This window comes from Zalophus californianus, chromosome 4, assembly GCF_009762305.2.
Source record: "Zalophus californianus isolate mZalCal1 chromosome 4, mZalCal1.pri.v2, whole genome shotgun sequence".
NCBI lineage: Eukaryota > Metazoa > Chordata > Mammalia > Carnivora > Otariidae > Zalophus > Zalophus californianus.
In genome coordinates this window covers 42,637,591-42,778,664 of record NC_045598.1, presented here as the reverse complement: position 1 = coordinate 42,778,664, position 141,074 = coordinate 42,637,591, and the positions used below count along the sequence as shown (strand labels likewise).

Here is a 141,074-nt window from a genome sequence, read left to right as displayed (position 1 = left end):
TCCCACTCCCTTGGGAGGCTTTCCAGGGAATCCCCGGAGACCCCAGGCTGGGGTCAGGAGAGAGACACCGGCTCTTCAGAGAAAGTCTTCTTTGCCTGGGATTTTGACTTGGAGTAGGACGTACTCATCAGGAACGAAGGGAGAAGAAAACCAGGGAGACGAATATCGTTTGCCTAGAAGAACCGATCGTCACGGTGCTTTCTAGAAAATTCGGCTTGGAGATATGGTGGGAGCTGAATGTACCAGGAGGAGAGAAGAGGGAGACTCAACAGAGGGCAAGGGCCTGATCTCAGAGGTCACTCGATGCTCATGCAAGGCTTGTTTTTCTAAACTATGTTTTAGAACAGTTTTAAATTTCCAGAAAAATTGTGAAGGTAGTACAGAGTTCCTATAAGCCCAGTTTCTCCTATTATTAACATCTTACCCAGTATGGTACGTTTGTTCTAGCTAACAAACCATTATTATTAAGTTCATACTGTATTCAGATTTCCTTAATTTTTGCCTGATGTCCTCTTTCTGCCCCAGGATCCCATCCAGGATACCCTGGTGGTCAAGTTGGCCCAGGCACCCCTTGGCTGTGACAGTTTCTTAGTCCTTCCTTGTTTTTGATGACCTTGACACTTCTGAGGAGAACTCGTCAGGTATTTTGTAGAATGTCCCTCCATTGGGATTTGTCTGATGCTTTTCTCATGATTTGTCAGGGATTATGGGTTTGGGGGAGAAAGAGCGCAGAGATAAAGGGCCATTTGCATGACAGTGTAACAAGAATACTTATTGTCCGTACAACTTCTCCACTGTTGATGTTGACCTTTATCACCTGGCGGAGGTAGGGCTTGTCAGGTTTCCCTACCATCACTGTGAAGTGACCCTCCCCTCCTTCCCATACTGTACTCTTTGGAAGGTGGTTAGGGTGCCCAGCTCACACCTGTGGGGTGGGGAAATATGCTCTACCTCCTTGAGAAGTAAGGGGTTTCAAGCAGGAAATTCACATGGCTAGGTTCTCTTCCTCAAACCCAGTTTTGACAGAGATGTGGGGAAATAGACACGGTCAGCTTCTGCTCATGGAAGTGTAGATTGGACCGTGTTTGGCAGGACAGTTGGACACATCCATCCAAACGCACGTACTCTCTGACCTAGCAAGTCAGCTCTACAGAAATGCCCACTCCCGGGCACAGCAATATCTGGACAAGAATGCCTGCGGCAGCAATATTGGTAGCCATTAAAAACGTGAAATAAGGGCGCCTGGGTGGCTCAGTTAGTTAAGCGTCTGCCTTCGGCTCAGGTCTTGATCGGTCCTGGGATCGAGTCCCCATCGGGCTCCCGGCTCAGCGGGGAACCTGCTTCTCCCTCTGACCCTCTCCCCTCTCATGCTGTTTCTCTCTCTCTCTCTAATAAATAAATAAATAAATAAATAAATAAATAAATAAATAAATAAAATCTTTAAAAAAAAAGTGAAATAATTGGACACCCACTGACAGGGAAATGGATGAGAAAGCTGTGATAGCTTCATATCACACAAGACTAAACAACCAGCTAAAAAGAAAGAGGTCAATCTATGCATGTGATGTGTGAGGTTCTCCAAGATGTGTTACAAATGAAAAATACTTGCAGGCTCTCATTTATGATATGATTCTATTTGCATGAATAAAAAGGACGTACTTTTATATATGCATGTATGAATAGAAAACGTGTGTCAGGACCCACAAAGAACCATCAGCCATGGTGGCTCTGAGGAAAGGGGTTCCGTGGGGGCCAGAGGAGGAGGGCGATTTTTACTTTTCACTTTATAACTCTCTCTTTGACATTTTGCACAATAAGCAAGTCCTGCTTTCATGAGAAAATCTTTTCAATATTAAAAATATTTTCTCCAAGATTTGCATTTTAAGACTCCAGTGTGGCTGCTTGTGAAGGATGAGTTGGGGGAACCAGGGTGGGAAGGAGAATCCAGTTCGCAGCTTCCAGGGTGTCACATGACCACCAGCGCGGGAGACAGAGAAGACGGTGGATTTGGGAGTGATGGGGTACAATGGAGAGGAATGGTGACTGGGGGCGGGGGCTGGGAGAGGGGAGAGGGGAGAGGCAGAGGCCTGGCAGGAAGCAGATGGTGTGCTCAACAAGGGGGATGGGAGTGTGTAACAAAGTGACTGCTTACAAGTCTACAGAAGCCCACAAGGGGTGGCGCCCACAAGGGGTGGTACGGCACCCAGGCTAGCCGCATCTGGGAGCCATCACCACCCCTAGGCCTAGAGGCAGAGGGAGGGCAGGGTTGCTGGAACGGGACAGGGCAACTGTGGGCGAGGGTGCCTGGCCAGAGCTGCAGCTCAGAGGAGCCTGGCAGGGAGGGAACCTGGGGAGCAAACACCCCAAACTCACCTCCCTCTACAGCTCGTAACTCCCATTGGCCAAACACACCTGGAAGCCAGAGGACAAGTGTGGAACAGGGTAGAGGAGGATGGGAGGCGACCCAGCAAGGAGAGGGAGAGGTCTAGGTTCTGACCTGGGTGCCTGACGGAAGGATGCTCCCCCTTAGAGAAGAGGGAACCCAGAAGGAGGAACAGGCTTTCAGGAAGATGAGGAATTGCATTTATGGTCCATTTCAGGCAGTGTAAGCTATCTGCTTAACAACTGCAAAATGAGATATCGGGTTGGAGCCTAGATCTCAAATGGTCTGGCTTTTATGGTGGTCCCTGGCACCCTTTGAGATTACCCTTCTTCCACCTCTACCTGCCCGGAGCCCTGCCTGGGCACACAGGGATGGAAGCTAGAGGATTTCTGTTGGGGGGCTCACACCAGAGGTGTTGGGCCTCCCCTAGTCCTACAGGGTCCCGGAGGAATCTGTAGGTCTGGCCAGGCCTTAGGAAGGCAGCCTAGGGATCCAGGGCCTCTGGGCTGGGTTGAGCAGGGGAGTGGGGGCTTACCCAAAGCTTGCTCAGACCAGCCTTGGCTTGGGGCTGGGAGGTCTTGGGCCACCCCATTATTCCCAGATGGGGGGAGATCTTTAAAGACAGTTTGGTTTTCTGTGGAGGGGTTGGCTGTGGAGAGGTGGGGAGGGGCACTCTAGGGAACTGGCGTGGCCACCAAGTCCTGAGAGGAATGAGGGTCCCAGAACAATGCAAACAGGGTGTTTGTCGGGAGAACTGGAACCATTGGTACTAGCAGCGCATTCCACAGGATTCTATAATCAGATTAGCTCCCCTGCGGGTCCAGGAGGGCTGGGAAGAAAGGTGGGGAGAGAAAGTGGGCCAGGAGAAGGCCTTCCCTCTGAATTCTCCTACTCTGCCTCCCCCCCACTTCTAAATCTTTACATCTCGGGCGCCTGGGGGGCTCAGTTGGTTAAGCGACTGCCTTCAGCTCAGGTCATGATCCCGGAGTCCCAGGATCGAGTCCCGCATCGGGCTCCCTGCTCAGCGGGGAGTCTGCTTCTCCCTCTGGCCCTCCCTCCTCTCATGCTCTCTCTGTCTCATTCTCTCTCTCAAATAAATAAATATTTTTTAAAAAAATAAATCTTTACATCTCACCATCTAATTGCCCTCCTCAACATTTATATGGGGAAACTGAGACCCATTAGTGGGTAAAGGACTTGTCCAGGGTCACATAGTGTCAAGGATAAGTCATGCCCCCAATTCTGTCCTTTCTCTGTGGGATGATGTTTCCTGGCCCCTTTGGTGACATCCCCACCCCATAGAGGCCTGGTACATAATTTTCAGGGTTCGGTGCAAAATGAAAATGTAGGGGTCCTTGTTCAAAAGTTATTAAGAATTTCAAGGGGCACCTGGGTGGCACAGTCGGTTAAACCTCCTACTCCGTTTCAGCTCAGGTCGTGATGTTGGGGTCGTGAAATCGAGCCCCGAGTCAGGCTCTGCCCTGGGCATGGCGTCTACTTAAGACTTTCTCTTCCTCTCCTTCTGCTCTTCCCTGCCTCTCTTTCTTTCTTTCTCTCTCAAATAAATAAACGAATCTTTAAAAAAGAATTTCAAGATGGTGACTACAGAGTACTAACCCCCGCCCCCAACTTGAGGGCACAGAATGCAGGAAGCAGGCCCTCATCCCACACCCAGCTCAACAGCTTCGAGCTGCTACTCCACCTCCCTTCCTCCTGGTGCAACCCATCCCCTATCGTCCCATAGGTCCCAGCCCCTGGGTGTCCCTCAGCAATACTGGGGAGGGGCCGACCTCTTTGGCAGTCTGGGAGCTTCCCGAGGGGGCTACTCCAGAGTCCCCAGTGCCCAGCACAGGCCTGTGGGTATTTGTAAGTCATTAAGCACATGTCTTCCTGCTAGGACATCTGGGGGGACAGCTTGGAAGCCCCCCCGGACACACACACATACTCTGGCTCCCTTGGGGCACAGCAGGGTGAGCTCTCAGACACAGCGCTTCCTTCCGGGCTCACCCAGGACCAAGACCAGGCAGCCTTCCCTCCCTCTCTGGTTAGGGGTGTGTGTGTGTGTTGGGTGTGTGTTTATGTGTGTGTGTGTGTGTGTGTGTGTGTGTAGAATGGGAGAATGGGGAGGGGAGAGGGAATGGAAGACTAAGGAAGATTAAAGTGATAAGGAGATTTCACAGAGAACAGCTATAAAACTCTGTGACAGGGGTGAGGATTATTAGATTAATATCCAGGGCCAGGCCCCTGGCTCCAGGCTCTAAGCCCACATCTTTGCTTAGTGTGGCTGAAATTCAAGGAGTTCATGGAGTACAACTCCCTCCAGACACTCAGTCTGGGGCAGATCATTGATATTATTCCCATTGTACACATGAGAAACCGAGGCTCAGAGAGGTCAAAACTCTTCAAAGTGGCTGAAATGCAGGTTTAAACCCAGTTCTGGCCCAAAGAGCCTCCCTGGAGTCCTGGGACCGCCCCCCACCCCAAGGTGAGTCAGACCCTGTTTCCAGCCTCATGGCATTCACTGTCTGGTGGCTGAGACATACGGGGAGCTCAGAGGAAGGAGAGGTCACTGTGGGCTAGTGTAGTCAGGGGAGGCTTCCTGGAAGTAGTGGGAGAGAGACACAAAAGCTGTCTTTGAAAGTTTAACACCACTCTCTTCAGGAGAGGGTTAGGGTAGCTGTCATCTATGAAAAGAGCAGCCTGAACAAAAGGGTGGAGGAAGACCAGTCATGGAAGGTTGGGGGTCTCTACACAGGGCCTGGTAGAACTGAGGTTCTAGCAGGGGTCCCCAAGTGGGCAGCAACCAGGCTGAAGAGTTTTGCCTCAGTCATCTTGGCCAGGGAAGCTCTAGATGGGGGCAGACTGGAGTCCCTGGGAGGAGGCTGTGATCAGGCAGGAGGTTCTACTCTGGGCTGCAAGGATCAGGGACCAGCTCAGCTGCAGAAAGGCTATGGGGTCAGACTTAGGTCATCTGGAAGTGGCCAAAGGAGATCATCAAGGGCCTGTTTCTGCAGAGTTCACTCTGCCAATTAATTCCTGGCCCTGGCCCCACGAGTCTGCAGAAATCTCAGGCCTAGCAGGCCACCCCTCTGGTGGGAGCAGACTCAGAAACCCTTGGTTCTGTCCTCTCTAGCTTGGGTGCCTCACACTCACCAGGCCCCAGGATGGAGTTACAGAGAGAAAGATGGTGACCAGCAAGCCCCCAGGAATCCCTGTTTGGCAGATGGGATTACTGAGACTGGCAGTAGGCAAGGCCTTACCCCAGGCTGTACAAGAATGAAGAGAGTGGCAGGTCGAGAACCTTGATCTAGGATGGGCCTTTTAATTCCCGTTGGGGAGAGGAAGTTAGCAGTGAACAGGCACATGTCAGGGGCCTGTGGAGCAGGCATGATTGTCCATCCTGACTACTTAGGGTGACATCCAAGCTCAGAGAGGCTAAGGCCCCTGCCCAAGGACACACAGATAGAAAGTGGGCAGGTGACTTCTCTGCTGAGCCTTAGTTTCCTCATCTGTGCAAGGGGGGAATCAGGCTGGAAGAGGGTCCCAAGGAGCAAAGGAGGGGTTTGGGAACTTCTCCACACTTGTCTATGAGAACAGGCTCCTGGAAACCAGAGTTCCAGTGGTACCAGGCCCTGTCACGCAGTCAGAATCTCCCTGTCCCTGGGGCAGAACAGGGAACAGCCTCTTCCCTCCTACATAGACTTGTGCTCCTTAAAAGTCACCCCCAGTACTCAGCAGCTGCCCCTTGACAGCCTCTGTAACAAGGCCTGTGCCTCCCAGTCATCCTCACTCCCTGCTGCTAAACACTCATGAGGCGGCCCCAAAACCAATGGGATGTTTAAGCCAATGGGATGAGTACCAGTCCTAAAGAGCTCATCGTGTGTGTGGGTGTTTCAAGGGTAGAGGAATGAATTTCCAGCATAAAAAGGTGAAGTGAGGTAGAAGCTATTAAGTGAAGGTGAGAACAGAAACGAAAGAAAAGAAAGCTCTCTAGTGTGAGAGGGTAGGTTGCCACAGAGGGCTTTTATGGTAGGTTTTTAATAAGAAACTGACCAGAGAAGTTGGTAAATTTCTTGTCAATATCATGGTGGATTTATAAACATCATGTCTATATTTAGAATAAACATGGTGGACTTTTAACAATCATGAGCATAAACAAGGTGTTCCCTTCTCTCTGTTAATGGTTAATATCTTGTCCATAGCATTTCTCCACATCTGGGATTTCTGTGAGCCTAGTCAGTAGCCCCCCTGCCTGTCTCTCCCTCCCTAGCTTGGCCTGTCCCTTCCTCATGGTGAAGGGGGCACGTGTGCATGTAGATGGAAATGGGGAGAGGGGGGAATCAGGGAATGGAGAACAGAGGAAGAGTGAAGAAAGAAACCCATGGTCACTGCAAAAGTGGTCAGCACCAGGAAACCGGGGTGAGGAAGCCCGGAGGAGGGAAACTTCCCAGCCTGGAGGTCAGGGAAGACTTCTTGGAGGAGGGGACTCTGGAGGATGAGAAGAAAAGCAGGGCAAGAGCATCGTGAGCAAAGGGAAGAACAGGAACAGAGGTGGGGGGATGAGGACCAGTCTGTTATGTCTGGGGAACAGTGGTGAGTTTAGTGGAAGCCGTAGGCTGAAAGGGGGGTAGGGAGGAGGCAGAGAGGTAGAATGAAAGAGCCTTGGGTCAGACATTTGGAGTTTACTCAGCACGTGATAGGAAGCCACTGAGGGTTAGTGTGTTTAAAAAAACAAAAGTTTTGTTATAGGCAGTTTCAAATATATATACAAATAAAGAGAATGGGATAATTAGCCCCCATGTGCCCATCCTTCACCTTCCAGCAGTTACCTGCTCATGGCCAAGTTTGTTTGATTTTTACCTTCACGGCCACCCTCCTCTGCAAACCGGATTGTTTAAAAGCAAACCCTCGATAGCATATCATTGAACACATTACAATTTTAGTGTAAATCTTCAAAAGTAAGGATTCTTAAAAAAAAAAACAATCACCATTGTTACAGACTGAATTCATATGTTGGAGTTCTAACCCTCAGTGCCTCAGAATGTGACTGTATTTGGCAACAGGGTCTTTAAAGATGTCATTAAGTTACACTGAGGATTACAGTAGCTTTAGTCCAGTATGTCTGCTGTCTTTACAAAAAGAGAAGATTAGGGCACGGACGTACACAGAAGGAAGAAGATAGGAAGACGCAGGGAGAAAATGACCATCTACAAGCCAAGCAGAAAGTCCTCAGAAGAAACCAATCTTACTGGCACTTTGATCTTGGACTTCCAGCCTCCAGGACTGTGAGAAAATAAATTTTTGTTGCTTAAACCACTAAGTCTATGTGGCATTTTGCTCTGGCGGCCTGAGCAAATTATGGAAGACTTCTATTTATTTACTTAGGTGTTATATCGTTATACTATTATAACACCTTAAATATTAATCAGAATTCTTTAATATTAGTCAAATATCCAATCCCAATTATCTCATGATTTTAGCAGTTGGTTTGAATGAAGATCCAAATAAGGTCCACACACTGCATTAGATTACTAGATCTCATTAATCTCTTAATCAGAGGGTTTCCTCTCTTTCTCCCCTCACCCCACCATCTGGATTTTTCTTATTTGCATTCCAGTTACATTATTTAACATGTTCCTCTGTCCCCTGTATTTCCTGTAAATTGATGATTAGATGTAGAGGCTTGATCAACTTCATGCTGATATTCTAGAAAGAATAATTCATAGGTAGTATTGTGAGCTTCCATCAGGAGGAATAAAATGTCTGGTTGTCATTTTGTGATACTAGCAGTCACTGATGAGCATCGACCCGATCTGTTATTTCATTAGGGCTTGGAAAATAAAGATATTCCGACTCCATTATTCCTTTTTTTTTTTTTTTTTTTAGCTAGAATGTTTCTACAAAGAACTTCCCTTTATTAACTATTAGGTTACCTTGAGGAAGAGTCACTGAAGTTGTTACAGTTTAAGCGCGTGTGGGATAGGATCAAATTTGCCTTTCCTAAAAGAAAATCTTAAACGAACAAATAGGGACAGAATAAACCAAGGACATTGTTAAAGAGCTATTCTCCAAAACCACCATCCTCTATATGTTTCATTATTTATTTAAAATGTTTATTTTAAAGTAAGTGTTGGGGCGCCTGGGTGGCTCAGGCGGTTAAGCGTCTGCCTTCAGCTCAGGTCATGGTCCTGGGGTCCTGGGGTCGAGCCCTGAGTTAGGCTCCCTGCTCAGCAAGGAGACTGCTTCTCCATCTCCCTGCTCCCTGCTCATGCTCTCTCTCGCTATCTCTCTCAAATAAATGAAATCTTAAAAAAAAAATAAAGTGTTACACCCAACATGGGACTCAAACTCATGACAAGATCAAGAATCACACACTCTACCAACTGAGCCAGCCAGGTGCCTCTTTAAGGAATAGATACTACCAAAGCCAGGTAAACTGTTCTGGAGCATAGAGGAAGGAGAGTTTCCAATTGTTTTCATGAAGGCAATTTAACATCGATAACATAGCAAAGCACAAAATAGAAAACAATAAATCAGTCTCACATATATATTAGGGGGGGCAACTATCCTAAATAAAATAGGTTTTAAGAATTGTGATGGTTAGTTTTGTATGTGTCAACTTGGCTGGGCCACAGGTATTTGGTCAAACATGATTCTGGGTGTGTTTATGAGGGTGTTTCTGTATGACATTAACATTTGAATCTGTGGCCTCAGTAAAGCAGATTGCCCTCCCCAGTGTGTGTGTGTGTGTGTGTGTGTGTGTGTGTGTGTGTGTGTGTGTGTGTGTGTGTGTGTGTGTGTGTGTGTGTGTGTGTGTGTGTGTGTGTGTGTGTGTGTGTGTGTGTGTGTGTGTGTGTGGTTGGGTGGGGGGGCTCATCCAATCTGTTGAAAGCCTGGATAGAAGAAAGGCTGAGGAATGGAGAATTCTTTCTGTCTATCTTCCACTGTCTGGGACACTGATCTCCTGCCTTCAGACTGAGACTAGAACTGAAACTTAAACCATCAGCTCTCCAATTCACAGGCCTTCACACTCAGACTGGAACTACACCATCTGCTCTCCTGGTTCTAGATTTCCTGTCTCCATAACTGCATGAGCTAATTCTTCATAATAAATCTCTATCAATCCACACACACACACACACCCTGGTCTGTGTTCTGTTTCTCTGGAGAATCCTAATAGGGGAATACGTTTAAAATCCAGAGCATGGTAAGAAAACGGCACATGTCTGTAACTAATCTTTGCATGGTTCAATTTTAGAAAACCTATTAATGTGGATTAATATCAAGAATGTAATATTATAAAATGCCACATTAATAGATCAAATGAGGAAGAAAAGTATGTTATTTTCTATATAGATGCTGAAAAAGCATTTGTTAAAATGCAACATTAATTCCTGATTTTTAAAAACCTCTTGATAAAATAGAAATAGAAGGACACTTCCTTAATAGGATAATATATATAAGGGCAAAAGCATCAGTATGTATAATGGCGAACAACTTGAAGTATTGCCAATAAATTCATGAGCTAGACAAGGATGTTCCCTTTCACCAGGCTTGTTTACCATCACTCTGGAGATACGAGCCACTATAATTTCACAGGAAATAGGGGCATAATATCAGAAAGAAAGAAAGAGACAAAAGTATTGTTTTTGCATAGGATTGATTATACACTTGAAAAACCCAAGAAAGTGAAATAATTGTTCCAAATAAGATAAATCAGTAAGATTATGGGATTTGAGGTAAGTTGATAAAAAATCAATTTTACATCCATTTGTTAGCAAAAAGAAAATTGGAAAATGAAATTTTAAAAATACCACTTGCATTGTCATCAGAAAACATCAAATACTAGGAATATATCTAATAAAGTATGTGTAAACCTGTATCTAAAAACTATAAAATATGACTAAAAGAAATTAAAGAGCAAGAACAGAGACATGCACCGTGGATTGGAAGACCTGATATATTTAAGATGTCCATTCTCCCCACATTGACCAATAGAGTCAGCACAATCCCAATCATAATCACAGTGGCCTTTTTTGAAGAGGTTGACAAACTGATTCTAAAATTCATATGAGAATTTAAGAGTCTAGAATAGCTAAAACAGTATTAAAATGAAGAAGTTTGAAGAACTAATGCTGGCTCCCTTAAAGACTTACTTTATTTTTTTAATTTCTTTTAAATATTTTATTTATTTATTTGACAGAGAGAGATAGCGAGAGAGGGAACACAAGCAGGGAGAGTGGGAGAGGGAGAAGCAGGCTTCCCACGGAGCAGGGAGCCTGATGTAGGGCTCGATCCCAGGACCCTGGGATCATGACCTGAGCTGAAGGCAGATGCTTAACAACTGAGCCACCCAGGCGCCCAAGACTTACTTTAAAACTACGGTAATTAAGACAATACAGTATCAATGTTTTAAGTGTAGATCAAAGGAAGAGAATAGAAAATCCAAAATAGACTTTCCACATATGGTTATCTAAGTTCCGATCAAGGCACCAAAACAATCCATTAGAGCAGGAATTTGTTTTTTAACAAATGGTGTTGAAACAACTGGATATTTACATGAGAAAATACTAAACTCAGCCTCACTCTCATACCACACATGAACATTAGTTTGATATGGATTATAGACCTAAATGAAAATGTCAAAATTATAAAGCTTCTAGAAGAAAACAAAATATTTTTGGGGACTGTAGAGGTAAGTAGAGATTTCTTGGACAGGACATAAAATAAAAAATTGATGTAAGACTTGGAAATTAAAAGCTTCTGCCATCAAAAGACAACATTGAGAAAATTAATAGGCAAGCTACAAATTGGTAAAAAATATTTGTGAACAGATATATCTGAAAAAGGATGGGTATCCAGGAAATATAAAGAACTCCTACAACTCAATAATAAAAAAGATAACCCAATTCTTAAAATAAGCAAAAAAATTGAACAGATACTTCACAAAGGAAGATGCACAAATGGCCAAAAAGCAAATGAAGAAATGCTTGACACCATCAGTCATCATGGCAATGCAAATTAAACCACAATAAGATACAACCACACAGGGGCACCTGGGTGGCTCAGTTGTTAAGCGTCTGCCTTCGGCTCAGGTCATGGTCCCAGGGTCCTGGGATGGAGCCCCGCATCGGGCTCCCTGCTCAGCGGGAAGCCTGCTTCTCCCTCTCCCGCTCCCCCTGCTTGTGTTCCCTCTCTCGCTCGCTGTCTCTCTTTCTGTGTCAAAGAAGTAAATAAAATCTTTAAAAAAAAAAAGATACAACCACACACCCCCCAGAATAATTAACATTTTTAAAAGTTGGCAACACCATCTATTAGCAAGGTTGTGGAGCAACTGAAATTCTTTTTTTTTTTTTTTTTTTTTTTTTTTTTAGTAAGCTCTACACCCACTGGGGCTTGAATTCGTGATCCTGAGATTAAGAATTGCATGCTCTAGGGGCAACTGGGTGGCTCAGTCATTAAGCGTCTGCCTTCGGCTCAGGTCTTGATCCCAGAGTCCTAGGATCAAGCCCCGCATCAGGCTCCCTGCTCCGCGGGAAGCCTGCTTCTCCCTCTCCCACTCCCCCTGCTTGTGTTCCCCCTCTCTCCGTCAAATAAATAAATAAAATCTTAAAAAAAAAAAAAAAGAGTTGCATGCTCTACTGAGTGAACCAGCCAGGCGCTCCTGAAATTCTTAAACATTATTGCTGGGAATGTAAAATGGTACAACCACTTTTGAAAAAAACTCTGATAGTTTCTTATAAACTAAACATACATCTACCCTCTGACCCAGCAATTCCATTCAAGAGAGATGAAAAATGTATTCATAAAAAAGGTTTCATAAGAATGTTTGTAACAGCGGGGCACCTGGGTGGCTCAGTTGGTTAAGCGGCTGCCTTTGGCTCAGGTCATGATCTTGAGGTCCTGGGATTGAGCCCCAGATGGAGCTCCCCACTCATCAGGGAGTCTGCTTCTTCCTCTCCCTCTGCTTTCACACCCCGTCCTGCTTGTGCTCTCTCTCAGTCAAACAAATAAAATCTTAAAAAAAAAAAAAAAGTTGGGACACCTGGGTGGCTCAGTTGTTAAGCGTCTGCCTTCAGCTCAGGTCATGATCCTAGGGTCCTGGGATAGAGCCCTGCATAGGGCTCCCTGCTCAGCGGGAAGCCTGCTTCTCCCTCTCCCACTCCCCCTGCTTGTGTTCCCTCTCTCCCTGTGTCTCTCTCTGTCAAATAAATCAATAAAATCTTTAAAAAAAATTTTTTTTTGTAACAGCCCTACTCACAGTAGGTCCCAAACTAGAAATAGGCCCAGTTTCTATTGATAGGAGATTGGCTAAACCAACTGGAATACCCATATAATAGAACAGCACAGCAATAAAAAAGATCAAACTATAGATAGCCACAGCAACTTGGATAAATTTCAGAAACATTATGCCAAATGAAAGAAGGCTTACATAAACATGTGCATACCATATAATCCCATTTATGTGACACTTTAGAACAAGCAAAACAAATCCACAATGAAAAAACTCAGTGTTGTGGCCTCTGGCGTGGTGTGGGTGGAGCCTGGGACGGAACATGAGGGAATCTTCTGGGATGATGGAAATGTTCTGTCTTATTCAGAGTGGTAGTCACATATGTAGACGATCACCAAAATGTGTAATCTGAACACTTGAAATCTGTGTATTTTATTATATGTAAATTATACCACACACACACACACACACACAAACCCCAGAAAGAACAGCTGGGAAGAAGATAAAGAATCCAGAATTAGACAGAAATACATATGAAACTTTAATTTGATAAAGATGTCACTGCAAATGAGTGGGTAAAAATGGATTGTTTAATACATGATATGGAAGTAACAGGAAAAAAGCAGGTTGGAACCACATGTCTCTGCCGACACCAGCCCTAGTTGTGGATGGATCAGAGACTTGAAGGTAAATAAATGAAACCGGGAGAGTACTGAAGCACACATCGGTAATTCATGATTCTGAATCTGGAACTTTCTCAAAATGATTCACACGCCTTGGAAGAAAATACTAACATGACCTCTAAAATTGAGCAGGTCTGATTGGAAACAAATTCCACAAATACAATAAACATTTTGTATAGATGAGGCCACAGGTCAATTTTTTTTATCAATAATCCAAAAGGAAAATGGGCACAGGATGTGGACAGATGGCTCACAGAGTGTATATTCAAATGGCTTCTAAGTCCATGCTCAATGACAGCTCAAGAAATGCCAATAAAAACTACGTCAAGTTACCATGTTCCCCTATTGGATGATATAGACCACATTTTTTTTTTTTTTGGTAACATCCGTGTCGGTAAGAGGATAGGGTGGCAAGCTCTCTCACACATTGTTGACAATGGTATAAATTGTTACAGTTCTTGGAAAGACAATCTGGAGATATCTATCAAATATAAAACCGCACATACCCTGTGACCCAGCCATTCAACTTCCAGGAATTAATTCAACAGATACACTTCCACATGTCCAGAAAGACGAATGACAGAGATATACAGTGCAGCCTTGTTCACAGTGGCAAATAATGGCCATCAAAAGGAGGCTGGTTGAATAAATGACCGTGTCTGGTTATAATGGAATTCCATGAAACTGCCTGAAGTGCACCCAAGTGGATTAATGTGGTCCCTCAGAACGTGGACTCTGCAGCCAGAATGCCAGGGTCCCAACCCCAGGTCTGTCACTTACCGGCTATGTGACCTGGGGCCAGTTACCTGACCTACCGGTCTGTGCCTCTGTTTCCGTATCTCTAAAGTGGGATTAGTAATTAGCAATAATAGTAATAATAATGCCACCTACCTCAAAAGGTTATACTGAGGGTAAATGAGTAAAAAAACAGGTTTTAAGACATTTTGACCAGTGTCTGGCACATGATAAGTATGTGTAGACTATAATTATTACAAATCTGAAACAATCTCAAAAATAGATTAAGTACGAAAAACAAAAACAAGATGCTGTTCCAGTTGTATAAAACTGGGGTGTGCAAGATAGTTCTAAATATTCATACTTGTGTCAGGGCGCCTGGGTGGCTCAGTCGTTGGGCATCTGCCTTCGGCTCAGGTCATGGTCCCAGGGTCCTGGGATCAGGCCCCGGATCGGGCTGCCTGCTCAGCGGGAGATCTGCTTTTCCTTCGCCCACCCCCCCGTTCGTGTTTCCCCTCTCACTGTGTCTCTCTCTGTCAAATAAATAAAATCTTAAAAAAAATAAAATAAAATAAATAAAATAAAAAATAAATAGTCATACTTGTGTATGCATAAGAAATCTCTAGAAGGAGGGACCGGAAACTAGAGGTTGCGTCTGAGGAGAGTGATCAGGGATGGGAGACAGTTCTCACTGAGTAACTTTTATACTTTTAAATATATTTTTTACGAAGTGCACATATTATCTATTCCAAAATTTATAAAATTAAAAGTACATTTTTTGAAAAGAAAGTCCCTTGGGGTGATGGAACTGTTCTGTGTCCCGGTTTTAGGTGTGGTTAGACAAATCTATATGTGTGCTGAAATTCATGGAACTGTACATCAAAAGAAAAAAGCAAATTTTACTGTCAAATAATTAAAAAAAAAAAAAGTCCCTTTGGCTTCAATGCATAATACAGAGCAAGCCAGAAGCCAGGAGGCCAGTGAGGAGGTGGCTGCATTTTGGAAGTAAAGAAACTCTTAGAGCCCAGGGAAGGAGCAACAGTAGCGGAGACCCAGAGAAGAGAATTCAGAACTGTACAGGAGAAAAGCTTGCACTTCATTCTTTCATGAAACACAGCCTGACTTAGCACACACTGTTTGCTGGGCACTGGACATGCACCCACTCGGCCTAACAATCCCAGCAGATGGGCCTGATTGACTAGGGCTGTCAGGTCTCAGCTGGCCTGGGCCAAGATGGCTGGGGCGTCTCTCCATGGTGGTCTTTCAACCCCCAGCAGGCTGGCCGAGGTTGTTCTCACGGCAGCAGTGATGGGGTTCTAGAGGGAGCAGAAGCACGCAAGGCCCCTTGAGGCTCCTGAAAGCTCAGAAGTGGTCCATCATCACCTCTGCCCACATTCTATTCATCAAAGCAAGTCATAAGGCCAGGCCGGATTAATGGGGTAGGGAAATCACCTCTCCCGCTTGACGGAATGAATTGTAAAGTCCTACTGCAAAGGACATGGAAATAGGGGCAAGGATGGAGAACTGGGGCCAGTTTTGTGATCATTCTGCCACAGAAGGGAAGTCCTGACTCAGGTCCAGCAAAAAGCACAGCTGACCGGTAAATGCTTGTTGTGTTAAAGCCAACTGCTGAATTTGGGAGATGGTTTGTTACAGAGCAAAATCTGACCGATACACCTTCTCCATCGCATGGGGTCTATTTGAGGAGTGGTGGGAAGTTCCGTGTGACTGCAGCATGGTAGGCTGCCAAAAGATGGGGAGAGACATAAGAATGGCTGGGTCTACACGCTTTCTCGTCCCCTGGACTGGCAGGATGGGGACAACAGGCGAGGGGCCGTTATTCCTTCCTACAGGTGAGAAAGACGGGCCGACAGAAGGCACACATGCACCCAAAACCACACAGCCGGTTTGCCTGGGCAGGGATTGAAACCAGGGCTTTCCCAGCTGGGCCCAGAAAAGCCAGGGTAGAACAGGGAGCTCAAAGGTACTTTCTCCATCTCTTAAAACCCAAAGGCCAGGGGCACCTGGGTGGCTCAGTCGTTAGGTGTCTGCCTTCGGCTCAGGTCATGATCCCAGGGTCCTGGGATCGAGCCCCGCATCGGGCTCTCCGCTTTGCGGGAAGCCTGCTTCTCCCTCTCCCACTCCCGCTGCTTGTGTTCCCTCTCGCACTGTGTCTCTCTCTGTCAAAAAATAAATAAAATATTAAAAAAAAAAAAACCCAAAGGCCATCACATATCCATAGAAGAATGCTGGACACAAGTGGGTGCTGAAATCGCCGAAACTCCCCTTGGGACCTACGCTGCTGCAGGACTACACTTATTTATTCTTCCAATTTGAATTATTATTTTCTTTCCTCCAAAAATTCCCTGGGGCTCCCTCTATATCATTAGCAGCAAATGGATTTGCAGGTGTTTAATTAGGCTAGAAAATTATAGATAGCCCGGAGCCTTGACCAGGACTCTCCCCTCCTGGGGAGGCCCTCAGCCCAGGAAATCAGGCCAGTTCCAGGGAAAGGGCCTCCCTGTACGGGTACCTGTAAAGCCACTCAGTTGCCACTGACCTTGTGGCTTTGGACTAGCTGCTCCCCTCTCCGGGCCTCGAGCTCCTGGTCTGCACCTTGAAGGGCGGACAAGGTGAGAAGTGGTGTGGTGGGATCTGAGACAGCAAGGAGACAGTGTGAACAAACTGGCATTGCCCGTGGGTGGACCCACCATGGCTGTGCCGAGTGCATTACAGCCCCGGAGGTTGCGAGGTGGCCGTGAGGAGCAGGCAGGACCCACACGGCAGGGAGGACATGGGAGGGGCTCTATCCTCTCTTAGAAAGGGCAGATGATCTGGTTGACCAGCAATCCTACTCATGCCCGATGGCCCATAGTCAGCACTGACTCACTTCAGCTTCTCGGCACTCCTGGGGGGAACGTCTGCTAGCCCCCCTTCCACCATTCACAGCAGGTGTGAAGCATGGGCAGTCGGACCCGGGCCTCCAGGCTCTTTCCACAAACCTGCTGAGTGTTGGTGGCAGGCCACCTACAACCATCCAGGACTGGACGTTCTGCATTTGCCCCTGCTCTCTGCTCCAGCCGCCGCATCCCTGGGGTGCCCTCGCCCTCTGGCTTTTGGCGGTTCCTCAGGTGGGAAGCCACAGCAGTTGCTGGGAGGGTGGGAGGAGAGAGAGGTTGGGGATTTATTGCTGGGTTCCCTTCCTGTTGGACCAGCTTGCTTCCTCCAGCAAAGCTGGCTGATCAAACTGGTTCCCGGCAAAGCCGTTTCCCACCCGTCGGTCTCTGCAAATCTCTAGAGTCAGTATCTAGCATTTTCCTTTAATTTTCTGTAAAACCTTGCTTTTAAAAAAATCGAATCTGGTTTTTTAAAAATAAAATTTTTATTTTAGAACAGTTTTAGATTTACAGAAATCTTGTGAAGGTACTTCAGAGATCGACTCACTTCTTAAACTTCATTTTAAAGGGAAACTTTTCATTGTACCTGCAAACGGAAAACCAGCACCACTTGCCTCACATTGACTTTAATCTTAAAAATGAACACTGAAAACAAAACAATGTTATTAAATTTTAAAAATTGAAATAAAAAATTAACAGCGCCAGAGGAGTACTAATAAATCTGATTGATTTATTAAAATGCATTCTGTGCAGAATTGGCCGGGATCTCTGAGCATGTGTAGACAAAAGAGGAGGCAGGCTATGAAGCCCTTCACAGTCCAAGGCCATGGCCAGGCGTCAGGTGGTTTTCTGCCCTGACCCACATCAACGGCCCTGCTGAGAGTTCCTGGGAGGAATGAGCCAGCCATATAGCACAGCCAGCACTGATGAAGCACCTGCCTCTGAGGGGGGGGCTGGGAGGGGTTGGGGGAGGTGGTGGGGGCAACGCTCTGAGGACTTGCATCTATTAGCTCATCAGAGCCTCAAGACAACCTGATGAGGTGTTAAGTACTACTACTATCTCACTTTTTAGATGGAGAGATTAAGGCTGTTCGAAGAGCTGGTTCAAGGCCACAGGCAGAAGCCATGCTGTGGCAGGGGTGGGGGTGGGGGAGAGGCACGCTCACACTTGCAACCCCTGTGCTCTGTTCCCGAGAGCAGAGAAAGCAGGGACTGTCTTTAAAAGGGGATTCCAGGAGGAACTCCTCAGTTTTATTTCCACCCCACCAACTTTGTACTCTGAAATTCCTCGATTACATAGAAAAGGTGAAAGCCTAGAAATGAACCCCCTATATCCTTCTCCAAGATTCAACAATTATTAACATTCTCTGTATGCATGTATGTATTTTCCCATTTTGAATTGAAAGAAACAAATCTTCTCCGCCATGTGTCCTTGGCAATAATACCAGGTTTGATGTGCTTGTTATTTTTTTTCTAAATACATTCAAAAATAAATACATTACTGTGAAAGTGAGGAGATATTTGCCCATGCATCTCCTAAAAGCATCCTGTGCACTCCTACAGGTATGACTGCCATATACTGGGAAAATCGGGCCTTGAAATAGGAGGGATCTCCATGGATCTCCGTGGTTATTTTCAACAAGGATGCCACCCAAGCCCACCAGCTCCCTCCAGTGACGGGGCTGGGGACTGCATGGGGAGGGTAATGTGGAGCCTGGGTGGGGAAGGCGGGGTGGGGGGGGAGAGATGTGAGCAGTGCAGACGTTCCCTGTGCGTGCACACTCTTCCTGCGTATGTGCAGGCACCCTCCCTCCCTTTAATCAGGTGCCTGCTCACTTGTCCCTCTCAGAGAGGCCAGCCACAGTGCCCTCACCCTGCCTCACCTGCTTCATCTGTCAAAGTGCTCAAACCGTGACACTGTTTTCTATGCTAGGCTATCAGCTCCACACAGGCAGGGACACGTGCCTCTTTACTCAGCACTGCATGGCCATGCCTGGTGCAGACCTGACACCAGCATGTGTTAAATAAACGATTGCTGGAGGAACAGATGAATGAAGGACTCCATGGCCTGGGGTTCAGATTCAGACTCGAGGCCTGGTGCCAACCCCAGGGACCATTTAGCCCTTGTCTGCAGAACCTCTGTGTTGGGGAGCTCAGTCCCTACATTCCTGAAAGGTGACCACATTTGAGGGTTTCTTTCTAGACTTTTTTCCATAGATATGATTTTTTTATGCCCCTTCAAAAGCTGAGACTTAGGTTTTTTTCACACAGGAATGAAATTCCCTGAGGAAAAGAGAGGGAGCTTTTGCTTAGCACAGGGAGCCTGCCAGGGACTCGGGGAGGGCAAGGACCCTCTGCTTTCTCCTGACCCCCATTAGGCATGTTTCTGAGCAGCAGCCCAGTTTCCCAGCAGGCTCGAGGTCCGAGGGCTCCTCATGCCCCCCACAGTTTGCTCTTCCTCACCACATTTCTCTACTGGTGAGGAGATGGGAACATCCTTCTTGGCTTGGGAGGCCTTGTTGACAAAATCCCAAGCTGGATGAGGCAGTGGAAAGTGCTCCAGATGAGACGCAGCTGTCCCGGGTTCTCTGCCACTGGGATTCACTGTGTAACCTTGGGCCTTGCCTTCCATACCTGTAAAATGGGGACAGTGAGATTGTTCTGAGACCAGGGATAAGAAAACATTCTAGGTCAGATTTCCAAGCCTCAGGGGCTGTCTGCAAATAGCAGCTGAACCACCCCATCCCCAAAGGCCTCAGGCACAGATCAGCAACAGAGAAACACCACAACCTGTTTTGCCCGAGCACGGACAGAATTCTGGCGGAGGAACCAGGCGAGGGGCCCCACGGCAGCCTAATTCTGAGCCGTCGATGTGATGCATAGAATAAATTAAGTTCATAACGTCAGAGCGGGCTGTGGCAACTTGGCCGCAAACCACTCTCCTTGGCCACCTTAGCCGGGGGCTAGCAGGGCTGCCCCTCGAGAGGCCCAACCCGGTGTCCGACACGTCCGCCTGACCTTCCCACGAGCCACGCAGAGTCTGGGCACCAGGCTTTTGCTTCGGCTGTGCTCCTGCCTGACATTCTTTCCCTTAGTGGTTCAGCCCCACAGTTTCTAATCCAGGAGAATGGGGTCTGGGTGGGAGTGGAGGCGTTCTTGGGGGTGAGGTGCCCAAGCCAGTCATCTGGGTTCAAGGCCCAAACTTGGGGTGAGAGCTGTCCCTGACATCCAAAAGGTCAGGAGAGAATTAATTCCTGGGCTCCATCAAGAATCTCTCCTATTGGGACCCTCACACCTGCATAATAACCACCCATCCTTCAAGTTCAGTATCAGGACACGTCCTCCAGGAAGCCCTGCTGGAATGGCCAGGATTCAGCCACCTGATTCCCCCAAGATCTTCAATGGTCACCCTGTGTGAAATTCCGGCATGCCGCTTGCCTCAGCACTTTTGTTTTGGAGCACGGTCCTTATTGCCATCTGCTGTGCTTTAGGTTTGCTTATTTGTTTATTTTCTGGCTCTCCTGCAAATGCAAGCTCTGTGAGGGGAGGGGCTTTGTCCCTTTTGTTTGCTTTTGTATCTCTGTGCCTAAACAGCACCTAGGAGCAGTCGCCTCAAATATTAACAAAGAATGGATCAAAGGAAGGCGCATGGCATACACAAAGCCTTGGAGGTGTGAAGGGGCGAGGAAGAAAGAAGGCGCTCCTGAGTGGAGTGTAAGATTGCAAAAGTGAGATCCTCAAGAGGCGAGGGGGGAACGGTTGTAGGACCTGAACTGAGAAGGGTCCTGAATGCCAGAGCCACCGTTGGGGTGGGGCCATGGCAGGGTGTTAGTTGGGAGGGCAACAGGTCCTCTCCGGGTTTGGAAAGACCTTTCTGGCTGCGTGGGAGGAAAGACTATGGGGGAGAAGAGTGGAAGTGGACAGAACAGTGAGGAGGCCGTGGAATTAGCCAGGTGAAGGAAGGTGGGCACCTAGCCCAGAGTGGGCAACATGGGGGGAGAGTCGTGGTGGAATCAGGAGAGTGGAGAGGAGGCCGGGACCAGGCTGGGGACTGACCAGCGGACAGTCTGTCAGACTGGGCTTCGCCTGGCAAGCCTCACCCCAAAGGGCTGCCCCACTGGCACAGGGAGCCGGAGGCTCCAGCCTGGACTCCAGGGATGCACAACACCTTCTGTTAATGGCAAGAAACCGGACCCACCCTTGCCTACCTAGTGTCTGCCATGTTGAGCGTGGAACAGGCAAGTTAACCCAGTGAGGGGAGCTCAGCTGACACAACAGGCCATGTGAGGGACAAATGAGACCATGGAAGAACCTTACTCTGCACAGGGCTGGGCACCTGGTCAGTGCTGCATACACTTACTGTTGTTATTATTACTCCCAGAACCTCAAAGTTTGTTTTATTATTATTATTTTTTAAGATTTATTTATTTGAGAGAGAGAGAGAGAGCGCGTGAGCAAGGAGAGGGGCAGAGGGAGAGAATCCGAGTGAGGAGCGGATGCGAGGCTCCATCCCAGGACTCTGAGATCATGACCTGAGCCGAGATCAGGAGTAGGCCACTCATCCGACGACGGGGCCACCCAGGCGCCCCCCAGAACTCAAAGTTTACAAAATATTAAGCCCCTCCTCATACTCCTCACAGGGCCCTGTGAGGTGGGGTCTCTTCTGCCCTGGGGAGGAGGGGTTACGGGCAACTGTATGCCACTTACAGAGCTGGTGGGAGGATTAACTGAAAGCAGGTAAAGTGCTGGAAAAGAGCCTGGAGCCCAGCAGGTGCTTGGTAAGTGCTAGTGATCAACACACAAGTCAGGCACTTTTACCAGCAATGAGCTCCCGCGGTGAAAAAATGAGCCCACCGAAGCCTGGAGAGATTGAGACTTGCCCAAGGTCACAGGGCAAGTGGCTTGGAGAGGATTCTTGAGATGGGAAACAGGTGACTTCCCGTAGCTGGGGCAACGCCAGAAGTAGGTTCTGATGAGGGGGCTGGGTTCAGGAGAGGGTCTCTGGGGAGGGGCAGCGAGACAGCAACACAGAGGGCTGGGGCCACAGTTTGGGCTTTGGCACTTTGGGCTTCCTCCACTCCTTCCCAGCTTTGCAGCCTGAACCCAGTGCCCTCCATCCCTGCTTACCCACCCAGTGGGCCCTCCCAGTCCAGCTCCTCGCCTTACAGACAGGGCAACCAAGGCCGGACAGGGTTGCAGGGTGGAGGTGCCTGGGTCAGACCCACCACGTTCTCATCCCAGCCCTGCCACTTACTAGCTCTGTGACCCTGGCCAAGCCTCTTACCTACTCTGATTCTCCCTTTCCTCATCTTCTATGATCCGTCAAAAGTGTTTACCCTGCACCAGGCACTGAGCTAAAGGCTTTGCGTGTACCATTCCATCTATTGTTGACAACAGTCCCATTTCATGGGCTCCTAACACATAACACGCTCAGAAACACGCAGCCACAGAGAAATATACCACAGCTTTCTTCTCATGGGTATACCCAGGTACCTAAACCCCAATTACCAAAGGCACGTACGACCCCCTAACCAAGGCATCCGTGTTCACACTTACATTCAAGCAAGCAGTAAGATAACATCTGACAACGGACACACACTCATGCACACCCACATGTACACACTCACAGCATATGTCCAAGCGCATAGGGATGCAGCTCCCCTCCCAGGATCGCGTATTTGCAGAAATCTCCTCTATGTTCTGCACTCTACACCCAAGCACACATGGCCATATACAGTCGTGCTGAAACACGCATCGCCACCCAGCAGTGGGATCACACACGGACGTGCCAAATCGCACACGTGCTGCAGTCATTCCCCCATGTGGGCTGGTTAGCTCTGGCCTGAGGCTGGGAGGACATCTCCTTGGAGACAGGCTGGAGGCCCCCAGCAGGACCTGGGAAAGCAGGCCACTGCCTCCCGCCAGAGCTCAGGCCTGGAGGGGAAGAGAAATGATGTGTCTGCTGGGCTCCTGGGTGGAGGGTCCTGGGTGGGAGAAGTCCTCTTAGGCTGATTCCCGGCTCCCATTTTCTTCTTTCCGCTATGCTTTCAGACCACCGGGCCCCCGGCCCCCCCGGGCCCCCCGGCCCCCCGGGCCCCCCGGGCCAGGCCCCAGCAGTTGCTCCAGCCGCCCTTGGCAATCTTGTCCCTAAGTACTAAGAACAAGCATTGACCAGCATCTGCTGAGCACGAGGCCAAACAGGGAGAACTCCAGGTCGGGGGCCTCCCCGGCTCTGGGAAGCCACCTCCTTGGCACGCCAGGATAAGGCCTCCAGGTCTGAAAGCTGTAGACACCAGTGGAACAGCTCGTTTCCCAGCCCCACTTCCAGGTCCTAACAGGCTGTGGCCCTGTTTCCATGTGGTCCAGGGGGAGGTGGCAACCCTGGCAGGTGCCTGGGGAACCCCAGGCTCCTAAAACCTCGGATCTGAAGGAGTTAAGTATCTCAGGCTATCCCAGGTCCCGCAAGACAATGGTTGGAACTGGTGCCAAGGGTTTAAGAGATTACAGCAGAGAAAAACCTTCAAAAACTCAGAAACCTCCACACTAGGCCGATTGTCTTTAAGAATTCAGCACAACAGCCAAGAGCAGATAGAACGCAGGTTTAAGAGCATGAAACCATGCCAGGCCTGCGCCCTGGGGTGTCCCCTCAGGGCTGTGGGACCGCTTCTCCTGGGACTCTCAGAGTGAGGTTGGACAAATCCTGCTCATCTCTGGGCCTCAGGCTCCCCGGCTGCTGGACACGAGGGGAGATTTTCAGACTGTGTTCCCCATTTGGGGAGGGGGCTTGGGTGGAGGAATGCCAGCTACGCAGAGCCCTAGGATTCCTCTTCGCCCTGCAACAGAAGCCCTCAGGGTGACCACAGGCTGGCCAGCCTTATTTCTTCTTCCTGGACACACAGGAAGACTGAATTTCTTACCTTACTTGCCACCGTGACAAAAGCCGGTAAGTGGGATTTTTGGAAGGGGTGTTGCAGAAGGAGCATACGCTGCTCCCAGGCCGAACTTTAAGGCCCCTGGTGTGACACTCTACTCTTTCCCCGGCCGCCCGCAGCGGCAGTGGTGAGGTTACATTATAGACAGTGGCATTTTAAGATGGAAGGAACGTGGGGCCCTGAGTCGTCATGTGGATGAGAGATGCTCAGGAGAGCCACTGACCCACACTGTATTTGTGTGAGCAAGAAATAAACTTGTATGGTGTTACCCCTCTGAGATTTCGGGCTTTGTTACCTTAGCAGAGCCCAGACTGGCGTGACTAACGTATTCCTCTTGGGGAGATTTCACATCTCGAGGCTTCACGCAGATTTTTATTTTTTAATTTTTATTTTATTTTGTTTTTTTCTAAGTAGGCTCTATGCCCAACATGGGGCTCAAACTCACCACCCCGAAATCAAGGGTTGCATGCTTTACCGACTGAGCCATCCAAGCACCCCCAGATTTTTATTGAGGAAAGAACTCTGTGACTAAAACCCCACATCCAAGATGTCCCCTCTCAAGGTCTCCAAGCTCTGATGTTTTGAGAGTCTATATTTGGAGAGCTGTGTGGCAGTGGGAGCCAGGAGTCTTGAGCTTGGTCATATATTCTGGCTGTGTGGCCTTGGGCAGGCATCAGACTTTTCTGAGCCTCAGTGTCCTCACCTGTAAATTACAGTAGAGGCAGTGATACTTCACCCACAGGGGTGTGGTGAGGACCCAGAAGGAACTGTAAACTGTAAAGGTAGGAGATGGTGCTTCAGGGAATACACTTTACCTCATTATGCACATTCCACCCCCCAGCCCGTTAGGGGGGTTAGGACAGAGATAGACTGTAGGGCTTTATTTCTAAGTGGGGTACCTGGGAGTCCTGAAATTTCCTTCATCTTGTCACCGAATGAGTCACTGCTCTAGCCGCAAAGGGTCCAGCAGCAACACATGGAAGTCCTTGCATCCGGGTGTGTACACGGGTGGGGACACGTCCTGCCCTGTGCTGAGCCCTGGGCCACAAGGCTAATGTCTGCTCCCATTCCCCTGCCTTCCCTACAAAAGTAACTACCATCTAGAATTTTGTGTGAATTATTTCCTCAGTTAAAAAAAAAACAACAAACTTGTATTACAGATCACATGTGTATGAAAACCTAAACAATACAGTTCATTTTTGCTTGTTTTGGGGTCTTGCAAATGTTGGATCATGTTGTATGCAGTCTTCTGCAACAAGCTTTCTCACTCAGTATTGTTTCTAAGATTCTTTCACATAGTTGGCTGCGGCGACGCTTGATTCATTTCCACGGCTGTGTAGGATTTCATTATATGGACATGGCATATAATTTATTAATTTATTAATTCACTTTCCTGCTAAGGACATTAGCTTGGTTTCTAAGTTTTTGCCATTCTAAGCAGCACTACTGCGGACGTCCCTGAACCATTCTCCTGGTGCCTCGTGTGCATGAGTTTCTCTAGGGTTTACACTCAGTAATGAAATCACAGGTTCCAAAATGGTTGCAGTTTTCACTGCATTAGGAGCATAGACGAATCCCTGTTGCTTCACACCTTCACCAATACTTGTCACTGTCACTACTTACTCTTCTGTAGAAAAATCTCATTGCGGTATTAATTTGCATTTTCCCGAGGATTACAATGTTGAACATCTTTCCTTCAGGCTTATGTTCCATTCATATTTCCTGTTGTGAAATGTTTATTTGTATCTTTTTCGTTAAAAAAAAATTGAGCTGTTTCAGGATGCCTAGGTGGCTCAGTCGGTTAAGCATCTGCCTTCGGCTCAGGTCATGATCCCGGGGTCCTGGGATGGAGCCTGCTTCTCCCTCTCCCTCTGCTGCTCCCCCTGCTTGTGCTCTCTCTCTCTCAAATAAATAAATTAAATCTTTTTTAAAAATTGAGTTGTTTGTCTTCTCTTATTAAATTATAAGAATTCTTTATGTATTCTGAGTGGTAATGCTTTGTTTGTTATGTGTGCTGCCTTATATCCTCCCAATTTCTAACTGGTCTTTTCAATAGTCAGAAAAAAATTAAGTTGGAGGAAGCAGAGACTATGCATGGTGATAAACACCTTAACCAAAACAATAACAACAAACATTGTTAATATTAACATCCTCAAAGAAATAAGAAAAAATATTGCATCCAAAAAAAAAAAAAAACAACAAGATACTATAAAGAAGGAGTGGTCAGAGAACAAATAAGGAGCTCTTGGAATTATAAGAAAAAAAAAAAGCTACTCTGTAGGGGGTTGAAGAAATTTTTTCAGAATGGAGAACAAAAAGAGGTGGAAAAAAATATATATATATATATAAAGACTGTAGAGGGGCTCCTGGCTGGCTCAGGCAGCAGAGCCTGCAACTCTTGGTCTCAGGGTTGTGCATTCAAGTCCCACATTGGGCGTAGAGATCACTTAAAAAAGAAAAAAGAAAAAAGAATGCAGAAGACCAGTCCAAGAGGACCAGTATTGAAATAATTCAGGAGAGTCAGAAAGAGAAGAGAAACCAACAACAATAACAGAGAAAATGGAGCTGAGGAAATCATTATAGAGGTAGTTCTAGAAAATTATCCCCAAATTGAAAATGAGTTTTCAGAATGAGAAGGCCCACTGCATGCCCAGCACAACGGATGGAAACGGATTTACTCCAAGACATTTTGAGGATACAGGAGGCTAAAAGCTCCCAGAGAGAAAGAACAGGGTTCCTATAAAAGATTAGGAAACAGAATGACATTGATGGGCGCCTGGGTGGCTCAGTTGGTTAAGCAACTGCCTTTGGCTCAAGTCATGATCCTGGAGTCCCAGGATCAAGTCCCGTGTCAGGGTCCCTGCTCTGTGGGGAGTCTGCTTCTCCCTCTGACCCTACCCCCTCTCGTGCTCTCTCTCTCTCTCTCAAATAAATAAATACAATCTTAAAAAAAAACAGTAAAAATATTTAAAAACATAGGAAACAGAATGACATTGAAATTTTCAACAGACACTAGAAGACAATAGAGCAAGCTTTCAAAATTCAGAAGGAAAATTATTTCCAACTTAGAATTCTATACCTAGTCAAATTATCAATTAAGTGTGAGGCACTGTTAGAAATGCAAGGTCTCCAAAAATATACCTCAAATACTTCCTTCTAGAAGCTATGATGTTCCTCCAAATCTAACGGTGAGTATAAAAAGAGGAACACGTGGGATCTGGGAAGCAAGAGATTTGACATAAGAGAAAAGTGCAGGGAAGCCTTCAGGTGACAATGAAGGGACAGTCCAGGATGAGAGCTGAGCAGCTGGCCTTGCCATCCACCTGTCCGGGCAGAGCAGTCAGAGATCTGCAGGGACTTCTTCCACACGAGTAAGTCAGTAAATACTTAATGTGGGTGATCGTATTTAGAGGAGATTTACAAAAACTGAGGGAGAGTTTGGGGACAAATAGGGATGAATACATAGAAAATGAAGCAAAGAATAAAACAATAAAACAAAAAAAATCTATTAATTCCAGGAAAGACACAAAGTTGTGCAGGAAAAAATTCATCACGGAACACTGGGAATAGTATTTGTTCTGTTATGATCACATCAAAATCCTTCCAGGTTATGCCACCAAAAGCACAGGCAACAAAGAAAACATGGAGAAATTGGCTATATCAAAAATAAAAACTCAACAGAGTGAATAAGCTACCCATGGAAGGGGAGAAAATATTCACAAGTCATATATACAATAAGGGGCTAATATCCAGAATATATAAACAAACAACTTGATTTAAAAAATGGGCAAAGGACTTGAATAGACATTTTTCCTAAGAAAATATACAAATAGCTAAGAAGCACATAAAATGATGTTTAACATTACTAATCGTCAAGGAAATGCAAATCAGAACCACAATGAGATACCACTGCTTACCCGTCAGAATGGCTACTATCAAAAAAAGTAGGGGCACCTGGGTGGCTCAGTCATTAAGCGTCTGCCTTTGGCTCAGGTCATGATCCCAGGGTCCTGGGATCGAGCCCTGCATCAGGCTCCCTGCTCCACGGGGAGCTTGCTTCTCCCTCTCCCACTCCCCCTGCTTGTGTTCCCTCTATCGCTGTGTCTCTCTGTCAAATAAATAAAATCTTAAAAAAAAAAGTAAAAACAAAAGCAGAAAAGAGCAAGTGTTGGGGAGGATGTGGAGAAATCGGAACCCCTGTGCACTGTCGGTGAGAATATAAAGTGGTGCAGTCACTGTGGAAAACAATGTGGCAGTTCCTTAAGAAAATTAGAAGTAGAATCATTATATGATCCAGCAACTCCATTTTTGGGTATATACCCTAAATTAATTGAAAAACGGGGACTGGAAGAGATACTTGTACACCCATGTTCATAGCAGAATTATTCACAAGAGCCAAGAAATGGAAGCCACCCAAGTGTCCATCAGTGGATAAATAGATAAACAAAATGCGGAATACACACACAGTGGAATAATGGGGGGTTTCCGTAGTGTAGCGGTTATCACGTTCGCCTGACACACACAGTGGAATATTATTCAGCCTTATAAAGGAAGGAAATTCTGCAATATGCTACAACACAGATGAACACTGAAGACATTATGCCAAGTGAAATAAGCCAATCATAAAAGAGCAAATAACTAAGGGGCCCCTGGCTGGCTCATTGGGTGGAGCGGGAGACTCTTGATCTCAGGGTCGTGAGTTTGAGCCCCATGGTGGGTATAGAGATTATTAAAATAATAATAATTATAGTAATAAACTTTAAAAAAAGAGCAAATATTGTATAATTCCACTTACATGAGGTACCTCGAGTTGTCAAATTCATAGAGACAGAAAGCAGAATGTGGTTGTCAGGGCCTGGGGAGAAAGGGGGATGGGAGCTACTGTTTCATGGGTACAGAGCTTCAGTTTTGCACGATGCAAAGAGCTCTGGATGGACGGTGATGATGGTGCACAACAGTGTGAGTGTACTTCATGCCACTTAATGAACTTAAAAACAGTTAAGAGTACACATTTTGCATTATGTATATTTTACCATGATTAAAAGTAATTTACAAATTAAAAAAATTTTTTAATCACATAATCACAATGATATTGGAAGGATGAGTGGGGGGGTTGACTCAGAGAGTGAGTCATGGGTGTCTGTCCGGCTATGTGTTTGGGGGTGCTGGTGTGTGTGAGAGAGCTAAATCCTCATCTTCATGGTGGGGAAATCAAAGAGAATGCCTCAAACTGAAAGATCAAGGCATAGAAATGAGTGAGTTATTTAAAGATAGGAGGTAAATAGCAAACAAAACAGCTGGAAGAGCTGTAAGTGTTTGTCCCTGGGGAGAAGGAAAAGGAGGTGGGGAGTGAACGACATAAGACTTTTCACAGTAAGTCTTGCAAAACTATTTGATTCTTGAGACTATGAGAAGTAAAACTTTGATAAGAAAAAATGAAGTAAAAACAAAACCCAAACAAAAGCACATGGAAAATTGCTGAGCCTCCCCTAGAAATCCCTTTGACTCAGGCAGTGGGCACCCAGGTCCTGGGCGGCCTCCAGGTCGCCTTGAGGAACTCATTGTCATGGATGGAGCGGTCAGGGCTCCTGCCCTCCATCCTTTTCCCCCACATTAAATGAAGGACACAGAGCTGGGGACCCTTAGAGAAGCAAGACCCATCTGGATGGATGGACAGAGGAGCACTGTTTATTGGAATAGCCATGAGGTTCTTTAATGTGTATTGGAAAAATACAATTAGCATCTCAAACCTGTGATTTCGTGGAGATTATTGCTTAGGATGAAGCTAAGTTTATTAAGTGAAAGGATTTAAAGGAAAATTGAGGCTGACAGGAGAGGAAGTAAGTGAAAAGGGAAGAAGTCATTCAGGGAGGGTGAGAAGGACTGGTCATGGAAAATACTGACCTAGTCCAACCCCTCATGTGAGGGACAGGGACACCAAGCCCTGAGAAGGAAAGGTACCTTCTCAGTGTCCAACAGCAAGGCAGTGAAAGAGGGAGGTGTGACTCCAGCTCTCCTCAGAGCACATGACCAAGAGGCAAGAAACCCAGGCTGGACTGGTCCTGCGCTGCCTGTGGTCTGCTGTGAAACCCTGGAACGCCTTCATCCTCTCAGGTCCTGGGTGTCTTCATCTGCGTAATGAAGGGGCTCTGCAGCTAACAGCAATGATGTTCCTGGTAATTGTAGATAATCATTATGCAGTGTGTACTCCCTACTCTTACGGAAACAAAAACAGCAATAGCAAAGTCTCATACAGGGTGTGCTATGCACTGAAAACTCTTCTGAGAACTTTATATATGCTTAGTTCATCCTCACTAATTCTGTGAGATAGTGTGGCAACCCGTCTCCAAGAGCCCCACGGTGATTTTTGCCTTCTGGCTGTCATGCTCCTGTATGGGCCTTTTCCACATGGATGAGAGCTCACCTGGGTAACCAGTAGGATATTGCAGAAATGATGTAGTGCAGCTTCCATAGTTAGATCATAAAAAGACATTGTGACTTCCTCCTTGCTTTCTCTGTCTCTCTCTTGAATCAGTAACTATGGGGGAAGCCGGCCGCCATGTTGTAAGAACACTCAAGCAGCCCCATGGAGAAATTCGAGTGGTGAAAAAACGAGTCATCCTGCCAACAGCCAACATGAACTTGTCAACCACGTGAGTGAGACAACCCAGACCCCCCCAGCCTCAGTTAAACCTTCAGAAGACCACAGTCCCGCTAACATTGTGACCCAACTGAGCTCCTCCCAGATATCTGACCCACAGACGCTGTGAGAGATAATAAATATCTATTGTTGTTTTAAGTTGCTAATTTTTGGTGTATTTTGTTATGTAGTCATAGATAATTAATACTGTTAGGTAACACTGTCATCCCCATTTCATAGATAAGGATGTTGAGGCACAGAGAATTCAGACACCTTGACCCAGATCATACAGTTAGCAAGTGATTTAAACTCTAGCAGTTTGGATCTATATAAAGTTCACGTAATGAATTAGAATCCCTTTTTTTTACAGGAATGAAGATACTCTGTCTAGTCAGAAAGAGAGAGAAAGAGAAAGAAATACAGAGCAACAGTGGCAAAGATAAATGGGCGATCCGCACAGTGCAGCATGAAGGATTTGGGCTAGACTTCTGTAAAGTGAAGGTCATGGACAGTGGGAGGGCTCTGCTGCCCTTACAGCTCAGCTGTGATTAGCTGAGGTCGCTGGTCTGTTACCCTAGCTGGGTGGGTGACATAGCCTTGGGCACCTGGGTCTGGGAATCTGACATCCTGAGTAGCCCCATCTGAGGTTCTTATTACCCTGCACACTCACTGTCTGGCCCCAGATCAGAGATTCTCAAAGGCAAGGACGTAGTCTTGCTTATCCATGCCCCTCACCTGGCATAAGGCCAGTCAAGGGAGCCTGGGGAAGTGTATATAGAAGGTCTTCTGGAAAGCCCTGGCTGCGACCTCTCTAGAGGAGACTGGAAGGCTTCCCAGAGGAAGAGGCATTTGAGCTCAGGCCCAAAAGATGAAATAGAAGTCAGCCAGCGCACGAGTGTTCTAGGCAGAGGGTATAGACTCACAAAAGCCTAAGGCTCCAGTTCTTGGGGGGCCAGGGTGAGGGAGTGGAGTGTGCATGGACTGGGCCTCTGGCATTTCTGGAAGCAGGACATGGAGGCTTGGGAGGGGCACAGGGCCATGCGGACAGCAGGTGGAAGGTCACCTGTTTCCGTCTCATGGGGAATCCACTGCACTTGGGGTTGGGTTTGGGGATTTTCTTTGGAAACCCAGAAGTGGGCAACAAGGCCTATATGCTCGAGTCAGCCCAGAATGGAGAGAGAGTACAGGTGGGGACAAGGCACTCAGGCAGCAGAAGTTATACCTCACTCTCCCTTTGGTATCTGGCATCTGCCAAGAGCTGGGCTTTCTCCATTTGCCCCTCATTGGAATTAACCATTTATGTGCCCTGAAAAATTCCCCGTTCTGCCACCTGGGTTCAAATGCTAGCTCTGCCATTTACTAGCTGTGTGACCTCCCCATTCCTTAGTGTGCTCATCTGTAAAATGGGATAAACATACGACCTGCCTCATAAGAACTAAATGGGTTAAAGCATTTAAAACACTTAGATGGGGCGCCTGGATGGCTCAATCGTTAAGCCTCTGCCTTTGGCTCTGGTCATGATCTTGCGCTCTCTGCTCAGAGGGGACTCTGCTTCTCCCTCTCCCTCTACCCCTCTCCCCACACTCCCTGCTTGTGCTCTCTGCTCTCTCTCGTTCTCTCTCTCTCTAACAAATAAATAAATAAAAGCCTTAAAAGAAAAAAATAAAGCACTTGGATGGTGCCTGACCCCCAGCAAGTGTGCAGTTAAGAAGTACCTATTATTATTACTTGATATATATATATATATATATATATTTGACTTGCCCTTTTAACTTTTTCAAGTATTTAGCCATCATTTATCTAATGCTTGTTATGTGCCAGGCCTTGTACTTATCCTCTGAAAATAAGGATGACATAGTCCTCCCAGGGGTACAGAACCTTCAGTAAGGCAGAAACAAATATTGGTCAAATGTGTCCCATGCCAGAGACCCAGAAATGCAGGACAGAGGCTTCCTGTCCTCAGGGAGGTCACAGGCTGACTAGGGAGATAGGGAAGCGGCCCACATTGGCTGGGGACTGAGAGGAGCCTGGAGAACCTCTGATGAGGGACTGTTGAGAAACGAGGAGTTGCCCATCTTGACAACTGGATCTGCAGGAGACTATATGAGCAAAGATCCCCCTTTGGAAGGGGAGGTCAATGAACACCTGCACTCAATCTTTATTCTTTGAGTGTTGGGAAGTCACCAGGGGTTTTTGAACAGGGAATTCTGTTTGAATAATAGAACATAACTAAGTTATTATGTACCAACTGTATGCTTCATGGTGCACATACATAATTTCATCTACTATAATCCTCACTGCCCTGTGAGATGAGTTCTGTCATCATTCCCATTTTAGATGAGGCAACTGAACCAGAGGTGGGAACCAGTTTCTTTAGATGAAGAAACTGAACCAGTGATGGGAAATAACCTGTGAAGGTTAACCTTAACCTCATATCACCCTGTTTTATTTTTTCTCATAGCAGTTATGGTGATCTGAAATTATCTATTTGTTTTCTTTTGTGTCTGTCTCTCCCAGGTAAGTCGTAAGCTGCAGGAGAACAAAGAGGGACCTCCTATATTTCTACACCGTATCCCCCGGCCTCAGATAATGCTGGGCACAAAGTGGGTGCTCCATAAGTTTTTGTTGAAAGCGTGCATGTAGTTCATTGCCTGTGTGTGGATGGTCTGTCTTCCCACCAGTCAGGGACTTCACCAGGACTTGTACCTTGTCTGATTCACCTTGGCACCCCTAGGCCCAGGAAGGGTTGGCACAGAGCAGGGCTGGGATATACTTGTTAAATGACTGAATGAACAAAGGCTAGAAGGGCTAATGGCACGAATGCCTACTGGGCTCTCTGGGGTCTGCACCCCTCTCCTATGAGGTAGCCACAGCCATTGCCAAGGGGCTGCCCTTTGTGGGAAGGAATAGGGCTCAGTAACAGTGACTTTCAGGCTTGGGACTAACAGCTCCCAAAACTAACGTCTTCTGCCCCTCTGCCATGGAGGTGAAGTGGCAGGAGGAGATGGGAGGGTGGACCTACACTGGGCCCAGACACCTGCGAGTCTGTCTCTTTTAGTGGCTGATGCCCTTGAACCTCATTCTCCAAAGAAGGTTGTGCCGGATCAGCCTCACTTACCAGCAGGCAGGGAAAACCTAGTCCCCAGTCTGCTCCCCACACCCTGCCATGGGCGAGGTGGGCCTGTGACCTTCCAGAGAAGGGGACTTTTCCTTTATTCAAAGAGTAGACAGAGGCCCTGGGCGTGTGTTCCCTATAACACATCCCTTTTGTGGATCCCCCCCAGCCCTCCCTTCTCTATCACAGCAAAGACTAGGTGTTGTCCTGCAGGTGCCCCTGATCGCCCCTTTGCCTGATGGAGAATGCTGACGAGGATGAATGTATAAAGTCTGTGTGCCAGGCCCAAGCCACCTGCCTCACATCCTCAGCCATGGTCACATGACCATGTAACATGCACAGAGGCACATGGGCACATTAACCAGCTACAAGCATGCATTGTATCTGGTTGGTAGCGGATGAGGGGCGCAGAGGTCCAGTGCAGCTCCCCGAGCTTCTACCTGATCTCACACGTCCCGGTATGCTGACCCTTATCCACCACCACCACCTCTGCCCCATGTGCACATTGAGCAGACCTGTGCACCAGGGAACATCTCCCCTCCCACCCAGGTTTACTCCTACGCACCCCTCAGCCTTCTATTAGCCTGTCACCTCCTCCAGGCACCCAGTGCTGCTTCCCCTGGCCTGTCTGCTACCTCTGGGGCAGGGACCTCGCCCGGCTCATCTCAGCATCTGCAGCGCCCAGCCCGCAAGCTGGTCCTCACCGGGGTCACCGCGCGCCAGCTTAGGGAGGAGTGGACCAAGGACAAGAGGGAGGAGGGAGAGGCGGCAGCGGAGGAGCGTGGGGGCGGAGGCGGCAGCGGGAGGGGGCGCGCGCGCCGGCGGCGGCCGCCCAGGGCCGGGGCCGCGCGCCCAGCCTGAGCCCGCCCCGCCGCCGAGCGTCACCGAACCTGCTTGAAATGCAGCCGAGGAGCCGGGGCGGGCGGCAGCGGTGGCGGCGGCGGCGGGGGCAGCGGCAGCCCCGGCGCCGCGGCAAGGACTCGGCGGGCTGAGGCGCGGCGGCTGCAGCCGCACGGGGTGCGCGGGGCGCGCCGGCCGGAGCCCGGGGCCCGCCATGGGCCGCCCCGAGCGGGGCGCGCTCCGGCCGCTGGCGCCGCTGCTGCTGCTGCTGCTGCTGCTGCTGCTGCGGCTCCAACGTCTCGCGGCGGCGGCGGCGGCGGCGGATCCACAGCGCGGCGGCCAAGGTGCGTGAGGCTGGTTCCCCGCCCGGCTCTGCGCCGCGGGAGCCGCCAACAAAGCGCGGCCCGGCGACCGGGTTGCGGGGTGCGCTGGGATCCCCGAGCCCGGGCCTGGGTGGGATAGGCTTCTTGGGACCCAGCTCTCCTTTAATTTGCCCTCGACCCCCGCCCCCATGGCTCCCGGTGTCGTTGGCTCTGCCTTCTGGCACCTGCTCCTGGGGGATGGGCCCAGTGGGGGCCAGGCGGGCGGGGAACTTTGTGAAGGGTGGGAGGTGGTCATTGATGGTTTCGGGTGGGCTGCGTGATTCTAGCCAGCGAGATTTATTTGACACGCACGCTCCGCGGCGGCGGTGAGCTGAGCCGGGCGACTTCCCCGCCTGACAATGCGTTTCCGGCGACCCCTGCGCGCGGCGGAGAAAGAGGGGCTGCGTGCGAGGGGGTTATGCCCGCAGCGCCCAGTGCGTGTGTCGCGGCGTGTTCGGGGGCTCCTTGTGGGGCTGCGTCTGCGTAGATCTCTGACTATGGGCCGTGAGTGCGGGTGAGTGTTCTAAATGGGGGTGTACCCAAGTCGTGTGACACCGACTGTGTCTGGCTTCTAGTGCCACGGAGCAGCCCGCCATCCCATTACCATTCTGCCCTCCTTCCGGATCGAGGGCGCGCGAGGCCCCCGAGGTCGTTGGCTCCATCATCGCCTCCTTTCTTTCACCCCAGTAGAGCCCTCCCCGCGGCCAGGACTGCACTGTCCGCGGATCCGGCTCACGCCCCCCTCTCCCCCGAGCAGGGCCGGTCAAAGAGTGCGAAGAGGACCAATTCCGGTGCCGGAATGAGCGCTGCATCCCCTCCGTGTGGAGATGCGACGAGGACGACGACTGCTCGGACAACAGCGACGAGGACGACTGCCGTGAGTGGCCGGCTGGGGAGGAAGGGAAAGGGGCGGGGAGGGGGGGTGCCGGCCACCTGCTTGGACCTCACTGCCAGGAAGCTGCCCTGGCGCCTCCTTCCTCAGCGCTGGGTGGCTCTTAGCGACCCAGCGTGAGCTGGGCGGCCAGTGTGTCCTATTGGGGTCCGGGGCAGAGCCCGGGGCTGGTGTGGCCCAGGCGGAGGGCGCGGTACGCCCGGGTTGCCGGGCCGGAACTGTGGGCAGGGACACGACCGTCCCTGCAAGCCTCTAGCTTCCTGCGTTTAGCCCTCCTGGACTCCTGCGTCTGCCCCACGGAACGCGCGGGTGTTTCAAAGTTCTAGGCAATTCTGGGCCTCGCCTTGCTGGTTGTTTTTTTTTTTTTCGTGAATGAATGGGCTCCCCGGGGCCCCTGATTGGCCAAGCGAGGACCACCCCATAGGCCCCCGTGGCCAGAGCGGCCAATCGTGGAGCGGGCGGGTGTGCAGTTTCCTGGCGCCGGGGATATAAGGACCCTGCCCTGGCCCCGCCCCGGCCACACCCCCGCGCGCTTCTTCTGGGAAGTAAGTGCCTGTGAGGCCCGGGCGCTGGCTGGCTCCCTCTGCTTTTCTGCCTAGTCACGGTGTAGAGTTTTCTGTGCCACCCTGGTGAGCGGACCACGCTCTCCTGCTGGCCCGGCGCGGGCATGAGTCATGGGGCATACCAGGAAGCAGGGCTCCAGGAGAAAGAGTTTGCTTCCTGGAGAGGGCCCAAGGATTCCGAGGCTGCACGTGAGCCTTCAGTTGGTGGTGGTGTGCACGTGGCAGACCCGCCTTTGCCTAGTGTGGTGCCGCTTGTACACCCGGGCCCTACAGCTTTGCAAGTTCTTTCTTGCGGTGCTTGTGGCTTCAGATGTTTGTGGGGGCAGAAGTGAGTTGGTAGGCAGTTGCTGTGAAGGAGTGTAGCTCCAGGAACAGAAAGGACTCTTTAGAAACAGACGCGGGTGGTCATACTCATGGTTACTGAGTGCTTGCTCAGTGCCAGGCCTGGGGCGCTTTGGAGAAGGGGCCTACCCCACAGGCCAGGGAGCACCGGGTCTGCAGGAGGGCAACAGGTGGACAGATCCACAGCACCACACAGTGGCAGGAGGGGTAGGGGGACACCTGGACAGGTATTGTTGAGTCCTTGAGGTTTGTCTATGGGCTTGCCAGTCAGCCTCTGGATTCATTCTCAGACGCAGTCCAAGGTTGGCTCTGTGTCTTGGGCGCATCTCCCCCTCCTGTCTTCATTTCCTCACCTGACCACCTGGGCTCATGATTCCTGGCTTTTTTTTTTTTTTTTTTTTTTTAGATTTTATTTATTTATTCATGAGAGACAGAGAGAGAGGCAGAGGGAGAAGCAGGCTCCCAAGGAGCAGGGAGCCTCATGCGGGACTCGATCCCAGGACCCTGGGATCATGACCTGAGCCGAAGGCAGACGCTTAACCATCTGAGCCACCCAGGCGCCCTCCTGGCTTGTTTTTGAGGACCAGTTCTAGTAGTGTCATTGGAAGTCACGCCACTCACACGTGCTGTTTGCCATGTGCCAGTCCCGTGGTGAGCGCTTATCTCACATAAACTTCTCCACTCTTCTCAGCAGGCCGATTTCACAGGCTAAAGAAACTGAGGCGCTGAGAGATTAAGCTACTTGCTCCACAGTTATTGACCTGCTAAGTAGAAGCTTGAATTTAATGCTTCAAGAAGCCTAATCATAACCTCATCATTGATTCCCTGGTGCTGTTGCAATGATGAAAATGGCAGTGCTGGGGTAAAATATAGGGAGTCTCACCCTGGGAGTTGTTCTGTGATCCTCTTACAGTGGGAGTGCCAAGGATGAGGCGGGGAAATAGAAACTGCAATTCTGGGTTGGTTTCACTTTATCTCCCTGGCTCCGTATAACAACAGTCTTGTGAGGGTTTTTTCTTGTCATCCCCGTTTGTAGATAGGGATGCTGTCTCAGAGACGTTGGGTGATTTGCCCAAGGTCACACAGCTGAGAGTGACAGAACTTGGTCAGGATGTCCATGTGCCTCTTAACACAGACAGCGGGGAGCGTGACGTGGAAGGACCCAAGAGCGTGATCCAGGAGCTAGAAAGCCATGCTCTGCATGTTGGACCTGTTGCTTCTCATCTCCATGTGAGCCCTCCATGGAGGAGTGAAGTAGCAGGTGTCCAGGTGACCCCTGATGGGACCAGGGGAGCTCTCATGGCCAATCGGGGCTCCTGCTTTCCTTCTGAGATGGAGGGGGTAGAGTCACAGGCGCAGAGTTAGTGAACAAAAGCAAATGAGGTTGAGGGCTTGGAGTGGAAAGGGTGGGAGCTCTGGTTTGTACCAGTACTACATGGCTTAATTTTTCTGAGCTGGTTTCCTTGTCTGCCAAATGGGGCAGCTGTCCCTCCATCGTAGGTTGTATGTGTGGGAAGTCTTCAGACAGGGTTGGCGAAGAGAAGGGAATGGATGAGCCCCTTAGATAGGGACCCCAGGAGCCACAAAGAGAAATCTTGAAGAATGCGGGTGGGGTCTTTGGGTGGCTATGTTGGACTCTGTGTTTGAAAGTGGTCTTTCATCATCCCCTCCTTCCCCATGTGGGGAGCTCCCCCCACCCCCCCACCCCATGCTGGGCTGCCTGCCCAAACTGCATTTCCTTGAACTACCCTCTCCTCCAGTCTGTTGTCTCCTCCCTGAGCAGCCTCTCTGCCTTATATCTGATACCCTCCTTTGGCACTCCCACCCTTCTACCCTATGAGAGAGCCTGAACCAACCACCTCTGTACCTCTCTGGGCCTGCAAAATGGGGGCATTGCAATTTGTAAGTGAAGTCTGGGTGAGGCAAAATGAGTGCAAGCTCCCAAAGGGGCCAGAATGCAGCCCAAGAATACCAAATGCTGATGGAGGCTAGAGGGAGGAAGTTTTTATATTGAGGAAGCCAAGGAAGACTTCCTGGAGGAGGAGACAGCTAAGCCAGCCAGGCCTTGAAAGATGATAACTAATATCATTCCCACAAGGCTTACCATTTAAAGATAGTTGGTGCGGTCCCCGTATTATGGAGTGGGAAACAGGAGTTCACAGAGGTGAAATGACTCCCCCCAAAGTCACAGAGCTCCTCAGGGTTGGAGCAAGAACTCAAATGAAGGGCCGCTAAGCCCTGATCTTTATCCACAGTGGGTGGGACTTGGCACTTACTGGAGACACCGATAGAGCTGGGAGGATGGGGGAAGTGAAATGCTCGTGGGGCTTCAGTTCCAGATTCAAAAGACCTTCAAAGTGGAGGAAAAGGTTGGAAGCCTGAGGGCCAGGCTCAAGGAAGCCTAAGGGCAGCCCAGCCAGTCAAAGTGGCGTGGGATCCCTGGCTGTGGACCTGGTCACGTAGGCCAGTTGGCTCCTTGACCTGTTTCCTGTTGCTCCTTAGTATCTGGGGGGCAGAGACAGGGTTCTGGTCTCTGGCCAGCCCTTTGCTCCCAGAGTAACAACAACAACGAACACTTACCGAGTACTTGTGTTGTCCCAGGCGTACTCAGATTTTTTTTTTTTTTTTAAGATTTTATTTATCCGTTTGAGACACAGAGATACAGAGAGAGAGAGAGAGAGAGAGAGCGAGCATGAGCAGGGAGAGAGGCAGAGGGAGAGGGAGAAGCAGACTCCCCGCTGAGCCAGGAGCCGGATGTGGGGCTCGATCCCAGGACTCTGGGATCATAACCTGAGCCGAAGGCAGATGCTTAACCATCTGAGCCACCCAGGCGCCCCGCGTACTCAGATTCTATACGCATCACCTTGAACTCCTGGCTTCTATAAAATGGAGCAGGTCTCTGAAATATCCGCATTAGCACCGTTTTACAAAGGGACGGAGCAGTTTAGTAACTAGCACAAGGGTGTATGATTTTTTTTTTTTAAAGATTTTATTTACTTATTTGACCGAGAAGGACACAGCGAGAGAGGGAACACAAGGGGGAGTGGGAGAGGGAGAAGCCGGCTTCCCGCCGAGCAGGGAGCCCGATGCGGGGCTCGATCCCAGGACCCTGGGATCATGACCTGAGCCGAAGGCAGACGCTTAACGACTGAGCCACCCAGGCGCCCCGGGTGTATGATTTTTAAGTGAAATTGCTGGGGTGTGAACGCAGGCGCCCAACTCTGGCACCTGTGCCGTCTCCAGCAAGTCCTTGCGGATCTCCATTTCTCCCTCTTGAGATGACATCAAGCCTCCCCCCATGCCCTCCCCAGCTCTGGAAAGAACTCCGTGTTTCTCTTTATGGCCAGGCTGGGGATACAGGTAGACTGGCTTTGTGCTCAAGTTCCTCCACCTTGTTCAGGCTTCTTTAGGTTGCCCTTGTTCTCCCACCCGCCATCAGCCCTCCATGCCAGGTTTAATAAAGAGTGGGTGCAGCGCAGTCTCCCATGGCCGAGAGTTCATTAGCTGGGCAACGCTGAGCTGCAGGAGCACCGAGGCTTGCTGGGAAGCAGCCTTGTAAATATTAAAGCTCGGCCACAGTGCCCAGCTAGGGCTTGCAGCCGGCATCCAGCCTTCAGAGTGCTGCCTGGCCTCAGCCCCCGTTCTCACACTCCTGACCCCAGGCCCAGCTTCATCTCCTTTTTGGATGGAGGCATTGGACCACAGTATTACTCCTCTCTGAACTGTGATTTCCTATCTGACCAGGCAACTCCACCACTCAGAGTCTTCCTGAGCCTCCCACATACCCACAGGATAAAGGCAACTTAGACTTCTCTGCATTTGGCACTCTGACCACTCCTGTTGCCACTCCCCTCCAGCCTCTTCCTATGAGCCTGCAACACCGAACTGTAGCTTCTGTCTCACTCTGGCCTTCCTTCTGCTTCGCACCTCCAGGCCTTTGCACGTGTCACTCCATCTGCCTGGGACACTCCTTCTGTTCCCTCCGCTGGCAACCTTCTTATTGCCATCTTAGAAGATTCAGTGCAGGTGTCACTTCCTCTAGGAAGCCCTCCCTGCTACCTTCTAGCCCCAAGGCCAAGATACAGGAGTTGAGAGAGCAAAGGGACTTAGGGAGCTGTGTTGAAATCATAACTCAATGGGGCCCTGAAGAGACACACAAGGTTTTCTCTCCCAGCTGTGACCTTTTGTTGATAGGTCTTTGGGGTGATAATGTCTCTCCCTCCCAAAGATACTGTGAGGATTAAAGGAAATAATGTGCCTGGTGAGCTGCAGGTATTCAATGAATGGTAATAGGTGTGATTGCTCTTGGAGGGAGGAGCTTCACTGAGGTCTCTAGGTACCTGACTGTTGGGGGGCCCTCTGTGGGCCACCCAAGACACCCCTGCTTCCCCTGACCCCATTTGCTTAGCCAGATGTCTGAAGGTCCCGGCAGCTGGTTGCCCAGCCATGGTGGATATGGTCCCAAGGCCATTCAGAGGGACCTGGAAGTGGCAGAGAGGTGCCCAGGGAGGGGCTGAGGGAAGAAATGAATCAAACAGGCCTGACTGGTCTCAGTGGATGAGTGGCCTGGGGCCCTGAGAGAGGCAGAGGATGGCTTCCCTCAGGCCCTGTGTTGGTCCTGAAGCTGGTTTCTGTCCTGTCTGGCTGGTGTGGCTGTGCCTGGGAAGGGAAGGAAGCCCTACAGCACCCAGGGCTCTGCCCAGCAGGCCCCAGGCTTCCCTCTCTTCTAGATCCAGGGCTAGCCCCCCGGGGCTGGTGCCTGCCCGCCTTGGGAGTATTTGCTGTAGACTCTTGAAGACTCTCCCGTGGGTCTTCCCATAGGGCACTCCTGGGACAGAGTTCTGCTCCATGAGCTCCTTGACTTTCTCAGGCCTGCAGGGATCCCGAGTGCAATAGACCTGAGGGTGGGTTGGCCCCATCCTCCCTAGGTGTCAGCAGGCAGCTGGCTTGACAGCTTTTCCCTCCTTGGGGAAATAGCGGCAGCAGGTGAAGCAGAGAGATGCCCCCCTGGGGCGAGGGTAAGAAGCAGGAGGGTGTGTGGACCTCAAGGGATGTAACCAAGTAGAAGCTCTTCTGGCCCCAGGGTTAGTAGTCAGAGCCCTGGGCCAGCTCTGTCCCCAGGAAGCCAGACCTGGGGCCCCACAGATCTTGCATATCCGATCACCCAGTCTTTGAAGGCCTGGTGGAGATGCCCCCCTCCCTCTGATTGCCTTCCCTGACCCCTTGTCCTCCAGCCCCCTGTTCCCTGAGCTCCCACAACTTGTCCTTGGGACAAGTCTCAGTCTCAGATCCTCCTCCACATGGTCTGCTCTGCCAACCTTGTGCTGGGCACTGGGGATTCTAAAAGAAGTAGTTCCCTGGAGGGAATTACTCATAACAGTTATCGGCTACTTAACCCATGCCTGGCACCGCGTTGCAAATTTGCATGCATTAGCTTTGCTACTCACAACCCTGGGGGAGCTGTTTTCTTATTATTCCCATTTTAAAGATGATCAAACTGAGGCTCACAGAGAAGTGACTTGGCAATGTCTGAGGGTTAAGTGGTAGAGCCAGGATTTGATTCAACTCTGTTTGCTCAGGAGCCTGGACTCTTCCTCAGACTCTTCCTCTCTGAGCACTCGTCTACTCTCTTGGGGTCAGAGGGCCTGAGGCTCAGAGGATATAGAGAAAGTGGGTAAGTGGCAGCGATGTCCGGCAGTGCCTCCCCGGGCTACAGGTTGCTGGCCTGGGAAGGATTCTCCTCTCTGCAGACCCCGTGGAGGACCAACATAAGGTGCCCTGTGTGCAACCTTCCATGGGTATGACCCTCCACAATTTCCAAGGCCTCTCTTGGCCATTGCCTATGAGGTGAGGATTACTGTTCCACCTATACAGTTAGGGAAACTGAGGACCCGGCAAATTGTTGCTGATATAGGTGAGTTGCTCTAGGAGTGGAAGGATGCTTCCTCCGGGAAAGTTCAAGAGCCCAAGTCATCAGGACCATCCACTGAGACCACCAAGGTGTGGTCTTCATTTCTCTGAACCTCCCATGTGTGTCCCTGATTCTGGGTCTTTACACTTACTGATTACTACCCATCCTTCAACACCTAGCTCATTGCCACCTCCATGGAGCCTTCCCTAGCTGTCTAACCTCTTCTGTGACCAGATGCCCATGGCTTTGTGCACCCATGTCATAGCCCATCATAGGAACTCCAGGTTGTTGGGGGAGTGTCTGAGCAATTTGCAGTGAACCACAAGGCCTGGCACAGAGGAGGCATTTGAGGGATGGCATGTGAATGAATAAACATGGCTGAGGAAATGTCACCCACTTTTGAGGGTGAGAAGCTGATATTGGTCATATGGGGGGGCCCTTGAGGCCCAAGAACGGAGCTGCGTATCCTGTAGGGACCTTAGTCAGGCTCCGTCTTGTGAGCTGGGTCCCTTGAAACCCGGAGCACCAGAGGCTTATTGGCAGCCACACAGGGCCCGGGCTGCCTCCTTGCATGTGCATGTGGGCTTCCCAGTGCTCACCCTGCAAACTTGGGGGCCTTTCCAGATCAGGCTCCAGAAAGCTGTAACCAAGGCCCTGGTGTCCAGAAATCGGCCCCATATTCATCAGGTACCCATCCTCAGAAGCAGAGTGTCCTCGGTTCTTGAGTTGGGACAGTATGCTCTTCCCTCTCCCCTGCCACCCCTGCCTTCTCTCTTCCCTGCTGGATCAGGGAACGAGGTGTTCTCAGGATGAGGGCTGGGCATAGGCTCCTGCACAAGAAGGGGCTTGGGGCTCCCACGCCAGGCCCTGCCTGCCCCTAGATTGCTGGGAACTCCTCTAAAATCCTGATGTTCATTGTAATAGGAGTTAGTGAGTGTGCTTGCCGCCGAGGACTTTCTCAGGCAAGACCTCCTCAGCCAGGACAGGGAAGGATCATTGGGGCACTTCACAAAGGAAAGAGGTGAGGTCACTTGCTCCAGGTAGCCCGGTTGGTCAGTGGCAGGACTGGGCTACGCCTGTCAGGCCAAAGTCTGTCACAAGTGAAGTGAGAAGCGCTTACACATCCCAGTCACAACAACAGCCAGAGTGGCCCGAGGGGCCTTGCTTCCTCTCCAAGCACCCCAAGCATCCCTCTTGCCGGCCCTTGAGCAGCTCTGTCCTCTGGGTGCCCTCAGGCGTGAGCTGGGGCCCTGAGGTGGGTTTCAGCTTCAGCACTGCCAGCAACTAGCTGTGTGGCCCTGGGGGAGCCCTGGGCCTTCCCTAAGCTTCAGTTTCCTCATCAGGAAAATGAGGATGATAATTAACTCCTGCACCATCTTCTTCCAAGGATAGCCACGAGGCACAAACTAAAAAAGGCCATACTGTGTGGTTCTCATAGGCTGAGAGGGCTGGTGCTGAAATTGTCTCCATAGCGGCTGGGATAAAGTTCCTTGTGGCACCTCACGGCCAGTGACCAGGGGATCTTGGCCGCACGACCACTCCCATGGACCTAGACCGGCAGTCCCCCAGAGAGGCTTTGGGCTGTCTGTCCTGCCATGTTCCAAGGGGCAGGTGTGTGGAGGGTGTGAGGGATCTTGGAAACCGGGAGCCTCACGGCCCTGCCTCTCTGGGTGAACCTTCCAGTCACCAGAGGGCATTCTGAGGGGCCTGATGGTATGCTGAGTTCTGCGCTCCTAAAGCGGCCAGCTTGTAGGCATCTAGGCTGGGTCCTGCCAGGGACACAGAGGTCAGACCAGGTACAGCAGATGGGGAGCTCACAGCCAGGCCCCTTCCTGAGTGCCACTCAAGCTATGGGGCGTTTCCTGGGGTCTTGTGGGAGGAACTGGACAAGCACGGCTGAAGCTGAAACCCACCTCAATTGATTTTATTTTTCCAATGGAAATAACTTTGATCATGGGGGCACCTGGGTGGCTCAGTTGGTTAAGCGTCTGCCTTCGGCTCAGGTCATGATCTCAGAGTCCTGGGATGGAGCCCCCTTGTCAGGCTCCCTGCTCAGCGGGGAGTCTGCTTCTCCCGCTGCCTCTGCCCCTCCCCCACCACTTGTGCGTGCTCTCTCTCTCAAATAAATAAATAAAATCTTAAAAAAAAATAAAAAAAGAAATAACCTTGATTATGTAAAAGTAATTTTATACCTGGAATTTTAAGAAAAAACACCAGCAATACAGAAAAGCAAAAAGGAAGGTTAACAGCCCACCTCAGCTCTACCATCGTGGAAGCGGCATCTCCCAGAGGTGCTTCTCTGCATGTGAGCTGGTGTGCATGAGCACATGTATTTTTTCCTTTTAACAAAAATGAGGCATGTTAATGCTAGTTGTTTTCTCCTCACGCCAAGCATGGCTTTCCTTGTCAATTACAGCAGCGTCCCATCATCATTTTCAAGGACTAGAGAGTCATCCATTGCAGGAATCTTCCATAACTTAAATGACACAGTCTCCTATTGATGGACATGTGCTTAGTTGCTTCTGTTTTTTACTCCTGCTCTACACAGTATTAGGATATGCATCCTCACACTATATACCTTTGTACATTCGTTCTTAGGATGGATTCCTAAGAAAGATACTGCTGAGCATGTCCATTTTCATCCTTGCCATATTGCTTTCTCGGGGTGACACTTCCCTACCTCACTACCACACCCCTAACTCCCCACAGCCCTTCCCAGCCAGGCAGGCAGCCCATAGCACCTCCCTCTTCCTTGAACATGGGGCCCCCTCATCTTGGCCCCACAGGGCAGACAAAGTAGCCAGATCCAGGCCCCACAAAGCAGAGCAAGGAGAAAGGACAACTGTGTTCTGGCCCCAAGGACTCCTCACCCCCACCAAAGAAAACAAAAGGGAACAAAACCAGTCTTCATTCTTCTGCATGTATTTGTAGAATCCATCCCCGTAGCATTATAATAGTTGTTCTGTTTCTGTCTATAACTTGCTGAGTGACCCTGGGCAAGTGTCTCTCCCTCTCTGAACTTTATTTCCCTTTTACCCATTGGTCCCTGCTCCTCCTGCACTGCAACCAGCACTCTGAGCAGACTCCTCCTTGGAGTTGGCTCAGGGCCAGTCCTGGCCTGGGAGTGGGGGACCTATGGCCCTTGAGCTCCTTACTGCCTGATAAGGGTTAGTGGAAGTATAGGTGGGTGGATTCTGGGCAGGCAGATGGAGGGTAGCTGGATTTTTTTAGGACCTACTTCCAGAACTCAGCCCTGAGGCTCAGGTTCCTTGAGCCACTTGCCCTTCTGCCTTCTTCCTGCGCCCATGATTGGGTTGGATGCACTGGAGTAATGGAGAGAAACAGGCTCCCCAGCCCCATGACTAGCTGGGGTTCCCGGTGTGGGTCTTATACTCTGAGCTTTAGGCAGGCTGATATTCTGCCCAGAACCTGGCCCTGAAAATGAGCCTCCTTGTTCCCCTTCCCAAGCCTGTGATGCCTGCGCAGGGAACGGCCCAGCCGAAGGGACTGTCAGCAGCTTCTCTTCTCCTCCACCAAGGACACAAGAGGGGCAGCTACTCAAATGGCAGCAGGAGAGATGTAGGTCAACTGGCCAGTCAGGCTGGCCAGGCAGCTTCGCGGCCTGGGAGGGTCTGTAAGAATCCTCTCGCTCTGCTCCCGTCTGCTTTGGGGGCCCCGGGGTGACTGCTTCCCGGGTGGCCTGGGGGTGCTGGCTGAGCAGAAGAGGCCAAGGAGCACTGGTTCGCTGCGGGCCTGGGGGCCTGGCATGTTAGTTATCCAGAAAGGGCCTTACTCCGCCAACAAGTCCAGGTTCACATCAGAGAGCTGGCAGCCGATGAGAGGCAGGAAGGCCCCCATCAGGGCCAGGTTAAGCTGCTCGAGTGAATAGCTGGAGGCCAAGGGTGGGCTTTCCTGGTGGCCTGAAGCCAGGGACATTCAGGCCAGCGCTCAGCCCTCCCTCTTCTACTTCCTGGACCCCAGGCTGAGGCCTCTCTTAGCCATGTGCACCAGCACACATGCGTGTGCGTAGGGTGTGTGTGCTCCACGACCGGGGGTGTATCAGGAGGCAGGTGACTGTTCTGGACACACGAAAGCTGCAGGGTCAAGGTGATGTTCTTCCTCCCACGCCCACCAAGGCAGCCGAGCCCAGCCAAAGCCAAAGCCCCCCACGGGGTGTTTGTGGCAGGGAATTCTTTGTAGCTGGAGAGGGGCCAGCAGCCTCTGTTCCCAGCCTACCCCCTGCCACACCACAGCAGCCTCTCCCCACTAAGCCCCAGCCTGCAGCCCTCAGGCTGGTCCCTACCTGCCCCCCCTCTAGAGGGCTGAGGTCGATAAAAACCCCACGACCCAGATGATGGGCCTACCTCTGCCCCGCCCCAGCTTCCATCTTGCCGAGTGACCGTGGCAGGTCCCTGCCTCTCTTGGGGTTTCTGCTCATTGGGAGTAGGGCATCCCTCTCAGACCCAGTTCTCGGGTATCTTCTGTTTTCCCTTAAGAGCCAGAGTGTTCACAGGAGCTCGAGTCTGCCATGGCCAGGCCCAAGGTGTGCGGGGTACAGGAGCTGCCCTTGTTCCCTGGGCCAGGAGTTCCAGAGCAGGGCCTGTGAAATCCAGCCTCTCCCACAGGGCATGTGGCCTAAGCCATATAGACAAAGCCAGAGCCGACTGGTTATCGGCAGACCCTACATCCCCTTGGGGGTTTCTGCCGGTTTATTTTCTTGCTGAGTCTGACTGGGCTGATTCTTGAATGCCCGTGAACGAGGCAGAGCTGACTTTGTAACCGTGGCGTGGGTGATGGTCTCATGTCCCCGGCCCCTGCCTGCCACAACTGCCTACTTCTCAAGGGTGCAGGAATAAGCGTGCCACCCACCCCCCCTCCCCGAGTCCCCCAGACCTGGGTTTCACCTGTAATTCTTCCACATCCTAGCTGGGGCCCTGGGACCAGTCCCTCAAAGCTGAACCTCAGACTTCCGTACAATGAATAGTAATTCCTGACCTTTGCACTGTGCCTGAAGCCTCACAGGTCCCACCATGGACCCATGGAACTGGACCACACCAGGGCACAGAGGTCTGCCAGCCTGTGTGGTTGCAGCCCCTGTGCTTTGCTGCTTCCTCTCCCAGCCCCTCGCCCTCCCCCTCCCTGGCCTTTGGTCTCCCCCACACTTGCAGATTCTATGCTGGGAGCAGAGGGCTCTGTTGCTTAACTGAACCCTATTGACAGCCAGCCCCCCCAGGCTCTCAGTGCCACCACACTAGGAACCAGGCGGCCTCTTCTTGTCACCGACTTGCTGAGTGATGGGGGGAGGTCTCTGCCCTCCCTGGGCCTCAATCTCCCCATCTGTGCTGCGAGGGAGTTAGGGCTGGATCTGGAGTTTGAGTCACTTTGGGCAGCTTTTGAAATTCAGATTCCCTGGCTGGGTCCGGGCCTGACTCCAGACCTTTGCTGGCTGTGCAGATAGGGGGGAGCCACAGAGGCGAAGACCCCTCAGGCCCTCCTACTTCTAACCGCCCCTGCGAGTGTTGAGTCATCTGTGAGAGGCTCCTCTGTGACGGGGATGACAGCAGAGCCTTGAGCCAGGCAGCCTGTGGGCAAGTCTATACTTCACCTTTTCCTTGCTGGGGGGCCTTAGGCAAGTTACTTCACCTCTCTGAGCCCTTGTTTCATCTGTGAAATGGAGGCATCAATATCTCCCCGACAAGGTGGTTGGAGGACCGTGTGAGATAATTTAGGAAGAGCACAAAGAGCAGTGCCTGGCCATGGTCAGTGTTCAGTTCAGGATTTGCTAGGTTTGTGTTGACCTCCTTCTCTGAGCCCCCATCTCGCATTGGTCCTTCAGGAATCCGCTCCTGGGCCGGGCTGCTGCCCTGCCACGTGGAATGGGAGGAGTCAGGGAGCCCCCCAAAAAGGCTCCTTTGTCCCTGCTTCTTCCCTGTGGCCCCAGGCCAGAACTTACTGTCCTCGTTTAATTAGGAAGAGTTCTTCCAGGGACTTCATTAGGAAATGAGTCCAGAGCCTCGGGGACCTCTGGGAGGGGTGGGGCGCAGGAGGAGGCTGCATTGTGTCCGACCCTGCCCAGCCCTTGTTCTGTGGTCCAGATGTGCCCAGGAAGTTGAGGGTGCTGGGTCCGTTAGAGGGGAGGGCACAGGCCTGTGATGTGAGGTGCAGGCAGCCAGGGCCTCCATCCTCTGTCCCCTGCCTAGATCACCACCCTCTGCTCCAGATGGGGGTGGGGAAGGTTGAGAGAGGAGGTTTCTCTGGTTCTGCTCCACCCCCTTCTGGTGCCCACTGTCCCCAGCCCAGCACAGAGCAGGCCTTGGTGGATATGTGTTCAGTGAATGAAGAGTGAGCTGTGGCTCCTGGGGCTGGAGCTGCAGCCTCGTTTGGCCAAAGGAGCCTTCCCACCCCATCTCAAGGCAGCCTTGCAGGTTGGAGTAGGTGATGTCCAACTTCTGCTTGAATACCTCCAGGGACAGGGAGCTCAGTAATTGACCAGAGGGCTTCTTCTGTTCCTGGATAGCAATTTCTGTTAAGAAAAGCTGTCTTCCTTTTCAGGAAGACCAGACCTGCGTCCTGTGACCCGCTCTGTCTCTGGGGCCTCTGCTCAGAGAGACTGCCTCCCGCTTTCAGCCCCCAAACCTGCTCAGCATCCCTTCCCATCTATGACACTGATATCCTGTGAGGCCTTGGGTAAGGCCCAGTCCCTTCTTGGGCCACTGCTTCTTGGGGCCTGGCAGGCTGCACACTCTCAGGCTCTATAAGCCACCTCCTGTAACTGTGACCTGCTTCCCAGCGAAGTGCAGAGTGAAGACAGATGTGCCATGCCTAGAGGTCAAGTGACAGCTCTGCAGACATCTTGGTCTTGCAGTTAGCAGGGTAGCAGTTCCCAGACCCCACAGTGACCCGCGGCCCAGCACATAAGCACTCGGGACTGTGGATGGGCCCCTTCTGCCCCTGAGACCAGTTCACAGCATAGCATGGGCACCGCTCCGGCCCTGGTTAGGAACCTGAGAGTCGTCACTACCCCGTCTCCCTCACTTGTGGGGGTTGCTAAGTCCTTAGATTCCTCCCCTGCCACCTGCCAATCCAGACCTTTTCCCCATCCCACTGTGGCCTCCCTGGACCACTGGTCTGCGGTGGGACTGTGCCGTACTTGTGGATTCTGCTGCCCCACTTGGGCAGGGCTCACTTGAGAATAAGGAAAAAGCTGATCCTTTCCCACATTCTGGAGATTTCAAGGAGACACAGAGCCCCTTTGGCAGGTGTGGAGTAGCTAGGAGCATCCTGGCTGGGGTGCCAGTATGGACAGGGCCGGGCGCCTGGCCATTGTTCTGATCCTGCCTCTAACAGCTTTGTGACTGTCGCCTCTGGGCCTCGGTCTCCCCAGCTCTTCCCTGCTCCCCTCACAGTAATACGGTGAGGATCATTACCTTGATGACCCTGCCTTGCCTTCCTGCTGCCATTTATATTCTTCGAGGCATTTTTCTGTTTGTTTATGTCTCATTCTGGCCTTGCTACTCCCGAGAGGAGTGTTCCCACGTTAAACAGGAAGGAGCTGATGACACAAGGTTCTACAGTTTACAAGACCCTTCCCACGTGTTGCCTCGGGGCTCCTGGTACCCCCTGGGAGGTGGGCCTGGCAGGATTTACTGCACCGGTTGCACAGAGGGAGACACTGAGCCCAGAGGCCCACAGGATGAAGGGATGAAAGCAAATGGGTGGCCGAGCTGGGGCCATGGTGTGTGGTGGTGAAAGTAAGTGGGGGTCACTGGCTGGATGGCCCTCTTTCCTCCCCATTCCCACTTCGTCAATGTCTTCATCAGTAGGAAAAGATGGAGACAGATGGAAGGGAAAATAAGACACAGGGAGGAGCGGGGCGGGGGGGCGGGGGGGGAAACGAAAGGACGGAGGTGGAGTAGGGGGTAGGGAGAGAGCGCTGGGGAGGCGGGGGGAGGGGAGGGGTCCAAACAGAGCTGCTACTTCCTCTTATGGTTCTCACAGTCTGTCTGCACCAATTCCTGACAGATGGAGGGAAGGGGAGAGCTGGTGCCAAGAGGCTGTCACCGCAGGCGGGCAGAGCTGGGGTGGGGGGAGGGTGCTTTGCGGCCGGGGTTTGCATGGGGAGGGGGCTGCAGCTGGTGGTCTGGCTGCTGGGCTTCCTTAAAGCCAGCTCCCCAGGAACTGCAGTGGTAGAGGGGTGTGGATGCTGCTGGGCAGGAAAATGGGCAAGGGGTGGGCCCATTACCTGCGTAGGAATGGCCATGCCCTTGCCCCTGCCCAAGCACAGATGGCCACTCCTCCCTTTTCCATACCCTGTGTTAGCAGGGCCCTCCCCGAAAGGATACCACTTACCCAGCCCTCACTGGGTGTGGGCTGGGCAGGTGCTGGGGGGTGGTGGCTGGGGCTGAGCTGTGGTCAAGGTGGATGAGGACAAGAGAGCATGTGCACCTGGAGGCCCTTGGGATCATGGGGCCATGGGGGGTGCTCAGAGGAGGTGGGGCCCAGTCTCACATCTGCAGGGCCAGAACTCACCCCCTCTTTGAGCTTCCCAGAGGTTTCCCAAGGCCTGTTGATTTTTCTCTAGGCTCTGACGGGTGGTGGGCACGCCTGCTCCAGGTTTGGTTTGGGACCTTCAGCATCCCTTTATTTAGAGTGTGGGTTTCTCCAGGCAGGATTGGGTTTCATGCTATCTTTTCTAGTACCCCCCATGCCCCAGGCAGGGCTCAGCCCAAAGGAAGGGGTCCAGTGAATGCCTGTTGAATGAATGGGTGGATCCTCTGTTTGCACACCTCCTGGGGTAGAGGAGACCTCACTTCCTCATATGGTAGCTCTTTCTATTTCCAGAAACAAAGTTCTTTCAGATTCTATCCTGAGAGGCCCCATGGGTCCTAGGCCTACTACCGGGGCCATACAGAGCCCCTTGCTGATCCTGCTGCCTTAGAGCAGTCTTGTAGACCAGAGACACCCCCAAGCCCACCTTGATCCTCCATGGCATCTGACAGGGCCGGGTCTCCACTGCACTTATCTCTGGGTTATCAGTAATCACAGCTGATATCCAAGTCAGGAGGTAAGGGGTGGCTGGGTGGGCCAGGAAGACCTCCAGGGGCAGGGTGCTGCGGCAGAGTTTGGGGGTATGTGGGGCTTGGCAGGGCTGAGGACGGGTAGGGATTACACTCTAGAGGTAGATCCCAGGTAGACCCCTGTCCCAGCCTCTGCCCCTGCCTTCCTCCCCACACTATTCCCAGGCAGATCCTTGACACTAAGACTTCAACTGGGCAGTCCTTCGGGAGAGACCTGGGAACCTGAGGCCCAGAGCCCATCCTCACCTGGAGACCAGGCTGGAGCCCAGGGATCTTACCATGGCCCATCCTGGTCAGTGCCCTGAGACATGTGTGGGGTAATGCCTCGGGCCCGAGCTGTCAGGTGGCTGGGTGGGAGCTGGGCCTCTTGCTGTTCCCTAAAGTTGGTCCTGGTCAGAATTATCCTCCCCACTAATATTAATAATGGCGATCATTAATCATAAATTATGGTGTGTCCACCTTGTGCCAGACCTCAGCTAGGTGCCCTGGGGGAAAGCCAAGAGTAGACGGTGGTACCAATCCTGAGAGCAGGACATGCACCTTTCACTGCATTTCTCTCTTCCCCAGAGCCTGTCACAGGCTGGGCACTCGGGGGGCAGCTTAATAAGTCTTAGTGGTTGAGAAACAGGTTCCCGGGCCCCTCTGGGGGGACACACTTCTCCCCTGTCTCCATCATTCATAGACTGATTCCACAAACATTACTGCCAGGCCCTTGTGGCCACCCCAGCATGGCCCTACTTCCTGAGCTTTCCCTCACCACGGCTCTCTGGATCCCCACTGTCTCTCCAGTGAGTGTAGTGGGTAGTTGTGGTCGCCTCGAGTCCTTCATCTGTACAATTGTCGGGGGGGCGGTGGTACTAGCAGTCCGTTCCTCAAAGGACCATGGAAGCATTAGAGGAGGTGATGACCACAAGGCCCAGTAGTCACTCAGGAGGAAGTGGCGGAAATGAAGATCCCAGAACATCTCTGTTCTCTTTGTGTGACCTCATGAATCCACGGATGCCCTGTCTCTCTGCTAACAGGGATGGCGAGGCATAGAGGGGGTGGGGTGACTCAGCATGTGAGTGGCAGGTTCGAGCCTGGGCCGCTCAGACTCTGAGGTCCATGTGTTTGCCCCTGCACCAGGCGGGGATGAAGGACTTAACCCGAAAGCTCCTTTGGAATTGGAATTGCAGAGGCTCCTGGCTTCCCATGCTGATCTCCTGCAAGCCTCCAGCCCCCAGATCTCAAATCCCTCCTAATCCTAGGAAAGAAGCAGCCCCCCCCACCCCCATCACGTCCATCAGCAGCTCCCAGAGCCCTCCCTGGTGGGCCTGTCACCTCCCACAGGAGCCCCGAAGCGGCAGGCAAGGGCCTGGGCTGCAAGGATGGGGGATTTCCGAGTAGGGTTGAGATCTGTCACAACATTAATGTTAATTAAGCCTCGTTAATTCAGTCCTCTGCTTACGCAGAGCTCCTGACAGCAAATTACTCATAAGTGAGGCGGTAAATTTATTGCTGCGTTTTCCCAAACACTCAGCAGCAAAGCACGTGCCTCTGGGAAAGTCAGAGAGGAAAGGCCTGGGGAATGAGTGCTGCACGATCCCCGCCAGCCTGACCTACCTGGGCCCTGTGGCCCAGAGAAGAGCCTGGGCTCACCAGGAAACCCTGGAGAGGACGGACTCTGGGCCAATCAGAGCAGGCTGCTGGGAGATGTGAGCTCCCCCTCCCTGGAGGCACGTAAGCGGGAGGGCAGGGAGCATTGCACGTCCCTGCGGACCCGCCTATCATCTTTCCAGCTCATCCATCTCACACCCCAAACTGCGGTGGCTCTGCACTTTGTGTCCTCCCGTAGTGCCCTGAGGTCACACAGTGGGCTCCCTGAAGAGTGAGTGTAGATCTGGATGTGAGCCCCAGAACTGCAGTGCGGTTTGACAGGAGCTCAGTGGCCTCCACAGGGACTGAGCTCCTGGTCTACTGAGGCTGGACAGCCTCAGGGCTGCCAGGGATGCCGTGAAGGGGTCTGCCCCTGTCCTGGGTCATGCGGCACTCTTGGAACCAGGGCCAGGCCCACATCTGAGCAGATGGCCCCTGAGCCCAGCCTCCCTTGCCAGGCTAGGTATCAATCCTCCAGGTAAGGGTACCGTGTCTCCTGAGTTCAGTGGGAGCCCCTCCCCCTTGGACCTGCTTCCTTCCTTGGCTTTGAGCTGTGCCATGCCTGAGACATTTGGAACAAACCCAGGCTCTGGGTACCTAGAATTTTTTTTAATTAATTAGAGCATTAAATGGTAGCCCTCTGGGAGAATCCCACCATCTGGCTGTCACAAGAGAAGCAGGAAAATATATGCATATTTGTCTGTAGTGTGTGAATGTCCTATGAAGCCACCTGTGCATGCGTGGCTATGTCGGCTGGGTGCTGTGGCATGTGCACAGTGTGGCATGCGTGTCTGAGTGTGTTTGGTATGTGGTGCACATCTGAGTGTGCAGGTGGGCGGTGTGTGTCTTTCTGTATGCACATGTGCTCATATGCAAGGGCACATTCTGGGTGCATGCCCCGGAGGGTCTGCACACCTGTCTGAGCACACTTCAGGCATCCTCGCTGCTAGGGGCAGCAAGTCAAGCTGGGCTGTGTGCCGAGAGGGGGCAACCTCTCGACCCCTCCTCGCTGAGGTGGTGATCACGAACCCAGGCCGGCGGGGGTGGTGGGGGAGTGGGCGGGGAGGGGGCATGCACAGGTGGGCTGTGTGGCTCTGGCAAGTATGCACATGGCCTGCAGGGGGCGGGTGGCTTGGGATTCTTGTCCCCCCGTTTGACAGATGGGGAAACCCAGGCCTGCCCAAGCACAGAGCCAAAGTGGAGGGGCTGGGACTGGAGCTCAGGCTCTGGGACTCCCTGTGCTGTGTTCTTTCCGCTGCACCGGCCAGCATTTTCTTGCCTTTGGCATCTTTTATGCTGTCGGATTTTCATGGTGACTCGGAGATGTTCCTGAGAGAGTACTGACCCCATTTCAGGGTTGCTCGGCGGGGCAGGGCAAGGTCAGGACTCTCACCGCAGACCCTGTGTCCTTCCCATTTTGTGGAGGAGGCAGCTAGCCACTGGGCTGGCCTAGGGTGGTGGCGTCAGGGCAGACTACTGGGCAGATAGAAAGCTGTTTGGCCTTGGCCCATCCTGTTCCTCTCTGAGCCTCACAGGGTGGTTGTAAGAACTAAATGAGGAGGTGTATGCAAAGAGCTTTGTAAGCCCCAAGGTGCCGTGGAGAGATGAGGATTTGGACCAGAAGTGGCCATCACACTAAGATCAGGGCCACATGTCCCCAGGGTTCCCTGAGGAGAAGGCCAGGAGGCGGCGTCCTGGATGGAGGCCGGTGCCCTCCCTAGCCTTGCAGATTGTGAACTTTTCCCCGGAGCCATCTGCCTGGGTGCTAGCACTGTCCTCCAGCTCCAGCCTCCCACACGTGGCTCATAACAATGAACTAGCGCAAGAACGGGGCTCAGCAGTGGGACTCACCGCTTACCCAACAGGTGGTGACGCAAAGGCCTGGGGAGGGTGAGTGGCTTGCCCAAGGCTGCATGGCCCTTTGGCTGGGACCAGAACCCAGGCCTCCTGGCCCCCAGCTCTGTGTCTTTAGAAAGGGAGAAAGGGGACACAAAGGAGTTTTTTGCAGCCGGGGGAAGGATGTAGGTGTGCCAACCAGCTGGAGAGAACTTGGGATCCTCTGAAGCCCTAGGTCATTATGCAAGAATGAAGGACTTTTATTTTTTTTTATTTTTTTTTTAAAGATTTTATTTATTTATTTGAGAGAGAGAGAATGAGAGATAGAAAGCACGAGAGGGAAGAGGGTCAGAGGGAGAAGCAGACTCCCTGCTGAGCAGGAAGCCCGATGTGGGACACGATCCCGGGACTCCAGGATCATGACCTGAGCCGAAGGCAGTCGCTTAACCAACTGAGCCACCCAGGCGCCCAAGAATGAAGGACTTTTAAAGCAAAGGTTTAATGATTATCGTCTCGACTGCATATGCAGAATGCTGTATGGTGAATATGATTTGTATCTTGGCCTGTAAATTCCATACAGATAGAAAAGACCCAGCCCCGAGACTGCATGTGCTCATTCACTCACTCATTCATCCCGCGCACACTCCCTAAGTGTCCCCTTGGTGCTCACCATGTAGACCTACGCTGCCTCCAGTGAGTTGCGAGTCTGGTGGGGAAAGTCGAGTGACAACAATACAGCGTGACGAGTCTGTGACCGAAAGAGGCCTTGGATCCCACATGGGGACGTGGAAGAAGACCCCACGGTAGAGTGGGGAAACTTCCAAAGAATGAGGAAGATGTGCCTGTGTGACCCCCTGGCCTCCCAGCCTCCCGTGGGCTCGACCTGGGACAGGCTCATCATTCACCCAGAAAGGGGCAACGGAGCACCTTCCAGCTGCCCTCCCCTAAGCAGCTCTCCAAGGACCAGCCTTTCTACTTCATGTGGAAAAACCAAGTGAGGAAGAACCAGGAGGCCCAGGATGACAGAGGCCAGGCCTCCTAATGCCCCTTAATAACTGTAACAAGAACTTCCTGAGGGCCTACTGTGTACAAAGCCTGGGAGTGGGGGATCGGCTGAGAAAATTTGGAAGTTCCATTACTGAACATTTGCTAATATTTCTATTTTCTGAAATATTAGAATATTTTGAATGTCTTCTAAGTGCCAGGCCCTATGTCATCTGATAGACGTATCTCACAACCAACTACCCTGCAAGTCAGGATTCACCATCACAATTTTAGATGAGGAAGACGCAGGCTCTGAGAGGTCAAGTAACCTGCCAGTGGTCACCCAGCTATTCGGGGAGGGGTGGGGCAAGCTAGGATTTGACCCCGGTTCCTTAACCTGCTCCTGGTGGGAGGGGGCCTGTAGTGGGCAGCAGACCTGCATCTGCCAAACCTCTGTGCTCCGAAAAACTGTCTACTTGAAGAAAAGGCAGAGGTGGGTGGAAATCCCGGGGCTGTGGGCATGCTCAGAACGCAAACTGTTCCAGAAGTGGCTTCCCTTCCACCCAGGCTGTGTTGGGACCTATCTTGTTGGGGTTACTGTGCTGGCTCAGAACCTCAGGGTGAGGGGTTTTGAGAGGTGGCAGAGGCGGCCAAGGTCTAGGCCAGGGCGCCACTGGGATGTGAGGATCTGCTGGGCACCTGCCCCGCTCCATCTCTCCACTTGCCTCCCATAGCCCCGTCTGTCTCCTTCTGCCCAGATCTGGCCCAGAGGCCTCACAGCTGTCCTGCTGGGCCCCTGGCTGGAGGCACTGAGCTGTGGCCCATGGCTGTTAACTCTGCCCACGCTGTGTGCCCCATGGCTGGCCTCAGGTAGGTGGGTGGTCTCAGCTGGAGCCCTGAGCCCCAGCTCTGCAGGACCAGCACCCCGAGACATGGCCAGCTCCGAAGGTCTTACCAAACTGCAGGGCTTACCAGTAGCTAGCAGGACACCTGGTACACAGTAGGCCCTCTGCTTGATTCTTTTGGTTTCTAGCAGCAGAAATCTTAAGAGTTTCCAGTTAGAGTCGGGGGTCATCAGACCCTCCCTTTGTCCCTCCCAGGACACAGGACTAAGGGTGTGTGATGGACACGGGGAGGCCCCGGGGGCCCTTGCACCGAGCTCTCCCCACAGGGCGCCTGGGGACCCCCTCTGCCCTGAGCTTTTTGCCAAGCAGTCCAGTGGCAACGTGTGGGCCTGCCTTTCCTCCCCGACTCTGGCACAGCCGTCTCCCAGGAAACAGGGAATTTTCCTTCATTCTCATCATTAGGGTGCCAGGGCAAACAAACAGCCTAATCCAGATGAGCCCTGGGCCACAATCACATTCTCTTTTGGGGTTTTCTCTTTTTTTCTAGCAATTTTGAGAAGACTGAAGTAATTGGTATTCCGTACAGGTTAATAGTATTGCTGCCTTCTCGGTATTATGCCTTAATTTCCTTTATCGCATAGCAAGTTGGAATTAATCGCCCTTCTCCTTCCTTTTTTCCCACCGAAACCCATTACCAGCCTGTCTGGTGGTTAAAGTCATTTTGTGGCAGCTCTTGGCTCCTTTCCACTTCCCTAGGAATCTTTCCGACCAGAGCCAAAGAACAAGGAGGGGTGAAAAACCCATTTGTACAAAGTGGGGATCTCCTGTTGAGAACTTATTTCCCTCTCTGTTCAAGAGGAAGGAATGCGTCCAGCCTCCAGCCAGCACAGCTGACTGAGTCCCCTGTCGCTGAGAGCATTCAAGAGGGCAGAATGGCCATATGTCAGCGCTGGGAACAGAGGATTTCTGTACGTGCTGGGGGAAGGGGCAGGCCTTTGCCACTCCTGGCACCTGGATTAGAACCTACTATGGTTCTGCTCTCTGTCTGGGAGTTTAAGATTCTCTCTGTTGCACAGATTCTGTGTACCCACGGTCCTAATGTGGGGCCATTTGGGTTTAAGTACTTTTAGATTGTGTGTGTTAAGATTTTAAGGTCCTCTCCTGGAATTGAAGATTCTATTCAGTGATTCTAAGGCTATTTTATGACTCTGTGCGCTTCTAAGGCTGCCTTGGGAGTGTGATTGCCAGGTAGCCTAGGCCGGCTCTGGCCTCAGTTTCCCCAGTTACGAAGTGTAAGGGTTGGACCACATGGCTTCTAGGGCCTGACTTCCAGGTATGTTCTGCCTGTAGTCCTTGTTGGTTCCTTCTGAGCCTAACCACCCCCCAACTCCCCATTGCTCCATCTGCCCTGGCCACCTCCCAGCACCTCAGGGGACCCAGAATGTTCTCCCGTCTGAACCAAGCCCCTTGTCTACTTGCCCCTAGCCCTCTCCCCTTCCGCAGGAAGGCAACCCAAACTCTCCTCCAAAGTCCCAGCAGGAAAATCAGCAGAGGAGATGGTAAGAAACAAGACAGTCATTGACAAGAGCTCTGTTGCCATTGTGGGCTCTACTGTTCACCGTATAATTTCAGCATCTACAGTCTCCCATGATGTGTGCCCCCCAAGGGGTGTGGTTATTGTTAGCCGCATTTCATAGGTGAGGGAACTAAGTCTCGGAGGTTAAGTAACTCACGCATAGTCACACCGGTGGTTCTGGGACACTGAGTGGCCTGCTGTTGGTGCAGCCTCAGGCCGCCCACCAGCTGAAGCTGAACGGGATATCAACAGCCTGAGGTGGGCAGTGTGATGAGGGAGCTTGGGGACCCAGGGGCCATCTCCCCCAGGAAGCTGCTGGCCAGGGTTGTGGCTTGCACATTCCCCTTTCCCACTAGACTCAACCCCTGGGATGTTGAAGGGCTTCAGAGAGTGGACCCCATTTCCTTCCAAATGCACCAAGAAGCCAAACAGAAACCTCCTTCTCCATCTGCTTTTAGAATCTACCTTTTACTTCTGGATCAAACAAGATTTCTCAGGGTGGGCTTCCCCAGCCCCCACTGCTGCCAGCTGAAATCACCCCTTCTTGGACGTCCAGCTGTGGGCTCCCAGCTCTGCCCTCTGCCCTGCCATCAGTCCCCACATGCAGAGAGGGGAGGTGCTGGTGAGGGCTGAGACCCCCAAGTTCAGTGACCTTGTGTTCAGCTGGGACACTGAGACTCAGCAAGGGGGGATGGCTGTCTGAGGCCACACAGCGACCTCACCACCCTTGATTTCCTTGTAGAACATTAGGGATAAAATGGCTGGGTTCTGGTCCTACTCAAGCCCTCTGACCTTAGGACATTCTTTCAAGGGTTTTGCTGCCTCATCTCTCAAAGGAAGTGATGCCCTGCCACCCTTTGCCCACCTTATAGCACTGCTATGGAGAGCCAGGCCCAGGAGAGAGCTGGGGGCAGGGGGCAGGGGTTGTGAACGTGCCCTCAGCACCACATCCGTTCAGGACCTTAGTGCTGCAGATTCCCTTTGGACTCTGCTGAGTTTCTAACCAGACGGTCTCTGTGTCCCCAGAAAAGCCCCCCAGTACCCCCTCCCCCTACTGTTCCTCTGTGGCCCTTACTTTCAGGGCCCTTCCCCTCTCTCCATGGAACACCTGCCCAGAACTATGTACATCCTCTGCTGTCCTTGTCACCCAGCAACACCCCTGCTGCCCCTCCTGGAAGCAAGTGCTGACTATGTTCAGCCCTGCCCCCAGGCCTGGAGAGCCCTTCATCTGTCCCTCCCACTCTGGACCTGGTGAGGTGCCTAAGGCAGGCCCATGAATGACACACATGGAAAACCTGACTCCCTTCTCCTCCCTTGTCTAAATGAGACTGAGATGCCGGGGAGGATCAGGGATTTGTCCAAGGCCACCTCGGGGGGAGCCTGCAGTAGTGTGTTCAGGGCTCTAAGGCCCAGGCCACTCAGAAGCTCCTCCCCACACCCCCAGCCCCGGCCTGGGTTTGTGGAACTCCTCCCCCAGGGAAGCCCTGTGAAGGGCTTTCTTAGAGCCAAGGGCCCAGCTGAGATGAGGCCTGAAGGGTTTGTTTCTCCCTGAGGCTGGCTTCATGGTGGTAGCTGAGCCATGTACTGCTGGCTGACCGAGTCATTGGGATGACTTAGTGAGTCCACTCTGCTCCAGTCTAGTGGAGGGGAGGCCTCTCCAGGCCATCAACAGGGAGATGAATGCTGTCCAGCAAGGCTGCACATCACCTCATTGCTGACAGCCAGGGTAGGTGTAGCCTGGAGGGGCTTGCTACAGGAGCTGCCCACATCTAGCCTGCCAAAAATATGGCAGCAAAACAAGCAGCCCCTGGGAAGGGGAGTTTGTGAATGCTTCTCCTTTAGTGTTCTGGGCCCAGCGAGCCCCAGGCTCGGCCTCCACTCCTTTCTGCCTTATTGGAGGTGGAGGGCACTGTCAGACGCCATTAATAGTAGATGCCTGGGGGGCTCAGTCTGTTGATTTCGGCTCAGGCCATGATCTCAGGGTCCACCCTCGGCTTGGAGTCAGCTTGAGATTCTCCCTCTCTGCCCCTCCCCCTGCTTGTGCTCTCTGTCTCTGTCTCCGTCCGTCTCTCTCTCAAATTAATAAATAATCTTTAAAAAAAAAAATAGTAGGTGCTGGAGCTGGTCCTGGGGGGTGGGGAGGGTTTGCCTGGTGGAGCTGATGGGAAAGCCCACGGTCTGTCCGTGCCCTCTGAGCGAACATGGGAGCCCACGGTAGCAGGGGATGGGCCAGAGCAGGTAGCGGTGGGGCTTGAGGTCCTCGTGAGGATTGTGCTGATACACTTGGTCGTCTTCTAGAGGACATGGGAGCCTGGTAGGGCGAGGAAAGATGGCTTCCTGGCAAGGAGGAGGACGCCAGCAGAGCAGTGGCTGCTGGCTCTCGGTCACAGCCCCCGACCTGAGCCACACAGTGGGCAGAGAGGCCCTGGGACAGAGCCGCAGTTCCTGCCCTCCAGCAACCTCGCTCGGGACCTTTTGGTGGGTAATCCCATTCCTCTGAAGGAAAGGCACGCTGAGATCCTCTTACCCAATCCCTCCATGCCCTGGAGGAAGGGAGAAGATACTGAGGACACAGGACTTCTGCCAGGACTCCCAGGCCAGAGAAGGGAGATAGGCTGCCCGTCGGCCACCAGGGCGGCCCAGTCCTGGCAGCCTAATCGGTGAAAGCATTCGCATTTTCCACTTAGCCAGGGCCACTGCCAGGTGGGTAGAGGGTGCTGCATCAACATGACCGTGGGGGCCCGGGCCCTGACTGCCCCCTTCATAACTCCATCATTCACTGCCTGACCACCAGCAAGCCCAAGTCAGTCTGTCGCCCCAGGCAGCATTGGCCCATTCTGTGTTCTTGGACCCCTCTGGCTTGGCTTTCTTGTCCCTGGCTGCAGAGTTCTGCCCAGGGATCCCTGGGTTTCTTGATCGGTGTGGGTAGAGGTAACAGAGCCCAGAGCAGTCTGGTGGGTGTCACCCAGCATGTTGGTGGCAGAGCCTGGCTGGAGTGGGATCTGGAGTCTTTTCTTCAACTGCAGGGAAGAGGCAGAGCAGTGGCCCCTTCTTCCATCCGTGGCTGGTGGTAGAACAGGGCCTGGAAGGTGGGAGGCCTTGGCAGGCTCCAAGGTTGGCCCGAGGGAGGCGGAGCCAGGGACCCCCAGCTCAGGTGGCCTGGCGGGGGCTAGACTGGAAAGTCCCCTGCTGAGAGGAGGCTGAGTCCCCACTGAGGCCAGCTATCTGCTCTCCACTTGAGTGGACGGGCAGTATGCAGCTGGGAACCAGGCTGGACTCTCTTGGAGGTTATAGTTTCCCAGCCACACCTCCTTCCCTCTACAGGCTTCTACTCTGAGGGGACCCTGAGTTTCCCTCTGGCTATTTCCTTGGCCCTAAACTCTCAGTGCCAAGTGGGCGGCCCAAATCCAGGGTAGGAGTGGCCTGAGCTGTGTGCCACCTTATCATCAAAGCAGCACCCTTCTTGTGATGTTTGGTCCTTTTGCAGACACCAGCCAGGGACCCCTGCGGATCCCATTCACCTCTCCCCCACACCCATCTTTCCCCACCCCCTACAGCTGTCGCTGGCTCAATACCTCCTGTGTCCACAAATCACTGTGACAGTTAGACCCCTTTGTCGTCTGTCCCTCGGAGACGCTCATCTTTCCCGTGGCGACAGGGAGTCCCACATACCCCAGCAAGGGCTTCGACCTCCCTTGGTGACAGTGGGGCTGGGGGCCGGCAGTGTCTGAGAGCAGCTATGATGTGCTGGGGCCCAGAGGAGGGACCGGGCTATGGGAAGCCCCAGGTGACCCTTTTGGAGGGACAGCAACACCTCTTGTCATAGAGCCACAGACCCAGGCTTTCAGCTGGAGGGTGTCCTTAAAGATTGGTTCACACGAGGAAACTGAGGCACAGGGTGGGAAGAGGTCACACGGCCCATCAGAGGAGCGGGGCCGTAGATATTCTCCGAGCCCTCACTTGGCCTCAGACCCTCAAGTCTGGCCAGGAAGTCTTGCTCAAGCCCCTCCCCCTGTCTGGAGCCCCCTCTTCATCCTCACCTAGTGGATGGCACGACCCTCCCAGGACCCCCAGCAGAGGGTAGTATGGAGACCCCGTCTCTTCATTTAGAACAAGGTGGCGTGGGCAGCTCATGAGCAACATCTGTGTCCCCTGCCACCGCTGACCCTGGGATACCGCGCTGACCCTGACACTCCCTGGGCCATCCCTCCACGGCCCCTCCTCCAGCTGGGGAGTCTGGCCTAGCTCCAGTGCCACTTCCTCCTCCAGGAGGATCTCTCTGGGGCGACCTCCCATCCAGTCTCCCCTCCAACCTCCCAACCTTCCAAACCTCACTGCCACACCTTGTTTTTGTTTGGTCTTACGATCTGGACAGGTTAAAAAATGTAGCTCCTTAGTGGAATGGGTTGGAAGAAGAGGAGAGAACCTGGGAAATTTTGAGGGAAACTGCCCAGTTTAAAAAGCGAAGATACCCTCACCAAAGAGTGGTCCTCCCAGGCTCACTGCTTCATCTTCTTTTGCCTTCTCCCTCAGACCCTTGCTGTGTCCGCCCCTCCGCCCCCAGCCGCCACCCCCAGCACCTGCTGCTGCTTCATTTCCTCTTTCTCCCCAGGTGGGATGAGAGGGTGGGGGAGAAAGTGCACTTAGATGTCACCTGCTGATGGATGGTGGTGGCCTGAGGCCCCGGTGCCTGCTGGGCGGCACAAAGCCAGCAGCCAAGCCCCGCCCACCACACTTTGTGGGTGTTGGGACACTGTGGGAACCATTTGCCTTTCCTGCACCGCCAAGAGCCTTGAGTCTGCTTGTCAGCATGTGGGGGTGCTTGGATTCCGAGAGACAGTTCTTTGCAAGGATGGAATCAGAGGCCATCTCCAAGCTTATGGGACATGTGTGACTCACGCAATGACTATCCTGGAGTCCCGTCCTGGGGCCAAGGGTGAGCAGATCAGAGTGTGCTTGGAAACTTGGCTTCTTAGAGAGTTAGAATCTTAAATCCTCGGAAGCTGTTCTAAATGTTAGGTCAGACCCACGGGATCTTTATTTTTTTTTATTTTTTTAAGATTTTATTTTTAAGTAATCTCTACATCCAACATGGGCCTTGAAACTTACTACCCCAAGATCGAGAATTTTGTGCTCTACGGACTGAGTCCACCAGGCACCTAGACCCACAGGAATCTTTAAACAGAGGATTTTTAGGAACATCACACATCCGGGGAGGGGTCGGGGCTTGAACCCAGTGCTGCTGGGCCCCAAAGCTGCTGGGGATGGGCTTTGAGCCCAGGGGTACCCCCCCCCCGCCAATGGGCTCTCCTCTCCCGCTGTTTCCAATAAGTAGTGCAGCTTCATGTTTGCCTGTTTTATATGTCGGGGTTTCGCTTGGAAAAAAAGGCTCCTCTGCTTAAAAATAAAGAATAAAGTTTTCCAGGCCCTGCGCTGCCTGCAGCTCTCGTGCCAGGGCCTGCCACAGCCTGAGAGGGTGGCTCTGGCCAGTGGGTGACCGGGCAGGCAGACAGGGGCCTCCCAGGAGGGGGTGCAGGTTGCTCTGGGCCACAGTCTCCTCCCCCTCTCACTCCTGCTGCGTTGTTGCTGCAGCCAGAGAACACTCCGGGTCTGTCATCCCGTTGACTGGGCTGACAGTTTAATAGTAGCTTCCTGGGCTGTCATTTAAATCTGCCTCCCAGGTTAGTAGGCCAGGGGTGGGCTGGCACGCCCCCTGCCCCCACCCCGGATCTTCCTTCTGCCGGGAGCGGTTGTCTTGGCAATGCCAGGGCCTGGCCAGCTCTGCCGTAGGGTAACTGGGGGGAACAGCCCTTTCATCTCCCCGACCCGGGTACAAGTGGTCCCCCTGCCTTGGGGCTGGGCTGCAGGGCCAGAGCCAGGCCAGCCGGTGCTGGTCCAGGCTTGGGAGAGGAAGCGGGAACAGACTAGTCCCTCCATGCCCTGGGAGGGGAAGGGACCTACCCAGGTGCCTCAGCAACCATTTTGAGCCAGAATCCACCTTGCCTATGGGTCTCTGCTCTGCCCTCAAAGAATATGCCCTGGAGCCCCCCCGACCTGTCCGCAGAAACCCAAGGGCCTGCATTCCTGACATCTCTCCCATCTCCCTGTCCCAGGTGGTCTGATACCGGTCTCCCCTCACCTGCTCTTCTCTGTATAAGTCCCTGCTCTGAGGACTGTGGTCTCCCCTTAGCTTTACTCTGGGCCAAGTGCCCTGTGAATACCTTCTCCTATTTTTCATGGCTTGGTGGAGGGAGCTGGCCCAGAGACAGAAGACTGGGTACCAGCTTCGGCTGTGTGATCACAGGCCAGTCTTTCCCCTCCCTGGGCCTCATCTTCTTATCTGCAGGATGAGGGACCTCCACGACAACGTATTTCCTCAGATGTGGTTCATTGGCCCACTTGTTTCTTGGGAAATTAATAGACATGGCATCTAACAAGGAAGTTTCTTGGCTAAACAGGTGTGGGAAGTGCTGGAAGAAACAAAGTCAATCTGGTATTTGCAGGCCTTCTCAGGACCTTTTGTAAGCCAATGGGCATCATGAATCTACAAAGGAGGAAAATAGCAAGACTTATCTGAAACCTCTGTGGGGATGGCGACCCCTGCTCTCTGTCCTACCCATTGTCTCTCTCTTTCTCTGCTAGGGGCCAATCATCCATCTCACACAGTCTCACCAAATCCTGAAAAAAGCCCAGGCAGCTCAAAGATGTGGGTTTTGTTGGCTGTTAAGCAGCAGCCCCTGAGCTTAGCAGAGGCTGGGTGAGCTCAGGGAAAGGGGGCCTCCCATTGGTACCAGGCAAGGTCAGTTGGCCGCCAGCCCAGTGGAGCTCCCAGGTCCCTTGCCACTTGCCTCCTCCCCAGCTCCAAATTGCCATTCTGCTGGCTCCTCCCCACCCCAGGCCCTGTTATCCCTTCTCGGAATGCCCTTTGTCGCTCTCATCCCTCCCACGGTTTGGCTGACTCCTCTTCCTTGAACATGGTCCCCTCCTTCAGGAAGCCTTCCTTGATTTCCTGGGCTGGGTCAGGTGACCCTCCCCTGGCTTCCTGGCCACACAGTGGGACTGAGTCAGAATATCAGGGCGCAAGGGGCAGCCCTCCCACAGATATGTGCTGGGACTGAATAGCCGTTCTCTTTGGCCCCTGGTGCTCTGGCTGGCAGAATGGGAGAGCTGCCTAGGGGCCTTCAAGCCCCTGGGCTCTGACATGAGAGAGCTCTGATTGCCAAGAGGAACCCACACCAGGCAGCTCCACCTGGCAGCCCTGACTGATCTTTGTTTTGAAGCCCTCTGTCTGCCCTGGGGCTGCTGGATGAGCGTGGGTGGGGAAAGAGCAGCATGAAGGATGCGTATTGTCTCAGGGAAGGAGGCCTCTGGGGGTGGAGAAGCTGGGAGGTGCTGAGTGATCATAATAATTTCACGAGATCATAGACTCTGGGTGTTGAGTGGGACTTAAGATTCAGTCGGCACCGCACCTCTGTCTCCAAATGAGGAGGCAGGCCCTATGTGACGGGTGGGCCCAAGGTCACATGCACAGCGACTGGGGCTGCTGACTTCACCCGCCTCATACTTGCACTTTTATGCTTTTCAGTTTATAAAGCCCCGACACAATCCTTAGCCCATTCGCTTCCCACAACCTTGTGTGTTTGGCGAAGCAGCAATATGGTCTCTGAATGTAGGTGAAGAAAGTGAGGCTCAGAGAAGTTGTGTAACTTGCAAAAGGTCACACAGCCCATATGTGGCAGAGCAGAGTTTGACCATGGAGTCTCTGATGCTTTCCTCTGCCGGTGTTCTTGTTTTAAGTGGCAACGCCTACCTCCTTTGTCCGGGATTTCCCATTCTCCCCGACTCTGCCCTGGGGTAGGCTCCTCCCCACCACCCTCTGGAATCCCAAATCCTTCGTGGCAGCCCATCTGTTGCCATGGTACCAGATTATGATGTCGCAGACCCTGGATGACTATGCACAGCTCCTGGGCTGTGGAGTACAGGGGCTCACAGAGGTGGGCATTGTCCAAGGGGCAGACTGGCATGGAAGGAAATAAATCCCTGGAAACAGGGGGCCACGGCCTCGAGCCCAGCTAGGGAATCACTCTGGGAGTTGGAGCCAAGGCCAGGAATGGGGTCTGGCACGGCTGGCTCTGATGGGCTTGAAAGACTGCTCAGCCCTCATGCCTGGGCGGGGCTGATGTAGCCTCATGCCTCTGTCAGGCTCATTACACTGACCGACTCAACAGGAGATGCTCACTGGGATCCCTTGCGAGAGCCCTTTTGCCTTTTGTCCTTATACTGGCGCTGCATGGGAAAGCCATCATCCCCGCTTGCCCAGAGAGGGAAGGAACTTGCCCAAGGTCACCCAGAGAGGAGGTGGCTGTGCCAGCATTCAGTCTCACCTCTTGCTCCAAATCTTTCCATGGGGTTCCATTGTCAGACATGGCCCACTAAGGTGATTGAGTCATGGTCCCCAACCTGAAAGTGAGCATGCCGCCTCAGTTTCCCCAGAGTGGTCCATTAGCAGAGACAGGTTGTCACAGGCCCATGTTTATTCTGGCACCCACTTCTGGGCACATTACAGGGGGAATACTTTATGTGGTACTTCTGAGCGATGTGGCTGATCTGCCCCATCGCCTTGTCCTGTGGGGACCTGAGAGCTATTTCACTGGTCACACTGCATTTGCTTTTCTGGGGTCGTCTTAGCCTGATAATACGGAAGTGGCTGAGGGCCTTAGTGGGAAGAGCCCAAGCTTTGGCAGCTGCCACATGGAATCAAAATCCCACTTCTGCCACCTACCACCCTCAGCTTCCTCTTCTGTAAGATTGCCGGTGTGAGGAGTCACTGGGATACTGGGTGAAAGGTGCCAGGCCAGAGCCAGGGTGGAAAATGTCGAAACCGGTCATGACAGGGAACAAATCTCTTCTCCAGAACACTGCCGTGGAACATCCATCCCTGAGGCTGCCCTTCAGGACTGCGAAGGTGCTTTTGGCTTCCCTGGCCTCCTTGCCTGGTGCCTACAGGGCTTGGCACACTGGGGGAGGCCAAGATCACTCCCAGGCTCCCAGAATGCCAGGGAGGAAAGGGTCTTTTGATAGTGTCTGGCTGGCTGAGACCAGGGACAGAGCCCCTTCATCACCTTCTTCGTCAGGCTTACCTTGCTCTTTTGGGTCCTGCCTGTTCATCACTCACCCTGAGTCCCTCGGGGGCAGGTCGGGCTGATTTCTCTTCCATGTGCTCAGTGCAGAGTGAGGCACAGACGCAAGCTCACTGAATGCTGAAATGAAGCTCCTGCGGGATTTTCCCACCTCATTTGAGGCTTTTCTTCCACATCTGATGCTGCTGAATGTTTTATCTGGGGAGCCGTGGTGGGGGGGACAGAGGGTTCTGACTGTGATGTCAAATTGTGGCCCTGCTGCCACCCACATCTGACCTTAGACACGTACTTAACACTTCTGGGCCGGGATTTCCTTGTGTGTCAAGTGGGGACATACATGGCCCTTTGTCATGGCACACAGAATGTGCTTGGAGAAAGTTAGAACTGGATAAAGAAGACGTTAGGATATGCATTTCCTCTTTTCTGTGGACGCCGAGCTTCTTGTGGAAGGGATGCTCTGGTCCTCATGTTAGAAAATGCCCCAGGTGCTGTGGTTTATAACTCTACTTACTTTCAGACGATTATAGGCGGTGACTTACCAAAAGGCGGTATTGGTATCTATTACCCACACCAGCTCCTGGGTGCGGAGCTCAGGGAGGGCTGCTTGGGGGCTGGGCTGGGAGGCAGGAAAAATTGTTCTGATCCCTGCCTTGCTGTGTTTCCCTGGGCCAGCCCTGTTCCCTCTCTGGGCCTCAGAGCTCCCCTCCCCCACCAAATCTACGGGTAGACGGATTCCTCTCATTTCTTCTAACCCTGCACAGACAGAGGTATTCTTCTAAAGAAAGTGTGAAGAAAACTCACCTTAGAACACAGATGTCCTGCAGGGATTCCACTGAAAGGCAGAAATATAATGGATTCAGGAGACCCAGTGTCTGTCCTCAAATCCCAGCCTGGCTGTTCAGGCCAGGGGGAGCAGTCACATGGTCCCTGAGGCAGCCAGAAAGCCTGTGGGAGGAATTACATAATCCAAGGCTGGCCATCGGGAAGAAGCTTCCCTGGGAGAAGCTGAGCCCAGCCCTGGAGGTGTAGGAACAGAGGCTGGGCAGCCATGCCCCCATTTGGTCCAGTGTCCCCACTGAGATCCACCCTGAGTTGGGCCCTGTGCTGAATCTGACAGAGTCCCTACCCGGAGGAGCATCAGGCCAGTGGAGGGACAGGGAGAAAGGCAAGCCATGTTGGCCCCTGCCCTATTACCCCAGTTTTGTTACCAGCTGTGAGATCTCAGTCTGCTATATATGTCCCCTGTTTCCTTTGCTTCTAACTAAGACTCAAACCATAAAAACAGCAGTAGCTCTTGCTGACCGCATCTTCAGTGCCAGGACCTCTTTCCATGTTCTTCATACGCTGTGACTTGTTATTCCTCCTCAGTGCCCTTGTTTTCTTCTTCCCATTATATAGATAAGAAAACAGAGGCTCGGTGGTTAAGTAACACCCCCATGGTCACGCAGACCGAAAGAGGCAGAGCTGGGATTCAGAGCCCCCCGAGGAGCCTCCCTTCCAGGGTGTGAGTGCCTCGAGAGCACTTTCTCTCGGGAGACTGATTGGGTGTCTCACCCAGGAGATGCTCTTTTCATCACTCCAAACAGAACATACCTCATTAATCTTGTCTCAGAGTAATCATTTGCTTTTAGGATTCACTAGCAGCAGCTCCCTGGTGCTTCCGGAAGGGCCTGGTTAGGCAGAGCAGGACAGGCCAGTAAAGGGGCTGAGAACTGGCCAGAGGGGCTAAAGTACCTGCCGTAGGTGATCAGGGAAGGCTTCCTGGGGGCGGTGGCAGTGGAACTGGACTTTGGGGGAAGAGGAGTAAGACAGGAGAACAGGCAGTCCCTTGGAGCATGGATCCTGGTACCTTTGTTGGACCTGAGCTCCTGAACTTGGAGGCAGGGCCAGGTGTCACCTGTCTCCAGCCGATGCTCAGCAGATGCCTGAGGAATGAATAAGGGAGTCTCTCCTGTCCTCTCTTGGTTGGCGAGGCCCTCTGTGGCCCAGTAGGGTGGTGGGAGGTGATGTGGTCCTACTTTCAGACAGCGCACATCCTGGTCACCCCAGAGCCACCTGACCATATCCTAGAAAAGCCTCCTGGGCCCACCAAGCCCCCTCACGCTCTTCTCCTTGCCCCATAGCCAAGAAGACCTGTGCAGACAGCGACTTCACCTGTGGCAACGGCCACTGCATCCCAGAGCGGTGGAAGTGTGACGGCGAGGAGGAGTGTCCCGACGGCTCTGATGAGTCTGAGACCACGTGCAGTGAGTCCTGGTGCTAGGGCTGGTGGGGTGGGGGGGAGGGGGCGGGCACTCAGCTTTCTCGTCAGATCCTCCTTGTTGGGAGGATGGGAGGCTCAGTGGAGTTGATCTGTCAGACACAGCTCCATACCTGCCTTGTGGCGCACCGTCGGGGGCTCCCGGTCAATGGCCAGGAGTATTAGCCGGTACTGGTTTTTGCTGACTCCCTCACAGGCGTCTTGCAGCTCGGGCCCTGCTTCTGGAGTACCAGGAGCTAGAAACAGGCCTTCTAACCAGAAGCAGCCAGAGCATAGCCTCCGGGGCTCCCCACAGCCTCCCCCACTATTTTTCTGGAGGACTCTGATCATAATTCTAGGAGTACTGCTAACAGTGAGTGCCTATTAAGTGTTTACCGTGGGCCAGACACAGTGCTAGCCTCTCTGCGTGCACTAATTCATCTTCCCAAGGCAGCCTTATGAGGGTTCACTTTCTGAATTTTGCGAAGGAGAACACTGAGGCTCAGAGAGGTTGAGTGACTTGCCCAAGACCACCCAGCCAGGACTCTGAGGCCTCTGCCCTGAGCCAGCTGAGCCCAGGAGCCCCAGCATCCACGGCAGGATGGACGGCAACAGAGGCAGCCTGGGGTGAGGCCGAGGGCCCGAGCCAGAGCCCCAGGCCCGCCTCCCACACTCAGGGCTTTGTCTCTCCTTGATTTCTTTTCCAGGCCCTAATCCTCAAAGCAAACTTACACCCGGCAGGTCATTCCATGACATTTGTTAAATTAAAAAGGAGATGAGAAGGGGGCGGGGAAGGCCCCAGCGGTCCTGAGGCAGAGCCTCAGCTGAGTGAGACTGAGACAAAAGGTTGGTGGGGAGCACGTGGAGGACGGGAGGGCTGGTGCGGACCCGGGAGTCACAATCCCTGTCCTCGTTAGGGGTCACATTCGCCCCAGAGGCAGAGGCGGGGACAATGGAGGCCCGCAGCCCATCTAGGGCTGTGGCTGGTGATAACTGGGTTTCTTTGTCTCCTAGCAACAGAGCTACCAGTCTCCCCGTGAAAGAGAGAAAGGGGGAGAGAAAGGGAGAGCAAGAGCGACCCCAGCCCGAGACAGGAGGCCCCCTTGTCTCCTTGCACAGCTGCCTCTGCCTCTCCTGGCCAGGCCACAGGCCCTGTCCTTTTCTTACCCCCCAGGCAGCCAACCTGTCCTGGGGCTGGTCCAGAGCTTTGTCGTGAGCTGCAGAAGGCACAAAGCCCAGCCACGCCCACTGTGCGTCTCATCCTCAGGGCCGGCTTGGATCCCTGTTTAAAGAGAAGAAAACTGAGGCCAGGATGGGTTTGGCCACTTGCCCGAGGCTGCCCCGCTAAGGAGGGGTAGAGCTGTGTACAGCCAGGAGTGTGTGTTTGGGGAGGGGGCTACGGCCACCAGGGGCTGTGCTGGGGGCACTGCAGTCAGCCAGCTGGGCTATCCCGGCCCCACTCTCAGCCCTGGACCCTGGGGGCAACAGGGAAACGAGGGGAGCCTCAGCACAGTTATTACTGGGGTCTGTCCTGCTGCCTGAGAGCTGGGCTCCCCCTTCTCCCCGTGTCTCTCTCTCATTGTGTCGATGTCCCTTTTCATCTTCCCTGCCCCAGCTCCAGGGTCCTGCCCACCCTGCTCTCTTGCCGCCCCCTTGCCTGCCCTCCCTCTCGCCATCCCTCTCCGCCGTGCCCTGCCCCATGGTTCCCTCTGTCTTTCTCCCTCTCGCTTGTCCTAGCAGTTGCTGCCTTCCCATCCCCTGGCGAGTGCAGGGGCCTTCCAGCCTCACCCCTCCTGCCTCCCAGACCTGCTTTGTACCCTCCGTAAGGCACTGTTATTTGACGGTTGAATGACTGGAGAAGTCGAGGGCCTTGCTTCCAAGACACACAGGTGGTTTGTGGCTGGTCGGCCTTCTGTGATAAAAGACGGGCTCGTCGGGCTCTCTCTGAGGCTTGACGGGGTGCCCGTGGGGACTGGACTCCAGGCTGCACCCTGAGAGTCAGGAGGCCCAGCCCTCCTCTGGGCTGTCGCAGTGAATTTCCCGTGAGATCCTGCACACTTTCCCATCCCTGTCTGGGCCCCAGTTTCTAACATCTCAGAATTCCAAAGACCACCATCTAAGATTCCTGGATTCTTAGGACCCTCTTTCTCCCAGCTGGGGCACAAAGCCCAGGATCCCACTTCCTGTGCAAAGTCATATTGGTCAGAGGTGGGCATGGCCTGTGGGTAGGCCTGGAGGAGGCGGGCCGGAGTGGGACCTCAAGGGTCAGGCAGAATTTGGGGCGACAGGAGCTGGAGGCAGGCTGGCTCACTGCTGCCCCACCAAATGGGAACCTGCTAGCCAACCCACTGCCCATTTAACTGGTATTGCCATAGCAAGCCCCACAGTCTACCAGGTGCATCTCTATAGCCTACCGGGTTCCTAGGGACTATGCCAGCTCGAAGAAAGATTACAGGCAGTAGTAAAGTGTAGTGGATTGGGTGTGTGATATATTTGGGTCCGGGTCCTGTGAGACCTCAGCCTGGTTGCCCAGTCTCCCTGAGCCTCAGTTTGCTCATCTGTAAAATGTAGTGATGGCAACCTGCCCTATGGGGGTTACGACGACGAAATGGAAAAATTGGGGCAAAGTGTCGGTGCTGGAGTAAATGGCAGTGTTACTCATTACTGTATTTTGATTCCAGGCCCTCTCTCCGCATACAGCAATTTAACATTTTAGAATAAGGAAGGGGGTCTACATAGAGAGGGAAAGGGATTTGGGAGCACATCCCCATTTTCGTGCTCCCCCACTGTGTCGTCTGCCCCTGGCTAGCGGCAGTTTCTCCAGGCTCTCTTTCCTTCTGGTTCTGGGATCTGTGTCTATCAAATACGGCCAGGAGTCACGGTAGGAAAGCCCAGGACATTTGCCTAATGAAAGTGGTATTTCAGTCCTAATTATAGCTTACTTGATTGGGGACGGCTTCTGACCCACCTTCAGGCATCCAATAGGAGGGTTACGGTGTGGGGAAGGGGAGGTTGGTTCAAGGTGAGTGGGTGGCAACTTTAGGTACTGCTTATTGAAAATGGGAGTTGATTCATCATCTCAGAACCTTTCCACTGGGAGGGGGACCTTGGGGGACCTTATGGATGAACCAAGTGAAGTGCCCCTTCCTACTGTAGATAAGGAAGTGGAGGTCCAGAGGTTTTCTGAGGCCCAGAGGCAAGTTAGAGGCTGACTAGCTAGGAGTACTTCGTCTGAGCCCATGGGAAGGAGCTGGGTGTGACTGCCCCCCCCCCACATGATGGGGTGGCCCCATGCCCTGCTTCCTGGGCAGCAGCCGGACACAAGGAGCCCTACCGCCTGAGTCTCTGGCCCTCCTGGAGTTGGCCGTCCCCATCTGGAGGTCGTCTGCCCTTAAGCATCACATGTCCTGACACGGCAGATGTGCTCACTCACTAAGCAGCCATCAGACACTCTCATTCTTTTACTCAACAGACATTTTTCTTTTTATTATTTTGTGAGCTCATAAATTGGAGAACTCCAGTGGATTGGATTTCTGGAGCAGGATTCTCTGGGAGTTGATAATGCCTACAGCCACTCTGGCATGCCATTCCAGGCCCTTGCCAACTCTGGAGGATTCCTGGTGTCTGAGAGACGGTAGGCTTCTTCACGCCTGCCTCTCAGAACCTCGGGGACACCTGATAGGCCAGGGCATTCCTCGGGGCGTGTTTCTTGGTGGGCCCTGTGGACTGTGATCCCGTGAACCCCCGGGGAACGAGACCAGGGCCCTGCCAGCCCCTTATATTTGCATTTCGTGAGATGAAACGGCGGCAGCTGGTCTCTGAGTGTGTTCCAGGCTCTGAGTGTCGAGCTTTCCATGTTTCTTCATTTAAATGAGCTACCAACTCTAGGAGATTACGTAGCCCCGTTTTCAGATGGAGTCTTGATGCAGAGAGATTGACTGGCCGAAGGACCTGCATCTTAGTAGATGGGTTTGGACCCAAGTGTGCCCAGCTCCAAAACTCATTCATGCTCTTTCTCCTGCGTCGTGCTGCCTGGGGGCCTTTGGCTTCAGTTGTCCTGAATGTGGACATCAGGCAGCCATGTTGCAGACCCTGCCTAAGTAAAGGCCCAGTGAGCCTCCTTCCTTTTGCAAACCCTCTCCAGCGTGGAGGTGCCAGGGGCACCAACAAGGCCTGCTTTTCTCACGGGCAGTGGTTACGTGTGGTAAGTTAGGCAGTGTGTTTGGACATAAGAGACCTGGGCTGGAAGTCCAGCTCGGCCTCTCTCCACAAGACTTTAAGCAAACACCTTACCCTCTCTGGGCTTGGCTCGCCTGGTCTGTAAAATGGAGGTAGTCACAGCACTCCCCTCCCTCATGAGGAGATCCTGCATATCAGCGCTTACCCAGACCAGCTCCCCAGGACTAGGCAGTGAGGAGGCCTGACCCCGGAGCCTGCAAAGTGAGGTTCCCTTTCTAGCTTTGGGGAAGAGCCATATGACAGCAGAGATGGTGAGGTTCTAGGAGGGAGGGGTGGTTGGGACACCTGGCATCCAGTAGCCTAGGCGGTCCCTTCCCCTCTTTGGACCTCTGTCTCCTCTCACTATAGTGGGTGCTCCTCGATGTGACCTCTTGTGTCCTCACCTTCCAGGACGGTGCCTTGGCTCTTTGAGGGTAGGAGGGCTGGTGTCAGGCATTGCTGAATCCTCCAGAGCCTGTAATTAGAGCTGTCTATTTAAGGACATGGCAAATGTCTTATTAATTATAAAGAAAGGAAGCAGACAGATTGTTTAATCATTGTCCTTGCTGAAAGGTTATGCAATTAACTATATAAATATTCATTAACAGTTCAAGCAGCTGCCTGCTGCACTGGGGTCTGCAGAACCAGGCCCCTCAAGGGCCATTTCAGTCACCTGGGCGTTTGGGTGTAGAGTTTGGGGCTGGTTCAGGCTACTTCTCTACCCCCAGGAGCATGCAGGGCAGGTTCAGTCAGAGGAACCTGGACTCTGCCTCTCACTTGCTGTGCATCTTTGGACCAGTTCCTTGGTCTCTCTGAGCCTTTTTCCTCCTCTGTCAAATGCAGTGCTTACCTGAAGGACTGCTACCCTGCTCTGCTCTGGGGGCACTGCTGTGATGATCTCTGGAGTTGGCACGTATAGCCTTGAAGGGTCTGCTCACCTGGGAGGTTGCAGGCCACATGGGAAATGGAGTGGCCTGACACACTGTGGGTGCTGAGTAAATATGGCTTCCTTCCAACTCCCCCATGAAGTTCCGTTTCCTGAGGCCTGGCTCAGGGATAGATGGTCACCTTGTCCCTCTGTCTCATTGCTCTCGGGAGCTTGAGGGCACACAGAAGGCCTCTATCAATCTTACGGGAGTGAATTCGAAAGAGATGAAATATTCTGTATCTTTTAGATTTGCAGAATGTTAACCCAGTGATTCTCAGATGCGGTGCACGGGAATCACCCAGGGGTTGAGGGGAGTTACTGAAATGCAGATTCCTGGGCTGTGCCCTCAAAGTCTGGATGCAGTCTACTATGAGCTGGGCCCAGGAACCTGCATTCCAGCAGCCCCCCCCATAGCCCACCCTGCAGTCGGGAGTCTGGGAAACACTGGTCGGCTTCAGATCCCTCATGTGCTTCCAGGGGTCCTGTGGTGTGCGGGTGATAGAGGGGCTCTGGAAGGGCCCCACCTCCCAGCAGCCAGACCTCCTTCACCACCCTGCACTACGGCCCCAAGGCAGCCTTTGTAAAAGATCTTGGCGAGTCCACACTCTCTAAGGCTTTATGCAACAGTTATTTGTGAAGGGGAATTTCTAGAAAATGAATCCCATGAATCCTGTATTCCCAGTGGGTTGCCTCCTATTTCACGAAATGTATTCCTAGGGAGAACTCTGGGGTCCCAGGTACTTCTTTTCCTTGGCATAGTAGTGTCTTGGGGGCCCTGCCTCCAAAACCTGCCCCCTACCCCACCTTACCCCTTTTCTCCATTTCTTGTGCCCTACCAGCCCATCTATGAAAGTCAGAGAAGGGGAAACTGGTCTGAGATGAGGGGGCAAAATTGAGGGGGAGGCATGAGTGACCCCCCCCCCACACCAGCAGGTGCAACAGACTGTGCCAAGTGTGTGGCGTCAGACACAGCTGACTCTGAGTCCTCACTCGGTTCTGAGCAGCTGTGTGACTAGCACCCAGTGCTTACCGCCAGGTCTGGTACCCAGCAGCACTCAGCAGATACTCACTGAGTGAATAAACAAGTCCTCCTCTGTTCATTTGGAGAATTACAGTGGAGAGTGAGCACTGGGGTGAGCGTTCTTCTAAGTGCCTTACAGACATTAACTTAGGGAATAGTATCATTCCCACTCTGTTGGCACCAAGGTGAGGACTGTTGACTTAAGGTCACATAGCCAGTGAGTGACCAAATTCATGCCCAGGAAGCCCAGGGTTCTAGAGCCCCTGCCCTCGACCTCCAAGCTGGAGGCCTCGACATAATCCTCATCCTGCTGGGCAGTTGTGCGGATTAAGTATCTAGCTCTGTGCCTGGCACATCTGAGCGACGACTGAGTTTACACCCTGGAAGGTAGCAGGGAGCCAGCCACAGAGGTCTGAAATGTGTCTGTCACAGCTGGGTCTGTCACGTGGGTCATCCTGGGATGCTCAGGATGAGAGCTGTCCCCAGCCCTGATCAGGGATCTCATTCTTTCTTCCAAATTGAGAATCAACCCTGGGGCTCCAGGCCCCTGATTGAGTCAGCCTCTGATTGCTGCTGCAGTAATTATAGCTGTGTGGTCCCGCTGGGCCCTGCCGCACGCACAGCACAGCTCTCTACCATCACTGGGGGAGGGGACAGGAGGGGGCGGGGCGTACCTGGGCAGCTGCTGGGGCCTTGGTGAGCCCTCCACATCCACACGTTCAGATCATGGAGTCACTGATGTGCCAAACTGAGGTCCGACTAGGGCGTATTTCACCCCAGGGCACACGGCGGGGAAATGGCAGAGAAGCATGCAGGGCATGGCAATTTTGTGTTGCTGGAGCTCAAACGGGATGTTTGGAAGGTGGGAGGTGGGGCTGGTGAGGCAGACAGGGGTGGCTGGATCGAGGAGGGGCTTGAGTGCCAGGGACCAAGGGCCCTTGAAAGGGCGTTAGGCAGGGAATGGTGAGAATGTGGGATTCCGAGGGTCTTAAGGGCAGACAGCGGCTGCTTCTCAGATGAAGAAACTGGGACCCAGGGCAGGGAGGCCCTGACGGATTCCCAGGGCCTCAGGCCGGGTGGCTGGAGTCAGGCGGGAGGACTGGTTGGCGCCATGCCCCATGTCCCCCTTGGCTAAGCCATGCGCGTGTGTCTGTCTCCACAGCCAAGCAGGTGTGTCCTGCAGAGAAGCTGAGCTGTGGACCCGCCAGCCACAAGTGTGTGCCTGCCTCGTGGCGCTGCGACGGGGAGAAGGACTGCGAAAGCGGAGCAGACGAGGCCGGCTGTGCCACCTGTGAGTCGGGTTAGGTCCCAGGGTCTGCAGGGTGGTCAGGCAGCCTCGGGGAGCAGTAGCCCCTTACGGGAGGGGACTTCTCTCGGGGCTCGGGGGCTGGAGAGCAAAGGGTAACGATCAGGACACTAGTAACGGCCAGGCGCTCCGGAGAGACATTTCCTGCTTTCATCCTCACAACCACCGCACGAGCAGCCATTATCATCCCCATTTTATGGGTGAGGAAACTGAGGCTCAGACAAGCGAGGAAAAGTGCCCAAGGCTGAGTGGTGGAACTGAGATTCAAATCCGGCTCTGGACAGCCAAGCCCAGGAGTATTTTTACCATATCTGACATCTGCTCATCCATTCCATCCGTCTCCACCGACCCCCGAGCAAGGGCAGGGGGCCAGGGCCGGGTCTTGGGAGTATTGTTGGCCTCCCGGGCCAGGGTGCTGGTGGTGCTGGGGGGCGGGGGGAGGGGCAGACTCCTGAAGTGTGAAGGACGTCCGATGCTGAAATCTCAGACTTGAGCACGAAAGTCACAGGGCGGGAAGACATCCCCAGCAGCCTCAGCAGGAACAGATGGAACTGGTCACTGGGGCAGTTCCACATCACTGAGCTTCAAACACAGGATTATCGCCTTCCCCGGGAGCAGGCCAGCATGTCCGGGGCCAGTGGGGCTATGCAATTGGATGGATACCTACTGTGTGCCAGGCCTGGAGCCAGGCTCTGGAAGGGATGATGAGGTGAATCCTACATGCTCCTTCCTCCGGGAGCTCATGATTAATAGGAGAGACAGACTGGCTGTCGATAACTAGGCTGCAAGGCTGGGCTGAGATATGGGTGGTTTGAGGTATTATGGGGTATTGTGTGGGCTTTTGCCAGTTACTCACCCACCACTGCCTCCCACCGCACTCCCTTCTCCAGCCTCTATATTTACATCCTATCCATCCTCCCTGGCCCAGGGGAAATGCCATCTCTCCGGAGGCTTCTGAGTCACACAGCACTCTAGATTCCAAGTCTGGAGTTCTGATGTGCCTGAAGGAGGAAGCATCTGGGTATGGGGGGAGATCCTGGCCGGCAGTTTCAAAGCCCTAGTGATGGCACTGGCTTGTTTCCTCAGCTGTGATAATTTTGCGGGGCTTCGATGGCCAATGAGAATCCTCTTCCCTCCTTACCGCCCCCCCACATAATCAGATGCTTCCTCAGCTCTAAGGGCCATCAGCTGCTATTGCACGGGGTGGCAGTATCTCTAACTACGCCATGTGGTGACAGGCATGTTCCTTCTTAATTATGGGAGACAGGGGAGGGTGGTTCGAAGGTCTTACTGGACGTCTCTGCTACAGCTCCCAACCACCTGGGCAGAGGAGAACGAATTCTTCCTTCTCTCCCTCCACAGAGCTGCTTCCAGTTGGGAGTGCTGGGAGTGGGGTCTCTGGATGCAGGTCTGAGAATATGGCTCTTGAAGCTATTGTCAACTTTAAAGCCTCAGGGAGAGCTCAGTATAAGGAAGTGACTTAGTGAGTCCTTCCCCCCAGACACATGCAAGCTGAGTCTGGCAGGAAAGTGAGGAGCTAATCTAGGCATCTGCATAATCTTGAGGGGCAGACATCACAAGGTAGTGTATGCTTTCCCCACCGGTGCCCCAACATCCCAAAAAGCCCAGAAGGGGGGGAAATGCAGCTGTCAGAAACTTGAAAGAGCTGTCAGCAACACATGATGAGCTGCCTACATTGTGAAACTGAAGACATCATTCTATTTTATGTCCAATAACAATGAAAAATGACATTTTTCTATCAGAAAATAAAAACAGACTCTTGGTGCCCCCACGTGGAGAGATCTGGCGCTGCCGCCACCACGTTAACCCAAGGCTGCAGCCCCCAGGCCTATGCATGGCCTTGGTGTAAGGAATGAAGCAGGGAGGAGACAAGGAGGTCACTGCTCTGATAACTGCCTACACTGCAGGAAAGGAGGAGCAAACCAGAAAGCTGAGAGGGGTCAGGGTAGGAGGGAAGAGCCCCAAACCTGAGTTCTGGTTCTGTGTGACTCTGGGCAAGTTGCTCCTCTCTGGGCCTCAGTTTCCCCATCTATAAACTAGCAGTTGGGCTGGTGGTCTCCAAAGCCCTCCCAGCCTCTGAGCTGAGCAGCTCACTAGAGAGAGGAAGCCCAGGGCCCCAGGCAGGGCCAGTGACATGTGCCCTTAACTACTGCACATGCACACCCCCACTCGCCCAGCACCATTCACTCCACACCTGCCCTGTGCAGGGACCTCTGTGCCAGGCCCTCCGGTCGAAGCTGGGTCAGTCTCAGAGCCAGTCCCCAGGCAGTAGTTGTGATGGAAACAGGACATGAGACCCAGACACTTGAGCATGCTGTGAAGGGCACACAGAAGGAGAACAGAGGGAGAGGGAGGCTTCCCAAGTAGGAGCGCGTACAGTGTGTTATAAAAGAGGGTGGACTTCGGGCCCCTGAAGGATGAGAACTCCTCACTGAAATGCAGAGACAGTAGTGGGCAGGAGGAGACAGGAGGTGGGCAGAGGGAAGAGCTTGGGTGAAGGCCTGGAGGTGAGGAGGTGGGCACATGGTCTATTATGGGTGAGGCCAGGGTGTGTGCGGCCGAGGTGTTGGGGTAGGACCGTGGCTCTGTGCCAGTGGCCTTGGATGCCAGACCAGGGGACTGAGCTGGGATGGTGCGGGCACATGGGGGAGGGGCCTGAGCCGTGCCCTCAGGAAACAGCCTCAGACGTCGTGCCTCGGGGAAGGGTCGGTGTCCGTCCGGTATCATTTCCTGGGAACATCACAAGGCCCTTGGAGACAGGCACCGCCCCGCCGCAGAAGCGCTCCCAGCCCCACCGCAATGCTGGCCGCGGCGGGACGGGAATGCTCGCTCCGAGTGAGGCTGCGAGGCTCAGGGAGGGGCAGGCGCGTCGCCCCAGGTCCCCCTGCATGGCCCCGGATCGGAAGCCCCCCGCTCCCCCCCCCGCAGGGCGCCTGCGGCCCGAGGGCGAGGCTCAGGGCCCCCGCAGCAGGGCCGACCGGCTCTCTGTCCCGCGCAGTGTGCGCCCCGCACGAGTTCCAGTGCAGCAACCGCTCCTGCCTGGCCGCCGTGTTCGTGTGCGACGGCGACGACGACTGCGGCGACGGCAGCGACGAGCGCGGCTGCGCCGACCCGGCCTGCGGGCCCCGCGAGTTCCGCTGCGGCGGCGGCGGCGGCGCCTGCATCCCCGAGCGCTGGGTCTGCGACCGCCAGTTCGACTGCGAGGACCGCTCGGACGAGGCGGCCGAGCTGTGCGGCCGCGCGGGCCCCGGGGCCACCGCCGCGCCCGCCGCCTGCGCCGCCGCCGCCCAGTTCGCCTGCCGCAGCGGCGAGTGCGTGCACCTGGGCTGGCGCTGCGACGGCGACCGCGACTGCAAGGACAAGTCGGATGAGGCCGACTGCCGTAAGCCCCCGCCGCCCTGGTTACCTGGGTTACGGTAGGACGCGGGCTTGGGGAAGGTGGAGCCCTCGGTTGGAGGTCCCCAGGCTCCCAAGTTGCGCAGCTCAGGTCTGAACCCAGAGGCCCAGGGTCTTCTCTGGTCCTGCCCTCCCTGTCCTACCTCCCACCCCCTGCCCTTCCCCATTTCAGGCATTCACCGGCTAGCCCCCGTGCCAGAGACCTCCAAAGGCTCAGGGGTTGCCCCTGCCCTTCCTACCTGCTGGGCCTGCTTGTCCTTCATGGCCTCAACCCTCCCAGCTGAGCTGGATCTCTCCCCCTGGGCTACCCTGAGCCACCCTCTCCTACAGCACAGCCTATGCTGTGATGTCATCTGTTCATTCCTCAACCTCCCTCCCGCCCCTTGAGCTCCTAGAGGATGGGGAGCCTCCCCAGTAGTCTCTGGGTTCTCCACGTCCCACATAGTGCCGGGCATGCAGACAGCGCTCAGGAAGGGTTTGCTGAAGGGATGGAGTCATTAAGTAATGAGCACCAACACTCAAAAGAAGGCCATGGGTCTGTTGTGGGCAGGTGGCCCTGGGGAGAGGCGGTGGATGAGGAAACAGGAGACCTGAGTTTCAGTCCTGGCTCTGCCAGGCAGAGTGCTGTGTGATCGTGGGTGAGGCCTTCCCCCTCTCTGAGCTTCAGTCTCCCCATCTGTACACTGGAAGTGCCTTGGCCAGGTGTCCTCTGAGGACTCCCAAGCTCAGCCACTGGTTCTGTTCTTGCTGAGGGTGGATAGGGGCTGGGGCTGGGGGCTGCGCGAGGAGAGCTGTCCCAACACCACATTGGCCCTGACCCTCCCTCTTTGCCCTCTCCTGGCAGCTCTGGGGACCTGCCGTGGGGACGAGTTCCAGTGTGGGGATGGGACTTGTGTCCCTACGATCAAGCGCTGCAACCAGGAACAGGACTGTCTGGACGGGAGTGACGAAGCTGGCTGCCTGCAGGGTGCGTGGGGTTGGAGGCAGAGGGGCGACACCCTCTCTGAGAGAGCCCCGAGCTCTCCCGGCTCCAGAGAGAGCAGAGTTCAGAGAGGTCTCCCCTTGGTCCCTAGGATGTGTCTTCCCCCAGAGCATCACTTGTTGCCCCTAAATTACCCAGATTTACTCCCTGCAGTCCTACTGGCCCCAGAACAGGATTTTAAAGGACTTTGCAAAAGCTAAAAGAGGCCTAGGGGGACATGAAAAGGCACTGCAGGAAGTCCATCCCCACCATTTGTCCACGCCCAAGGCTCCGAGTGGCTTCCTTCCCAGCATAAGCTGAGCCTCCGTCCCCAGGGAACCCCCTTCATTCTCAGATGACTCTGTGGTCATCACTTCCCACCTGCAGGAGCCAGGACCCTGACCATAGGTCATCTGGGGAAATGGATAAAAGGTTGGGCAGTGAGGTGGCCTCCCCTATGCAGGGCCTCCAGGGCACAGGTGCCTCTCAGGTGGTCAGTCCAGTCCCCAGGGTCTCTGTAGGGCTCCTGCTTTTCTCTCTCAGGGCCCAGCACTGCCAGATCAGGCACAGACCCCCCGCACGCCCCACCTCGCCCAGCTAGATGATGCTTGGGTATCCTGATTATCCCTGGGGTCCTGCCCTTCTGAGAGCAGAGCTCCCACCAGCCCTGTATTCAGCTGTCTGTCCTGGGTCCTCTAGAGACTAGTGGGGACTGGGGCTGGAGCTCGGCTTGCCTCCCATGGACCTAGACCAGCCTAGCCCTCCCTGCCCAAGGTCTCACAGGTCCTGTCCACTCTCTTGTCCGGCCCGACAGAGTCAACATGTGAGGGTCCCCGCAGATTTCAGTGTAAGAGTGGCGAGTGCGTGGACGGCGGGAAAGTGTGTGACGCTCAGAGAGACTGCCGCGACTGGTCAGATGAGCCTCTGAAAGAGTGTGGTACAGTACCTGTCTCCTTCTGGCTACTGGACTGACACCCCCCCCAGCCCTCTCCTGGCATCCAGTCCGAGGCCCATGCCTGCCCCTCTGCACACATTCTGCTCTGACCCTCTCTCTGGACTTGTGCACTATCCTGTGGCCTCAGGCAGGACTCTGCCTCTGGGTCCTCATTCTGCATCTCTGCAAATCGAGCTGCCTTTCCTTTCCAACCCAGATGCTCAATTATGCTTCCTCTCACAAACTCGGCCTCTTCTCACTCCTTCCACATTCAGATCTCTCGAGTGTGTGCTCCCTCTGAAACTTTCCTCCTCAATGGTTTCTGCCTTGCTGACCTAGCCAGGGCCCTGGCCTCTGAGGCCTTCCAGCCCCCTGCAGGAATCCCTGCAGAGGGAGAGGTAGGGAACAGCAGGCAGGTAGCCAAGTGAGGTGCGTCCCAAGGCCACCTGGCTCAGGCCAGGCCTGAGTGAGGAGGGTAAGGCAGACCCAGTAGCAGAAGGCGGCACCATTCTGAGCACCAAGGAGCTTGGACTTTCTGGGAGACAAGACTTACAGGCTGGGCACGAGTAAGGGGTGGAATGAGGCAGCTATCCTAATGGCTAGAGCTGTCAGGGTGGGTTCCAGGCTAAAAAGGATGGGAGAGTCTGGGCTGTAGGTGAGGTGGGCATCCCACAGAACATGCTGGAAACCCAGTGTGGGCTCCAGGAAGGTTCATTTCTGAGCGCAGGGGTTTGGACAGAGAATTCCTGGGAGGACAGCGCCTAGATCAAATCCTACCTTCCTGACAGACCCGTTTTCACTCAGCACCTCCCCTCCTGGGCACTCCAGGGAGTTTCTCTAGAACTCCCCAGAAGCAGCATGTCTCCACCCCTGCTGGAGATTTTAAAATTGATTTTGAAAGGAAGAGTGGTTGGGTGAAGGTCACTCAGCTCGAACCTGAGCTGGCAGGACAGACACTCCTCTTGGGCCCTCCTGCTCTCTCAGAGGCCCTGCCGGGAAAAGCCCTAGAGGGAGGAACCTGAGCAAAAGATAGGGAAGTGGGAGCAACTGAGCCTAGCCCCCCACCCCACCCAGATTTGGAGTTTGCCAGGGACTGCTAACCTACTAAATCTCTTCTTTCTTGTCTTTTGCACGACACACCTAAGAGCAGTATGTATGCATGTATTTGTGTCTCTGTGTGGGGGAGAGGCCAGTGTCTGTGTCCATGGCTCCTCCTCCGAGTAAGGCAAGGGAACCGCTAGTCGTGTCTCTGTGGGTCCCTGCATCTGTGTGACTGTGTCTGTGGAGTCCATGGGCCTGCCGGTGCCTCCACACGTCCGCTGGTGTGTGTGAGCATGCATGCAGGGACGCGCATGTGCTGGGGAGAGTGACTCTGCCCCTTCCTTCCATGGCGGCTTCTGGACCACCAGCCCCCTCCTCCCCTGCAGGCACCCAGCAGAATCACTTCCAGGCTAGATGAATTGGAAAGGCCCAGGGGATCCCCTCTGGCTTCTGCCTTGGTGCTGGCCTTCCAGAGCAGAGTCAACAAGGTCTGGACCCACTCTCATTCTCTCGCCCCGACGCACCTCTGCGCTAGAGGACTCTGTGCTTTCCTCTTTCAGAGAAACCTGAGCAACTTTGTGCTCTCCCTTTTCCCTTTTCAGAGCCATTCTACATGTGCTAGTCTGTCAAGTGCTCAGTAAATACAGCTGTTGAGTTGCTGCTACCTACAGGGGGGGCGGGGTGGCAGCGAGTGGTGCATGAACGAGGCAGTGAGTGAGTGGTGAGCAGATGGATGGATGGCACTGAGGGAATAGTACAGTAGGGAGAGGTCAGGGAAGGCGTGGAGTGACAGAAGAATCCTGGAGGTGGTGCCCCACAGAGAGCCCTTCAAATCTGCCGTGGCTCAGCCCCATCCCAGGGGACTCTGGGCTGAGTCCCCCCCTCCCCCCAGACTCTCCGGTCACAGGGTTGCTGTGATCTTGTTCTTTCAGTTACACCAGCATCCCGGGGAAACAGGAGGAGGCCCAGGGGTAAAGGGGAATCATCCCTCTGCATGGCTCAGGCTGCAGGTGGGGCACCCACAGCTGTGCATGGCCTGGGGTGGGCCACTCAGACCAGCTGTGTGCATGGCCACAGCTGGCTTAGCTCAGCTCTGCTTGGCCTGTCTGGAGTGGCGGTGCATGAGCCCAGTGGGTAGAAGGGTGGCAGGGCACCTTCTCTTGGCTTGCAGAATTAACCTGTGATTCCAAAGCCCAGAAGATGCTGTGAGAACATGGTGAGCCTTGGTGCTGGCCTCCCTAACCTCCCCTAGGACTCTGCCAGAGGGGGCGAGGGAGCAGAGGATGGGGAGACCAGATGAGCTCCTGGCATTCCTTCAGCCCCTGCAGCAGTTGGTACTCCCAGGACCAGGCCTGTGACTGAGTGTAGGAAGATGGACAGGTGCTGAGAGGGGAGAAGGTGGAAATAATCCATCATATTCCCTGGTAGGAAAGAACTGACCGAGCAGCAGCTCTGTGTAGAAAAGCCTGGGGTCTTAGATAACCACAAGCTCAGTGGGGACAGCCTTTGTTGTTCAGACTCCCCCTGGGCAGCAGCAGACTAGCCCTGAGCCCTGTCCAGGGAGGGACATGTGTCCAGAGGAAGGCACTTGAATGGCAGGGCACCAGAAATCAGCGCTTTAAGGAAATTCTGAGGGAGCCATCAGACTCTGGCCAACCCCACCCAGCAGAGCTAGAGTGGGAGCAGAAGCTTTAGGAAGGCCAGTCTAGTGAGGAAGGCTGTCCTAGGAAGGAAGGGGGCTCCTTGAGGCTGGAGATGTTAAAGCAAGGGCATTTCAGAAGGGTTTCTTAACGTATCCTGAGGGTTGGGGGTGGTCCCCACACGATGAGGTCACGAGGAAGGAGGAGGTGAGACCTGTGTTTGTGAAAGGAGAGACCTCAGGCGGCCTAACTGCCTCCAGCCTCTGGGCAGACAGAGCCCTGACCTGGGAGGCAAAGGACCTGAGTTCCACTCTGTCCCTGTCTTTGTGTCCGGCCTGGAGCCACCTCTTGCCCAGTCACCTGGTTACTGATGCCGCGGCTCAGTGCGGTTGGAGAGCATCCTGGCTCTGTGGTGGTCCTGCTGCCCTGAGTCTCTGCTTCAGCTCTAGGCCCAACCCCTGTCCTGCCCCCACCCTAGCCTGGGCTCCTGGACCCTCAGGGGCCTGTGTCCCTCCCCAGGGCTGAACGAGTGTCTGCACAACAATGGGGGCTGCTCCCACATCTGCACAGACCTCAAGATCGGCTTTGAGTGCACATGCCCAGCAGGCTACCAGCTCCTAGACCAGAAGACCTGCGGCGGTGAGACCCTCCCCTCACCGCCCCCCGTACCCCCAAGCAGAGGCGGAGCGCCCTGCCAGTTCTGACCTGTGTCCCTCCCGACAGACATCGACGAGTGTGAGGACCCCGATGCCTGCAGCCAGATCTGTGTCAACTACAAGGGCTACTTTAAGTGCGAGTGCCACCCCGGCTACGAGATGGACACTCTGACCAAGAACTGCAAGGCTGTCGGTATGGGCGCCCCAAGGTGGGGGGCACGGGGGCAGCCCCAAGGGGACACAGAAAGCAGCCTGCTGCCACCTAGGTGCGGAGCAGATGGGTACACGGGTGCGGGTGTGCACACACGAAGCAGGGGGCACACGCGGCGCTCGGACTCTAAGTATACCTCATACACACAGCACATTGCACACGAACGCCCGCACAGACCCTGCCCAGAGCCACCCAGGATTGCAGAGATGGCACATGCAGCACGCACAACGTACAGACACACACTGGCCCGTGCAGATGACGCGCACGGCACGGGTAGTCCCTGTAGAGCGTGTGTGGTGCCCAGGCTGACACATTGTTGTAGGCACGGGGCATTCGACAGTAAGCAAAGCAGACACGGATCCGTGTGTGCCCTCATGGGACTTACATCCTGGTGGATGGGACAGACAAGAAATCTGATCAATAAGTAAAATAGAGAGCATGGCAGATGATGGTCATGGTTAAGGAGGAATACCATGTGGGGAAGGGGAGAGGGAAGTCCTGGGCGTGGGGTGGCAGGCAGGGCTACGGTTTTAGATGGAGCAGTCAAGGAATGACCTTCATGAGAGGAGGTAAAGGAAGGAGCCGTGCAGTTATCTGCAGGAACCACATTTCAGGCCAAAGGGACAGCAAGTGCAAAGGCCCTATGGCCAGAGCATGTGTGGTGTGTTCGGATGACAGCGTGGAAGCCACCGTAGCTGGGGCAAGGAGCATAGGAGATGAAGTCAGTGAGGTGACTCCAGGCAGATCACAGGGCCTTCTAGACCATTGTAAGGGCTGACTCGATTTCACCCCAAGTCGGGGGAGACCTTGGAGGGTTTTGAGTAGAGGAGAAGTGTGCTGTGCCTTCCATTTCCACAGGCTTCCTGTGGCTGCTTTGCTGGGAGGAGACCATAGGGGGCACGGGAGGGAGCAGGGAAACCATTGAAGAGGTTTTGGGCCATAACCCAGAAGAGGAGACGGTGGCTTAGACCAGGGTTTTGCAGCACGAACAGTGCGAAGCAGACAGACTGGACATGCCTTGAATCTCAAGACTTATTCTGAAGCAACGGGATTCACATACCAATTGAACGTGGGATGTGAGAGTTAAAAAAAAAAAAAAAAAGCCAAAGATGACTGCAAGGTTTTTGGCCAAACAACTGGGGAAACAGGATTGCTATTTATGGAGCTGGGAAAGATGGTGAGAAGAGCAGGGTTGGGAGAACAGTACATTGATTTGGGCATGCTGAGTTTCCAAGAAAGCTGTTCCAACATCCGAGCGGAGGTAGGAGGCAGCTGGACGTACGAGTCTGGAGCTCAGATGCACACATACAAAGCACAGTGTGTGGATTGTAAGAGGGCAGCGGCCTCAGTAAGGGACACGAAGCCTGCAAACCCCAAATGTACCACCCCAACTGCGCCAGACGCAACACACACATTAGCGCCTCACACGCCACGTGCAGCCTGTTCTCGCCGCCCCCCACTCCCCCCTGTGGGGCGCGTGTCATCCACACGGGGATTATGTACGTGCAGTGGAGACAACACACAACTGCCGTGTAACCACAAGGCCCGCAGAGGAACATCTAAAGTGCAGTCACACAAAAATCCCAACCATCTGCACACTGGGTTCCAATCACAGACCGTTCTCAGTAGAAACGGCCTCGAGATACCCTGTAACCCAGCTCCTGCCTTCCGGAGGATAGTGTCGCTGCTCTCGTTTTGGGATGAGGAAAATGGCACAGTCAGGGGCAAGGCTTTGAAGTCGGCTCTCCTTTCTCCCTCCTGCACCCGGAGTTCTGTTTCTCTGGACTCTCTGAGGGTACCACGTCCTCCCCTCCCCCCTCCCCTGGCCCATCATCACACACAGGGCACGGGCCATCACCTACCCAGCCCCCAGGGAACTCATTAGCCTGGCATAGATGCACAGTGACAGGGACCAGGTGGCCTGCAGAAACGTCAGCTGGAAAACGGGGAAAAGGCCCGTGCAGCTCCAGGTACAGGTGTTGGTACCTGGGAGTAGCCCCATACATCTAAAACCAGGCTGCAGGAGTGAAACTTGAGTTAAGTGCTGGTCCCTCACAGGCCTCTGGGGTAGTGACCCTCATACGAGTAGCCAGGAATGTCTCGGTCACTAGTGATCTTCCTAAAATACCCTAAGTCTAAAAATGACTTGTGTGTGTGCATGGGTAGTCGTGTGTATATTGCAAATATCCCATCCCTGCCACTGTTTCAGAGTCAAGTGCAAACTCTACACCCAGCTCCCAGGATCCTTCCTGATCCCTGCCAGCCTCCGAAGCTTCATCTGTTTTCGTGTCCCCGAACACATTCCACATAAACTAAAGCCTCAGTCTTCAGGGAGAGGAGTCTGAGACTGCGTCTTCTCTTTTAACCCTCACCCTAGTTCTGATGTTCGTCCTCGCACTCCAGCCTCAGTCCCCTTTCTAAAACGCTTAATGCTCACGTGGCCCCTTCGTGAACTATTGCAGTGGGGCCCTAAGCAGGGGAGTTGGGGAGCAGTGCATTCCAGGTAGAGGTGACCACTTGAGCAAAGGCCCGAGGCAGCCAGGCCCCGCGTGGCTAGGTCATTAATAGGTGGTCTGGTGGCTGGAGTCAAGGTGTGTTAGGGGTGAGTGGTGAGGCTAGGCAGGGAGCTTGGGGTCACACCACAGAAGGCCCTCAGCGTAAGCCTAGGAGGAAATAGGGGGAGTGTGTGTCTAGTAAAAAGAATACAGATCCTTCCGTTATACATGGTACTTTGCATCTTAAGCCCCGCCTTTTGCACTGACCCTTTCTCTCAACCTTCCCGCATGCTAGCTGGCAGAAGCCCGTCGCTGATCTTCACCAACCGGCATGAAGTGCGGAGGATAGACCTGGTGAAGCGGGACTACTCGCGCCTCATCCCCATGCTCAAGAACGTCGTGGCACTGGATGTCGAAGTTGCCACCAATCGCATCTACTGGTGTGACCTCTCCTACCGCAAGATCTACAGGTGCTCGCAGTGGCAGGTGTCCCGCAGCCAGGCCTGGACGGGGGCAGGGGCCTGATGGGGGCTGGGGGCTCTGTGCCCCCTCCACCTCCAGGATCCCCAGGGGACAGACGGGGACTTGCGAAAGGACGCAGGATCACAGGGCATATGGAACTGCCAGGCCTTCTTCCCCAGGGCTGGCCGAGGCCCAGAGCTCTGTGGGGAGAGCAGCTTTGAGCCCACACCCCCGGCCTCTGACTGACCTCTGGCGGCCCGGCAGGGCAGTGCAAGACACAGGAACCGTTCCCCCAGGCCAGGAAGGAAGAAGCTCTGGCTTTGGTGAGGACATTTGAAGCAGCCCACGTATCTGTGTGTTGGATCCTGGGGATGACTCAGTCGAAGATGACTCAGACCTGTCACTCATAACATAGTGACATCTATTATGCTGATCCTGAGAGAAAAGTACAGAGGGGGCCTCCTACCCAATCTGGGGTGTCAGGGAACTCTTCCTGGATGGCAGTACTCCCAGTCCAGCCCTTTACTTTGTCTGACACCATAGGCAGTGGACTTCAGCTCTTCAGAAGGCCCCTCACACACACAAGGAGGTCCTCCCATAGGTCTTTCTCAAATCCCACAAGCCTGCCTCCCTATCCGGGCCCCTTTTTGGATGTCATGTCCTTTCTTTGTCCTGAGATCCACGTGGCAGGACTGCCAATAACCAGGCATGGGGTAGACTGTTAAAAGAATGATGGGATGGATGGATGGATGGATGGATGGAAGCAGATAGACCAAGTGCTACTCACTGACAACTAGAAGCATACCACACCCCCAGTGTACAGACATGTACTCAGTTTGCACTCACACATAGAAGCAGCTAGAGCCATATCTGCATCGCAGTTATGCCTGGAAGAGGCAGGATTTGATGATAGACTGGGTGTGGGGCCGAAGGAGGTGCATTCTGGGAGTTTCAGATTTCTGGCTTGGGAGATTGCGTGGCTGGTGCTGCCATTCTCTGAGTTGGGAGCAGTGGATCGGGTGGGGTGTTGGCCATTCAGGCTGGCTGAGGGGAGGGGAATGGGGGTGGGCAGTTTGGGACATGAGTTCAAGGTATCCGTGGGACATCCAAGGGGTGCCAGTTGGCTTTACAGTCTGGAGCTTAAGAGAGTGGTCAGGATGGGAGAGTCAGAGTTGTGGGTGGCAGTGGGCGCCGTGGATCTAATCAACCAGAGGGAGGACGTTGGGGAGGAGAGAGCCTTGGGAAAAACAGCATTTGGGAGACAGAAAGTCCTGGTAGTATTACCTTCTAAATGTCTGCTGTGTTCTCCGCCCCTTCTCTTCGTTCTCACTGACACAGCCTTTCTGCAGACTCTCTTCATCCCTCATCCAGCTGCTGTAATGACCCCCGAGCCAGTCTCCCTGCCTCCATTCCTCCCCTTCCAGTGCATCAGCGCAGCAGTGATCCAACATGCCTTTCTGACCATGACCTGTCACCTGCTCAGTCACTCCCTCCAGAATAAAATCCTGACTGCCTAGCATGGCCTGCGGCCCCTGCCTACACTTACTTCCAGTCTGTATCCCACATACTCAGCTCTGCCCCCACCAAATGCCTCACTGTTCCAGAACACACACCTCTGGGCACTCACACATGCCATTCCTTCCGCTTTCTGTTCCTTGTGCTCCTGGTTGAGCTAGTCTTTCCGGACTCAACTGCAGAGCCACCTCCAGCCCTCCAGGATAATGGAGTCTCCGTTTCTTGGCTGCTAGAGTCTCTGATGCTTTCTGTAATCACGTTGTACTGTGATTCCTTGGCTATAAATCCCTGTCCCCCACTAAACTGAGCTCCTCCAGGCCAGGGGCTGTGGCAGATTCAAGCCAGTATGCTTGCCCCTGGTGGCCCAGGAACTAGCCAAGTTCCTCTAAAATCCACTGCCATAGCCTAGAGGGGAGGGGGTGCTGGGGGAAGGGTGCCCAGGCAGGTCCAGATGGACTCATGGGTAGAACACCCGCCCCATGGCCAACTCTGGTTACCCCTAGCGCCTACATGGACAAGGCCAGCGACCCGGCGGAGCAGGAGGTCCTCATGGATGAGCAGCTGCACTCTCCGGAGGGCCTGGCCGTAGACTGGGTCCACAAGCACATCTACTGGACTGACTCAGGCAACAAGACAATCTCTGTGGCCACAGTTGATGGCGGCCGCCGCTGCACTCTCTTCAGCCGTGACCTCAGTGAACCCCGGGCCATCGCGGTCGACCCCCTGAGAGGGTGAGTGTCCCACCCAAACTTCCCATTTTCCCTGAGTAGGCACTCAGTTCTCCTGTGTCTGTCATAAGAGCTATCTTGAGGACTTTGGAAGGCCCTGGGCCACTCAGACGGCCCAAGGGAAGAAAGTCTATGTGGGCCCCTCAGACTGTTAACCCCTGACCAAGGGCTCTTTGGGCACTGGTCACCGGGGTTCTCCTGAACTCTGCCACTCACTCATCATATCATAGAATCAGTGCATCACAGAGCAGAGCCGGGCTCTAGAGATTGCCTAGTAAAAGCTCCTGGGGCTGGACAGGGAGCTCGTTATTTCCCACACGGGCCATTTCATTTCAAGGCAGCTCTGTCTATTAGTGGTCAGGATTTTTTTTTTTCCTCAGATCCCCAAATCTGCCTAACTTTGACTTTCTCCATTGGCCTCTGGAGTTACATCAAACGTGTCTACTTCCTGCCCCACAAGACAGCCAGCAAGATAATGAGGACCGAGAGGGACCAGGTCTGCTCTGCTCCAGGCTGCCCACCCCTGGGCCCACAGTCTCTGGGCCTGTCACCACCCAGGCTGCCCGGCTCTGGCCACACCTCCATTTTGGGGGTAGTGATTCTGAACAGAGCAGGCCCCTTCCCTCCCTTCCTCAGGAGGGATGTCCCAGGAAGGCATGGTTTTTCAGCAGCTGTGGTCATATTAATTTACCAGGATCACTAGCTGCTTCCTATTACTGTTTCTTTCATTGTAAATGGGGATAAGAAAATCTTCTTCTTCCAGTGAGGGCGGCTGGGGGCCAGGGTGGCACCTGACAGAACGCGTGAGGCCTTGGGCAGGGACTGACAGCTGCACTTTAATGAGCCCACACAGGAGCGCGCAGCACGGGACCAGGCACCCTACTGATGCTGAGTCGTCTCACTTAACCCCCACTTCAGCCCTGCTCCCTGTGTGTGCCCCCACACGTAGTTTCACCCAGCCCATCTCCAGTCCAGTGGATCTGTCCGAGTCCCAGCAGGAAACCCATCGCACACCCAAATACAGATAATTTGAGGAGGACTCACAAGGGACTATTTACAGAGGAGTGGGTGCGGTCTGATGCACTGTCCCTACCAGTGCACCCTTAGCAGCCCTTGGCCTGAGGGGCAGGAGCAGGGAGGGGTACCCAGGTTGGGAAGGAAAGAGGATCATCTTGAGAGCAGTAGCCAGCCGGAGGCAACTTTGTAGAGAGGAGTCTGGAACTAACACCCTAACCTCAGTCTCTCCTTCCTCCTGCTCAGACATTTTGCTGAATGCAACGGGAAGTCAGAAGGCTAGGGAGCCAAGCCCGTTGATGTGGTTCACACATGGGTCAGGTTTTTGGTGTACAGAGCAAAATGGGGATGGGTAAAGAGTGACTCCACAGCTGCTAACAGAACCACTCAGCCCCCCAGCCCCAAGTCAGCCTTGGCCTGACACCAGGTCTCAGCAGAGGCAGTTTTAGAAAGAATGAAGCCTCCAGGCTTTAGAGTTCAGCTTGCATTTGTATATAAATTTGAAGGTTGGCTCCACTACTTATTAACAGTGTGATCTGAGGGAAGTCAACCCCTCTGAGCCACAATTTACTCATCTATAAAATGGGACTAATTACACTCTCCGGGGGCTGTGGTAGGGCTAGAATGAAAACATTACTTTGTCCAACAAATATTAAATAAGAGCCCGTTCTGGGTCACACATGAGCGACCTGCCAGGTACACAATGAGGAAACAAGACAGACAGCCTGCTCTCAGTGGAGCTTACAGACTAGTGGGGACAACAGATAGTAAAATACACCACACCACCCAAATGCACACAGAAATAACTGATTGTATAAGTGGTAGGAAGGCAAGAACGGGTGCTTTCAGAGATGATAACAGGGTGAACCTACTTATAGAGAACGATTCTGTACAGCAAGGACATTCACACAGAGGGAGCTCGGGGATGGGGAGAGGCCCGAGGCTCTGCGAAGGCCTGTCCCATAAAGGCTTGGTGCCCTGGAGCCCCGTGGGGCACGTGTGGGGTTTGGAAGGGTAGGGTGGTGGTGGGAGGGACAACAAAGAGGCAGGCAGAGCTCTGTCAGCTGTGGGAAGGATTTGGGATTTTGTTTTAAGGGCAATAGGAGAAACCACCATAAAGTATAGAAACCAGAGAGTGACAACTGATTTCCATTTTTGAGAGTTCATTTGCCTGCTCTAGAGGGACGGGATTAGAGGGGCAGTGATGGCTGCATTTGTAAGTACATGAGGTGAAACCTCTCAGCTCATTGCATACCACACAGTAGGTACTCAATAAACGTTCAAGAAAAAAGAGAGAGAAACCCTGGGCCGAGTTCCAGCTGTGAGACCCCGGGTAAGCCGCCCACTTTCCCTTCTATGGACCAGGAAAGTAAGAGAGGGTTGACAAGGGCCTTTCCTGCTCTGGCCTCTAGGGCTCTGGTTAGAGCTGCCTGAGTGGGAGAGAGGGGCTCCGAGACTCTTCAGCTGAGGCTGGGTGGACTCTCAGGGAATATAGGCTTCCCCAGGCTCTCAGATGAGGGGAAGCTAACACAACTGCTAACTCTTAGATTCGATGGTTCCAATGAATTTCAGAGGCCTGCCCAGTCCCCACTGAGCATAATCTTCAACATTCAATGGGTCATTGAGACCTGTGACCCAGACCGCCCTAACCCCACCCCCTGACTAAAATTCCAGTTGAATTCTTCTCTCTTTTAGGTTCATGTATTGGTCTGACTGGGGGTACCAGGCCAAGATCGAGAAGTCTGGGCTCAATGGTGTGGACCGGCAAACACTGGTATCAGACAACATTGAATGGCCCAATGGAATCACCCTGGGTGAGCCCTGCCTCCCCTGGATTGGGGGGCCTGTCCCACTACCTGGTGCTGACTACCATCTGGAGCTCCATGGGTCTTGTGTTTATATCCCCTTATAGTGCCAGTGCCTGTATTTCTGGATGGTTGCCCCAGGTTGGCCTCCATGGGAGGCCTGGCCTGGAAATATGGGTAGGGAAGTGGGCACAGAGGAGCAGAGATCCTGGTTGGGATCCCAACTCAAGACCCGATCCCCTGCCCCCTTTTTCTTCCCCAAGATTTGCTGAACCAGCGCTTGTACTGGGTGGACTCCAAGCTTCACCAACTATCCAGCATTGATCTCAGTGGAGGCAACAGGAAGATGCTGATTTCCTCCCCTGACTTCCTGAGCCACCCTTTCGGGATAGCTGTGTTTGAGGTGAGTCCCGGGAGGGGAGACATGGCCCTGTCAGGAAGCTGAAGCCTAGAAAAGGCTTTTCAAATAGGATGGCTGTCTGAGACTGGTCCAGATGGAAACAAAGGCACAGGGAATCCAGCTTTGTGTACACAGTGTGTAGGCTGCCTGCACACAGGCCTCGCAGCCTGTCGTCCCGTGCTTCCTTCCCAAGACCCCTTTCAGAGCGCTTGTCACAGGTACATTGCTAGACCACGTGTGTTTCCTCTCTGAACCCTCAGCACCTGGCACTGTGCCCCCATGTACAGAAGGTACCCAATAAAGGGAGGGAAGGAAGAAGGAATATACATCTCCTTAGAATCTACTGCTGGAAATAGCCTGAGAGATGCTATTCAATTCAGCACCCTTCCACTGACCTTTGCTGGACCCTGGGGTCCTAGAAGTGAATCAGACATCGTCTCCGTCCTCACGAAGCTCCCTAGAGGGTGAAGCGTCCAACCCCTCCTGTGCGTGTGTTCTGACCCTAACAACCTTTCTCCTTGGGGAATGAGGAAGCCAGAACCAACCAAGGTCTCACCACATCGATCTCTTCCCCTACACTAACTCTGCCACCAAGGGGAGGGAAAGCAAGGGGACAGTGGTCTCTGGTGGGCATTGGCCATATTTGCTTAGAGTGACATCACTCAGCACTGCTCTGAAATTGTGGGCAAAGCCCCACCTCCAAGTCCAGCCCCTGCTTCGAAAGACAGGTGTGTTCAGACACGTGTATGGGCTTGTGCATATACGTGGCAGGTACGTGTAAAGTATATATGCTTGTGTACACATAAATGCATCCATTTACAAGCATGCATTTCTGTATGTGCTGGTGCTTGTGAATATGTAAATCCTTATAGCAAGACTTAGTTAGGTGTCTGCTTTGGTATGTATGTGTGGGTATGTGTCCAGATCTGTGCATGAAGCTGCATGGCTGTACCTATAATTGTGGATTTGCCTGCAGATGCACCTGTAGGCTGATACGGACGAAGCATTGGATGCATATTTACACGTGTGTACCCGAAGGCTGTAGGAGGACCTATCAGGGAATAGTCCTCAGTAGCTCATACATCCCCTCCAGTCTTGGTCCCAGGCCCCGGCAATGGTAACAGTCATCGAGACCCAACTTTGGGTTTCTCCGGGGCTCCAGGAAGCAGGCCTAGCTCAGCATTAATGAGCAGTCTTCAGGACAAAGTGCAGAATCAACAAATAACCCTCTGTGACAGAAAGAACAAGAGTATATGCCACAGATTAGAGGCTGAGAGCCCACCCCTCCACCCCCCATGAATTTGTGGACAGGAGAGCTCAGGGGAGATGTAAGGGCAGTTCTTGTGACAGTGGTTTGGGGCCAAGCCCTCAGACTGAGGTCATGCCTTTAGGCTCTAGAGCTCCCATCCTCCGCATCTGTACCCCCACAGGACAAGGTGTTCTGGACAGACCTGGAGAATGAGGCCATTTTCAGTGCAAATCGCCTCAATGGCCTGGAAATCGCCGTCCTTGCTGAGAACCTCAATAACCCACATGACATTGTCATCTTCCATGAGCTAAAGCAGCCAAGAGGTGAGCCTTGCTTGGCCCCGGGTCCCCTGCCCACGCCCTCTCCCTGCACTAGTCAGGCTGTATGCACGTTCACGGAACACAACATCCCAGTGCCCCCAGGACACATGGCAGCAGCCCCTCTCGTTTGCTGTCACACATTTTACCTCATTTCCTTCAGCTCTTGGTGAAATAAGGCTGGGTATAAAAACCATGTAAAGTCCCATTTGTGCCTACAAAGAGTGGGTATTATTTTCTCATTTAGGAAGCTGGGGCTCAGAAAGGTAAAATGACAGAACTAAAACCCAAACTCAGGTCTGTCTGATTCCAAGAGCTTTTTCTGCCATGAGGGAGCACATCGCCTCCTTTTTGATGGGTACCCATTTTGCAGCAGTATAAGCTAATGTATCCTAGGGCCTTGGAGCAATCTGGCTCATCGGTTGGGACCAGAAGCCGGGAATCCTGCTCCTCAGGCACCCCGGGCTCTGTTGCTAGGATATATGCTCAGTCTACCTGTAACTCAGCTGTGGCCGCAGGGTGATGGTGGGAAGGCACAGGGGAAAGAGGAGATGAGCTTGGTGCCTGATTCTAGACCTGGAAGGTGAAATAAGAAAGAGACATGGCATGTGGCATAGTGGGCGAAACACAGACTTTGGAATCCAACAGACCTCAGTTTAAATTCCGGCTGTAAAATTGCTAGAGTTATAACTTGGACCAGTTTGTGCTCTTTGAGCCTAGGCGTCTGGTATCTGTCATTCTGGAGCATGCACCCACCTCTCAGAGTTGTCATCAGGACTGAAGGAAAGCGGTGGGGGTGGGGCGGGGGCTGGGGAGGAACGCCAGGTACAAGGCTGGGAGGTGCCCAATAAAAGTAGGAGAGAAAGGCTTTTGGAGCAAGCCGAGTGGGAAGGACCTCATCCTCAGGAGAAGGGAGGACTTGGCATGTCTTGTCTTTGCTCCAACACTCTCCCTCTCTCTCCCTCTCTCCCTCTCTGTCTCTCTGTGCCGTTAGCTGCAGATGCCTGCGAGCTGAGTGCCCAGCCCAATGGCGGCTGTGAGTACCTGTGCCTTCCTGCTCCTCAGATCTCCAGCCCCTCTCTCAAGTACACGTGTGCCTGTCCTGACACCATGTGGCTGGGCCCAGACATGAAGAGGTGCTACCGAGGTAAGCAGACCTACCAGGACGCTGGCCCCTGGCAATGCGAGACCCCTCCTGCTAAACTCCTCCCTTGGCTTCTGGGACGCCATATGCTCCCGGTTTTTGTCTTTCTTTTCTGGCTGCTTGTTGCCTCCTTTACTTTCCTGGAATGCTGGTGTCTCCCAGGGTCCTTCCAAGGCTTTCTCTTCTCACTTCCAAGAAAAAAATGCACGTGTACATACAACATTTTAAATTCAATTTCGGGGGTTTCTGGAGCCCCTTGAAGATCTGAAATTAAGAATCCTTATCCCTGTGGCTTCGGTTACTATTTCTATGTAGGAGACTGTGAGCTTGCCTGTTCCTCACCTAGAACTGAACACAAGACATAGAAGCCCTTTTGTGATATGACTGGGACTAATAGTTAATACTTCAACCGTATACGTTTATATTCAGTGTCCAGTCTGGATACAGGGCCAAGGCCTTTGGTTTGAGCACGTATCTGCTACATCAGATTTATGTATTGTGATTTCCAGGTTCAGTTGTTTAAAGTGGACTGAGAATTTAAATCTAGCAGTGTATCAATATGCATGTAAAAACCCTTCTAGACTTATATGATCTCCCCCTCTCCCAGCCTTTTACGGTGGTCTTGCCCACACCTAATTCTATAGCCTTGTTTTAATGACCTGTCTTAATCAAGTCAATGTGTGGTATAAACATATAGTGCTTGAGATTCAGCTAACGGTCAGAGCCCATTCAGGAGGTTTAGGGAAGCCTTGGCATTTTGAGCTGAGCCTTGAGGATAACTTCGTAAGTATAATTCATACAGGCAATAAGTTAGGCATAAAGCAAGAGAATTCTCTGTCCGAGTAACCTCCGTGACATTTCCCCTCCAGCACCTCAATCTACCTCAACTACGACATTAGCTCCTACCACAACGAGGACACCAGCCGACACCACGAGAACCCCTGGGGCCACTGTCCACAGCCTCACCTACCAGAACCGCAGCACAGAGACACCAAGCCTGGCAGCTGTGGTCCCAAGCTCAGTTGGTGTCCCCAGGGCTCCCAGCATCAAGCCCTCTACCCCAAGCCCTGTGACCAGCAACCACTCCCAGCACTGTAAGGAAATGAGTTCTGCGTTCTTTCCTGACATGGGAGGGGCCTTCAGGAAGCCAGGATGGGGGGGGGAGCAGGATATGTGGAAGGAGAGATCATACCAGAGCAGAAACTTGGACCTCTCTGAGGAAGCAGGTAGAGGTGCCCACCTATGATTTAGGAGTCTCAGGTGCCCCTAACTTGTAGAGGGTCCTGTGGGAAGCCACTTCCTATCTCTGAGCCTCAGTTTCTTTACCTACAAAGTGGGAATGATAATTACCCTTCCCCCTCCTGCTTCACGAGATTGCCTGGAGAGACAGAGGAGGTGGTGCAAACAGAAGGGCTCGCGTGCACAGCCTCTGCTGTCGCTGGGCGTGTGCCTGGCTTCACGCGGTACTGATGTGTGGATGTGGGGGTGTCCCTCTGGTCTGGAAACCTCAGAAGCTCTGGTCTCTCTTCTGGGCCCCCTCAGCCAGTTCCCCAGGTAGTAATACCATCACTATGGTCTGCTTGTGCCTCTTTCCAAACCCTGGCATGAAAATAATTATGTTCAGCACTTAACGAAATCATCGGGAGCAGTAACTCTCATGGGCCAGAAATGTTCTGTCTCATTATCCAGCAAATACCTTTTTAATTGGGTCACCTGCCAGGGCGAGTTCACTTAAGAAGATAAACCATCTTTAAAACTTTTTCCCATATGTGGCCCAGAAGCCAAGCAGCTTGGTAGCACCTTTCTCATCAGGCCCATCCTGCTGGCAGAACCTGGCTTTGCAGAGTTGAGCGCTCACCCTGAAGTTCAGAGAGGCAGGTGGCGTGAGTTCCTGGCCCTCTCGTGTGGGGCAGAGCTTCGGGAGCTCAGGATCTCCCCTCCGGCTTCCTGCTGCTCTGGGCCTGACTCTCGCCGTCCGGTGCTTGCTCATGCGCAGTGAGCGGGCGGCGCTGCTACCGCAGGCTTCCCAGGCAGTCCCCCCACTTTGAAGCAGGCAAGGCTGTGCCAGGCACCGGGCGCAGGAAGCACTCTACGTGAATTATCTCATTTGACCTTCACAGTGTCCCCAGGAGGTAGGTAACTTGCCCACACAAGTAGGAGCGCTGGGATTTGAACCCAGGATGTCTGACCCCAGGAGTCTGTGCTGTTGGTGCCACTACGTTATAGTGCATCCCATTTAATTACTTATTGAAAATAAGCTGATAATGCAGACGAACAGACAAACCACCCAAGCAACAGAGACAAAGCAATAGATATGGGCTGGAAAAGGTATTTGCCTCGGTCAGAGTTAGCAACATAGAGACCTAAGTGTTCACTCCGCCAAGGACTTCCCCCCCGCCCCCCGCAGCTTCCTAGCACATGGTACTGTGGGAAGGGTAAGGGACTTGGGGCACATGTCCTGGGTTTGGGTCCCAGCTCTGCAGCTTCTCTGTGAGTCCCCAGAACCCCAGTAAGACTCTGTTTCCCCATGTGTGAAATGAAGATAACCTCTGTCCGAGTTTTGATGGGATCTGGAAAGACTGAATTGTTAGGCATTAGCCAGGATCCTCACTTTGGAATGAGGGCAGCAGTTGGGTAGTTCTTACAGCTTGAAGTCAGCAAGGACTTGGGCTCATGGTGCTGGAGCATCATTCTGCACATTTGTGTTTTGCAGATGGGAATGAAGGTGGCAAGATGGGCTCAACAGTCACTGCTGCGGTCATTGGGATCCTCGTGCCCATGGGTGAGTGTGGCCCCAAGTCTCCAGGGAGACGATAAAAACCGAGCTCAGGCTCTGGGGAAAGGCACTAGCACAGAGCACTTAGCACACTGACCTGTCCCATTGAGGAAACTGTGGCTCAGAGACTTTTTCTGCCCCGGCAGCCTTCCTGCCCACTTCCCAGTGCTGCCATTTGGTTTCTTAGCTTGGCACATAAGTCCCTTCAGGACCTGGCCCCAGGCAACCGTCCCAATGCCTCCCTATTCCCCAGCGTTCACATTCCGAATGCCGACCATGTGAAGGCGAACTGCCGGCTCCCGTGGGCACAGGGCTGGCGCCTCTCTTGCTCGCCACTCTCCCCAGCTCCTAGCAGTGGCTGGCACATGGTAGGAAATAAAATATTTGTTGAATTAATGAGGAGCACTGCTTGCCATTCCTTTAGTAAATTGTGCTGTCTTGCTTCCTTTCGGTTTGGTTTTCAACAAACATTTATCAAGCAGCTGCGATGTAGCAGACTGTGGTAAGTGGAGAGAAGGTGGTTAAAAATGAATAAGACACGGTTCCTGTCCTCCAGAAGTTTAGTCTTGTTGGAGAGACACGCATAACAGATAACTAATTTGATGATGACATGGAAGTCTAAAATTAAACCACAGGCAGTCCAGTGGAAGCGCTGAGGAAGTACTTAACTTAGAATCGGAAGAGAAGGGAAGTGGGCAGGGAAGGTTTCCGAGTGAAAATGATGGGTAATGACTCACGCCGAGTCAGCCCAATGAAGAAGAATCCAGAGCAATCCAAGCAGTGAAAACAGCAGGAAGCAAAGCCAGGAAGGGGAACTAGCATGGGAGAGCGGGGTGGGGGTGGGTTTGGAACTAGAAGTGTGACATGGCCAAAATACAACATTTGGTTAAAGCTCACAGAGAACCACAGAGGCTGATTTATTCTCTCCCACCCCGCTGTTCACATAGTGTCCTGAATATGCCGTCTCTTGGACCAGTCTCATCTCTTGGTGGGGTCTTCGAATTGCGACTGCCCATTCATAGGTTGCTCTCCCTTGCTTGCCCATGGGCACCTCAGGGACAAGGACTTTGCCCATTTATCCTGGAAATCCCCAGTGTGGTGGTGAGCTAGTGAGTGAATGTTTTCAAAACTTCTGCACTTTGCAGGGGACTCTGCTGAGTGCCAAGGATCCAGGGAAGAAGAAGATAAAAGACTTTAAGAGCCTTCAGTCTTTAATCAGACTTGGTCCTCAAAAGTGATGCAGGAGTGGTGTTAATATGCATTACACCGTGCTATAATAGTGTGATGCCCTGCGGAGGAGAGCGAGTGGTACTTCCCGAGAAGATGCCATTTGAATTGGCCTTGAAAGGCTTTAACAGGAAAGATGATGGGGAAACTGTGGCAGGCTGATTTTGAGTAGAGTAAGCGGAAAACACCCTGAACATTGTTTAATGAAAGAGAAACTAAGCCCTTTCCTGCCATCCTCTACTCGATAGAAGGGCTTGTGTACTCTGTTTCCCTGATAGAACCCCCTCTGATATAATTAATATTTTTAATTTCTGCTCTTCTGAGGGGTGAAAGATGAGTATTCTTTCCCTGGCATTTCCCTATGAGGTAGAGTATCTTTTCATAAGCTTAATGGCCATTTACATTTGCTCCTTAATGCATTGCTTATTCCTAGTCTTGTCTGGTTTTTCTGTTGGTTCTTGATCTTATTCTTATTTGTAGAAATATTTATACATAATGAATCTTAAACCTTTGTAATATAGGGGTGCCTGGGTGGCTCAGTTGTTAAGCATCTACCTTCGGCTCAGGTCATGATCCCAGGGTCCTGGGATCGAGCCCCACATCGGGCTCCCTGCTCCACAGGAAGCCTGCTTCTCCCTCTCCCACTCCCCCTGCTTGTGTTCCCTCTCTCGCTGTGTCTCTCTCTGTCAAATAAATAAATAAAATCTTTAAATAAATAAATAAACCTTTGTAATACACATTTACAGACATTCTTTTCCATACTCCCACTTGATTTTTAAATATGTTTGTGGTACTTTTTGCCACACATAAATTTAAAAAAATTTTACGTATCCGATCTGTTCATCTTTCGTGTTACAATTTTTGGGTTTCGTGTTTTGCTTAGGAAGGTCTGCCTCACTGTAAATTATTAAAATATCTCCCCATATATTTTTCTACTAAATATTATTTTATATTTAGACACCAACCCATTTGGAATTTATTTTAGAGTATGCTGTGACGTAGAGATTTAACTATTTTTTTTCTACAGGCCTCTTTCATTTTCCCAAGACCATTATTGAGTAATCCATCCCTCTGACTTGAATTGTCATCTTTCTTATAAACTACATGCCTATCCATACTTTGACTTGCTTCTGGGCTGTTCATTGTCCTTCACCAATTATCTGTCTGTTCCTATATACTGTAAGAACAACCTCACGCTAGGTTTTAATACCTAATAGAGCATTATTGTTCTTGCAGTATTTTCTTGGATTTTTTTTTCAACTTCTCTTCTGGATAAACTTTAGAATCATCTTAATGATGGAATCTTAGTCTTTGGATATATAAGTTGACGTGGGGAGAATTCACATTTTTACAGTATTGAAACTTCCCATCCAGGAACATGACACTTCTCCCAATTTATTTGAGCCTTCTTTTATGTCCTTCTGTAAAATTGTATAGATCAAATAGGACTTGCACATTTCTTGTTAGGTTATTCCAGGCATTTTATAGTTTTTCGTTAAGCTACTGTGAATGTGTTCTTATCCCTTTCCCTTTTCTAATTGGTTATTGCTGATTAGTAAGAAAGCTATTGCCTTTTTTAATTCTTGATGAACTGAAGTTATTTCTAATAGTTTTTCATCTGCTTTTCCAAGATTTTCTGAACATACGGAACTGATAATACTAACGCTTTGGTTTCTCCCTCTCCCCTGTGTGTCTTCTTCCATTCCTGATCTGGTCTCACGCCAAAGCTAGGTCTCTGGAACAATAAACAGTAGCGGTGGTGACAGGTGTCCTGGCCTTGTTCCTGTCTTTAATGAGTATCAATGATCACAGTATGACCAAAGTAAAAAAGTCCCTCTCGAGCAGCCTGGATAGCTGTCATCAGCCTCCACTTGAAAGCTCACGGTGATCGCCTACTATCTCGTGAAGCTGCTTACCCCATTTTTGCCCAGCTGTGTTAGAGAATGTCCTCCTTCACTCATTCATATGTTCATCAGTTGCACATCAGAGCCAGTGTCTCCCTGCTGTGTCCCCTTCTAGAGATGCTCCTCTTCTTGCAGAGCCCCAGCCCACCATCCACCCTGCATCTGGGGAGAGGATGGTTTTCTCAGAGAATTCCAAGGAAGCCGCAGCATTAGGACGAAGGTGTGGTGAAGAAATTCATTCATTCACTCAGTACATGTTACTGAGCGAGGCAGAGCAATGAAGACACAGTCCGTGCCCACAAAGAGCTCAGTCTGGTTGGGGGTACACACACATATAAAGTACAGTACCATGGGCTGGGGACACACAGGAGGGAGCAGCTGACTGCTCCCCTAGAAGCAGAGGAGACTTCGCATTTGAGCTGGGTCGTGAAAGATGGGCAGTTAATAAAGGAAGATACAGGAGCAGGGCTTCCAAGCAGCAGAAAAAGGACTCGCAGAACCACCTGAGGAGCAAGGGGCAGGAAAGTTGGAGAGGGGGCGAGAAATGCCCTGACATCTGAGCAATGGGCTGGAGCCTACCAGAAGTTCAGCATGCTGTGTCCCTTTCTCCAGCGGTAATAGCCCTGCTGTGCATGAGTGGCTACCTGATCTGGAGAAACTGGAAGCGGAAGAACACCAAAAGCATGAATTTTGACAACCCGGTGTACAGGAAAACGACAGAAGAAGAGGACGAAGATGAGCTGCACATAGGGAGGACCGCTCAGACTGGCCACGTCTACCCTGCAGTAAGTATCCCGTGCTGGAAGAATTCCTGCCTTCCTGCCTTCCTGCCTTCCTTCCTTCCTGCCTTCCTTCCTTCCTGCCTCCCTCCCACCCTCCCTCCTTCCTGCCTTCCTTCCTTCCTTCCTGCCTCCCGCCCACCCTCCCTCCCTCCCTCCTTCCTTCCCTCCAACATTTATCAAGAACCTTCCATGCGCCAGACACTACTCTAGGCCCTGGGGACACAGAAACGCTGGGGCAGGTGGTTGGGGTGGAAATGTATCAGGACCACCTTGTAGCTGGAGGCTGTTCCTAGGGTAAAGAAACCAAATGTCTTTCTTTCTGCTGAGTACGTTTTCAGAACCTTTGGCCCGGAAGGGTAACTGTGGCCATGCAATTCAGATGTGTTCATTTCACACAAACACTGTGTGCTGGCTGCAAGCCCAGCGCTGCCCCGGATATGCGCTGTTCACAAGTAAGGAAGGAATGTACCCACTTCCGAGGAGCTGGTGGGGGGTGAGAGTCACTTACTGTTGTACAGCTGTGTGCGTAGTGCATTGGTGGAGCTCAGGAGTCTCTCTTCCAGGAAGCTTTCCCTGGTTTCTTTGTTCTTCCACAGCCTCTCTCCGTCCCAGCACCTGTCACACTGTAGTCAACTTGTCTTTTTGCTCATTGGTCTCCCCACTAGACCGTGAACTCCTTGAGGGCAGGATCGTTCAATTCATCTGTTTCCCTGGGGCCTAGCACAGCATAGCATACTGGGAGCCAGTACATATTTGCTGAACAAACGCTGAGGGACCATCGACAAGGGAGCTGTTATTTCTGTTTGGGAAACCAGGCAGGGAATGTCTCACAGAGGCTGTGATAGATGAACTGTATCCTTGAAAGGTTAATAGCAGTTTTTCAGCAAGAGGAGGAGGAAAATGGCATTCCAGAAAGAAGCAGGTGCAAAGGCTGAGGGGTACAATAGGGCCTGGCTTGTTGGGGGAGCAAGGACCGCCAAAGTGTCTGGAGCAGATGTCATGGTCATACAGCAGAGTCAGGGGGCTGAGTGTGACCTCATAGGTCATCCAGTCCATCCCCCTGTCAGGCAATCAGCAGCTTTGATCACCCACTGTGGGCAGAGCCCTGTCTTGGGGAGACCAGAGAACTGGAAGACCCAGCCCCTGCCCTCAAGGAGCTTTTTGTCTTGCCGGGGGAACCAAGGTCACAGCTGCACCAACTCCCGAAGAACCCTCTTTCCGAGCTGCCTGTCGTCAAGTGCAAGGTAGGGCAGTGCCACTTTGAGTCTGAGGGGCTGGTGAGTGAGGGCGTGAGCCTAGGCAGGTGCAGCCAATCCTAGAAGGCATTCTGGTCCTGGAAGGCTGCAAATTGTAAGCTGGGTGTTGGGGCAAAGAGGAAAGATGAGTTCACTGTAGACCGAGGAAATGGCCTGAGGAAGAAACGATCGAGTATGGGGCAGAGCAGACTGCCTTGCCATGGAAGCACATTATTCATGAAGGGGAGGCATGGGAAATGAAGTTGAGCAAGTGAGGAGGGCTGGCAGATGGCCTTGAGACTTAACCTTGGCCAATCACACAAATAGGTGCTTGACCAAGTTTTACAGATTGGGGGTGGGGGGCAGTGGAAGAGGCATTGAGCTTAGCCTGAGGAGATGGCTCCCAGTTTCACTGCTCCGTAGCCTTGTGGCCTTAGTCACTTCTCTCTGCTCACTTCTATTTGTAAAATAAGAATGATAACCCCCATTCTATTTGCTTCCTAAATCCATAGCGTTCAGGTGAGACAGCACGCGTGTGAGAGCTTTTGTGAGTTACAAAGCACTGTACACGTGTCAAGTGGCGTTGTGTCCCAAGGAGCAAATAAGCCCTCTGGAGGAGCCATTCCTGAGGTATCTAAGGCCCGAGGAATAAGCTCCTGCCGGCTGCAGAGAAATAGAGTAGGAAAGGGAGGAAATGGACGTTTAGTGAGAACCTCCTGTGTGTCAGACACTGCTCGGTGTTTTATGTACATTTCCTTGTGTAGTCTTCACAGTAACTTTATAAAGTTGATATGATTAGCCCCATTTTGCAGATGAGGAAACTGAGAATAGAGAATGTGAGTAACTTGCCTAGGGTCACAACTAAGAAGTGACAGAACCAGGACAAACACTTCAGTCTGTACGTACACAAAAGTCCATGCTCTTTCCACTTACGTCATGGGGTAAATAGCCTGGGAGCTCTGAGAATCAGTATGCTCAACAACCTGTTCTCCCCGCTGCCCTTTCCTCAGGTAGCTCCAGCATCACTGCCTTTGGTCTAGAGGTCTGTCTTGGAGAGAGAGGGAGGGTAACCGGGCTAGAAGACGAGAGTCTCAAGTATCTGTGCTAGTAGAGCAAGGCCATGGCGTTCACGCAAAACCACAAATAACCCAAAGATGATTTGAAAGGTAGTGGGGTCACTTTTTATTGTCTGTAGACTGTCCACAGATGGGAAATGCTAGTCTGGTTCTATTTTATTATGCTGGTCAGGTTGATCTAGAATACTCTGGACCCCACGTGTGTTAAGCACTCTACAGAGATGCTCTCGTTTGGTTCCTCAACAACTCTGTGTGGTAGGTCCTGTTCTTACTCCCATCTGACAGATGGTAAAAACCACGGCTCAGAGAGGTAAAGTGGTTAGCCCAAATTCACTTAGCTAGGAGGAAGATACTGAAACACCGGGGTCTGCCCAAAGGAGTGTACCCAGGAAATGGAAAAGTGGGAAACAGGATTACAACAGACCCCTTTGGGGAAAGCCATATGTGTAGCCTGTAGGAGAAGACACTCAGAAAGAAAGGAAGGGAACTCAGACACTGTCTGCAGATTTCAAGGGTTGTCTGTATAGAACTCTCTAAGAGAACCGGGGAACATCAGAGTATTTAGAGAAAGAGATTTCTTGTCGGTAGAGGAAAGAGGTTAAGTCCACTGTCCACTCTTCCAATGGAATAGACCAGCTCAGGGGTTAATGGGCTCAGCCCACTAACAGTCAGCCGTTTGTGACAGGGCAAGTCTAGCATCTAATGACTAAAAAGTAGGGTTGAGGGAAAGAGGGATTGAATTTAATTGACCTGTATTGCCTTCCGATTCTGTATAATCAGTTAAGAGGGGTGCGGCAGATCGCCTGCCTAATTGTGACTCACAAGCTAGAGACAAGTAGCTAATGGCCTGGGATTAAACATTTGCCAGAGCTAACCCATTAATGTTGAAAAAACCTAAAATCCTCTGAGGAAGGACTGAGAAACTTGAGATCTCCCCAGCACTCCTTGACAACGAGGCAGAAGAGAATGATGGAGAGAGCGACAGCTCTGGAATCACACGGGTCTGGGTTCAAATTTTAGTTCGCCCACTTGCTATGTGATCCAGGACAAATGTTAAAGCTCATTGAGTCTCCATTTCCTCATCTGTAAAATAAATATGACAAACCTGTCTCTTGGGGTAGTATGAAGATTATGGGAGCTAATGCCTATAAAGTCATAGAATGCCTGCTGCCTGGTGGGGACTCAGTAAATAGCTCCTGCGGGTCTAATGGTGATTTCTTTGCTCTGTCTCCCCAGCGAGTGGCATTAAGCCTTGAAGATGATGGACTGCCCTGAGGATGGGACCACTCCCTTCGTGCCTCATGGAATTCAGTCCCATGCACTACACTCTCTGGATGGTGTATGCCTGGATGAAGGGGTTTCTGTATATGGGTCTGTGTGTGTGTGTGTGTGTGTGTGTGTGTGTGAGAGAGAGAGAGAGAGAGAGATTTCTTTTTAATTTATGTTGCGGAAAGGTAACCACAAAGTTATGATGAACTGCAAACATCCAAAGGATGTGAGAGTTTTTATATGTATAATGTTTTATACACTTTTTAACTGGTTGCACTACCCATGAGGATTTCATGGAATGGCTACTGCTGAGTGACTAACATGATGTACATAACCACATGGGGCTGATGGTACACTAGCTTACTCATCATTTTAAAACTATATTTACAGAGGGTATTTGATTTGGGGGGAGCTTGGGGTTTTGATTTTTTTTTTTTTTTTTTTTAGTATATAAAATGATTATGCTTTGTGGCTATCCATCAACATAAGTGAAAAAAAGGAGAAAACACTTCAACTCCCTCCCCCACTTAGATTATTTATTAGCATATTTCAAAAAATAAGATTAGTTCTATAAATAATTTAGAGACACGAGAGTATTTATTTTTGGTATGATTGGCCCACCATGCAGACTCTGTGTGCGTTTACGTTTCTATGTGTATGTGTGTGAGAGAGACAGATCTGTAGAGAAGAGGCACACCTGGGGCTGTTCGAATCCATACAGAGAAAAACATGGGGAAACAGTCCACAGAGGGGTATCTGTAGTTTTCAGAGAAGCCTTTGGAAATTCGGCTCAAAAAAATGGATGCTGTGGTTTGTGTAAACACCTAGTGGAAGAGGCAGATCTTTTCCACCTCTGGCAATTCCTGGGACTCTAGTCAGTCAGGCACAGCCTTTCAGTTCACCTGTGGCTGCTGGGACTCCCGCTCGGGCTTTCTCTTCTGTGTCCGAGGCCAGTGCACAGACTTCACATGGTGCCAGAAGTTCTCGTGAGCTCAGGCGAGAACACACCCGAACCTTGGCTCCTTGTTTTAAAGCTCGGCATTTCAAGTAACTTCCTTTTCCTTCAGGACGCTTAGGTTGAATTCCTTATGTTTCCTCTGAAGCACTCCTAGGGTGCCATCCTTCCTCGTGGAGAGCTAAGTGGAGACATTTCTAGAACAGCCCAAGGTTCCTGTAGAGACTGGCTCAGGCACTGAACCTCTGAGATATGCAGTGGGTGAGGGTAAGGACAGTGGAATAGGCTCTGTTACATCTCTATTTCTCCCTTTCCCTTTCCCTTCCTCTCTGCCATTTCTTGTAAGTGGGGGAAACAACATAGGCTTGCTACCATCATGTGTTCATTTAGATGAAAGTAGCTTTTGGCTGAAGTCAGAAAAAGTGGCCAAACTTGAAGTCCTACAAGGGGGAAATGGCATCTACAACACTGTCGTATATTGGATATATATGTTCACACAGGGATTTGGTTTACTACTTTGTAAATAAAAGGAAAAACTCTGGGTATATGTATAGATTTTTTTTTTCATTATGGACACTTTTCTTTGTTTTTGCTGGGCGTTGGGAGAGGTGGGAGAAGTGCTCTTTTCTCTTTGTGGGGTCTGCCATTGAAAACGTAATCCTACGGTCCCAGAAGGAATTCTGTCCCCACCAGCTCTCTCTTCCAAGATCTGATCTTAAGTCTGCTGTTCTGCCACTTCACTCCCACCAGACAGCCAGGGACAAGACATGTGAACAAATTGAACAAATTCTGACACCCCTCCCCTCAGCAGCCCCCAACTCAATGAAGCTTGGATATCTCACCAGCTTGATACCCTTCACATTTGCAGGCAGGCATTCGGGAGTTCTGTAACCCTGCTCCTAGAACCTTTCTTCAACGTCACTCATGATCTCCTCACTTCTGAGAAAAACAACTGTGTTCTGGAGCCTTGGCCCTATGCTCTGCATAAACAAGCAATTTCCTCATGATATGCATGTGTTGTAGTCCTGAAACATTCACTGAGAGGCAATTGACCTAAAGACCAATACCAAATAGGATTTTAAGAACAGGTGGCCAACTCCTATGGAGCTTAATCACTTACTACTATTCTTTCAAGAATGGAAAGTAAAATTATTTTTGACTGGAGAAAAATGACAAAAACATTGAGATTTACACAAAACAAGCAACTTTTTCTATGACCCGTCTCCAAAGAAATAGAATTCCCTGGGGAAATGAGAACAGTGACTAATGTGTAGTTTCTAAACTTTCAGTCAGATCCTGGCCTTCCCAGAAAAAAACAAAACAAAACAAAAATGGAGTCAGGATGGTTCAGCCTGAGATCTCAAAAGGATGATGAAACACAGCTTTCTCAGAGACATCCATGTTTCCCGAATATGCTACAGCTGCAGTTTGGAAGAGGCGGCTATGGAAGCAAGCTACGGAAGACAAATTGCAGAGTCCTCACGTGTCCAATGGTAGTCAATAAGATGAAATCTGAGGAGGTCACGTCCATCCTCCCTCTCTAGTCTTGGAGGCTTCTGAACCTCATTTTGAGGTGTAATTGCATTTCTGTTGCCTTTTGCCCCTGTGCTGTCATGTATCTACAGCCAATAACAGATCATAGAGTCATTGGACTATAGAGCCAGAAGGAAACCTAGACATAATGCCAGGAGGGTAGAAGATTTATCGGACATTTTTTTTTCTCTGTTTAAAAGAAACTGGTCCCAGACCTTTTCCTTCCTTTCCTTCTCTAGGAGACTACTTTGGGCTGCCTGAACATTGTACCAAACCTGCTACCTAATGGCCTGTCTTCTCAGTGGAATTATGAAGACGCTGGTAGAAATAGCCTTCCAGAAACAGAAAACTAAAATTTTATTTATTTACTCTTGATAGCCTGATTATTTATTAAATAGGTTGAGGTAACCTTTAACCTCAAGATGAGATTGGAATTAAATTTATGGCAATAAGTACTGTGATCCTTCCAATTTTCTCTGTGATTGCAGTATATCCATTCACTGAAACCATTTGCCAGGTACCAACTAAATGCTGGGCACTGCAGATGGACAGGTCACTCAAGTGTTTTCTGTCCTTACAGAGTTCACTGTAACAGTAGAGGAAGACATGTGGAAACAAAAAAGGAATAGATTCTTTTCAGAGTACTCTTAAGGCACAAAGGGAGAGAGAGGTCATTTCTACATAAGGAGATGAGGAATGGGGTCAAGAAAGGCATTGTGGAAGTGACCTTATACTAAGTCTTGAAAACTAAGTCGGAGTGTCCGGGCTGCCCCCCAGGCAGAGGAGGATACGGAGACATGAAACAGCATGAGGACTGGAAGGAACTGCATGTAATTCATTGTAATGAGCAAAAGGCTCAAGGGGGACTTAGCAAGAAATGAGGCTGAATGGAAAGACAGGTTCAATGTAAGCACTTTATAGAATACTTATGTTTAATTTCTGCTTCAATTATGCAAACATTTCTTAGTCATTTATTGTGTACGAGGCACCAAGGGCATCATGGAGAGTTCATCAGGATGCATCGCCAGCACTTTGCAGACATGACAGTCTTTAGCCTCCAGCTTTCCAGTGGCCAAAGGGAAATAGTGACTGTGTTTCATATGTTTGAGTTGACCTTTTTTTGAATATAAGGGTAATGGGATTTTCACAGAAGCACTCCATGTTGTCAAGAGCCTCTGAGATTTTCTCAACACCAAGAAAATGAAATTTTGGAGATGGGTAGCCTGCAGAGGGAATCCCAAGCACTGTCTAGTCAGGTGCTGGTGGGCGTCGGGAGAGAGCACAGGAATGTGAGCCTCACTCCTCTCCCTAACTCCAGCTGTACTATTTCACAGAATATAAATGAGTTAGGAATTAAAACATTCAGAGTAAATAACTTCCTTTCCCATCAGTGCATGAAGATAGAGTATCGGAGTCTCCTCACACTGTATTTTCAAGGTATTGGGGATTTTCAGGAGACAGAGAACTTAGAGGTGGAGGAATTACAGCTTCAAATTTTCAGTTAATATAAGAAATCAGGAAGCTATTCATTCAGGCTATGCACCATGTGCATAGTCAAGAATCAGCAGAAACCCTCTGCATTTGCAAACACTTTGTGCTATAAAGAGTAACTTTAAAAAAAAGCCACCTGTATATGTATATATATATTTAAAAACATGAAGGTTTTGATACTTTTTTACAAAAATTACAAGAGAAAACATACCTGTACAAACCATGTGTTTTAAAGTAGCATTTTGTTCTGTACAGCCGTTGTTCATTTGGGGGTGAAGTACTGGTGTGCAGACTCCATCACATTGTACCCAAATGAATTTTCCTTGTCTGTCTTCCCCCCAACACCCTCAAATGACCGTATTTGATGTAACAGGCATGTTAGAATGTTGGGTCACACTGACGGTTTCTGCTCTTTTTGTCTTGTCATTCCGAGTTTCGTTAGCTTCTGTACTCAGTGCCCTTTGCAGTCTGGTTTTTGTTCCAGAAGCAGAGGGTGGCAAGCTGCATCTCACTAGCTATACTGACATCATCTTGGTGAACGAAAAACCAAATGTGAACATTTGTAAAATCAGTGCACTGTTTCTAGAGAGAGATTAAATTCATTTTTTAAAATCTGAAGTGTTGTTTCATTGTGATGCTTTAATGAGGGGTGGGGGGGTAAGCTATCATTGATTGAGTCCCTAATGTGTACCCAGTATTCAACATAAACTATTTTAGCCTTCAACAATCCTGTGAAATAAATACTATCAATATTACTGTTCCCATTTTGTAGGTGAGTGGGTGAAGGAACTACCCAAAGTCTCATGGTTACATTTAGTACCCCCAAAATACCTGTAGCGCATGGTACACGTGGCATTCTCTGCCGGGCTAGCTCCTGCTTGTTCTTGATACTCCGCTTAAGACTCTTCCTCCACAAATCCTCCATTCTCGGACTCACACCGAACTCCTAGGGTTGGGTGGTTTCTGCTTCCACAATAAATTTTGCCTATTTGCATACCAATACTTCTGCCCTGCCTCTGCTTCCAGGCCACTGAGGTTGCTTTCACCAAGGACCTCCTTGATTATAAATCTTACAAATATTTTCAGTCTTTATCTTCCTTGCCCTGGAAGCAGTATTTAACATCGTTGGCACTCTTTCTTGGAATACTCTTATTTTGGTCCACATGACACCATATTCCTGGTTTTTCCTTACCTCTCTGGCTATCTCTTAGTCTCCTTCACCGCCCCTTACATTATGGTGTCTTGTCTCAAATCCATCCACATTTATCATCTCCATTGCCACTACCTGAGTACAGGTTACCATTATCTTGGACGATCATCATCATAGATTAGCAACTACATATCTGAACTTCATACTTTCTTTTTTAAGATTTTATTTATTTACTTGACAGAGACACAGTGAGAGAGGGAAAACAAGCAGGGGGAGTGGGAGAGGGAGAGGGAGAGGCAGGCTTCCTGCGGAGCAGGGAGCCCGATTTGGGGCTCCCATCCCAGGACCCTGGGATCATGACCTGAGCCGAAGGCAGACTCTTAACGACTGAACCACCCAGGTGCCCCCTGAACTTCATACTTTTTAATCTTTCCATTTTCCAATCTATTCTACAATATTGCAGCCAGAGTGATTTTTTCTAGAATGCAATCGGTCATGTCACCACCATCCTTTCTACTTTCCTGCTTAAAGCTCTTCATCTGTTTCCCTTGCATTAAAATCCAATACCTTTGGGTTTTAGCCCACACTCCGTAATATGGCTTGTAAGCCATTAGGCTTCTGCCCGTTCTCCAACCTCATTACTATAGGCACAACCTCATTCCGTATTCTAACCACGCGGTTCTGGGCCCTCTGTTTGGAACATTTCCTTCAGGAAGACTTCCCTTAGGCCCCTCGATTGGATTAGGAACCATCCTGTGTGCTTCCATAGTATTCTGTGTTTCCCCTATTTGTAACCTTTATCTCTACATTATAATTCTTGTATGCTCCTTAATTGCCTCCTCTGCAAGTTCTGTAAAGGTCTGTCTTGCTCACCATCGTATTCCCAGCACATAGCACAGTAAATGTGTCGAAATCATGCTGAATTCAGGCACATCAAATACACAGACCGTGTTCTTTCAGCTATACCATGTTATCTCATGCCTCCAAACCTGGATCACTTTACAGCCTGAGGAGTCCAGTGTCCTTTAAATTTTCTCAAAACTTTTGTTATTTGCCACATCTGCAGATGCTCAGATTCAGCAGTCACCGTATAATTTTTATAATTTCACTCTTGGACAATAACCTCGTGGTAATTACCTGATGAATTTATATACTTAATTGCAATTACCACTTCAAGATTGTTGTGAGGATTCAAAAACAAACATTTGTAAATGGATTCACATTCATTAGGTGCTTAATACCTGGTGGTTCCCTTCTTTTTTATACAATTCCCTTCTTACCACCCATATCCAGTGTTTTCTTTTTTAAAGATTTACTCATTTATTAGAGAGAGAGAGTGAGGGGGAGGGGCAAAGGGAAAGAGAGAGGATTCCAAGCAGACTGCCCCTGAGCACAGAGCCCAATTCAGGGCTTGATCCCAGGACCCCGAGATCATGACCTGAGCCAAAATCAAGAGTCCGATGTTCAACTGACTGAGCCACTCAGATATCCCCCCAGTATTTTTTTAATAAAATGCCTTATGGTTTTATAACAATTTATAGTTCGCAAAGTATTTTTCCAATTTCCAAGATATTGTTTCCTATCTTCACAACAGTCCTGCCAGATGTATAACATTATTTTTCTCATTTTAAAGATAAACTTGAGGTCCAAAATGTTAATCAGTTCACCTTCAGTCACAGTGAATCAAGTCTCACAAGGATTATTTTTTTTCTCACTAATAATCAAAATGTTTATGAATAAACATACATAATACAAATATAGGTATATACATTATAGGGAAAATATGCCATAACTTCAAATTTCAAAGGAAAGGAACAAGAAACATACATATTATTCATGTAAGCATTCTGCAGTCTATATTTCAACAGTGTGAAGGAGACAGACTCTTTGCTTTGCTTAGTTTGCTCAAATTTCCTGCCATGTGATGGCAAGATTCCTTTGCACTCCATTTACCCAAAGGCATATAAAACAACTACTTGAAGGAAGTTCAATCATTCATTCTTGATACCAGGATATATTTAGAATACCTGTCCAAACAGATTTTCTAAAACTTTATATCTATTACCTATGTTAATTGCAGTTTCTCGTTTATCTCCTGTCAAAACCCATATTCTTATGTTCGCTTTCAGTAAAGTTGTTACTGTTTCTGGAACATGTGCTTGAAGGCGATCTTCAATGGCTGTGGCTCCAAGAAGCAGAAATTTCTAGATATATTTTTGAAAGAGATATTTTTTATTACTAGTTAAGATAAAAAAAACATGGGGCGCCTGGGTGGCTCAGTCGTTAAGCGTCTGCCTTCAGCTCAGGTCATTGTCCCAGGGTCCTGGGATCAAGCCCACATCAGGCTCCTGCTCCATGGGAAGCCTGCTTCTCCCTCTTCCACTCCCCCTGCTTATGTCCCCTCTCTCGCTGTGTCTCTCTGTCAAATAAATAAATAAAATCTTTTCAATATTATCATAACATTCTTCCAAACTCCGCATTCTGTCTTGGATAACTGTACTAGCTTTTTCATACTGCGTCAACCACTGCTGATATTCTTCCTCAGTTAAATCTGCATAGGCAACACAGAGAGTTCTCACAAGGATTATTTTAACACAAGCTTCCAGTGATTTTCCCCTCTCACACCCACTCTACACTCTGCTACCAATTATTCTGGGGGGAATAAAAGGAGTAATGGTAAGACTGGGAGTGAGAATCAAGAGACCACTGACCTCAATACAGAACGGTATACAGTTAGTGGCCAGGCCCCAAGAATGATGCCATCTCAGCACTGTCTCTAGAACTGATTTCATTCCCCCCTCTGGCTGGAACTTCGATGAGCTAAAACAGTCTTCTAATAATTAGGATTTTGATTGTCCTTTGCCTATTCAAGGAGGAAAATTTTTCCACAGCCAGAAAGACTTCACAGAGGTCAACTACTTTGGCCTGAAAAGACAAGGGCCTCTTGAGCATCAGTCCTCAATTGCAGCACATCTGGGGTGCTTTGCAAAAACATACCAACGCCTAGGCTCACCGCAAGAGAACCTGATTAATTGGTTTGGGGTGGGGCCCAAGCATCAGTATTTTAAAGATGCTCCCAAATGATTCCATTGTGCAGCCAGGACTGAGAATCACTGCTGGGTAAGCTGTGCATAGAAAACGAGAATGGGACATTAAATATTCAGTTTAACTTCTACTCACAGTACCCACTCTAGAGACCAGTGAAGCAGAAAGGGAAAGATAGAAATAAAAAGAAAAATTAAAAGGGATAAAATGGGAGATAAATTAGTTCCAGGGAAATGACAATCTCCACCGTGGATTCGGGAAAAGCGTCTCTGGGAACGGTTTCCTTAACCGGTCGGTAAACAGCAAAGTTCAGGTGCAGCCAACTTTTGAAATATCGTGTGCTGAGCTCCGTGGGGTCAGGTCACTTAACCTTTTTTTTTTTTTCCTGTGAGGTCAGCTCATTTAACCCCATTTTATTATCCGAGACCTAGGTCCAGGGAAGGTTATCAGCTTTGGCCGAGTCACACAAGTCAGGTGTACTTAAATGGACGTGGAGCCTGAAAGGGCGCAGCACTCGGCGTGCTCAGCCGGAAGTCTCGAAGCAAGGTCTCCGGACCCGCCGCCCAAACCCAGGGGTCCTCTAGTCGCCTTCGGCCTCAAGCTTGCGAGAACCCCGGGTGGCGAGCCTCAACCTCGTTCCCGTCTCCGGCCGACGGGGCAGGGCTGCACTGACCCGGCCCTCGGGTGAAAGGAGCCTTGTTTCCGCCGGGGAATGGGCTAGACTTGCCCCCACTTCCGCGAATGGGGGAGACCGGGGCCGCTTCGCCACGGCCTACGGCCTTGCCTTGACGTCACTTCCGCGCGCCCAGGTAAACGTCAGTGGTGGGCGCAAACAGCGGCGGTGGGGTTTGCTGGTAAAGTTTGGGCTTGGTGCCCTCCTCGTGAACCATGGAGAGTGACTTTTATCTGCGTTACTACGTGGGTCATAAGGGCAAATTCGGCCATGAGTTCCTGGAGTTTGAGTTCCGACCCGACGGTAAGAGCGGCCTCTGGCCCCCTGGGAGCGAGGACTGGGCCTGGGGTTGGGCGAGTGGGGAGGCCGGGGTTCCGGAATGTGCGAGGAGCTAGAAGAGTAAGGGATTGATGACTGCGGCGCGGATCTGAAACGATCACTCCTGTGACCAATCTACTGGTTCTTTCCATGTGCAGGGACTTCTATTTGGTGACATTTTTTACTAGAATGCCTCACTCAGCAAACATTGCCTACCTTGTGCCAGGCTCTCTTTCACAATCTGGGATACAGGAGTGAACAACAGACAAGCTTCCTGTCATGGAACGTGTATTCTGGTGCTGGGAGAGATATAAACAACAACAGCAACAACAAAAAAGACTCCAGATAGTGACCCGTGGTCATAACATAAAATGATGGAATAAGTGCTGGTGGGCTGCTTTTAAGCAGGGTGGCCCCTGGCGCGGTCTCTGAAAAGGAAGTATTTGAACTGAACTCTGACAAGGAGCCAGCCTTGTGAGGCTCAGGAAGAAGAGCATTCTGGACAGAGGGAGTAACAAGGGTTAAGGCTCTAGGGCATGAATGAGCTAGGAGGCATGTTTCGGGTAGCCCATATGGCTGAGGAAGTAGTGAGCTCTGAGAATGGTAGGAGATGATGTCAGATAAGTAGGCAGGGGCATACCATGTAGGTCTTTATAGGCCGTGGCAAAGAGTTTGGATTTTATTCTAAATGCAGCAGGAAGCAATTGGAAAGTTTTGAGGAGAGAAAGATGTGGATCTCTTCCTGAAAAAGTATTCTAATCATTGGGTGCAGAATGGGCAAGAGTGGAGACAGGGCTGGTTATTAAGACAGTTACAGTTGTCAAGACAAAAAGGATGTTGATTGGGACTAGGGTGCTAGTAAAAGCGGATAGAAGGATTTAGGATACTATTGGAGGCAGAACCAATAGGACTTTGCTGTTTGCTAAGATCTGGGGGAAGGGCCACTGTGGTGAAGGAAAAGGAATCAGAGATGACAGAAAACTCCCACTAAATGGCACAAAGATGAATCTGACAAACCCCAATTATAAACAATGACAAGATACTGTGTTTGGTAGTGTGACAAGGTAGTGTGTTTACATGTGTGCCTTCTATTCCAAGGGTAAAAACTCATGTATTTCCTTCTGTCTTTTCCCTCACACCCAGCATATACCCAGCTTACCCTTTTGGATGCACATATACACAAAGGGCCTTATATACCAAATATGCTTAATAATAAAACCACAACTTTTCCATCACAGGAATAGATCAGAATGTTGCATGGTCACATGAATAGTATCTAAACAGCATTTTACAGTTTTCAAATTGCTTTCACGACTCATTTGAGCCTCAGGAGGCCCTGTGCGCAAGTTAAGTTACCATCACTCTCCCTGTTTTCACCTGAAGACATTAACCTGCAAAGATATTATTTGCCAGAGTCACAAAAGAGTCGGCTTGTGTTCTTTTATCATACCTGAGCTGCCTTTTGCAAGAATTATAATTCAATGTCAGCAGTATTTTTGGCTTTTAGGCTATTTAATAGCCCAAAGTGAAGAACTGAAAAGACTGCCATTGTTGGAACACCAGAAGTACCGGGAGTAAATCTGGTAGACACTGAAGGGAAAACTAGCATACATTTTAAGCAACAGCTGATAGTCTTGGTGAGCTAATGTACATTACTCATATGTTTTTAATATACACTGAATTTGTTTTTTTGTTCCTCACAGGGAAATTGAGATATGCCAACAACAGCAATTACAAAAATGATGTCATGATCAGAAAAGAGGTAATGAGCCTTCTGAGAGCCTTTCTTTCACTAAAATTTAGCCTTTTGTCTTGTTTTTGTTCTTTCTGGGAGTTGTATTGAAAAAGAATAGAAAAGTATAGACATATCTGTAGACACCTTCTAAATTTTTTCTCACATCTTTTAGTTCATATTTTTTCACAGTGTGAATCACTTACCGGTAATCATTTAAAGCTTGCAAATCTTGGCTTAAACCCTGAATCTGCTACTTACTATGTGCCCCTGGGCAAATTCCCTGTTCTTTGTCTGCAGAAACAAATAATAAAACCTACCCCCCACTCTCCAGGGCTATCATGGAATTAAATACCTTATACTTAAAGTGTTTGGTATATTCCCTGGTGCATAGCTTTCAGTAGAGCTCTTTAATATGTGTTTGAACGGGGAACAGGGGCATGGTAAAGCAGTTCACATCATTGAATGCACATTAGATGCCAGGCATGGCACTTGGTATTTTATACACATAACGATTTTATTTAACCCTGATTGTAAGCCTATTTGATGGGTGGTATGATATACCCTTTACAGTGAAGGCCCAGATATGAATTTTGGGGCTTGTTCAAAGTCACCCCACCCTGGCTAGCAAGAGATAGCTGTGCCTGCCTCTGTCAAGTCCATGCGCTCCATTTTGTATAACTTCTGCCACGCTGTCAAGGCTTCATCAAAGCTTCTCTTTCCTTTTAATCACTTTGTCACATTTGAAAATGTCTTGTCAATATATTTTCATACTGTTATGTTGAACTAACATTCAGTTTTACGTTTACCCACACATGTCAGCCTCCTTATATTTTTTTTAATGTGGACTAATACGCAAAATGTATTTTAAAAGACATGTCTCTGCTCTTCATAAGCATGTCATCTAGTTAGGAGTAACCAGGGTTATTTACAGATCTTTTGTTCTGGGTTCAGGTGTGAGTTGGGTGTGTAAGCAAGGAGAAGGTCCAAGTGAACAGGATGTGCCAAGAAGTAGAAACAAGTAGATGGGGTCTGAGATGTAGAGTCATTGGGCACTTCTGGCCCTGCCTTCTTCACACCTGAATGCCATTCCCTTTACAGAGGTGCCAGAAACTAGTTTTTAGGAGCAGGCTTTTTTTGTTTGTGGTTTTGTTTTTGTTTTTGTTTTTATCTTTCATCACTATCTATCTGAGTGAGAACACTTGCTCAGGGATGCAACTTAAATCCCATTTTTTAATTTGCTTTCAGGCTTATGTACATAAAAGTGTAATGGAGGAACTGAAGAGAATAATTGATGACAGTGAAATTACCAAAGAGGATGATGCCTTGTGGCCTCCCCCTGACCGAGTGGGCCGGCAGGTGAGTGTTTTAGTAACTGTCCTATAGCGCAGAAGTCTTACAAGGAAGATGAGTTTTACTGCCCTGCATATGACATTGAATCCGTGTGTGTTTGTGTGTGTGCCCTACACAAAGCAGACTACAGCACCTTTATCTAAGGAAGCAGTGATCTCACAGGGAGGAACAGAGAGAGCCAGTGGTGCTTCCGACCACCCAGAGCCTAGCCCTGGATTTCCTCATGGGACTCTCCCCCCGGCCCTTCTCAGAGGTTTTACTGCCCACCTCACATACTGAGTAACTACTATGCACAAAGCATTGTGAACATACAAAGAGAAATAGAACGTGGTTATTTCAGCAATCTAATAGAAGGAAAATCATGCAAGCAGCTAGGTATATGTGTTTAAATTCATGGCTTATATATTTATTCTGAAGACCATTATGGTAATTAAAATAAAAGCCACTGTCTTCTTTTTTTTTTTTTTTTAAGATTTTATTTATTTGACAGAGAAAGAGAGCACAAGCAAGGGGAGGGGCAGAGGGTGAGGGAGAAGCAGGATCCCCACTGAGCAGGGAACCAGATGCAGGACTCGATCCCAGGACTCTGGGATCATGAGCTGAGCTGAAGGCAGATGCTTAACCGACAGCCACCCAGGTGCCCCGCCACTATCATATTTGAGTGTGTTAACAGGGAAGCTATTTCTCTGCACCTCAACTGCTACCTTCCTAATCTAGACTTGTAATTGATTTCCTTTTTTCTTTTGTCCTGTACAGCCTGTTTTTCCATCCTGAAACCAGACTGATCTTTTAAAGTGAAATGTATTCCACTGATTTTAAGTTCTCCACTGCTTTCCCACTACATTTAAAATAAAATCCAGGACGAGTGGGTGGCTCAGTCGGCTAAGAGTCTGCCTTTGGCTCAGGTCATGATCCCAGGGTTCTGGGATTGAGTCCTGCATCGGGCTCCTTGCTCGGCAGAGAGCCTACTTCTCCCTCTGCCTGCTGCTCCCCCTACTTGTGCTCTCTCTCTCTGACAAATAAATAAATAAAATCTTAAAAATAAATAAGTAAAATCCAAACTCCCACCTTATCTTCTACCATTTTCACAGTCTTACTGTGTTCAGACCTCACTGACCTTATTTCTGTTCCTCAGACACACCTAGGTTGTTCTTAGTTTAGGACATTTGCATTTGCTGCATCCTGCCTGGCATGTTCTATCCAACATTGTCTTTATTATTGCAGGTTTCAAACATCGCTTCCTCAGTGACGTCTTGCCTATCCATCCAATCTAAAATGTCCTTTCCCATTTTGTTTTCTTTTTTTAAATAAGATGTTTTATTTTCTTTGTAGCATTTATTGTTGTCTGAAATTGTCTTGTTTGCTTTACTTTATATATCCCTTTTCCTCCCTCCACTGCAACAGATTTGCATACACCCCTGCAAGCTCCTTCAGTACAAGGATTTTACCTATTTTTTTCAGTGCTAAATCTCTAGTGACTAAAATAGTACCAGTGTGTAGTAAAAGCTCAAAAATAATTACATTTATTAAATTTATATAAAAACCCATATAAGTTAATTCCTAATTCACCTCAAAATGGTGGACCAACTTTTTTTTTTTGTAATCTAAATCCAGCTCAGTTAACATACAGTGTTTTATTAGTTTCAGGAGTAGAATTTAGTAATTCATCTGATGCATAATAACACCCAGTGCTCATTAAATCAAGTGCCCTCCTTAATGCCCATCACTCAGTTACTCCATCCCCCCACCCACCTCCCCTCCAGCAACCCTGTTTGTTCCTTTTTTTTTTTTTAAGATTTTATTTATTTATTTGACAGAGAGAGATCACAAATAGGCAGACAGGCAGGCAGAGGGAGAGGGAGAAGCAGGCTCCCCGCTGAGCACGGAGCCCGATGCGGGGCTCGATTCCAGGACCCTGGGATCATGACCTGAGCTGAAGGCAGCCGCTTAACCAACCGAGCCACCCAGGCACCCCCTGTTTGTTCCTTATAGTTAAGAGTCTCTTAATGGTTTATCTTCCTCTGTTTTTATCTTCTTTTATTTTTCCTTCCCTTTCCCTGTGTTCATCTGTTTTATTTCTTGAATTTCACATATGAGTGACATCATATGGTATTTGTCTTTCTCTGACTTATTTTGCTTAGCATAATACTTTCTAGCTCCATCTACATCATTGCAAATGGCAAGATTTCATTCTTTTTGATGGCTAATATTCTATTGTATATATATATATATATACACACCACATTTTCTTTATTCATCTGTAGATGGACATCTGGGCTCTTTCCATAGTTTGGCTATTGTGGGCATTGCTGCTGTAAACATTGGGGTGCGTGTGCCCCTTTGAATCACTATTTTGTATCCTTTGGATAAATAGTCTAACTCTTGAGGAAGAGTAAAAAGAAAATCCCATCCTGAGTACTTTCTAAAGTTAACTTTTTAATTTATGTCCACGAGATCTCAGTAAAATCATGTATATGTATTTTGCTTTACCATTAATTTTCAGCTCTATTAACTCATTCAACGATCACAGTAGTCCTGTGAAGAGAACAGGGCATACTCCTATACACTAGCAACAACCTGTTGAATAAGGTAATTACAACAAGATTCCATTCATCATAGCAACAAAAGCTATAAAGAACTTGGGAGTAAATTTAATAAGATGTATAAAACTTAAAAGGGCTTTGGGGCGCCTGGGTGGCTCAGTCGTTAGGTGTCTGCCTTCGGCTCAGGTCATGGTCCCAGGGCCCTGGGATCAAACCCCACATCGGGCTCCCTGCTCAGCAGGGGTTCTGCTGCTCCCTCTCCCACTCCCCCTGCCTGTGTTCCCTCTCTCGCTGGGTCTCTCTCTGTCAAATAAATAAATAAAATCTGTAAAAAAAAAAAACAAAAAACTTAAAAGGGCTTTATAGAAGAAAATAAAAATATGTATCATTTTTATGGATGGAACAACTCAATTATATCAATTTTATTAAAATAATTGATAAATTCATTCCAATTCAAATCAAAATCACAACAGGATTTTTCCTAAAGCCTAAGAGAGCATTAAATTCATGGAAGATCAAAGGGACAAGAGTAACCAAGATAATTTTGAAGATTTCTTGAAAAGGTACAGTCATCTGTACTGTGATACTGCCTCAGAATTGACCGGGGAACAGTGGAGCAGCATAGAGAGCCCAGAAACAAACCCATGAATATATGGGAACTCAGAGCAAGGTATGACGGAGGTGAACTTTCAAATTAATAGAAAAAGGATGGATTGTTTAACAAATTGTATCAGTTGGCAGTGTGTTTATAGAATATTTTTAAGTTACACCATTTGTAGAAATAAAACAAGATTTTAAAACATAAAATATAGATTATCTTTTATTATTTTGGGTAGAGAAGGAATATTTTAAATTCCTCAAGGGAAAAGATTGATAAATGTGACTTCTTTAAAGTTAAAACTTCTGTTTAGCTGAAGACATCATGATAAAGTTGAAAGATAAGCCACAGACTGAAGGAAGATCTTTGCAAAACATACCTGGCAGAGGGTTTATAGCTAGAATATATCAAGAACTGCAAATTAATAATAAAAAGATAACGGGGGGAAAAAAGATAAGCCAGTGGCAGAATGTGTAAAGGTTCTGAACAGGCATTTTATAGAACTGGAAAAACAAGTGGCCAGTAAATATATGAAAATATCTACATTTGGAAAGTGAAAATTAGGAAAATAATGAGATACCATTTCAGACCCATTAGAATAGCAAAAAGTGAGTGTGGGGGGCATCAAGCTTTAAAAAGGATATGAGAAAGAAAAAGGGGATCTTACATACTAGTGGGAATGACATCAGTACAACCATTTTAGGAAATAGTTTGGTAGTAACTGGCAAAATTGAAAAAAAACGGGGCGCCTGGGTGGCTCAGATGGTTGAGCGTCTGCCTTCAGCTCAGGTCATGATCCTGGGGTCCTGGGATTGAGTCCCGCATCGGGCTCCCTGCTCGGTGGGGATCCTGCTTCTCCCTCTGCCCCTCTCTCTCTCTCTCTCTCTCTCTCTCTCTCTCTCTCTCTCTCTCTCTGATTCTCATGAATAAATAAGTAAAACATTTTTTAAAAAATTGAAAAAAACTTATACCTTCTAGGAATATTCCTAGAGACATTTTCACATGCATACAAGGAGATGCATAGAAGAATATTCTCACCACATTGTTTATAGTACAGTAAATTGGGAACTTAAGTCTGCTTTAATAAGGATATGAATGGAATATTCTAAAGCATTTAAAACGAATGAACTAGATCACATACAAAAACAGTGTTGAATGAAAAAAGCAGAAGGATGCATATAGTATGATCATTTATGTAAAAATTTTAAAAACATACTACCAAATCTAAAAACATGAGTGGAAAGAATCCACCTCAACTTCTGGGATGCAGGAGGGAGAATGGAATGGGAAGTGGACCTAAAATTTGTATGTGTAACGTTTTATTTCTTTAAAAAATCTGATACAAGTATGACAGCCTATTAACATTTTCACATCTGGGTGTTAAGAACATTGGTTTCATAGTTTTCTATATTTTCTGTTAGAATTCTTTTCATAATTGAAAACTATAAATCAAAAAGAAATAGGAAAAAATTAAGAAAAAAGAAGTAGGCCTCAGTAGATTGGCAATTCCACAAGGGCACAGACCTTTGGTTTTGCTGATCTGTCCCAAGCACCAAGAACAATAGCTGGCACACAGTGAGCACCCCCATAGAAATTTTTTAAAGATTTGTGCTACTTGTGTCACTGTAGAAATTGAGACCCAAGAGCATTCAGCTGATAGTGACAAAGCTGGGATCAAACACAAGGTCTAGACTTCTCCTTGTCCCATGTTGCTGAGAAAGGTTAGATTCTTGATATTTTAAAACATAAGATTTATACATGTTACTCTACTTTCTTAACAATGAAAACTCCTATATAAAACTTGTAAATTCTTCCAAATCCCAGAAATGGTAGAGCCTCACAAACACATCTTCCTCTAAGAGTATGAGCTACTGAAGGATTAAACCAGTATCTAATTTCTCTTTTTGTTTCTAGACCCAGTACATGTTAGTGCTCAGAGTGAACCGTCCTTGTTTATGTTGTAGAGTTTGTGTAATTTGACAGATGATATATCTTCCATGTGGTTGATGGAAAATCCAACTTGGCTTGACTTAGTTTTTTTAAATGTTTTTAGGAGCTTGAAATTGTCATTGGAGATGAACACATTTCTTTCACAACATCAAAAATTGGTTCTCTTATTGATGTCAATCAATCCAAGTAAGTGTATATGACCCTTATAGCCAGATGTGTCAGTTTTGAAGCTGACTGATATGAAACCCTTAACCAAACTGGGACCATTATGGCAAGACAGAAGGGGTCAGGGGCGCCTGGGTGGCTGTCGGTTAAGCGTCCAACTCTTGGTTTCAGCTCAGGTTGTGATCTCAGGGCCATGAGATCAAGCCCCACGTCAGGTTCCACATTCAGTGCAGAGTCTGCTTAAGACTCTCCCTCCCTCTGCCCTGCCCCCCCACCCTGGTTTCTCTCACTCACTCTCTCTAAAATGAATAAATCTTAAAAAAAAAAAAAAAAGACAGAAGGGGCCAGCTTTGTAGACTTCAAATTATTCTCATAATAATGAGGGCATTCTCCTGTCGCTTTTGATGTTTTATTCAGTCAGTGTTACACAGAGCTTCTCAGTCACACACACACACACACACACACACACACACACACACACACACACACACACACACACACACACACACACACACACACACACACACACACACACACCACACAGTAATGTCATAGGAGCAGCCATTCTCCTGTCGCTTTTGATGTTTTATTCAGTCAGTGTTACACAGAGCTTCTCAGTGACACACACACACACACACACACACACACACACACCACAGTAATGTCATAGGAGCAGCCATTCTCCTGTCGCTTTTGATGTTTTATTCAGTCAGTGTTACACAGAGCTTCTCAGTGACACACACACACACACACACACACACACACACACACACCACAGTAATGTCATAGGAGCAGCCATTCTCCTGTCGCTTTTGATGTTTTATTCAGTCAGTGTTACACAGAGCTTCTCAGTGACACACACACACACACACACACACACACACACACACACACACACACACACCCACACACACCACAGTAATGTCATAGGAGCAGCCAAAATAAGAATCTGGCCAGAACAGAAAATGAAATATGCCAGAACAGGTGCTTGAGATAAACTGTAGAGTCGCTGGGTCGATCTGAACACCTTTTCAATGTTGGCCATTCAGACTAGCACATCTTAGTCTGACAGTGGTGAAACTTGAATATTTAGAATACAAACTTAAAAATTCATGTTGTCAGGGCAGATAATAAAGCTGAGACATGAGTCTATATGCTACAAAGAGTCCTTAGAATTTGGCAACCTCTGGGGTGTCTAGATGACTCAATCAGTTAAGGGTCTTTTTTTTTAAATATTTTTTAAGATTTTATTTATTTAATGGAAAGAGAGAGAGACAGCGAGAGAGAAGGGGGAGCAGGGGGAGTGGGAGAGGGAAAAGCAGGCTTCTTGCCAAGGGAGCCTGATGCGGGGCTCGATCCCAGGACTCTGGGATCATGACCTGAGCCGAAGGCAGTCACTTAACCAACTGAGCCACCTGTGTGCCCCAAGGGTCTGACTCTTGATCTCAGCTCAGCTCTTGAGTTCAAGCCCCACGTTGGGCTCCATGCTGGACACGGAGCCTACCTTAAAAAAAAAAAAAGAATTTGGCAACATCTAGCTCCTGTGTTTTGAGGATTTGGAATTAGATATGGCTCACTTTTATTTTTATTTTTTAAAGATTTTATATATTTTTTTGAGAGAGAGAGAGCATGAGCCGGGGAGAGGGAAAAGCAGGGAGCCTGACACAGGGCTCAATCCCAGGACCCTGACATCATGAGCTGAGCCAAGGCAGACGCTTAACTGACCGAGCCACCCAGTTGCCCCTATGGCTCACCTTTAGTACATGCTGGGTGTAATTGTCTTCCTTCGGACAATCTCCTTGTTCTTAGCCAGTTGTGCCATAGTAATCTTTAGCCTCTTGGTCCTGCTTAGTACTACTTCTTTTTAAAAAAAGTTTTCCTAGGGACACCTGGGTGGCTAAGTCAGTTAAGTGGCCGCCTTCGGCTCAGGTCATGATCCCAGGGTCCTGGGATCGAGTCCCGCATCGGGCCCTCTGTTCAGCGGGGAGCCTGCTTCTCCCTCTGCTTGTGCTCTTTCTCTCTCTGTCAAATAAATAAAATCTTTTTTAAAAATAAATAAAAAATAAGTTTTCCTAATTCTGAAAGTAATACATGCTCACTATAGAAAATGCAGAAAAATAAAAGGGGGAAAATCACCTACAGACTTATCAGTTAGACAACCATTAATATCTTGAAGTATTTCTGATCTATTTCACATGCATTAAAAACTATTTAACTTTTTATTTTTTTTATTTTTATTTTTTTTTTTTAAAGATTTTATTTATTTATTTGAGAGACAGAGAGAATGAGAGAGAAAGCACATGAGATGGGGGGAGGGTCAGAGGGAGAAGCAGACTCCCTGCTGAGCAGGGAGCCCGATGCGGGACTCGATCCAGGGACTCCAGGATCATGACCTGAGCCGAAGGCAGTCGCTTAACCAACTGAGCCACCCAGGCGCCCTATTTAACTTTTTAAAAAGCACAAAAAATATCATTGAGATCAGCAATCTGTTATTTTAATAATGATTTTTTTCATTTAATTGTTTCCCCATTAAAAACTAACATTTAAAATGATCTCGTTTAATATATAGCACATAGCCTTTTCCTTTTTTATGGACACTTGGTTGTTTTTAAAGTTTTAATTCTGTAAATGTCTTTATGTAAATAATCTGGGTTAGTAAATGTTTTGTTTTGTTTTTTTGCCAGTTTTTCCAGCTTCTTAAACATGTTTTTCCTCTTGCATTATAGGGATCCAGAAGGCTTACGAGTATTTTATTATCTTGTCCAGGACCTGAAGTGTTTGGTCTTCAGTCTTATTGGATTACACTTCAAGATTAAGCCAATCTAGATTGAAAATTGATGTGGACATAAGGGGGGGTTGGGAGTACCTGTTTTTAATTACCATTATCAGGACATTTTTGTGTATATCAGGACAATATTTTTTTTATAAACTATAAATGACTGTCTTTAATAAATACATAACAAAATGCAGTTTTTTGTTATTTTATAAAGACCTGAACATGTGAACTCTCCTCAGTTATTTTTTAAAACAGCCTATGTGAAGTATTGCCAAAAATCTATTAATCAACTATAGATATAACTACCAATTTACAGGAATAAGAGAATAGAGAGAAAAATTAGAAAATACAATAGATTAAAAAAAAGAAGAAGAAAATACAATAGAAATCCAACCAATATCCAAAGGAAACTCCAGGGCAGAGGATCTGGCTTCTTCAATAAACACATTGCAAACATAAAATAAATAGAGATGGTGTGGGAACTGGTAGATTAAAGGAGATTTAAGAAACACATAATCAGTACAGTTTGGACCCTATTTGGATCATGATTCAAAAAACAAAATTGACATCATTAAGGAAATTTGAACACTGGGTATTTTATATTAATGAAATATTTTCTAAAATTTTAGGTGTGAAATGGGTTTTTCCCCCTCCGGCTTTATTGAGATATAATTGAGGTTGGGGTTTTTTAAATCCTCTTTTACAGATACATCTGTAGGTATTTCAGTATGGAGGAAAACATTTCGGTTTAGTACAATATAAGGGATAATGCCTGGTCGCAGAGAAGTTTTCTAATAATCCATTTTAAAATCAATACCAACAGTCGTTAGGAACAGACCTAGCTCGTATGGACAGTGGGAATTTGTTCAGTACGCAGATCTATAGGGACTTTTCCTTGCTGCTAAATTGCACTGCTTCCTTAGGCAAATTGCTGGTTGACCAGATTGTGGGTGCTGAAAGGAACTGGCTTGATTGATAAATATTTGTGGAGAGGTGATTAGGATAAGCTCATCCCACAAGACAGGCCAGCTTGGGACATGTCCCAAGTCTTTTGACTCCGAGGCCAGTGTTCCCTGCACCCCTCCCGCCCCCCCAATACAGACAATCTGCCTCCTTCAAAGATAGCAGCAACTTAAGTCCTAAGTTGTCAGGGTTCCTAACTCCAGTGCATCCCTCTCTATAGAAGGGTACCTGGGGCAATGAAGTAAGTTGATGGTAAAGTAGACAAGAATAGTAACTCCAAAATTTAAATGACCGTGAGAATCCCAAAGGCTGTTTAAGTGTCGCACACCTACAACCACAGCTCCCGTATGGTCTCAGATGTGCCCTGGACAAGAGGACAGATAAAACAAGGTCCAGGTAATATACAAGGATAAACTAGGAGCCCAGAGAAGAACCCCCCTGAAAGGGAGTGTCCAGTGTTGGGGACTGCAGCGAGAGACGTGTACACGGGGCAACCCTCTGAAAGCAGGTCTCCTGGGGGAAAGAGGAAGGGGCAGTTTAGAGAAGGGCCCCAATCCCTCAAATCTGCGAAGCTGGCCTAGGGCGGGCGGAACCGACGCGACCTAAGAAGCCTCAGAAGGCAAGCACGGACCACGCGGTTGCTGGGTGAGAGAAGACCGAGTAGTGAAGAGGGGCAGGAAGAAGCCCTGGCAGAGGTTTCGCGCAGGGACTGTCGTGTTTGCTACGGTATCCCTCAGACCAGCATAGTGCCGGCACGAGATTGGTGCTCAGCAAATTCTGGAAACAGGTTTCGGCGGCTCCGAGCTCAGACTGATTGCGGACTCAGGACACCTCCACAGCGCCACTTCATCTTAGAGCAAAGGCAGCCTAGCGCGCGCGGTAGGCAGCAGCGCGTGAAAGCCCCGCCTTCCGCCCCTCCCGACGCACGCCGGAGGTCTGCACCCGGTGCGCTGGCGGCGCCCGCCGTTTACGACGGGCCGGAAAGTAGTGGCCGCAGCTATCGCCGGGTGGGGTCGGGCCGAGCCAAGCCACTATGGGGGTGAGGCGGAGGCAAACTGCGGCCGGGGCAGGGACGGGGAGGTGGCGAGGACCTGGGAGGCGGGAGTTCGTGCCAGGAGGGAATGAGAGGTGGGCTCGCGCTGAGAAGGAGCGGGGGGGGGCAGAGCGCGAATCCAGGAGGGGCGGGGCCGGGGCTCGGTAGGGCTGCGCAAGCGCGGTTGATGCGCTTGCTGAGGCCCTTCCTCTCTACAGAAAATTGCGCTGCAGCTCAAAGCCACGCTGGAGAATGTCACCAACCTCCGCCCTTTGGGTGAGGACTTCCGGTGGTACCTCAAGGTGCGGCTGGAGGGGCGGGACCCTAGGCGGGAGAAGGGAGGAGCATCGGAGGGGCTGTAGGTGCCGCGAGGTTCCGGGTGGGGGAGCGACTCCGGAAGGCGGGGTGGGCGCCAGGGGCCGGGCCCAGGGAAAGCTTTCCCGTGCTAGTCAGTTTCCGAGGGGAGCTTTGTCTCCAGCAGGATTGGAAATGTACAGCCATTAAATGTTATTTTCCTGAATAGAATTTGTTCGCTTTTCTAAATGTATTGGTTAATTCTTAATTGGTAGTGTCTCGGAATTCCTTTTTTAATTTTTCCTCCGTGAAATATTTCATGTTTTGTAAACACTAAACGAAGGACGACTTGAAGGGGTCTTGGGATTGTTTAGCAAGGAGGGGAATTTCACCTTCTGTTTTATTTGTTGATTAGGCTTTATTTATCGTGAAACCGTTTTAATTTTGATCGTGGCTTCCTCCATCCCTCCGCACCCCATACTGGTGAATCTGGTACTCTGGTGGCTTGGTCTGCAGAGGCCCCCCTCTACTTGAGCAGTGTGCCCTTCACTCTCCCAGATCTCAGAGCTTCTGCTCTATTTCCTTCCTTGTCAAAACCCCAGCATCCTTCAGAACCTGGCAAAAGCTCTATCCCTTTAGGAAGCTTTTTCTGGCCACCTTTACTACCAAATATTTTGAAGCTCGAGTACCAGGGCTTATTTGAGGAATTGATGTTCTTCCACTTCAAAAAGCACAGAGTCTAGCAGAGGAGACAGAGAAATAGAGTAACAACAGCGATAAGTACTTTTACTAGGAACCTGCAAGGCCTGTGAGAACACAAGGGAAGCTCCAGACCCAACAAGGGTGCCATTTCTGCACTCAAGGAGCCTTGAATTTCTAGCCAGACTGGGTACTTCTTAGAGGAGGGTGGGCATGCCAGCAGGAGAAACACTTGACCTGTTCTTTCCCCAGAGAGATATTTCGGTTATGTCCTTCGTGGGGCTGGTTGTAAAGAGGAGGTGAAATTGTGGACAGGGAGGTAGGTTGAGCCTGCCTATGTCACAGTTTTCTTGCCCTTCCCGTCTGCCAAGCTGAGCTAACTGCTTTACTAATCCTCTTTTTCCTCTGCTAAGATGAAATGTGGCAACTGTGGTGAGATTTCAGAGAAGTGGCAGTATATTCGGCTGATGGTAACTACTCCCCCTACCACCATACCCACACACAAACACACATAGGCCTCTGGGCAGGGATTTGGGGAGGGAACCTGTGGCCCTAATCTCTCAGGTCTTTGGACCTTGCTTTTTGTGGTTTGGAAGGGCAGCCATTAGTATGGTCAACACTGGGAAGAACAGGCTTCTTTGGAATGTGAGGCAGAGTTCAAAATCAAGGGGAATCCCTTTCTTAGTCTCAAGAAGCTCCCCAGGATTCTTGTCCTAGCAGATGGTGCTCCCTGTTTGTCTTGGTCTCTTCACCTAATAAGTGGTAGACAGGATCATATCTAATTAATGTATGACTAGAGATTCTGTTTACCCTTGCCAGGACAGTGTGGCACTGAAGGGAGGTCGTGGCAGCGCCTCCATGGTCCAGAAGTGCAAGCTGTGTGCGAGGGAAAACTCCATCGGTAGGTCAGGCCACGAATCCCGAGTTCTGCCAACTGGGGCTACATCTTCCTGGTACCAGAGCAAAAGCAGGCTCATGTTACTGTGGGTGGACCCAGGCCTGAGGTGCCCAGGGTGTGGCAGCCGACTCTCTTTCCCAGAGCCATGTTTGGGCACAGGGATGGGGGCAGAGTATGGACTCAAGTCAACTTTGTCTTCTCTTTCACATTTCAGAGATTTTGAGCAGCACCATCAAATCTTACAATGTAAGTTTTCTGCTGTGGTCGCAGGTTTGGTGGGATTAAATCTAAGCTGGGAGCTAGGAGGCCTGGGTTCTAGAGTTTGTCTGCACCAGCGTGACTTGCTACGGGACATTCATTCATATACTCGTTCACTCATTCACTCACTGTATCAGTGACTTATTCACCATACACTGGCTGAGTGCCTGGTAGGCAGAAGATTCATAAACAGGCTGTTACAGTGTCTTCTCTAATAAGCACTGGGCTGTGGGAGCTCAGGGAACCTCTGGCCAACCTGTCCACTCAGTTTCCATCACTGGGAGCCCTTGCCTTGTCTACACTGGGAGACTCCTGAGCTTTCTCTGGCACCCTTGACGTTGACATTAGCTAGTTATACATTACTGTGTAACAAATTAGTCCAAACGGTGGGGGAGGGAGTGTGTGCTTTGAGTCTCTTTGTTTAAAGGGTAGTTACTTGTATTCACCCATTCCTTACTTAGTATTTTTTTTTTTTAAAGATTTTATTTATTTATTTGAGAGCAAGCACGAGCAGGGGGAGTGGTAAAGGGAGGGGGAGAGGGAGAAGCAGACTCCCCGCTGAGCACACAGCCTAACGCAGGGCTCAGTCCCAGGACCCCAAGATCATGACCTGAGCTGAAGTCAGACACTTGACTGAGCCACCCAGGCACCCCCCTTACTTAGTATTTTTGAAACATGTCTGATTTATGCCAAATTCTCACCTTTGTTCTGAAGTTAAAGGGAGAATTCGCAAGGACTTGCTTTCAAGTAAATGATATATTGTAAATAAGACACACCAGCAAACAAAAAGCAAACCAGGGCCAACAGAGTGCCTCGCCCATGCCAGGCACATGATTGGTGTGTAGGAAATGACTTTACCATGAAGGACAGAATGAGAGTGTGTGGGTGTGGTGCTTGGCATCTCTGAGCCCATGGGTCAGGTAGGCATGAATTTCCTCATACCAGTCCCCTCAGAGGTGCCTCTTCCACATGAAAACCCCATTTCAAAGGCTTTTAAGTCAGCCTCCTGCCTCACAGCATGGCAGAGGTTTAGCAAAAGGCTGCAGTTAAGCATCCTCGGCCATTGGGAAAATCTGGAGACTTTATAGCCTAACGTTCTTGTTCATATTTTTTATTTTGATAATTTTATCTGCTCTTTATTGAGCATAGTGTCAGGTACTATAGCTGGGCACTTTACACATAATTCAGATTTTCACAGCAAACCTGTAGTGGTTTCCTCAGCCCAATCTGACAATCTTAGGCCCAGCTGGGAAGAGAGGTAGAGCTGTCTGAGCTCATATCCAGGCAGGCTGACTCCCAGAACTCAGTCTTTCTTCTGCAGCAACTGTGTCCAAGAAGGTCTCACGAGGAGCAGGTACCCAAGGCAGGCTTCTTCCAGAAGAGGAGTTGCTCCTAAGTCCCATTCTGGGCTCTTGGGTAGTAGGGCCCACTTGGCAGGAAGGGCAGGGGGCAATGAGATCTTCCCAAGGGCCCAGTTGGGCCTGCCCCCTCAACATTTCTTTTCTAGGCTGAAGACAATGAGAAGTTCAAGACAATCGTAGAATTTGAATGCCGAGGCTTTGAACCAGTTGATTTCCAGCCCCAGGTGCGTAACCTGTATCTTTGGGGGGGTGCATATAGGAAGTAACAACAGAACTTTGCTTCATCCAGAGACCATGGACTAGGACTTCTCCTCTCTTATTAAGTGCCTGCTATATGTTGGGCATTGTGCTGGTCATGTTTACATATTGCTTCATTTAATCCTCACAGTAACCCCGTGAAGTTATTCGTCCTATTTTTTGGACAAGGAAAGAACTTGAGATTTTGCAACTTGCTCAGGGCGACAGTAAGCATTGAATGGTCATTTGAACCCAGGTCTCTCTGATTTCAGAGCCAGTGCTCATCCCACTTTATTTATGCAGCTTTTACACCTCATGACAAATCTATGAGGCAGGGAGACAAAACAGCATTCTCATCCCCGTTTCCTAAACAAGAAAACTACGGTCCAGAGAGGGGAATGACATGCCCAGCGGCTTTCAGGAGCTCACGGGTAGTGGAAAGGTTTACCCCACCCCCCTGCCTCTGGCCCAGGCCTTTAGAGGAATGACTGTAGGCCTGGGAAAACTTCCAGGCCCAGGAAGTGCATTATTCCAGAACAGGTGCTCACTGCATCTCTGTCCTCCCATCCCAAAGGTGGTATGAAAAGAGCCAGTTCCCTGGCAGGCCTCACTGGCCAGACCAGTACCTCCTTTCCCCCAGACTAACTGCTGCCTTCCTGTCACCTCCAGGCTGGGTTTGCTGCTGAGGGTGTGGAATCGGGGACAGTCTTCAGTGATATTAATCTGCAGGAGAAGGTACAGGACTTGGGGGCCTTGCGGGGTGCTGTAGGGTACCTGGTGGGAATTACCCTCTTGGTGAACAAAGATCAATAGAAAGATGATTCCACATTTTTTTAATTTTTGTTGGTGATTTTGGTGTTTAAATGGCCCCAAGTGTAGTGTTAAAGTGCTACCTAGTATTCCACAAGCAAGAAGGCTGCGATATACCTAATGGAGAAAATGCATGTTAGATAAGCTTTGTGTAGGCAGGAGTTCTAGTGCTGTTGGCTAGGAGTTCAATATTAATGAATCAACTATATATAAGGTATTTTTAAACGGAAACCTACCCAAAACAAGGTTGTATATTGATTGGTTGAAGAAAACGTGATCTGAGGTTTCCAAGAACCTAACCCTGTATTTCCCCTGGGAGCAGTGGTTCGCTATTTACTAATTCAGTGTTTGTGGTGATTCTGTAGAATATAACTACCATGAATAATGAAAATCAATTGTATTACTGAACATGTTACTACCTTACATAAGCCTTGTGGTCAGGCTTCAAAAGGAGGACAGAAACCTCCTTTGTTTGCATAGCACCTAATAACAACAACAGCTGGAATTTACTGAGCTCTTAACATGTGCCTGACACTATGCTAAGTACTTTTACATGTGTTTCCTCATTTGCTTCTTTCAACATTCAACATGAAGTCTGTTACTGTTCCTTTTTTTAATAGAGGACAGAACTGAGGCTCTGAGAAGTTAAGTGACTTGCCCAGAAATGCACTTTAGCTCTGTTCCAGGTCCTACATATTCATGAATATCTATCTCAGTAAGAGCCTGAACTGGCCCTTTAAAGTCCCAGAGTGCCACTGTCCCCACCGTCTTAGGCCATCTCATGAGGTTGACAGGGCCATTTTTTTCCCCACAGGACTGGACTGACTATGACGAAAAGGCTCAGGAATCTGTGGGAATCTACGAGGTCACCCACCAGTTTGTGAAGTGCTGAACCTTCTTCATGCGCACTTGCCTCTAAGAACTGAGAAGGGACAACGTGCCCCGAGCAGCAGAGCCCACTGAGGCACTTCCCCTCATCCTTTGTCTCCTGGAAGCTATCCAAGCCCTCATCGCCTGCATGCTGGGCTCTGTCACAGCTTCCCAAACCCCACCAATAAAGCCCCTGTTTGTTTGTGCTGCACTGGTACATGAAGGCGGAGTCAGGTAACAGCAACTCCCTCCACAAATAAGAATTCATGTTGGAAGTCTCTGATCGCTTCCTGGCACGTTGCCACAGTATAGGCTCCAATTTGTAAAATATGCAGGAGCACATAGCTTATAAGGGCTCTCCAGCTCTTGGGGAGCAGGTAGGTCAACTCAAAGGACCTAAGGTGTCAAGGCCAATGGTACAAAGGGCAGCTGGGCCTGTGGAATGATGCCATGAGCCCCGTGGTCCAGAGCCAAAACACGACATTTACCACCTTGGCTCTTAAGTAAACCCAGGCATTTCTAGCTGGTGTCACTTCATATTCCAGGGCTAGCAGGGACTTTAGAGGCAGCAGTCCAGTCCTGGCATGAATCTGCTCTGTGAAATTCCTGCTGACAGTCATCAAGTCTTTGTCCATTTGCCGTGATGAGGCAATCCTCTCCCATCAGGGGAATCAATATGAACGTTCTTCCTTCTGCTAAGTCAGCCGCCGTGCTTCCTGGAGCGCCTGCTGGTCCTGGTTTGTCACCTTTGTGGTCACGCTTCCATGTTCTGCCCCTGGACAGCCCTGTGGAGGTTTGAAGACAGGAGTCATGGCCCTGTAAGTCTCATGGGCCTGGTTCCCTGGTTCTGAAGATCCCCTGCAGTGCACAGTTAGCTCATGAGGGCACACTCAGCGTTCACACTGGTGAATCCACCATTTGGAAAACCTGTTGTGAGAGACCTTATTTCTCCAGTGTTCTGCTGGAGCCAGAATTCTTTGGAAGTAAAAATGATTACCTTCATTTTCTGAGAGGCCCACTGGGAAAAAGTCTGCCCACTTCCAGACTGGTTGTGGGGGGCACTAGGAAGGGGCACTCCTACCTCAGATTTCAGGTAAAGCTGGCTGTGTCCAAGGGTGATAAAGCAATCCCTACCTTGTCCGTTCTCCAGTCTGGCATCTACATCATGTTTCCTCTAGGTTCCCTGTGTTCCTGGCCCCTGGACCTGCTCTTTTCTGCATCTGACAGAGCAGAGCTTCTTTGGCCTGCCCTCAGCCAGCATGTCTATCCAGTCTGTCACCCCCAGTGTCCAGTTCACTGCCCAGCCTGAAAGCAAATATGTGGAAGCAGCCTGAGTAAGCAGCAGCCTTTCTGGGTTTTAGTCTCTTATGTAACAGCCAGTGTGTGTGAAGCTCACAAAGACAATAAAAGGATCTCAGCATTTTCTTTATATTTCAGATTATTTTCTCATTTTTCAGGAGGTAGAAGAACCCAAATAATCATTAACAGATTAAAGGAAAATTAGATGATGTCAACAGATGGAGAAGGTGTTCAGTAAAATTTAATATCCATTCAACAACAAAAACAACAAACTACAGAAACTCTTAGCAGACTGGGAATAGAAAGGAACTATCCTCACCTCACGAAGTAGATCTACAGAAAACGTAGAGCAAATGAAATGTGTGAAGTATTCCATTCAAGGTCAGGGTGAGCTGAGGATACCCTTGACCACTGCTACTCTTCCTTGTGCAGTCCCACCCAGTGCACTGATACAACAAAAAGTAAAGGGAAAGTATAGAAAAGGAAGAAAAAACTCATTTTCACAGATTGTGATTTTCCACTTACAAAATACAAAAGCATTAATAGGTGCTGGATTTAAGATCAATATACAGAAATCAAATTCATTTCAGTACGCTGATGACATGCAAAATGTAAATCAAGAAAAAAGTACCATTTATAATAGTAATGAAAAAATACCTCCAAAAGTAAGTAGTTAAATCTATCAAAAATGTTCATGACCTTAGTGTAAGAAAATTATTAAACTTCACTGAAAGGTGTTAAAGCCTAAATAAATGGAGACCTATACTATTACTGGTGGATAGGAAGACTTGCTATTATAATCCTCCTCAATAAATGTATTTATAAAGTTCTTGTCCAAATCGCAACTATTTTTTAACAGAACCTAAGTTGATTCTGAAACCTGATGTGACACAGGTGGGAGGACCCCCCCCCCGCCAGATGCCACAGTGTAGTGACAGAGCAATGGCAATGAAGCCAGCACCATGCTGGCACCGTGACAGACAAACAGAGGGACAGTAGACAGACCGCTGCATGTGTGAAAACTGGTTTAGGATAGGTGCTGTTGCAGATCAGTGGGGAAATTTTTAACTCACCAAGAAATGGTGCTGGGGCAATTGTTTAAATGTGTGCAGTAAATGATACTGGGACCATGTTTCCTCTGCATACAAAAGTCTATTCCAGGGGCGCCTGGGTGGCTCAGTTGGTTAAGCGTCTACCTTCAGCTCAGGTCATGATCCCAGGGTCCTGGGATTGAGCCCCCCCCCCCCCCCGTCGGGCTCCCTGCTCAGCAGGACGCCTGCTTCTCCCTGTCACTATCTCTATCCCTATCTGTGTCGCTCTCTCTCAAATAAATAAAATCTTGAAAAAAAAAAAAAGTCTATTCCAAGGTTAGTTATCTTGGGGGCTTTCGTGCAGCAACATGTTGGGGTTCAGTGTCTGGCTCACTGTAAATGCTAGGCAAGTACTGTCCCTCTCAGGACCCCATTTTCTCCATCTAAAAAAAGGGCACTTTCAGCTCTGACATTATGTTATAGATAAAAATTAGTCAAAATGGTGGTGGCATGTCTGAGGCCTGCCCCTCATCACCAGGAAAGTTAGTCCCCTGCCCCACTCTCCAGGACTGGCCTCCTGTCCAGGTAGTGGAAGTTAAAGCTGCTGGATGCAGGGACAAGTGCAAGATGAGACATCTGAGTCCTAAGTTCCCTGCCGTCTTGTTTGGACATTCCGCAAAGGTCCTCAGTATGCCCTTCTAACATTATCCTTGAACAGCTGTTTAAAAGGTACCATCTTTATCCATTAGCATTTTTTGAAGCTTGGCTTTTGGTGAATAGCAATGAGTTGAAGGTTGGGTAACATTAAGCTGCATCCTCGTGGACAACAGTCATTCCTGTTGTTTCCCGGGAAGAGCAGAGGCCCCCAGGATCTCTGCCTGGCCAGGCAGCCTTATCTCACAATGCTGTCCCCATTCCTCTGTGAGCCAAGTCACCCTGGGCTGAGCCCTTTCCCTGGGTAGCTATCAGACCCCCAGAGAAAGCTGCATGTCTGGTCTTCAGAAAGCTCAGGACTCACAACACCGACCATCTTCACTCTCCTGACACTGTGCATCTGAACTTTGATTCAGCCATCTTCCCTGGGGGCTTCTGCTGCAGCAAGCTCTACAGGGAGGAAGGTGAATGAGACCCAAGCTGTGCTGTTCAAGAGCCAAGCAACTATAAAACAGTTACTCCCAAACAGGTGCACTGGATCACTGGGAAAACTTTTGAAAAAGACATTTCCTGGCCCCACTTCATTCATACTGAATTAGAATCTCTGGGCTAAGACCTGAGATTTTTTATTTAAAAGCATTCTTGAATGAATCTGACGTATCCAGACCACCAGAGCACACCCGGATTTCACAGCTCTGGGCTGCCGCAGGAACTAAAGGAGATAATGAAGGCAACATGTTCAGCACAATGTCGGGGGCACCGTACAGCAGGGAATGGAAGCAGTGACGACTTGGTTAGAAATGCAGACAGTCTGGGCTGTTCTCTAATGACTGACTAATCACATGTTGCTGCTTCCTAAACTGGGAATCAGCAGTGAAGAACTAACTGTGCCCTAATTCCCCAACTATGGCGTTACAGCTCCCTCTTCTGAGCCTACTGCTTCCTATTTCGAAAGAATTGGTTTGGAACCAAAAGATACAATCTAACAAGATAGGACAAATGCCAGCCGTTGATTATAAAAGCCAATTACTTAGATTTATAACAGACATGGATTGAGTTGCATGTGAGAAAGACCTGTGGGCTTTGGGTTAGTCCATAAGCTCAACCTATGCCAACTGCAAAATGACTGAATTAAAAGTGGTCATAGGCTAGAGCAAAAGAAATAATGGCAAGAGGTAGGGTGAGAGCAGCACCCTCCCCCCCATCAGTCAGTCTATGCTGTGGGGTTGTTTCACTGGTGCTCTGCACTTCAATGCAGTTACAAACAAAACTCACTAGGCCTGGAGATGATTCCTGTGGGGTACACTGTGAGAACAGGAGAGGTTTATCCAGGAGAAAACACAAGGAAGCGTATGGGGGGGGCGGGGGGGGCAGACATGATCAGTCTTTATAGAGATGAAGGATTCCCATATGGGAAAGGGCAAAGCCAGATATACTCCATAGGGACAAACTAGCACCAAGTGTAGAGTTTCTGAAGCAGCCTCTTTTCTTCAAGAAAAGATTATAAGGATTCAGCCCTCACATGTGACTTAGACCAGATTTATCACATCAGAATTCCAGTTTTGAGGCAGGAATTACTGGGCTAGACAATCCAAGGAATTTTACAACCTTAAGAATCACTACTACTACAGACAAATATAGGGAGTTGAACTGTCAAAGACTAATCACTGTCAAAGACTAATCAGAAAACTAGAAACTTTTTCTCCCTTTTGAAATATCCTAATAACAATGTTTTAACAATAACTAGAGAGGGAAATGAACTTGCAATCAATTCAATGAGCTAGCTCCTCCAAAGACCTGGGCTCTCGCCCGGTCGGTGCCACTCTTCCTCCTCACCTAGCATTAATATGGAGAGGCCGCTTCAGTACATTCTGCGTATTTAACTGTAAGCACTATTGTTCACTCTCTGCCCAGCTCCAGAACCTCTAAGCAACAGTCCCCATCCTGCTCTTCCACGTACTACACGGCTCATGTGCCACGCACTATGTCGAACATGGGGACGCGTGATATAGCCCTCAGCCCTCAAGACGCTTTCTGCGACAGATAAACAGACAATCCCAGTACAGGGCTTCAGAGGGATAAATCAGTCAGTCAGTTCCCAAAATTTAACAAGCTCTGGGGCCCCTCTGGTTGCTCACAGTCTAACAGTGTAGAAAGTTGCAGAAACTGAAAAGTGCTGTGGGAAAGGAGAGACTGCCAAGACGCCTTAGGCATGCTCAAAAGGGGCACTAACTAATTCGGTCTCAGAGGATGGGGTGAGGGACAGTTTCCTAGAGGAAGTGAAATCTAGTTGAAACCTGAAAGTTGAGCAGAAGTTGAGCAAAAGGGCGGGGAGGGAGTTGTGTTCCAAGCAGAGGCAACAGCATGGCATGGCATGGCATCCCTGAGGAAGTGTAAGCCTTTAAGAGAGGTGAGGCTGAAAAGAGATCAGCAGGGTCAGCTCCATCAGAGACTCAGCTGTCACATTAAGGGGTATGAACTTCTTTCCAAGGTAATGAAAAACCATTTGAGAATTTTAAGCAGGGATATGATCAGGCTTGAACATGAGAAAAATCACTGGCTACAGTGAGGAGGGAGAATGGACTGGAGGGAATGAGTGGGGTCTAGAGGCAGGAGGGCCAGTTAGGAATGAAGAAATAGACTCCACCTCTTGATAGGAGGAGCTACAAAATTACCTTCATAGGTATGGGTGTCAGGAGGGAGCAAGACAGCATTCTCCAGCAATAACCCACTGTGTCAGGCTCCTTAACGGCTAAAACAGAAGTCAAAGCTAGGAGTAGCAGGACGGAGGAC

The 141,074-nt window shown here is 50.4% G+C and overlaps 3 protein-coding genes across 17 annotated transcripts; all 3 read left to right on the top strand.

Annotated features, from left to right (window-relative positions):
• The first annotated feature begins 34,582 nt into the window (after positions 1–34,582).
• On the top strand, positions 34,583–112,183 carry LRP8 (LDL receptor related protein 8). Of its 12 annotated transcripts, none has more exons than XM_027608990.2 (20): positions 34,584–34,803; positions 35,579–35,698; positions 69,746–69,868; positions 77,191–77,319; positions 80,354–80,737; positions 81,596–81,718; positions 84,620–84,658; positions 85,847–85,966; positions 86,051–86,176; positions 88,985–89,159; positions 91,170–91,397; positions 94,104–94,222; positions 94,477–94,616; positions 96,044–96,185; positions 97,174–97,326; positions 98,193–98,417; positions 100,037–100,105; positions 103,843–104,015; positions 105,080–105,256; positions 107,560–112,183. In XM_027608990.2, the coding sequence occupies exons 1-20, from the start codon at positions 34,674–34,676 to the stop codon at positions 107,596–107,598; spliced, it is 2,934 nt and encodes a 977-aa protein (XP_027464791.1). In that variant the 5' UTR covers positions 34,584–34,673; the 3' UTR covers positions 107,599–112,183. The 12 variants fall into 12 exon arrangements, with proteins under 12 accessions (XP_027464836.1, XP_027464791.1, XP_027464801.1 ...); XM_027609000.2 differs by lacking the exon at positions 84,620–84,658 and adding an exon at positions 82,527–82,649 and having other exon boundaries at positions 105,196–105,256; XM_027608988.2 differs by lacking the exon at positions 84,620–84,658 and adding an exon at positions 82,527–82,649.
• Positions 112,184–116,556: 4,373 nt separating this feature from the next.
• MAGOH (mago homolog, exon junction complex subunit) lies at positions 116,557–128,067 on the top strand. The gene is made up of 5 exons (XM_027583596.2): positions 116,557–116,742; positions 118,461–118,519; positions 119,738–119,848; positions 125,037–125,119; positions 127,825–128,067. Exons 1-5 carry the CDS (start codon positions 116,655–116,657, stop codon positions 127,922–127,924), a joined length of 441 nt encoding a protein of 146 aa, XP_027439397.1. The 5' UTR covers positions 116,557–116,654; the 3' UTR covers positions 127,925–128,067.
• A 1,632-nt stretch (positions 128,068–129,699) lies between these two features.
• On the top strand, positions 129,700–136,726 carry CZIB (CXXC motif containing zinc binding protein). Of its 4 annotated transcripts, none has more exons than XM_027619406.1 (8): positions 129,700–129,876; positions 130,089–130,146; positions 131,277–131,333; positions 131,683–131,764; positions 131,976–132,007; positions 133,527–133,604; positions 134,287–134,352; positions 135,242–136,726. In XM_027619406.1, exons 2-8 carry the CDS (start codon positions 130,123–130,125, stop codon positions 135,317–135,319), a joined length of 417 nt encoding a protein of 138 aa, XP_027475207.1. In that variant the 5' UTR covers positions 129,700–129,876; positions 130,089–130,122; the 3' UTR covers positions 135,320–136,726. The 4 variants fall into 4 exon arrangements, with proteins under 4 accessions (XP_027475207.1, XP_027475213.1, XP_027475198.1 ...); XM_027619391.1 differs by having other exon boundaries at positions 129,785–129,876; positions 130,089–130,172; XM_027619412.1 differs by lacking the exon at positions 134,287–134,352 and having other exon boundaries at positions 129,779–129,876; positions 130,089–130,172.
• The last annotated feature ends 4,348 nt before the right edge of the window (positions 136,727–141,074 follow it).

Bases quoted from the DNA above. Each gene is read 5' to 3' on its own strand.
- CZIB (XM_027619391.1), top strand. The intron at 130,173-131,276 runs GTGCGGCTGGAG...TCCTCTGCTAAG, and splicing joins ACTTCCGGTGGTACCTCAAG to ATGAAATGTGGCAACTGTGG. The intron at 132,008-133,526 runs GTAAGTTTTCTG...TTTCTTTTCTAG, and splicing joins GCACCATCAAATCTTACAAT to GCTGAAGACAATGAGAAGTT.
- MAGOH (XM_027583596.2), top strand. From the start codon at position 116,655: ATGGAGAGTGACTTTTATCTGCGTTACTACGTGGGTCATAAGGGCAAA. The intron at 116,743-118,460 runs GTAAGAGCGGCC...TGTTCCTCACAG, and splicing joins GTTTGAGTTCCGACCCGACG to GGAAATTGAGATATGCCAAC. The intron at 118,520-119,737 runs GTAATGAGCCTT...ATTTGCTTTCAG, and splicing joins ATGTCATGATCAGAAAAGAG to GCTTATGTACATAAAAGTGT.
- LRP8 (XM_027608988.2), top strand. From the start codon at position 34,674: ATGGGCCGCCCCGAGCGGGGCGCGCTCCGGCCGCTGGCGCCGCTGCTG. The intron at 80,738-81,595 runs GTAAGCCCCCGC...CTCTCCTGGCAG, and splicing joins GTCGGATGAGGCCGACTGCC to CTCTGGGGACCTGCCGTGGG. The intron at 105,257-107,559 runs GTAGGGCAGTGC...CTGTCTCCCCAG, and splicing joins TGCCTGTCGTCAAGTGCAAG to CGAGTGGCATTAAGCCTTGA.